Raw genomic sequence first — 127,804 nt, 5'->3', positions numbered from 1 at the left:
TGTTTCTGGATCTAGCACGGCTTTCCTGCACTATTCTATACTGAAGTTGCTCTAGTGACTCAGGTCGCGTTTTAAAAACATCAAATTTTAGGTAACCAACAAAAAGAAGTCAAGAGGTGTTAGGTTGTTGTATTATGTTTTGTTGAACTATAATAATTTGTTATATAATATGCTATAATAATTTTGTTGAACTATAATTATAGGTGGCTATTTAATAGGATTTTCCTCTTCTTTTAATCCAGTGTGTAGGATAATTTATTTGTTCATTTATTAGAAAAACTTTACAAACACCACAAACATGTCATAGTAATTACATGTAAACAAGAATTAAAAGCAAGATGAAAAAAAAAACCATCAAAACAGGATGTAAAATAAAACTAAACTAAGCCCAATATTCACTATATAAAATAAAACCGTATTTTTTTATATTGGACCCTAAACCATGTTTTGATGCTCAAGCAATTTCCTAATTTCTTTGGCCTTAATATTAAATATGACAACATCTTCCAAGACACCCAAGACATTATTACAAATCCCTAACATATAATTTATTGGAGATGTATGTGGTCTCGCAAGGGCATTATAGAGTTTTATTATAGCAGTAATTTTAAAATTCCTACTGTTTCGTGTTACAACACCTAAGGCACAGTAAGCTTTATTAACTATTTTACTGCAGTAACAGTCAAATCTTCTATTGCTCTGAAATGTTACTCTCAAATCTTTAATAGCATTTTTTCTTTCAATGTTGGAATTAACAATAAAGTAATTTTTATATATTTTTTTTACATTAGGGGCATCTTATTACTTTTAAACCAATCAACAATAGAGAATAAATCACTTTTCAATGTTGATAGTATCCTCCCTGGCAGATATGGTTTTATATAGTTTAAAATTATAAGCATATAAAAAACTTACAGATCGTATTTACTACAAGTGCTTAAAAAAAATATTGTGGAATTTCATTGTTCTTGGTCAATATATGGTATCTGGATGCCGTTGGATATAGCCGAGAAGAAATCAAGGTATTTATAAAGGCTGGACAAAAGGTGTTTTTCTTTTTTAAATTAAAATATAGATTTTCTTTAATTCGTTTTTTTTACTTGCATACAATCTACCTAATAATTGCTTTAATTGGCTTAAGAATAAAACTTAATTTTTTGTTCACATTTCTCATTGATTCTTTTATTGAAAAATGGGAGAGCTTGGCTACAGCCTAGGCTGCATGTTTGCTACGGCCGTGCAGAAATTTAGTGAGTTTTTTTTATCAGCGTAATATTTTTGTTAATAGTATTAAGGAGGCTTTCGGTATTTTGCAAGAAGCTAAGGCAAATAAAGCACTTTATGGTGTTTTAACATCGATGTTTTGGAGGATTTTTCGAAATTTCGCGATTTGAACAACCAAATAATTGGTGTCTGTGCTAAGGGACGAAGAATTTAAAACCCAAGTGCTATTATAGCAGAAACGTTTTGTTTATTTTATGGATTTAAATGAAATTATTTTGAGTTAATTCCTAATAGTGCTTGTAATTCTAGTATAAAGCCATCATCATTTAAAACTTCAGTACGTTTGCCTAAATTAGAACTTAAACCCTTTTGTGAAGATTTTAAAGAATGGAGTACATTTTTTGATATGTATAATATGTTCTATTCATAACAATTCAGACTTGATAGATATAGAAAAATTTCAATATCTGTTGAGTTATTTAGACAAAGAGCCTTTGTCGTTAATTCGTACTATAAAATTGACCTTTGATAATTATCTGTGATGATGTGGCTTATAATACTTAAAATACGTTAAAAAATATGAAAGTCTTAGATTAATAGCCATCCATTTTTGGAATGAAATATTCTTTTCATTTAGCATAAGGGGCGATAATAACCTTTTCGAGCTTTTTAGGCTATTGAATATTTTTTTAGAAAAAGGGTTTGAGAAATCTTTAGTATCTGGTTGAGTGAATTTTATCATTTTTAATTTGCTTCTATACAAAATTGACAGTGACTCTCGGAATAGGTTTGAATTAGTTTTTGCAAACAAATCGGGTACTAGTGTAAATCCAACTTTTGAGGACTCTATAATTTGCAATGCAAATGTCAAATGCGAAAATTTAAAATGTGTCTTATAATAAAAATAATAACTTTCAAAAAATGTACTATACCATCAGCATCAGGGATGCAGTTGGTATCTCCAGAGAATCGATCTTCTGTTGGGAGCGGAAATATTTCCATTAATTTTGAAACCAAGTAAGGCCATTTTAAACCCTGGTAAACCCATGTTTTTTTATAACCGTTTTTGGTTGGGTAGCCATAGAAAAGAGCAATCGTTGTTGCTGAAAATAATTCGTGTTTTCCAACCCTTTATTGTTCGACTTTTGAATCTTATGAGAATATCTAAATAATAATATAAAGAAATTTTGGGAAATAGAGAGTGTACCTAATAAAACAATATTATCTTAAGTGGAGTTTTGTGAGACTTTTTTTAAGGAAACAGCATTTCGCAACTCGTCCTCGAAATATGCTGAAGCCTTACCTTTCAAAATCAAGAATCCACATTTCGGTGAAACTAGGGATTTAGCTTTACGTAGGGTTTATTCGCTGGAAAATAGATTGTATAAGAATCCCATTTTGTTGAAGTCCTATAAGGAATTTGTAAAAAATTATCTTGATTCTGGATATATGTCACCTATGGTTGGAATAGGAAAATATTACATTCCTCACCATTGTGTGATCAACGAGGATTCTATTTCAACTAGATTGGAGGTAGTTTCGATGCAAGCATGAAATCGCCTAATAATTTATCGCTTAACGCTGGGATGAAACTGCATTTGGACATTTGGAGTGTTTTATTAAACTTTAGGCTGCATAAAGTTTGCTTTACGACTAATATTCGATAAATATACTTAAAAATACTTTTACGAGAAAAGGACAAATGTTTTCAAACGATTCTTTGGAGGTTCAATCAGGAATCTTCAAGATTTTTGTTTGAATACGGTTACATTTAGTGTTAGTATTTGAAGTCTTTTCCGTTGGCATCTAAGGAGCTCTTAAATGATATGTTCGTGGAAGATGCTCTTTCTGGTGGCGATACCATCATGGCAGCTCGTCACATAAAATACGAGCTTACTGAATTGGTGAAGTTAGGTGGTTTCCACTTGCTTAAATGGGCAAGTAATTATCAAGAACTTTTAGAGGACATGCCATTGGAGCTCAACAGCCTATTTCATTTCACAGTGAAGAGCCATCTTTAATCAAAGTTCTTGGTTTGCATTGGTTACCAGGAGATGACTATTTGAAGTATAAAATTTCAGTTTAGTTCACTTATCAATGCACTAAGAGGGCTATTATATATGGGAGCACCTTTAGCGTTTTTTGGAAAACGTTTAATTTAGTTCGTGTGGATCCTGGATTTGGACTGAAATGATGAGGCACCAAATGAAGTGATGTTCCAATGAAAAAGGTTTCATTTAGAATTGAGGACGCTGTCTTCCTTAAAATAACCTAAACATATAAAAACATATTAAACACAGTCTTTTCAGTTGCATGCATTTTGTGATGCAAGTGAGATAGGGTTTGGAGCAGTAGTTTATCTGCGCGTGGATACAGGAAAAAATGTAAGAGTTTTCTTTATAGCCGGAAAGTCTAAAGTCACGCCTTTGAAAACGATAACTTTACCTCGACTTGAGTTATGTGCCGCTTTTTTATTGAGTAACCTTGTCAAATTATTCTGAAATCTTTCTCGGATAAAATTTACATTTCAGATATTTTTGCTTGGTCAGATAGTCAAGTAGTTTTGTCTTGGGTAAAGTCGTCACCACATAGATGGCAGACATTTGTTAGCAACAGGGTCAGCCATATTCCAGAAAAGGTTTCACCTGAACATTGGCGATTTATCCCTACCGAACATAATCTAGCAGATTGTACCAGTCGTGGACTTTTTCCTTCATAAATAGTAGAGCATGTGACATGGTTTAATAGGCCTCCTTTTGTTGCACAGTCCTCTGCATATTGGCCAGAGAATATATCTGGAGCCCTGATATTGGAGCATTTGGAAGAAAAAAGACCAGTTTTATTCGCGTTTGCTACTTTCAATGGGTATGATATTCTTTGTAAATATTCTTCATTAAAGAAGATTCTTCGAATTGTTGGATATGCTAGTAGACGATTATTTATAAAAAAAAATATTTCTAAGAGGGTAGGTCCTTTAACTGAAGATAACTTACACTAGGCACTTATGCTTTTTGTAACAGCAGTCCAGTAGGAAGTATTCGTTGACACCATAACTCAGCTTAAAGAAAAGAGGCGTAAGAGTCTTCGTAAACTTAACTTATTTCTTGACAACTTTGGATTACTTAGAGTAGGCGGACGAGTATCCAACTCTGCGCTTTCGTATCTTAAAAAAATTCCGTTGTTACTTCCACAAAAGCACAGGTTAACTGAATTAATAATAGAGAATACCCTTACAGAAAACCTAGATCTAGGGTTAAACGAATTGCATTTTTGGATTCGCCAAACTTTTTGGATTCTTTCTTCGGCCTGCAGTGTATGACTTATGAGGAATTGTATACCATATTAGTACACATTGAAGCTATTCTAAATTTGAAGCCTTTGTACCCTTTAAGTAGTGATCCAAAGGATATATCATCATTAACCCCCGGTCATTTATTGACATTGCATCAAATAACTTACCTACCTCGTGAAGATTATACTATATAAAAATATTGGTCTATTGAAGCGTTGGGAGTTGGTTCAAAGGTTACACAGAGATTTTTGGAGGCGCTGGCACCACGATTACCTTAACACGCTCCACCTGCGTTATAAATAGACTACAAGGCACCCAGATTTAAAAGTGGGGGATTTAGTGGTATTTTAGGATGAACTTCGTTCAGCACTTGGCAAACTGCGTTTGCGTTGTTTTGGTGAGAATTTTGCAAACTCATCCAGGAGCTGATAGTGTTTCGAGGGTTTACACAATTAAGACTTCTAATGGTATTTTACAAAAACCTGCGTCTAAATTATGCTTTTGCCTAGTTTTCACAGTACGAAAGAATAATTAAATTATTAAAGTGTAATTTGTTTTATTGTATTCAATTTTTTATTTTATTTTATTTAGCTATGAGTATTAATATTATCCCTTTGTTTGGTTATAATAGGTGGGTTATTTTAAGGTCGGCGGTATGTTTAACACTTGCTTTAAAACAACTTTATTATCTTTACATATATAGTACGGTATATTGTGTGTATTTATATTTGGAAATAGAGTTAATGCAATTTGATTCTAATTTTTGTCATTTTTGTCCGGTCTAATACGCCTCGTTTGACCAGGTTATTTTTTGGTACCAAAAAACCACTGGACTGCTAATAGAATGTGGATCCGACAGTTAATACAACTAATACATGAATTGTCGATCTTGCAACTGCAGAGAGAACGTTTTTGACTGTTAAAAGGTAAATGTGTGCTTTGTAAAAGTTAAGGCCTAAGTTTTCCTAGTTTTTTATCGTAATCATATCGTAATGTTTTGTGCTACTTCAAAACGACCCAAATATTAAAAATCGTCGAAAACGGTTTTTGTTTTACTTTTTATTTCGGTCCTAAGAAGGCGATATTCTGGACCTTGTTTTTTACTCATTTGAGAATTAATTTAATTTTTTCTTTTAATTTTACTTTTCAAATCGCGAAAAAACAATGAGGAAATTTAGCACAGATACCTGATTTTATTTTTGTTTTTTCATAAGAATTGTGTAACCATTTTGTATATTCCTTCATAAAAAATATTAAAATCCTTACCAACATCTTGACACTTAAACATTGTAGACCAATCATATTCTGAGACAATTTTCTAAAGAGATAAATAATTACCTTTGGCATAGTTGTCAGTATGTCTTCTTATTAACAGATTCCTTGTATCTGTTTCTTAAATTACAAAGCAATTCCAAGGCGAAATGAGCATCTTTAGCAACTGAAGGGAAGGAAAGCGGGTCTTGATTTTAATACCTTGCAACTTCATTAGTATGAATTTATAGAAAAATGTAAACAAAAATCGGTTCATAAAATTGGGCACATTATTTATTTGGCTTAAGTTATACATATTCAGGACATTCTTATCATATTCTACATACTTCCAACTTTATATTTGATTTTTTTAATAATAAAAAATCCTCAAAAAGATTAAAATACTTTCCATATAATGAGACTTCTAAATTTGGTTTAAAATACACAACAGACACACAAACAGGATTATTTTAAAAATGTATTTTAAGTATCTGATAGTCACTATCACCGGCGGCATTTACAATTTCATAACGAAGGTCCTTCTTGAGCGCTATGAGTACTCCTAGGGTTGCCAACCCTCCCGATTTAGGTGGGAGGCTCCCGCTTTTCGGCACGTAAAAAATATATCTTTTTTTTTAACTAGGTCACCTATTTTAATGTTTACCATAATTTTATATTATTATTACATACTTTATAATCAATCCGGCAATGCTGCCTCAGGAAATAGGTGACACGCCAACACTCTTTGATCGGTTAATTTCGCATTTCACAACTGTCAGTTGTCACAAGTAGGTGCAGTTACTACTTAACTATATCCAAGTGGCCGATGAAATTTGGATACGCAGTGGCTAAAACGTTTTGATGAAGACCCTACTCTTTTAAAGAGCTCCGGTCGTAGAGGCCTGTTAGATTACATGGCAGCCTAGATTACATATAGCCGAGTGGTATAATCGAGATCAATTAAATAATAGTGCCAGGTGTTTTTTGTGCATTTTCGAAACTTATTAATTTTAAAATGTCTTTTAAAAGTAAAATAAAACATGAATTATTAATCCGTCAAAATCGTAAAATAATTAACTATATGTAACTAGTATATAAAGTGGGTCATGGAGAATCTGATTTTAAATTTAAAACCAAGAACTGTCGTTGTAATCGATTACGCCCCATACCACAATAAACCACTATAAAAAGCATCAACTTTGTCAAGGAAAGCGAAAATGCAAGAATGGTTACTGCTTAGAAGATATGCATATGATGAATCTATGTTAAAGCCACAATTATATAATATAATAAAGCTTCACAAACCAAAGTATAAACATTATGAAATAGATGAACTCTTTAATGCACGTAATTAAGGTCACGTCTTTAAGGTCACGGCGTATTACGATTACCACTATATCATCCAGACCTAAACCCAATTGAGCTAGTTTGGGCTGAATTAAAGGGATATTTGGTAAATAAAAACGTAAACTTTAAGACATTTACAGATTTTGCTCAAAATCTGTAACACTACAATTACATGAGGAGGATTATGGTCTACAAAACTTTGACTACAAACTGTCAAAGAAGACAAATCCTATCTTAAATTATAAATTTACCTTTAAAATATATATAATATTTGTAAATAATATTATTTTGGGTTTTATTGGCCATTATTTGACTTAAAAATATTATATGGATTTGTAAATATTATTTTATCTTTTATTTATTAGATAAATATATTACATTTGAATTTAGCATTAGATAAAATTCAGTACCAACAGTGTAAGACATTTTTACCTGAGAAGATATTATGTTAGAGAGTAAACTGTAAAAATAGAACAAATTTTTTGTAAAAAAAATCGTTAAAATATATATATATATAACATCGGCAATTTTTTATATTTTTGAGACTTTTTAAAATAAGTATTTCATATAAAAACTTTTTATTTTTATCATATCTTATTCTTATTCGGTTATTATAACCAGTTTAAATTTCTTAAAAAAAAAGTCAAAATCGTATTTTTCCTGACACCTAGAAAATATATAAAACCTTTGAATTTTATTTAGTATAATAGATACTATATTTATTTTAAAATATTGTTAAAAGTTAGACAAATTCGTAAATTTCACGGCTAATAAATGCCGATTGACAATGGTTTAACAACCAACGCATCGGGATTTTTGAACTAAAGATTGTGAAGTAAACAGGACCCTTCGCCTATTATTTTACTTTGTTTAATAAATGCCGAAAGTAAAGTCAATAAAAACATGGGAATTTACAATATTGTATTAAGTTTATCGTTTTTTGTTCCTGTTGCACACTGACCCTTTCGTCTGCGCATCTCATTGGCCAAATATTACAAACTAAAACAAAACAGCGCACGCGTCGTTTGATTCGGGATTTTTATTTTTTGGCGGCCAACCTACGTATGTGATTTTCGAGGGTCATTAAAATTAAAAAAGGAACAACAATTTTATGGATCTGTAGTGCTTTCTCTATGAATTAAGAAAGTGCCATGATAACTCGAAAGTTGCCATTTTTAAACGAGAAGTAGATGTATTTTTGAAGAAAATTATTAATTACTTGGAGAAATGATAAATATTTTTTATAAACTAATGTAGATATATGTTGAAAATATATTTAACTTAATTTATAGGTATACCTTTGATGATGATGATAATAAGTTTAAATTACTTGGTGCAATCGCTTTGCAAACCAAGCCAACTATAAATCATTTTTTTAAAATTGAAAATTTGAGAAGATTTTCAAATCGAAATTAGCGAAGAATTACTTTTTGAATTTCATAGAAACTTTCTCGAGGAATTTTGATGAGCTAGTTGCAGATCAGCAATGGGTAATTCAAATGCTTGTAGCGGAGAATATCGGGCGTCTTAAATATTTTCTTTATTTGTGGACATTCTTTAAACCCTACATTTCTGCTCGGAGTATTCTTATGATTATTACTTAGTTTATCACCATTTAATAAAGAAGTGTGGCGCGTTTGACTCCGTGATTCCGTTAAAAGGTTTTAATCCGGGTCAGTGCTTTTATTATTGAAAGGTAAGGTTACAACTGCCCTGTTTCTTGGCTAGCAATTAATATGATCTATTTTATTATTGAAAGGTGTTAAAACTAAACCCATAATTTGACCTACGAACCCCCGGGACTGAAAATCCCAGTACATGCTATGAGCGAAATATTAATTTAATGGATTTGACATGGAGGAAAGAGAGAAACAGATTGGACATAAAAACATTAGAAGCCGAGTAAATTATAATCAACATAATCTTACCCAATCTTGCCAAAAATTTGCTAAATTTTTAAAAAAAGATGATGCAAATATCATAAAAAAAGGGTTAAATCTAGCCAAAAATAATAATAAAGTTTTGTGATATTTTATTTTTGCTATTACATTAAAGACATAAATGTTATTAGTTTTTATGTGTTCCACTTTTTAGAAAGACGGTTTTGTTTAATGTGTTTTTTTTTGTATGTAATATTTTTTTTTATTTAGGTTAAGGATTTAAAAATATTTTTCTACATTTTGATTTGTTTCTACTTAGTCATTTTGTTTGTCTTCGAAAAATTGGTGAAGATTTGTTACATAGTTTCAAGATAAATTACCTTTATTTCAAGTTTTATAAAGTTATGTTTTATTACTACATTTTCATGCTTTTTATGTTAACATATGGCATAAGTAAGATTTTGGTCCTCTTTTATAAAAGGCCGTTTGACTGACGTCTGTCTTATTTTACTTTTTCCATGATCTCTCCTTCATCCTCCATCTGTTCTTGTCCATGAACAAGAGATTACACGGCCAAGTGTCATGTGCGGTGCGCGCCATGCGCGCTCATTACCTAACCTCACTCTTTTTTCATAACATAACATAACAAGAATTCTTAAGTTTTTCTAAAAATTGTTAAAGATGTTGTCTAGAATGTTTATCGTTAACACCCGAATCTTTAGTCAAATTAACACTAAAATTTCTTTAAATAGGCGATCTTCAATACATAATACGGCAATGGCATCTGAACACGAAAAGCGGGTGAAATCCTATCAAGAGAGACTTCGAGCTTTGAAAGAATTTTGTGATAGACAAGAAAGTAAAAAAGGCGCCGAGGAAAGACCTGCACCCAACTTAAACAAGCAAAAGACTGTGCCACTCGAACACTTTACCAAACTAGTTAAGATTCCAACACCCATGAGGAGGCTATTTAATATAAAACAACATGCAAATCAGTGTCTTCAGGCTAGACTATTATCCACACAAAACAATAGTACATTAAAAAATGAGGATTCTAGTCAAAGAGATAATAAAGAATTAAAACAAGATGATTTATTTTCATCTGACATACATATTAAAGTTGAAGATCTATCATACACATCGAGAAGAGGAGGTTTGAAGAAAAAAAAGCAGAATTTGGAAGATAACAGTATTGACAAGGCTGAGTTAAATAAGGTATCATGTCAAGAAGAAAATAATTCTTCCAAACTTCAGAAGTTTCCATTTCCAAAGAGTGTATTAAATCAATATTATCAGGTAATATTTTTTTGTTTTATTAATACATGTACAAAAATTAGATTAAAATTACATTACATTAAAATTTATTTCAATTAATGCATGCAGTAACAGTGCTAAAGTAAATGTGGAATAAAAGTATCTTAGAGAATAATTGTTATTCTCTCAAATTCCTTTTCCAATGCATACATGTTTCTTAAATGTGACCTTAAAAAATTGCTCTAATTTTAGTGACAATACAATTGTTTCAAAAAATTTTTCTAAAAAATGTTTTGTTTAAGAATCAGAATCAAGAATAGTATTATATTTTAGGAGCTTCAACAGCATTTCTTGGGGTATTTAGATTGCAAAAGAGAGCAGTTAGTATATTGAAGGCAAACCATTTTTTTCTCAATCTCAAGCCTAATCCCTGTTTTGTACAGTATTTAAATATTGGAATTGCCTTTTTTTCTGTAAAATTTGGACTGATATACAACAAACCTCTGTTTATATGGGAACAAGATTGTTAAAATAAATAATATAAGATTGCCTTAGGATAAAGCTAATTAGCAGTGTAAAATCTTTCCAGCTACAAATCTAGAAATTCTAGAATTCATATTGCTTGTGACTGTGTAATAGCAGAAATATTTTGTTTGTAGGTGTAAAGTTTTGAGGTTTCATTTATGTTTTTATTTTGTTGCATGCATTTTTGTCTACTTCTAATAAGTAAGTCAGGTGTTGCAACTGTAAACGCTTTTCATATTTTCTATTTTTTAATTATATTTAAGTTTTTGAAATAAATAATAATCTTTATTTTTTATTTGTTGATCCAACCTGTTTGAATGTACTGTGTCAGGCAAGCCAATTAATTCTCTAGTTACTTCTTTTGTCTGCATATTTTATTTATCGTCATAATCTTGTATTTGAAACTTCTATTTGATTTCCTTTTTTAATTTGTGTTGGCATGCTTTTTTTCTTTACATTCATTTAATGATGCACAATCTGAATATTTTAAAGATTTTTTATGTGTTTTTCAATACCCAGTCAGAATAATCACAAAATTAATTTGTCAAAAGAACAATCTAGTCATTTAAGTCAGAAGAGTTAAGAAGAAATAATTTAATTTTAAGATTATGATTCACATCTTCATTTTGTCAAGCTAATTTTAAATTTTTAACATTTTGACACTTATTTGTAGGGAACTATTAGTAGCAGTAACCTATAGTTGGGTGAGATTCTAAATTTACACCATAAAGTCATCAGGTGGATCTGGAAATTAATATAAAAAATATACTCCAACTTATGTTATATAACACTAAGAAAAAGCTAGTAGTGAATAACCTTTATAAACATGATTTTTGTGTGGGCTACTCAACTATTAAAAACATTCCAGTTTAAATCAAACCCTCTTGTTTATATCCCATTTATATGTCTTCCTGGAACCTTATATGATGTTATAACTCAACAACTTTTAACCATAGGTTTGGAGTAAATTTTATTTGCAATAATCTTTAACTGCTTAAATTAATTTAATCCATTTTAGATATACAAGAACTCAGAGATGTTCATCAGAAAATTTTCTTTATTATAATATCATAATCATAGTGATGAAAATCTTGAGGGGATAGTATTAGGACTCTAAGAGTTTTATTAGATTCTCAGTTACATCATATTAATTAGCTTGTTACAATGTCGCCCTTCCTGAAATGTCAATGATTTGTTTATATTTCATTTATATGTCTTCCTGGAAGCTTCTATGATGTTATAACTCAACAACTTTTAACCATAGGTTTGGAATAAATTTTATTTGCAATAATCTTTAACTGCTTAAATTAATATAATCCATTTTGGATACACAACAACTCAGAGATGTTCATTAGAAAATGTTCTGTATTATAATATCATAATCAAAGTGATGAAATTCTTGAGGGGATAGTACTAGGATTCTAACAGTTTTATTAGATTCTCAGTTACATCATATTAATTAGTTTGTTACAATGTTGCCCTTCCTGAAATGTCAATGACATTGCAGGATGAACTTTTTTTAACTGACATTTTGTTCTAGATTGCTGAAAGACTTGTACCTATAACATGGAGAAATCTACTTTTGTTTTAATTAAATGGGTAACATTAATTAAAAACCATTACAAAATTTTTTTAACAAAACAACATAATCTCTAAATAGGCTGTATCAAACTTAAAAATATAATTAATTCAATGCATAACATTAACTGTAACCCATGAGAATGGGCCAATGAATCAGTTGAAATATTGTCTAAATATATATTCTTCCCAATCCATTTATTATGGACTGTACTATAAATTCGTAAATGACTAAGCAAATTTACCCAAATATATTAAGCTACCAGCCTATCTAAAGTACTCTTTATTTAAAAACTCTTAAGACTCTCAGACTAAAGACACAGAATGTTTACACCAAACTGAGTTCTGTAAAAGGAAATTGAAAATAATTGTATTTTAGCATAGATTTCTTTATGTAACAAAAGAAAATGCCATTTAATAGGTAACTGAAGCATATTCAAACTGTTATCTAACTTACTCCATATTAACTGATTTAAGAGCACTCAATGATAACCTAGAATGTTATATAAATATTATAAAAACTGTTTTGTCTTATATTCTCTGATGATTTTTATTGCTACAGATACTGTTACTACCATTGCATTTGGTGTGAGACCTAAGAGCACAATTTTATGCAAAATATGTATATTTGATTCTAGAATATCCACTAAAAGCTCCAAAAAGAGACAGAAACTAATTTCATTTAAGCCCTTTAAAGAAAATGGATGATTTAGACACAGACAATCGGAGTGCACATGTTCTATTTTTATTCTGAGTATATAATTTAATTCAATATAGTTATATAATTTCAATATGATTAATCTGAAAATTACTTTATTACAAACTTATGCGAAATTATTAATTTGCAAATTTAAATCTCAGGATTCAAAAGGTGTCATTAAACTATACAGGCTGTCCCAACTTTACACTTTTTTTCGCCTCTGTATATGAAATGAAAAAAAAATTGAGATAAAAAGTATTGATTTAGAAATACTAATTTTGTTGATGTAGTATTGGTAATTGTGTTGAAGTATTGGTAAATGTACAGAGTATCTCAAAAAGAAAGTTTTTATTGTCAAGTAAGTTTTTTTAAATGGAACGCCTTGTATATTTTACCAAATTTTTACTCTTTATTTAATACTACATAAAAAATGTATAATACACTAAATATGTTATGTATTTACAAAAATGTAAATACATCAAATATTGATGGTTTTTGCGATAAATTAGTAAATAAAAAAATTACTAAAATAGCTTATTTAAGTAGATTAATTACTTAAATTATTACACTTCTTACCTTAAAAGGTAATTAATTCAATTTTATTGTATTAAATTTTATTATATGGTAGATTTTATCATATTTCCTTGACAATTGATTTGGAAGGCACTGGATCGGAAATGAGGTCCTGTCAGGTGGCCAGCCCGGTTACCTGATTTAATACCGCTAGATTTTTTCTTTTGGGAATATTTAAAGGACGAAGTTTACACTGAAGAGCTAGGAAATTTGGAGGGTTTAAATGACATGTACTTGTAGAGAAATTGTGGAAGAAGTAATAAGAGCCGCCTGTACTACTGAGCTAATAAAAAAGTACGAACTAAGAAAAAAGTACGAACTGTCAAACTAAGAATGGTCAGCAGTTACATTTACTATAAGTTTTCCTAGTTTTATAATTGTTTTTAACTGTCTTAGTAGAAGATTAAATAAGAATTAAATAATATCATCCTAATAAACAATTATCTCAAAAACCATCAATATTTGATGTATAATGTATTATTAATTCTTTATATAGGGTTAAGTAAAGAGTAAAAATTTGGTAAAATACAGGGCGTCCATTTAAAAAAAACTGTATTTTTGAGACACTGTACCGGGTGTACAACTAAGAGAGGTCGCCGGCCATATCTCAGTAACTAGTCATCCCACAGCAGAGGGAAAAAAATATTGCTTATAAAAGCGGTAAAGAGAAATCGTTGGAAATTATTTACAAGTTCGTACGATTACCGCTAGAGGGCGTAATACAACATTGAAATTGGTTTTATTAAAAATATTCAAAGTGAATCCTAGAGAAGAATGATGCCATTTTAAAGTATGATAAATTCTAAACATTTTTTATTTCAAACTTTTTTTTTTAATCTTTCAAGTAATAGATGGGGGAAGGGTTGAATATTTATATCTAAAATTTTTGATAACTTTTGATTGGCCCAACCAATTTCTGCATTCTTTTCTAGGATTTACTTTGAATATTTTCAATAAAACCAATTTTTTCTATTTCATTCTTGTATTACGCCCCCTAGCGGTTATCGTACGAACTTGTAAATAATTTCCAGCAATTTCTCTTTGCCGCTTTTATCAGAAATATTTTTTTCCCTACGCTGTGCGATGAGTTACTCAGATATGGCCGGCGACCTTTCCTAGTTGTACACCCGGTACATTTACCAATATTATATAGTCAACAAAATTAGTATTTCCAGACAAACATTTTTTATCTTATCATAACTTTTTTTTCATATCATATAAAGGGGCGAAAGAAAATCGTGTGTAGGTAGAGCTAGGACACCCTGTATACCAGAAATGTTCTTATCACTAAAAATACTTTTTTAGTGTCTTTGTCCACTTGTTCTTTGCCATTAATACCAAATGGACTATGTGGGCGTTTAAAGAATACGTATTGTTTTTAGTTTGTCTCTATTAACTGTTAATAGATTCTTAGCTGCTTTCTTATTTATATTAATTTTCATAAAGATGTATTTATAATACCTTCACAAAATTAAAGAGCATCTGCAATCAGCTTGTATTCAATGTTGATAAGACTTTTATTATGGGTTTTAAGTATAATGTAGAAGGTTTTTTGTTTGATGAGCAGAGTCCACTACATGGTAGGGATTATTGTCGATATCTCGGCCTCTTCATTAATGAGAGTTTAAGGTTTGACAACCACGTTTTGGGCCTCGCTGCTAAACTTTCTTCTGGTTGTTTTGCAGTCAGGGTTGCCAGGCATGAGTTGGGAGGGTTGTTTGCTCGTTCAGTTTATTTTGCCTTAATAGACTCTCATATCCGTTATGGGTTGCCATTTTGGGGTTTGTGCTCCAAGGGACTCCTTAACATCATTTTTACTATTCAGAAAAAGCATTAAGGTGTCTGTGTGGTGTTGGTCTGAGAGTCTCTTGTAAACCTCTTTTTGTAGCTGAGAGAAGAACAGTTTTCTCACTCTTTATATTGGAAACTGCAACACTTATAATACATAAGTTCATTAGTCCACCATCCTGAACCAGTCATAATACTCGTCAGGTAAACAACTTTTCTCTTCCAATCTCCACGATTATACGACTAATAAATCTTATATTTATTAGTCGTAAAATATTTAATCATGTTCCTTTTTCGATTAGGACTGTTACAGACCTTAAAAAGTTTAGGAGAGAACTAAAGAAATTAATCTTACCAAAAGCTTACTACAGTATTGAAGAGTATTTTAACGACTCATTTTATTATTTAAAATTAATTATATATCTGTTGATCAGATTTTTTTTATTATTCTTGGTTTATGTAGGTTCTTGCCTTTTCTTTTCTTCTTTTTTAGTTTTTTCTTTGATTATATAAAATATGCTTCCATCTACAATCAAAATCGATTCTGTATCCTGTTTTTATCTTGTATCCTATATAACCAAATAACTACTAGTATTGTAAATATAAATTGGGATTAGTTTATTTAATAAAAATATTTTAGTAATAAGTAATAATTGTTTTTTCTATTTTCAGATAGTTTCAGAAGATCTAAAGAATAATTCTGTTAAACCAATAACAACATATGCTTCCAACCACAAGGGACAAAAAGTCACATGGACCTGCACCTATCATTTAAAGTGGCCTACTGTTGCCAAGATTAGTGCAGATCATTCAACAAAAAAAGATGCTAGTCACACTGCTGCCCAGAAAGTACTGCAGTTACTATTAGAATGTGGTAAAATGGCTCCAGATGGTTCACCAATAATACATACCCAAGATGAGATCAGAAAATTACAGAAGCAGAAGCGAACAAAGGTTGAACTAAAGGCTGCAGAAGTAGACAATATGAGAAATATTATAAATATATTTAATGATAATATGAAGCATAAAGTAGATTCAGTTGACTTTGTAGGTTCTTTGGATGAATTTTCTAAAGATTTTATCACTGAAGAGCAGGATTGTGAAAGAAAATATAAAGCTTCGCCTATATTTTTGGGGACAGCCAAGTATTTCGCAAGAGAAAAAGTCTCCTTACCAATTTCAGCTTACAAGTAAGTTTTAAAACAAAATTTGATCGAAAGTCAAACTTACATTTTCCTAAAAAGACCTTTTAAAAGATAAAATTATATCTATACTTTTGTTATTTTGACTTGTTTAGTTGAAAATAATTAGTTGCTTAAAAAATTGTAAAAAAATTCAGCAGTTGATCAGATCGCCTGAGCAGAAAAAAGACATTCCTCCCTCATTCTAAATCTCTCTTTTTTTCGACGAATAAATTTTTGCTCCAATAACGCATGCATAGGAATAAAACGGGAATTATTCCAAATAAGTGCAATGATTCTTTATGAAAATATGATTGAAAAGTGTATAAATATTGAATGGATTTTAAGCGACGAAAACGTATAATTATAAAATTTGGTTAAGGTAAAATGAAAATCCTTCAGTCTGCCTCCACTTATTTATTCAACATTAAGTTAGCTTAAAATTCCCTACATGTTTCGGACACAGTGGTGTCCATCATCAGGGGGTAAAAGGTTTAAAATTGGTAACAGGCACACCCCCCAGGGTTTGATTACATATCAAAAACCCTCTATTACTATTGTTTTCAATTTTAACCTTTAATTAATTAATCTTTAACCAATTTGTTTCATTTCTTGGACAAAATCAAACAAAAAAGCATCCATAGAGCTTATCTTGTACACAATTCAAATTTTTAAATTCGCCGTTGGCGAAGTGAATATTTTTTTAAAGGAACGTGGTGCGCCACTGGTTTTTCTTCTAATAAAAAATGTTTTTGAATTCTTTATTTCTTTTAAAGCATATCTGGTCTCTTCAGTCAAGTATTACTTTTATAACTTCTTTTAAAACGCTAGCCACTGCTAAGTTGCAGACATTCTTTAGTAAAAACCTTCTTATTACATGTATAAATAGGTCAGTCTATATGATGTGTATAATATTTAAGTTTTAAGCAAATAAATAGTTACAGAATTCGAAATTGGTTTCAAGGACTTGCCTAAGTGCCAAGTTTCCTGCAAGTCCTTGAAACCATACTTGCTGGTGCGATATGCAGGAAACCACTTTTTTATTCATAACTTCAATAAGGTTATGTGCATTTTTTTATTTCAAATTTTTGACTTTTTTCTATTTGTACTACGGCTATGTAGTATAATTATATTTTGTATTTTATTGTACAAATATTTAAGGTATGTATTTATATTTTATTTTACATAGTCGTCGAATTGTTGACAACTCAGTTTTGTTGAAATTTTATCGGATCAAATCGAAATTTTTGAGATTTTCGAAGAGAGAATTGTTTTAGCGAATAGATAGCAAAGAATTTTTGATATTTCTGGACACTGTGACATATGACATCAGTTGAAAAATCACATATTCTTGCGCTGCTTATTAGCGTGAGCGTAAAAATAATATGTACATTCAGGCGTAAAAGTAGTAGTGGTAGTGAGTATTGTTTTGAATTTGGATCAAGGGCCAGTCCTTAGTCGACCACTATTTGCTGTCAACAGAAAAACAGTCTGTAAGGTAATTGAAACTGTCTTAAAAGAAATTGCAACTGCTCTTCGAGGAAACGAAGATTTTTCCACCCAATATTTTGAGGAATCAACATATAGGTATCTGGCGGGCTGATTGACAAGAAATCTACTTAATATGCAACTTAAAATTATGTAATTTTTAACAAGTAATATTCAAAGAAATGTTCAGAGTAGGCATGGAATTCTTTATCATAATTTATTCTTGGAAATTTTTTGTATTTTAAAAATCAAATATTAAGACCCTTGAAAGCTTTCGTAGCAACATATATCACGGGGAATAAGGTAGACTCAATAATAAGCTTAAAAGATAGGTCTTAAAATCAACAAGATTTTACTAATTATTTAAAATCTACATTTTTGAGCTATAAATTATGGTTTTTGATGAAAATCGCTTGAATAATAACTTAAGGTAACTGAAATTGCAAATGGAATTTTATAACTTTTTATGCATTATTTCCTTATTATCTCTATGTTGTACGATTAAAAGTACCTATCAACTATAATTTTATGCGAAGAAAAAAGCTTTCATTGGTCAAATATATAAATATAATAATAAATAAACTGCAGCCAGTCTAGAAAATATTATTTCATTTCAGGTGGTATCTTTGGAAAAATCTAATTATACATCTTAATAAATTTCTGCATTATAATTTTTCATTAAAGATGTTGGGTTGCTTTATTAATTTTTTCCTAGGATGACTGTGTCATAAAACAGTCTTATTACTAGTAATCTGATTGCAACTGTGTGTAATTTTATTGTGACTTGTGACATATGTAACAATTGCACTTAAGGATTTGAATATTTAAGGGAATCATTTATACAACTTCTTCAAAACAACAACTGTGTGATAGTTAAAGGCCAACCTGGCTGTGGAAAATCCAGTCGAGTTCCACAATATGTTCTGGAATCTTGGATTAGGCAAGCACAGTCAGGTGAAGAATTTTGCCGTATCGCCGTGACACAGCCTCGACGAATCGCTGCTATATCATTATCTGAACGAGTGGCATCAGAAAGAACTGAGGAGGTAGCTTATTTTTAAGTAATAGAATTTAATGTAGCTGAAATTTAACTAACAAAATTATTAGGTGGGTCACATTGTTGGTTATCAAGTACGTCTCAAATCTAAGTTTCAAGACAAAACAGGCAGGGTCCTGTATTGTACTACTGGAATTTTATTACGCCACTTACAAGCTGATCCGAGATTGTTAAGGTTCAGCCATGTGATTTTAGATGAGGCCCACGAAAGGGATGTAAATACAGATTTGCTTATGAACCTAATAAGACGGGCTTTGCAGCAAAACTCTAATCTTAAGTTGGTTGTCATGAGTGCCACAATCGACACGGAAGCTTTTTCAGGTGACTAGACAGAAATTTTTTACTTATGAAATATAATTTTGTATTTAATTTTAGAATATTTTAACGGTGCTCCTATATTTAGTATACCAGGTTTTACTCATCCAGTCGGTGTTTATTATCTGGATGATCTATATTGTCCAAAAACATTAAATATGTGCAACCAAGAACATCCGCAAGTGATTCATGAGGAAGTTGTTGAGGTAGGTTTATTGAGTAGCCTGGATTGCAATTTAAATATTCCATAAATTCTAAATCAACAATCTAATCACAATTTATTATTTCAAGAACTTTTGATCAGAAGAGCTAGGTTGATAATTTTTACATATAAAATATTTTTAATTTGCAACTGCGAATTAAAGTAATTATTTTAATCCGGTATAATCAATTCCAATATAATAATAATAATAATAATAATAATAATAATAATAATAATAAATGCCTTTATATTACGAAAATAGTTACAAAAGTTATTATCCAAAAATGCGGCGAGATCTAGCCTGGGGCTACTCTATCTAACCGCACTGCTAACTTAACATAAGTATTTGCAACATAAATTGAATAAGTTTTAACCATTATGAAAAATATACAGAAAAAAAAAGAAAAAAAAAAAAGAGAAGCCTAAAATTATAAGAAACCTAAAATAGAATTTTGCTTATATCACATGACGTAATTAATTATTAAAATAATTATAATTATATCTAATTTATAAAAGAAAAAAGTAATTAGTGATATAACTTAAAATTAAATGAAATATATATTTTTTATATTTTAGTTATTAGTTCGCAGTGTTAGAAAAGTAAGATTTGACAGCTTTTCGAAATAAGACAGCCGAGGTTTTAGCTTTAAGGTTATTTGGCAATGAATTATATACCTTAACCGCACTATAACTGAAAGACCCTTGGAATTTGGAAGTTCTATGATTTGGTATCAAAAGGTTTGCAGAGTGGCGCATTTCACGGCCATGTATGCTGTTATGACTGGATAATTTGTCATATAGATATTGGGGAAGTTTATTATGGAGTACCTTATAAACAAGAACAGCCATATTGATTTTATAACGTTCATCCAAATTCAACCAGCCAGAGGCATGAAATAACGGGGTGACGTGATCAAATTTTCTTCTATCGTAGCAAAACTTTAGGCAAGCATTTTGTAGCTTTTGTAGGCTTAACTTGTCCTTTTGAGCAAGAGCTGGCCAGAAGAGTACACTACCATAGCTAATTAAAGAGAGAACCAACGAATCACTTAATTTGAGTTTAACATCAGAAGATAAAATATCCTTATGCATGTATAGAATTCTCAATTTATAATAGGCTTTTTGTAAAATACTGGAAATATGTTTTACAAAATTAAGCTGATTATCAAGAAGAATGCCTAGGTTTCTTTCGCAGTCAGATGGTTGTATAATATTTCCATCGATAATAACATTTAAATTCAAATGATAAGATTTAGGCATTCCAAAAAGTAATAGTTTATAATAATATATCATATTCCTCGGCCTCCACAAACTCGTAAAAGCTGTCAAACTGTGAACAAAGTGAACGTACATTAAAGTGAGAGAAATAATAATTATTTTTGTTGCATGCTTCAGACATATATACATTTTAGAAGCATTAAAGTTTTCTCCGCCAACTACGATACAGTAAAATAACCAATATGCTATATATGTAATAATATAGTATTCTTTAAAAAAAACCGAACAATCCATATAATATGCATATCTTGTAAATAAATACAAAAATCACCTAATAAAAAAAAAAACAACTTTGCGAAAAAAACTAAATTATATGCATTCTTTAAGTTTGAAAAGCCAAGTAGTTTTATATATAGAGATATACCGTAACTATTCTAACGATAACCTTATTTTACATCGTCAATTTTATTAATACATATTTTTTGTGAAGTTGCCGGGTTCCAGCGAAATATCTTACCAGATGTGGACCAGACGTTATTGTGACCATATTTTCGTTTAGCTTCCAGAAGCAAATGGTATCTACGAGACGTTAAATCTTCAAACAAGGATACGGGATGATTTTTCAGCATTTTCTTCTGCATAAAAATCTGGTTCCTTTTAATATTGCTAATAAAACCGGCTATAATTGGGGAAGGGTGATCATCGTTGCCTTTAGGAAGACGAAAGACATAATTGAAATCATCAATGCTACATGAGACGCCTAAATTTTCTTGAAAGAATTTCGATAGATCAACACCCAGGTCTTCATTCGCCAACTCTCTAAAGCCGCAAATTCTTAGGGAATTTCGTTTTGAAGCTTGCTCCATATCATCCAAACGAGTTTTGACGTTATCGATTTCTTTACTGTTGTTTGTTACCGAATCTTCCATCTTCTTAATCGCATCACAGAGCCTGTTTAACTTAGTCTCCAAGGCTCCAATTTTAGTATCAAATTTTTCTTTAATTTTTTTCAAAAAACTAGCACAAACCTTGGAAATCAGTTTTTCGATTTGATCTTCTTCCAGGCGATTAGCGCTTCCGTTACGGGTTGTAGTACCACCTCCCATAATACAAGTACTCTCTAATATTAACCATCAGTCAAATCTCAAATGATTGGTACTTTAATTAGTCAGATTATAAAGACCAAACCAATTATGTTCAAAACGACTTACTCAGATCATAGTCAACACACTACTTCACCAACTTATAATAAAATTACTAATTATTAGTGAGTATTTTCTACATATATAGCAAAAGTATGCGGAGCTGAAAATGTGCTTCTACTCGGACGTAAACATCGCAACGTATTCCCATTATTATATGACACCCATAAGAAGAAAACTACCATCAATTTTAATGTAATTTTAATCAAATTAAATCAATTAATTAACTATTTTTTAATTAAGTATATAACGCAGTATTATCGATCACCTGTAGGGCATATGAAAATAGTAATATTTATTTTGTTATCTTTACACCAAGATCCCAATGGTCACCCTCGAATTTTTGACACTCTGTACATATGTGACAAAAAAGAATAATTCATGTCCTCTTTATTATAATTTTTTGTGATATATCCTTTTTAATAAAAATATTTCCTATAAAGTAGATTTTTCGTTAAAGTCCGCAACAGATATTCTTGCCCTTTTAGTTCTCAAAAATGTTGTGAATTATTTATCGTGATCTCAGTTTATAAGTTTGCTTAATTTTTATTTTTGTTGGATATAGGTCAAAAAAAAACTACTTCAGACGATCAATTGTATATAGGCTATGTACGACATGATTATATTTTTTATTAATCTTAGATCTAAGGTGTTCTTAGTTCTTATTAATATTTTTTTTATTAACTACTTGGGGTTTTTTTAATTTCAATCATTTCACTTAGAGCCTCTCTTTATAATTTTGCTGTCTGAATAGAATTTCTATTTTTTCAAAATCAAATGGATGTTGAAACTTTTCAAAGTGTTCAGCAAGAGCGGTTTTTGAATTACTGTTAATATGAGGTTTTGTGCTTCTTCTATTTTCATAAATTCCAGTTTTTAAATATCTAAAAGTTTGACCAATATAAACACCATGGCATTCACAACATGGAATTTTATAGATTACATTACTTTCTAAGTCCTTTGGTGTTTTTGATTTGAAATTTGAAAAGAAGCGCTTGGTAGTGTTTTCATTCTTGAAAACAATGTTAATATTATCGTTATTAAGATCTCTTGCAATCTTCTCAGAGAGATTACTGTCATAGGGTATTTTAAAGATTTTTTTCGGCGGTTTTGATGTGTTTTTTAGCTGTTTGGTTAGTTTTAAACAATATTTTATCAATTAATTTATGTGGATAATCATTTAGAAGAAAGTTTTCTATTTTAAGTAGATTCCTTCTGTGATAGTCGACATGAGAGAGTTGTAGTGCAATAAGTTATAGTTTAAAAATCTTTCTGAGAACGATTTTTAAACTGTGACTCTAATCACACTTTTAAACAAAAAAATAATATTATAAAAAATTTAAAGAGTAGGGCACTACAACACTCTCATATCGACTATCACAGAAAGAATATTCTTAAAATAAAAAACTTTCTTCTAAATACTGATTATTCACATAAATTAATTGATAAAATATTGTTTAAAACTAATCAAACAGCTAAAAACAGATCAAAACCGCCGACAAAAAATTCTTTAAAATACCCTATGCCAGTAATCTCTCTGAGAAGATTGCAAGAGATTTTAATGACGAAAGTATTAACATTGCTTTCAAGGATGAAAACATTACCAAGCGGTTCTTTTCAAATTTAAAATCAAAGACACCAAAGGACTTAGAAAGTAATGCAATCTATAAAATTCCATGTTGTGTTGTTGGTGTTTATATCGTTCAAACTTCTATATATTTAAAGACTAGAATTTCTGAACATAAAAGAGGTACAAAACCTTATATACTCATTAACAGTAATTCAAAAACCGCTCTTGCTGAGCACTTTGAAAAGTTTCAACATACATTTGATTTTGAAAAAACAGAAATTCTATCTAGACAGCAAAATTATAAAAAGAGACTCGCAAGTGAAATGAATGAAATTAAAATTCACCCAAGTAGCATTAATAAAAAATAAGACGTTGACAATCTAATTAATGCTTGTTTTAACCTAGTTAGCAACATAAAAGTGGAAAATTTAATAAATAAAAAAAAATGAGAACTAAGAACACCTAATATCTAGATTAATAAAAATCTAAGAACACCTCGTACATAAAAATAAAAATAATAAAAATTAGAAACTCTGGAGCACGGAAGGATCTATGAATTTCTTATATTAATTATGATTATTACAGTTTCATTCATCACTATTGACGAGGATGATCTATAATATATGTAAGTGTATATACAAGTTTTTTTTTATTTTGAGAGAATCTTCCTAATATTATCTATTGTGACCTTTTGGTTTTAAAATTTAAAAGGTTTAGAAATTGTATGGAGTATTTAAGAAATAAGCTTTATAAAAATTTGAATAATTATTTGATAAAAAATAGAATTTTGTTAAAGCCGAGGTTTTTGTTTATTTTCGCCTACCCCATCATTTAAAAAAAAATTTTTTACAGCGCTATTTTTGAAATAAGTAATTTTTTTCATAAATTCAAACATATTTTATGCTTATTTGACATTTGAGCCAACTCGATATGGATTCAAATACAATCAGAGAACTTTATTAGATTCACTTTTAGGTAATCAAATCCATCCACAGAGAGAAGCCAGAAGGCGCAATTTTAGTGTTTCTGCCTGGCTGGGAAGACTTGTCCAGAGTACAAAGACTGCTAAACGCTAAGTCAGATATGGTAGTCCATCTGGTTCACTCAAAACTCAAAGACTCCGAGCAACACAACATTTTCAGCAGGCCTCCTCCTGGTATCAGGAAGGTTATTTTGGCTACCAACATTGCCGAGACCTCGATAACTATTGATGATGTTGTTTATGTAGTAGACTCAGGGATACATAAAAATAAGATTTTTGACGTCGATAAAGGTATTGACGTAATTGACTTAAAATGGATTTCTAAAGCTAGTGCCGATCAAAGAGCCGGTAGAGCTGGAAGGTGCTCTCCTGGCGAAGCTGTTCGCCTTTATTCACGCAAGAAATATGAAGAGCTTGAGGACTACACTGTTCCCGAGATTTTAAGTAAGTTAAAAATAAATATTTGTAACACGGGATAGATTAAACCACTGTGGGCCAGCCAAGTATCACCGTGTATATTTTTTAAATAACGTTTTCTATTTGCAAAGTGCTTTAGCCATCAGGATATATTAGGAGAGTACATAAAAAATTTAAAAATCCTTTTTTTAATAGATAAGAACGCATAAAAAAACAAAAATATAAAAATAAACCTCGTTCATTTCTATTTAATTAATAATTTAAGTGTATGTGTTATAAATCATTCAATTATTTCTGCCTATAAGAATCTTATGCTTAGGTATATATTTACTTTCCATATCACCAAAACGAAAACCTACATTTTAATATGGTTGTGACGCCCAAAAATTAGTTCAAATAAAACAAACGGCGGTAGCATTGAATCAAAATATCTATAGTTACTGTCAACTATAATATTTTTTTCATCTGAGCAGAATAGTCCGGACGTTGAGAATTTTTTTGTGTTGTATACATAACATCTACTAAAAACTTTTCATAACATAATCAAATTTATAAATGATGCTATATGCAATAGTATTTTTTTCCTCTATATGAAAACTATTACACTAAAATAAGTATATTCTAAATTTAAAGAATTTTTTAAACGTTCATTTGTGTTAGACAATGAATTTGCATAAACATTATAATTTTAATATGAAGAATTTAGTTTAGTGAAAGACAAGCATATATCTCTCATATCTATATGTTATTTAATAGGATATAGATATTAAATATATATACAGGGTGAGTCGAGAAGAACGCACCAACTCTAGGTGAGTATTCTTCACGTGAAAATAATTAAAAAAAACTAATACGTTCTTATCCGATCCTTATTTGTTAACAAAATAAAGCGTAATTAAAATGTTTTAAATACTTTACCGCTTCTTATCACAAATGTTATAGGTACCGATTGCTTGATCCATTTTGTTGTTAGTGTCAGCGTTTATTTTGGGGACATTGAAGTCGTATATAATGCCACGCAGTAACTGCACTCGTAGAGCACCGAGAACCGGAAGATTATGTTAGGCGTATGCAATTTTGTGGTAGGATAAATAATAACGTGTGGTGTGATATGGTCGATAGTTATTTAATAGGCCCATACATTTTAGAATTGTCTCACAGGAGAGAACTACTTTTTTTTGCAAAATGTCAAATGTATTATCAGCACAATTCGCTTTTGCATCGAACGGAGTTTCCAGGACTATAGATTGGTCGCAGTGGTCCTATTCGTTGGCGTCCAAGATCTCTTGATCTCGCATCACTGAACTGTTATTTATGAGTCTGAAGTAGAATGTGTTTAGAACTTTATGGCGGTTTTTTTGAACATTTCTTAAGACAGCGCTATAATTAAAACCTGCTAATGTAGGAAATGTTGATTGTATTATTGTACAATACTCACCTGGAGTTTGGTGCGTTCCTCCCGATTCAGCCTGTATATATGTATATGATATATAGATTCATCAAAAGTAAACTTTATAAGTATTTTATTGTCAACCACTTTTTGCATACAATATTAATTACTAAAGATAACTCCCTTGTGTGGGTAAATTATGATAACACCTTATAGCTCAAAAAATTAAGAAGTTTAAGCGATACAGGTCAACCAAACTGTCTTGCCTGTGTAATTAAATTCCTCAATGGCGTAACCGAGGAAAGCTTATTTAGAATGGTGCATAGTAGTGTTTAGAGTATTTACATAATAGTATTTGAACTCATAGTATATAATTTTTAAAATAGGAAAAAATTACGGAACAATCCATTTAATAGGAAAAATGTATGTAACTAGAAATAATTTTATTCGTTAATCAAGGAATCCGTTAGAAAAACCGGATGTAAATACACTACGTATACCATGCTTTAATGTAGTGAATATTGAATTCCCTGTCTTCTTTGAACACTGACTCTTTTATCTAGGCACTGTAAATAATTAAATAGTTTTAACACAATTTATTATTGTTTTTTTTGTTGAAAATATTACTGTTACAAACATAGTTTGTTTATTTTTGTTGTCCATATCTTATAAAAGCTTAATTTAACACCAGGTTTTCTGTTTGCTGTGCTACTTAATAAATGGGCACCAAGGGCTCAATTTTTATACTTAATTTAATAATCTATATTATTTAAAACATTATTTTCCTAAAATAATTTATTATAGCGAGATGGCATTTTGAAATGTACAACCTGCAGGGGTTGTTGGTCCTCCGGGAACTACATCTATGAAAATATTAATATACTGAAAAATATGAATATTAAGTCATTGTCATGAAAATGTAAAAAAACGTTAATTCCATTCATAGTTTTTGTATTGTTTGGCTTTTTACGTTTATGTTTAGTTTCAATTTTTTTTCTTGAGAATTTTAAAATTTGTTAATAAATATGTGTTTGGATTCCTCATGCATGTAAACTGGCGTAATGTTATTTTTATATAGCCCCTATTTTAATCATACTATATCATCCAAATACAGGATAAATGTAATCATACTAGCCATGATTTCTTGTCGAGAAGCTTAACAGTTAAGGTATTGGAGTAGAATTCAGATTAACATATTTATTAACAAATTCTTATTATCGTCAAACGGAATCATCACAGATCTAAAAGCATGCTTACAATTTAAATATAAATTGTCGAATATTTCAAAAACTACAAAATATCGAAATACAAATGTGGCTTTATTTTTAATCCTAAAATATGTTTAGGTTTTCACATAAAATCTAAAAATGTATAACGGGTAATTCCAAAACAATCAAAATATTTTAGTTGTGTCCACCCCAATGACACTGCCATATCGATTGATAATTTTCCGGATCATAGTTTTGTATCTTTTGAGTATGTTTTTTTATTAAAAATGTATCACTCATAATTTATTTAATTTCTATCCATACTATATTCAGTTATCCATGCGATTTTAGACAGCTCTCTGACCAAAATCGTGCTAGACTCGAAAGTGTATTCAAGCAACATGAATGCCTGTGAGTTTATGGAGACTTTAATTACTCCTCCTGAAAGAACAGCGGTTGAAAAGGCAGTGGAAGAACTAAAGGAACTCGAGTTGTTAGATGAGCAAGAACGATTAACCCCTTTAGGAAGAACTTTAGTGGACTTTCAGCTTGAACCACGTCTTGCAAAAGTAAATACATTTTTTCACCGTCCTCCTCATTTTAAACTATACAATTCTTTTTAAGGCGATGGTTAACGGTGTAATATTTAGATGTGCCACCCCGATAGTTGATATAATCACCCTATTCTCATCTGACTCTAATATTTTCGGGTCTCTTGGCCTACTTGGTAAGGAGATGGTAAAAAAACATAAGTCACAATTTTGTAATAGTTCCGACCATTTGGCAATGATGAGGATGTATGAGAAATGGTTAGAATTGGTTGAGGAAAACGGTTATCACGAAGCTGAGAGATTTTGTGACAAATACAATTTGGTATCTCACAAACTGAACTTTATTAAAAGTAAGTAATTTACAAGTTTTTAAAAAAATTAAAAAAGTAAGATTTTAACTTTTAGAACTGAAGGATATTCATTTCGAATATTTATACAAAGGATTACATCAATCCATGCCAGTTTCCGACGATTATTCTGATAATGACGAATTGGTTAAGGCTGTTCTATATTCGGGCACTGGAACAGTTCTTGAGCATAGGAACTGGGATATAGTTAAGAATCGATTAAAGACCGGCGTTAATGTTCTGGTTACCAGGTATGTTTTTACCATTTATCAAATGTGTTCCATGTATCCTGAAATAAAACACAGGGTTAAAAAGTTCTCAAAGAACCATTCTTCTTGTGGAAAAAATAATATAATAGACACGATTACGAAAAGAATGTATAATCAATTGGGATGCAGTTTCGTGAACGTTGCTACTTGTTCATAAAACAAAATATATTGTTAACAGTTTTTTTCCTACCACGTTTATTTCATACCTTGAAAACGATTAGCGATAAAAAAGATAAATAGTTTATAAGTACTATAAATAAACAAATCATTAATCTCTTTATTACTAACAGAATCTTAGTTAAATCAGACGTAATGTCAACAAATGTTGTAAATTCCTGATAAAATATTTACCATGTAAGTGGAAGTCTAATAAATACATTAAATATAATGAATTAAAAATCAATTGACATTTTTGCAAAAATTTTGTTGCAAAATTTAGAGTTAAGTTAAGCAAAAATTATGTAAACTCTTTTAATGTATTTATATTTTAGGATATAAACAAGAAAGAATCTAAATTATTTTTGAAAATAGTACTTATTTTAATTTTCAATTTAGTTTGGTAATTTTCCATTAGACCAACAAATAACCTTTAGTATCAGACTAACATACTAATCCATCAGTTTTATGCTTCATAAGGAATTTTAATTCAAGTAATTATATTTTATACTTATTTAAAGCTGCTATTATTTATTATAAATACTTTTTCATTATTTTTTGTAAGCGTGGCTAAGTATCGAAGAATGGTTCTCTTTTAGCATTGAAAGTATTATTTTAGTTCCTGGCCTCTAACCATTTTACTTATTATTTATTCATGTTATAGAAACAACCATAAAGCAACAATAACGGGAGAAAGTGTGAATTTTAAAAGAAACAAATTTCCTACTAACTTTTTGGTTTATATAACTGAGACCCGTTCAAATATTAGAAGAACGACTACTGTCAGGGAGTGCAGTTTAATACCATCAATATCAGTTTTATTGTTTAACAATGGCGGATTGGAAATTATTCAGGTAAAAACTTTGTTTTCTTTGAACTTTTTTATACACACCTTGTTCGTCCCCTATAACATTTTTTGTTGTCATAAGAACCGAAATTTTACAACAAAATTCAAGACACAATCGTTTGTTTGGATTCACTTACGGTTTGGCCAGAAATTATCTTAATTTTTTTATTTAATATGGGATAACCCGTGTATTTTTATTATTTTCCATATCAGTGGCGGTTCGTGGTTAGGTGAGAGATGCGTTATGCACATTCATCGATAAAATATAAAAGATTGCAAAAAAAGGGGAGAAACGCGGAAAAATCAAAGATGTTTTTTTAAACTATACTAGGAGACGGAAATAATAGTCAGTGACGTATTTTCAGCTTTAGGGCGCGCCGAGTGAAGCAAGGGAAGAGGGAAATAAATTCAGTGGCGGCAACAATTTCTCTTTATAATTATTATTTATAGTTATTATTTATAATGCCTATTATAATGGGATAGTAATAAAGAGGTAAATATGTACTTCCTATCTCCAGCTTATTTCATACAAAGTGTTTCTAGTTTTAAAAGATAAAATGATTTGAATTTCACATATAGGCTTAGTACCTTTACTATATTTATAAATTCCTATTATATATATAATTCCTATTATTCTGATTTTGAAGGTGGTAGACATTGGTAGAGTAGTAATAAATAGATACAGTTTACACTTGATAACGGTTGGGGATAATACCAACCGAAACGTCGTGTTAAATGTTAAAATGAAGGCATTGCAAGTTCGAGAACCTATTTATTACTATCCTATTATTCTAATTACGGGTAGAATTTTTAGTAAATAATCAGCGTCGCAAACCCTAAAACTCTTTCAGGTAGGTCAGGTACCTATAGTCTGCAGTACTAGCTATAAGGGTTGTATCCCTAAAATATCCGTTACGCAGGTATACACACTTTAGTTCTCAGGTAGGTTATAAGTTGCAGCATAGAGAACTGTAATAAAAGGTTTGTTTATTATATTTCTCTAAAATCAAGGCCTTTTATTATATTTCTCTATGAGTTGCAGTGCTAGGTTACCTATAGTTGGCAGTACTAGGTACAAGGGTTGTATCCGTAAAATATCCCTTATGAAGGTATACCCACTTTAATTTTCAGGTAGGTTATAGGTTATTATTTTAAAACACTTACTTAAACAATAATTTGGATTATTATTATAACCTATTATTAAATTACGTATTTAAAAGAAACACAAAGCCAAAGTCAAACTAAAGATAATAGACATAGTTTTCTAGGCGATTTCTGTCTCTGTACCCAACCCAACTCTCTCTCTCTCCCTTATCTCTCTTCAAAGCCGACGGTGCCTCTTCGGGATTCCTCTCGCGATTTGGATATACGGGTTTTCGGACGTATGGGGTACTCCCAAAAAAACAATGTTCATGTAAAATTTTTATTAAAAAAGAACAGACAAACTTTGTAATAAGATTTTGTATTTGGGACTTAAACTAACTAACGTAAACAATTATAAATAACTATTAAATAAAACTTATATAGTAGCGAGTATACTATGATAGATTAGTCATTCGCTATCTGATGCGGTCCAAGAATCGTCACTATCACTACTTTCGAAACCAGGAGTGATAATAAGAGGTTCAACCATAACTTCAGCTTGCGTATCCAAGTCCCACATTTTTTGTTCTTCTTTAATGACGTGCCCAATACACTTCTTCCAATCATCTGCTGTCACGCCATTAATAGCTTCACTTAACAACAGCTTAACGTCATTTAATTTAAAGGTTGTATTTTTTCTCGCAACTTCACCTTTTATCTGCGCCCATATAAGTTCTATCGGATTTAGCTCACAGTGGTATGGAGGTAATCGCAATAGAGTAACTCCACATTTATGCGCCATTTCATCGATAACATATTTAATATACCGGTCTTTATGTACCCGGACAATATCAAGCAATTGTACTTTCAGCAAATTTTCATCGAACTGGATGTCTTTTGATTTTATCCAGTCTATTATGTCGGCTTTTTGCCAAGCAGACGTAGGTAATTTTTCTACTCAGCGACTGTGATACGGCGCCTTGTCTATAACGATCACCGAACCGGGTTCCACAAGCCGTAATACTGATGAAAACCACTTTTCAAATACGTCACTGTTCATGTCTTCATGGTAGTCGCCACTTTTTTTAGATTCGAAAACGTTAAGCCCGCCATCCAAAAATCCAGAGTTACTACCTATGTGGGTAATAATCAGACGACGGCCCTTACCGGAAGGATATTTCAAGCCTGTCGATAACCCGTCAAGGAATGCTTGCCGTGAGCTTGTGACATTTAAGTCCTGCCATACTTTTGAGCGAGTGTGTCCCTCATTTAACCAAGTCTCGTCAGTATAATATATCTTATTCCCTTTAAGCCTATGGTCACGTATTTGTTTTAAAAATTTTCTTCGCCACAACATAATGTCATCTTTCTCAATTAAAAAGCTTTTGCGATTTCGCTTCAAATACCGGAAGTTTAAACCGCGTAATGTTCGCTTTAAAACTCCAAGGGATATTTTGGTTAAAGAATCATCATCATCTACTTCAGCCTTAATTTTCTTTAGTGTTGGCATTTCATTTCTAAAAAAAAAAACTGTGCACTTTGCGGCGAAGTATATATTTTATATCATCCTCTAGAACAATTTTCTTTCTACCTCTTGTTTCCTTTTTTTGCTTCTTGTTATTAACTTTAAGCGATCGGAAAACTGTCCTAGGACATAATTTTCTTAAACTTCCGCACAAATTTGCTGCGTCTTCGGCACATAAATCGGGATTTTGAGCGCGAATACTTTCATATACAATTTTTACCATTGCATGTTCGCCCATAGTTAAATGTTTTTTCACTTTTTTTGGAGGAGGTTTACGACTAGTCGAAGCTTCTCCCTGTTCCATTATACTAAAAATTAATATTTGAAATACACTTTTTTCACAAATTTCACAAACAAAACAACAAAAACACCGTATTAAACACCGAAGAAAAATAGGTACCGTAAATTAATAATATTATAAGTAATAAAATAAATTTATAATATATATTAATATATATTATTTATTATAATAACGTATAATAACGCAAGCAACTGCAACAACACTAAAATAAACAATAAACCCGCAAACACGCCCATGGGATGTATCAAATCAACGTATAACAAGGAAAGCATGTTTCTGCGTTTATAGGCGTTGCCATTCTGTTAAAAGTAATGACTGTTTATCTCGCTGCCCATTTACCGCGAAACAAGAGAGAAAAGGACGAGCAATATACTTGGCACCACTGCGCGCTTTATGCGAGCAAGGCGGGCCTATGACAACAGCCACTGAGTTCACACAATTTGAGTAGGCGCGTGTCACCGGCTTTTAATGGATTTTGTATTTAGGGAATTAAATATTATTTTAAGCCACTCTAGTTGTGTTGCTTGTTGGTTTTTTCTGACTATTATAAACGACTTCGACTATAGACAAAATTAAACTTTTTCTTATAGCTTTCATTAAATGGTGTTTATATAGGTATTCTTATTAAAAAAAACTAGTATTAAGTCCAGATATGTGTCTGAAAACAGCCCCTTTTTGACATTTTACCTTCCAAAAATATATCAAATAAACATAAAAAGAACATGCAACTTGCGAACCTACCAAAATTTTGCTTTGTATTTTCCCGACTGTTTAGAATTCAAACAAAACTGGAGCGTACTCTTATGACCTTGTTCACCTAAATTTCGGTACTTAAAAGTAAAATGAACTGCATACACGTATTCTATTTTAAACTTATACATTATAATAAATATATACATATATATATATATTTTTATTTAATTTATATTTATAATTACATTGTAACTAATAATAGTTATTTTTTGAAGATTAAGTTTATTCTTCGATTTTTTTTGGCTGCAAATTTGTCTATAACCATCTCGTTGAAGTTTACAGTTTGTGTGACGATTTGCTTTTTCATTGAAAGCATCGATAGTGCTACCAGACGTTCTTCCACCATAGAATTACGTAAAAATGTTTTGATGCGCTTTAAAGTGGAGAAAGAACGGTCGGCTTCAGCTGTCGACATCGGAATAGTTATGAGTATTTCCAAGAGCTTTTTAGTTTCTGGAAATGAATCTGTCAAATTATTTTCTATGAGTAATTTTAAAAAAGGTATTGCTCCTTGTATCTCCCTGCAGTCTGATCTGGAGTAAATCACTGAAAGCTCTGTTTTTAAACGCTCCTTATCAAAGTTGGGGTATGAATCGCAAGTTACTTTAATGTTTCATCAGGAAAATAATTAATATAGTTAGCGAACTGGTCAGAATACAGCAATGAAGCAGCTAATAAATGATTTTTAAAATGAAATCTATCCTTAGCGCAATTAATAATTATGTCACAAACTTCTAACGCAGCAATACGGTGATCGAATTGACTGTCATATTTTCTTTTTCTTTTAGGAGGTCCTGCTTCACATTCAAGCAAGGATGCAATATCTTTGGCTTCATTAATAATTTCGTCAATTGAATTTCTTACTGTCGTAATGCTCTGCTCAAAAAAGGATCAATTTTTCGTTTTTGTAATTCGTTGTACAAGATACCGGTGTGTGGCATAATACGGTGAAAAAATGTTAGCCAGAAAATAAACTTTGAATCTTGTAACAATCTTCTTATTGGGGAAGCTGCGGTACATGCCATTGAGTTAATAAATGAATTTTATATTTCTTCCATGCATAGATTCCCGATGTTCAAATACGATGTTAACTGTTCTAATATTACAATTTCAACGTGTTGCTGCTCCGTGGGGAATTCTTTTCCCCACAATTCTATTAAGCACAGCTACGTGCTGCGAAGAATTTTTTTTAAAATAAAGGAATTTCCTGAAGATTGCCAAAAAAAACTGGAACTTGGGAGCTCTCAGATGCTGCCTTAGACATTATTAAATTCAACTGGTGCGCATAGCAGTGTACAAAATGACCAAATTTGTACTGATCTTTAATTCGCGCCTGAACACCAGTATGTCTGCCACTCATTACTGCTGCTCCATCGTAGCATTGAGCTATCAACTTATCCTTAGAATTTTCTAAAATCGGGTCTAAGACACTGCGAATATCAGCAGTCAAACTCTCTGCATTTAAATTTTGTGGCTCCAAATAAGTCCAGAACCGTTCAACCGGAAATATATGGAGCTGTGCGAATCTCGTCTAAAATTTTTTCGTGGCAAACTTCCAATATACAATCCAAAATGTCATTTTGAATATCTTTTGATACACCTTTAAATACACTAAAGTCTTTTAAATGTTCCGCCACTGTTTTATCAAGTTCAGCTGTAAAATTTATCAGACTACGAAAAATACCTGGGTTTTCCGATGTCAAAGTTTCATCGTGACCCCTAAGCGCAAGCTCAAATAATCCACAAAATTTTAGATAACACATAAAGTCCAGTGCAACGATATATTAGAATGGTCACCCGTCAAAACACCAGTACCTGTTTTTTGTTACGTTCTCGTTATATAATCGAATATTTGTCCAATAGGCACTGTCCAACTTTTCACGAATATTAACACTACCCAACAAACCCAGATTCATTACATTGTTTAAATGATTTCTCGATGTTTCGTGGCGTTTAATTTTTTCACTTAGATGCACCAGGTCAGTTACACCAACTACAGTCCAAGATTTGTCCCCACCAAATAAAAGGCACGGAAAACAAAAAAGAGCATTTTTTTTATTACATCCGCATATCCAGTTATTTCTAGCATAAATATCTGGAGTAAAAATTCTTTTATATGATTTTCCACGGCTTGAACCACACTTTTCTATTAAAATATCGGGAAACGGCCGCTCTTCCTCTTTTAGTTTTATTTTTTCTTCGTACGTAAATTGGGAGAATTGTTTTATATTAATCAAATTATACATTACACCACATTCATCTTTAGAGTATAGAGATCAGCTGACATAGCACAACACACAACGCAAAAAAACAACCAACAACTAAATGCAAAACCGTCAACAGTCAGCAGAATTACTGCAAATGTTTGCAGCTCCGTTCCGATTTAAAATTCGCTATCTAAAATTAGGGCGAAGTGCGGTGCGGGGCCAGAAAAAGGGCTCAACGCGGAACACAGAACTCGAATGTGGTCCAGCTAGGTTGCGTTAAAGGCATTGTAGCTGTAGTGATGGTCACGCCAACAGTTCTTACTTGACCGACTGTAATAATCAGGTGTTCGTTCGAGGCGCGTTGGAGCGCGGATTAAAGGCATTGAGACCTACTATATGGCGTTCTCGGCCGAAAATATACTGTTTTATTATTTTGTTAGGTTTTAATTTTATTTTACTTAGAAAAATATTAAATAATTTCAAAGATAATTAATCTGTATGAAAATGTTGGGGGTTCTGCAGCTCTTATGCACTAGCCGCCCCTGTTCCATATATTATGTTGGAATCTGATCCATATAATAAAAACAGAAGCCTTCTTGTTCTAGTCATCAACTTTCATTGAATCCTATTTCCTATTTCTGTCTATATGCTGTAAATTTTTTTGCTAGATTAACTAAAATTAGGATGGATTTACAAAAAACAGTAGTGGAAGCTCATTAGATTAGGTAAAAGAGTAGTTTTTACGAAAAGCCAAATTTTCAAGTGATGGTAAATATTGTCATGGAAAAGGGAGAGAGAGCTCCGCTCCTCAGTTAAAGAAAAAGTGAAAAAATTATTGTTTTAAATTATCTAGTGTAAAACACGAAACAATAAAACAATTTTTTACACATCAATTATTGATTTTTCGTTCTTTCACATTCTATGGTGTTTATTCTTTTTTCACTAGAGGGTGTTTTCCTTCTTACCTTAAGTTTGCTAATAATATACCGGTGCATAAAGGAGCCTATTCAACTGATCCGTCGAACTATCGACCTATTATTACTTTCGACTCTGTCTAAGTCTGGCCAATATAGGCATCTTAGAGCTCTTTACTAACTACAACCTGATAAACATTATTCAATTTAGCTTTCTACATAAAAAATTACTGCAGCTAATCTGTTTTATCAAAAACATTCAACTAGTATCACGAAAAAATGCTGTTCAATCTTAATAAGTATGGCTTCATTGGTGGTTTTTCTTTCATGGCTTTTCTGAGAGGACTTACTAAGTATCTATAAAACACGGATACACAAATAATTTTTAATGCCGGGTCCAGACCAAACAGACAAAAGACAGATCTTATTAACTTATCATACCAGGAACATATTTACTGTTCGATTTTTCATTTTAGTCTTAAGTAAAGGAGAAAGATTATTTAAATAATGTGATAAATAATCTGTCGCCTTAAAACGAGTTATCAGTTACCTCGTATTAGCCCCTTGCGTATTAGTTGTTGTATTAGTGACTTAAAAATATTGCAACGTTATTGCAAAATTCTTTTAATTGGTCACAGTATAATATATGCTGTTGATAAATATATTATGGTAACCGGGGTTTTAGGTGCACTTGACCCGTACAAAGATATTTTGAATTATTATACTTATAGTATTTTTGTGTTCAATTTTTGGGTCGTTTATTTATATTAATTTAGCTTACATGGTTTTATTATTTTCAGCCTGATCCAAACAACCCAATTGATGAGAATGACGTGATCATTGGTATCAAGAATACTAAATTGCGATTTTTATGTAAGAAAAAGTAAGTATTTATCTTACTATGAAAATATCTTACCTAATTTTAAAACTTCAATTAAAGTATTAACAGATTTAACGTTTTACAGCGATGCAGAGGTTCTTATGGATTGTAAAGAAGCAATACAGTTCTCATATAAATATCTAATTCATCAGCTCACATATGCTGGTGAGGATATTTCTGAATTTTTACAATATTGGGATGAAATCCTAAGTAATCTACATGCAGTTTTAAGCAAAAACAAGATTGTTTAGTTACATACTTATCTGTTTAATATGTTAGTACATACAATGTGCCCATGGATTGACTTCAAATGCTTTTGAAGAAAAACTATTTAGTAAAGCTGCTGCTTTTGATCAAAGAACATACAATTATTTTGTTTAATTTTATATGATAGATGTCATAGATTAATATGAAAAAGATGAAGCGTTAAAGTCTTCTCTTATTAAAGACCTATTAAATCAATCTTGTACAGATTAGTGAATTAGATTGGACTTAGTGAAAAGAAAGCTGCAAATTAAAAAAGCGACTTTAAAAGTCAATATATGGACTGCATGGGAAGAAATTTGTCTATCTTGTTAACCTTTATGTTATGTTAAAGATGGGTTCATAGGAACATGTTATTCGATTATATAACTTAGACTTTATACAGGGTGATTTTTATAAGAAGGTCATGCTTTTGGGGGATGATAGGGGACGTTCAAATATCAACTATTGATATATCAACTCTTGATATAAGACACTATGGGTCGGAAATGCCTCGAAAGCAAAATACAGGGGGTTAAAGTTTTAAAAAAAATAACAAATTAATTTTTAGTTAATTATCTGTGAATGTTTGGGCAGGCATTGTAGGGGAGAACTTGATTGGTCCGTACATTTTGCCAAGACGTCTGTCTCATTGCAATTATTTGATTTTTATTCGAGATGTACTGCCTGAACTTTTAGAAGATGTGCCATTGGATGTTCGGCAAATAATGTGGTTCACCATTCAACATGATGGTTGTCCGGCACACTATGGTCGCGTTGTCAGGGAATATTTAAACCAAAGATATCCTAGACGTTGGATTGGGACGGAAGGCCAAGTGGCTTGGCCAGCGCGCTCCCCCGATTTAAATCCCTGTGATTTTTATTTGTTGGGTCATTTGGACCAACTTATTTATTCTACACCTGTGCCAGATGAACATGATCTTTTGGCTCGCATTGCAGTAGCTGCAGGCGAAATTAAAGATAGGGGTGAAGTTATTCAGAAAATTCACGACAATTTAACATTACGCTGCAGGCTCTGTATCCAACAAAATGGCGGCCACTTTGAGCACCTTTTAAATTAATTATTATTATTTATTATTTAGTATTTTTTAACGTTATCCAATAAATTTTTTTTCCTTAGGTTTTATTAAAGTTATTTATTTTTAAATACTGATAAAATGGTGCCTTTTGGGAAAAAGATGCAGGATACCTTTTTTTCTGTTAAATAAACCAAGGATTCTTAAAATTTTTAATTATCAGTGGCGTACTATTTTTTTTTTTTATTAAAAAAATACTCTAATGCCTATCTGATCTACGCCACTGGTTGAAACTAAAAATTTACTTTTTACATTTAAAGCATCTTTATTAGGTAGCTTTATTGAAAAAATTTGACACCAATATCTTAAACAGTCAAAAAACTAAAAATTAATTTCTTAATTTTTTTAAAAACTTTAACCCCCTGTATTTTGCTTCTGAGGCATTTCCGACCCATAGTGTCTTATATCAAAAGTTATATTTGAACGTCCCCTATCATCCCCCAAAAGCATGACCTTCTTATAAAAATCACCCTGTATAAACATTGTAAAATAATCAGAGATATGACTGACATAATTTGAAAATTATGGCAGGTCATTGGGTCATCGATGTGTGCGCTTTAAGCGCACTCTCACTAAGAAGAAATTTTATAAATGTGATACATTTTTTTTCATTTATACAGATTGTCTGGTAAGTAAGGGATATAATTCCGCGGAGGTGAATATAATAAAGCTATAATATAATAAAGCTATTAAATATTGGTCATTTTTATAAACTACAAAAACCATGCGAAAATAGATCTACAGTTATACCGAGATGTGTTTGGATTCAGATCAGATTAGAACAGGTAATCACTAAAAATTGTATTTTGAAAAAAAAAAACATATTTTGTAATTAATTTATTTGTAATCAGCAGTAACAGTAGTAAAATAGCATGTTTTTAAAAATAGTGAGAACTAGACCTTTTTTAAAGACCTCTGTTATTAAACAAGAACATTTAACAGTCAAATAGAAATATGTTTTCTTTTTGTTCTCTAAAAATTTGACAGATATTTTCTTGTTGCAGTTATGAAAAATAGTATCTGCCTACTATTTTTATAAAATATGACTTTGATAGAGCTTTTTGAAGATCATTGAAAGAAATTTGTTACAAAATATACTAAACATATAAAAAAAAAGCTAATATCTCTAAACAAAATGTACTAATATTTTATCTTCCATAAGATGGTAAAAAGCCAATACGTAAAAATAATTTAATAAAAATTAACGCCCAAAAAAAAAGTTTATAAATTTTACTACCAATAAAACTTCCTTTGTATTATCAGCACTGGAATTCCGTTTTAGTTGCTTGTAGCTTGAAACAATTTATTTTTTCTATTTGTAATAACGTCACTTATTTTAATTTATTTTTATTTTAAAATTATGCTGGTATGTACTTTTTATTAAACTAAAAGCCATTTCTCAAATTATATATTTTTATCTCCAGTGATTACTTTTTCTCTGCAGAGCGAATTGGAGAGATATACAGATCAGAAACATAGTCACACACAAGTCGGGCCAGATTTTAAAAATGTTTGTCACTGACTATTAGCATTTCTAGGTAATTTTTTTCCGAATTTTGTTTGTTAGTTCTTCGTGCTAACTGCACTTGCAACGTTTTGGAAATTTATTATACTGACTCAGCTAAAATCGGTTTCATTGGTAACTAAATATTTAATGAATTTTGCCTGTTTAGAAATATAAGTTTTCATAGATTTCATGGATGTTCAGCAATTTCTTCCGTGATCTAAGGATTCGCAGCTCTTCATAAAAAGGATTACCAAAAAATAGGCTTAGCATTTCTTGCTACTTTTAATACTGCTTGATTTTACTTAATTGCTAACCTCTCTCTGTTTTAGAAATATTACTAGTGCTTGTCCATAAATAGGGTTTTTGCCAGATCAATCTATTCCCTATGTAATAAGATTCCATTATTTAATTATATGCTTTTTTGAACAAATTTCACAAATGGCAAGTGTTGTCAGCAATAACTTTTACCAAAGTTTTAAATGCGTTTTTTATGATAATGTAAAGCATGGACAGGATAATAAGATGCTGTTTAAACCTATTAATTATTCAGTGGTATGGTAGGGCGTTAGAACCGATATCTATATCGATTTATAAATTTAAATAATAAAAACAAATAGGTACCTAGTAAGTTACTTATTTTATTGGGTATTACGTCACTTATAGCAAAAATCAATTTATAAGATGTGCTCATATGCTCTTCTCTCATATAATCTCATATGCTCAAATATTGAAAAGAAGGAAATAGACTTATTTACGTATTTAAATGAAATATGAACTTAAAGCTTTAACGATACCTTTCGTTATACTTAATTTAATATAACTGCAACAAGTCTTAAATACAATAATTTACTTGAGGTATAATAGAATTTTTATATACCCAGAAGCTTAATCTATTGATCATTTCTTCTTTTCAATATCGTACCTAACGATTGTTTGATACTATATCTTTCAAACAGGTTATTAAAGTATCAATCAATAGTCAAAATATAAAAAAAAGATTATAACAATTTTCGAATTAAGAACAAGATTTAAACGAAAGGCAGACGAGAGATTAGAAAAGATAAGTATATTTTTTCATATTTTTAATTTAATTTTATTTAGCTTGATAACAGTAGTAGATATAATTACCGAAATGTTGGTTCAAATTAGGTATTTTTACTAAATAAGTAGGTTTTCTCATGATTTTCAATTTCGATAATCATAATAAAGTTAGGTAGGATATTGAAAAGAAGAAACGAGCTCAGAGATCAATAGATTAAAACTCAACCCATATGTATATAAAAAATCTATTATACTTCAAGTAAATTATTGGATTTAAGACTTATTGCACTTACCTTAAATTAAATATAACGAAAGGTATCGTTAAAGATTTAAGTCCGTATTTCTTTTAAATACGTGAATAAGTCTTTTCTTCTTCTTTTTAATATTTGAGCGTATGAGTATTTTCTAAATTGATTTTTATTATAAGTGACGTAATACCCAACAAAATAACTAATTATAAAGCTTTTACTTAGGTACCTAGTACCATGTAAAAATCGTTTTTTTGAATAACTTATCCAAAATTTCTTTTTTCTCCAAAACAACAACATTTATCTATACAATTGTAGTGCATTAGAAATTCTACTCCGTTCATAACTCCTTGATGACGCAAAAAATCTCCTTTAACATCTCTTATGCGTCTTTATAATTTTTAGAAATTATTAAAATGTCATAAAATAATACGAGTCGAAAAATACATAAATTGCAGCCAAAAAATTAAACCAAATTTTCGCGACCCTGTTAAATTAAAACTTGTAGATCAAATTAATTGGCTTTCGTTAAAAAGACAATTTTGGATTTTTAATAGTCTTATATTGATCTCCCCTGTACACTAACAAATCTGCTCTGTACTTACAAGACACCCTGTATATGTAAAGTTTTTGCATGTTGTTTCGGTTCTATTATAAAATTTTTACAGCCACGACTTCAATATAGTAAATATTATAACTAATTTATGTATGTTATGTTATTATTAATAGTAGCAGATTTTAAATAGTCCAGTTTTATTTTAGTACTTTAACATGTTTTAGTTTCGTTATATGTATGTAACGATAGATATGCAATAAGTATCAAATGAGTCATTTTTATTTAGAGCAAAATTTAAATTATTTTTGTGAACAGTTTAGAATTTCTGCCTTTTGAATTGGGTTTTTATTGTGATATTACAAGGTATTAGTTTGAAGACAAACATTAGCTTTTGAGTGGCGAACTAGAAAAGTCACTTAAAAATATATGTTATGTCCCTTTACGTAGTTTGCGAAACAGTAATATTTTTACCAAATGCATCAGCCACTACTCTCTTTTTAATATCAAAGCAACGACTTATATAAAAGTATATGTTATTAAATTGTACATAACACTCAAGATAATTTTTTGCATATCTGCCACGATTTACTAAAAACGTCTTTAAATATGAAACTAAGTGATCGTGTAAATTTTAAATATTGTAACTATTTTTACACTAGTCTTAACCAAAGTTGCAGAGAGAAAGTTGATTCTTAAAATTAAGATCATAGTTGTATTATTTGGTTAAATATATATTATTTTTTATTATTTTTTTTATTTCGAAGCCGAACACTTAAAAACTTCATACACCATCTAAAAGATAGTAGTAACTAACTTCTTTAGTTGCGATTAATTCATATGAGCTCTGAAGAAGCCGACAAGGATGATTGTAAATTAGATTAGATCATTATCTATAGATCAGATCATTAGTAGCAACTACACATAATATATCCAACATGTTTAAGTAAAATGTTGCCCAAGACTGGGTATCATGAAGGCAGGTATGTGTGACTAGGCCAGTTATTATGCCGCATCTTGCTGAATAACTTGACTTACTTGGCAATAAATTCTGTGTTTATTTTTCAATCAACTGTATACACTGTCTTTTCGGAAAGCACAGTGTTTTAGTGGTTTTACAAATAGAAAGTATTTTTTATGAAATAAGGTAATTGATACGACGTGGTGGTTATCTTTTATTTAAAAACATAAAAAAACGCCAGCAGAAGTAAATCAGTTGGGAGTATTAACGTTATTTAAATTAACACATATTACTTTTGCAGCTACGTAAGTACCCGAGATGTTTCTTTTTTAACTTATGTAAATTCCCTTCAGGGACGATTTCTGCCAAAAACTCTAACTGTATGCGTTTATATGCATCTTCTATGTATATGTAACTTTTTGTGTTTATTTTTGTGTTAGAAACATTGACTGTTTTATACACACCGTATATAATAATGGTTGGTTCTTAATACACACTTTGCAAATGAAAATAAACACAACGTATCGATCCTTAATTCCCTACTCTGCACGTTTAACTTGCGGCTTGTTGGAAAAAATACAAGTAATGGACTCTTCTTAACATATGCCTTTTTTGGGACATGTTTTTTGTCCAGTATTTTTATTCCTATACTCGTAAGAATCCTACATAAAATGGTTATGATTGATATGTTAAAATGGTTTTTAATATATAAGTATTGAAAGTTTCCTTTCTAGTGGCTGATGACACACTCTGTTTTCATCCCTGAGGATTTTAAAGGAAGATCTTTAGAAGGCTCAAACAATAATTTTTTAATTGCTGGAATCTACTTCTATTTTATCTAAGAAGATCTATTTAAATTTATAGAGGCTATATCGCAATATTTATAAAGATACGCCAGAATTGTATACGAACTTGAATTCGTAAAATTATTATGGACTTAACTAATTATAAGCTATATATATTACAGATTTTAATTATATTATTCCCATCTGTGTTGGTGCGTCTACGGAGATGTTTCTAGCGTAAAAGTTTATTTTTGTTTTCAGTCTTAATAAACTTATATCATGTCAATAGTATCGAAACCACGAATTCTTTTGCTTCAAGTATTTTTCTCGATTGATGGACGAGAATGTGGATATATTCGTCCAATCTATAAGAAGCAAAGCTCTTAAATGACGAACTTTTTCTGTGTACATATCTGCACAGATGTTTAACGAAGGATATTCAGAAAACGCAGTCGGAAAACCGGTGTGTCTTTTTTCAGCAAGGAAGCTTACACGGCCCGTAGAGTCCGTAGTTTTTTAGCTCTTTGTTAGTTACTTTTTGGCTTTAGTTTTTTTTTCCAAAAAGTTTTTTTTAATTTATGCTAAGGTAAATTTAACATTTTATCAATTTTGGTTCAAGATGAAAGTTACGAGTTTATCCTTCTGCAGGTTATTAATGCAATACGCATAAAAGATGGCCGCGTTGACATAAGCTAAAAAAAATGTTTTTTTTTTAATGTTCTAATATACAATAAAAGAATCTAAAACGTTCTCTTCTGTTTTTTAGACCTCCTAAAGAACTTTAAACCAGTATAATATCTGATATAACAAAAGCGAAAAAATTATTAAAGGGAAATAAACCGAGTTAAATACAGACCAGCATTCAGTAAGGAATAAAATGGATTCATAGCCAGTACACTTTTCAGTTTTATCTTAAAAAGTTTGATATTTTGGATATCCTTGAAGTTGGGCGGAAAATGGTTAAAATTTATACCAGGTCCTTTTTGAACTTGTGTTAACCTGGCTGCTGGTATGTATAGATTGTATAATGTTCTTGTTGAATATTTATTTATATCACCACACTTTTCAAGTTGATCCAATTTTTTAAAAACATAGCAGGCACAGTGTCATATAAAGATTTACAACTGTTAGAATTCCTTCAGAGCTAAAAATATTACGGCATGTTTCCCTAGAAGGCAAAGAAATTATTGTCCTGAGAATTATTTTTTTGGCATAGAAGAACTGCACCGATATTACTGGCGTTTTCCCAAGACAATAATCTATATGTTAATATTCATTGGACTGAGCAAAAATAAAATATGTTTAATGCTTCCTTATAAACATACTGCGTAAGATACACATATTACATACACATTTTACATACACTTTGAATGTGGTTGTTCCAAGATAAGTGCTGATCAATTGTAATTCCGAATAAGTTGGTGGAATCTTTTTGTACAAAGCTTGTTTGTTTATCCTTAAGATGTAGGCTAAAATCCTGCACTATTCTAAATGGTGTTAAAACTTAAAAGTTAGTTTTTGTGCTATTGAGAGAAAGATCATTTCTATTACACCATTCATCTATATCCCTCACACACTGATTGGCCTGGGTGCTTAGTGATCCATAATCTTACTCATTTACAAAAGCAGAGGTTCATCAGAAAAAGTATTATATAATTTCTGTTTGTTGTCAGGAATAGATAATTTATAAACACTTAAAAAAGAAAATACACTACCTTATGGTATTCCTTCCCTTATAGATGTCCAGCCTAAGAAAGTAATACCAAATGCTGGGACCTTTCAGCTAAATAACTCTTTATCCATTCGTAGGCCAAACCACTAATTCCACAGAGGGCAACTTTTTTAAAACAATTATGATTTATTGTATCGAAAGCGTTTGAAAAGGCAAAAATATACCCAGTGGATTCAATTTTGTGTTAAAGTTTTCAAAAATATGTAGATAAAAAGATATTATGGCATCTTCAATTGATCGATTCATTTTAAATCCAAATAGTCTATCAGTTAAAATTTTATTACGTTCTAGAAAACTAATCAGTTTTAACTAATTTTTTCGTAATGACCTCTCAAATATCTTTGAGAAAACTGACAATAAAGTAATTGGCCTATAGTTTTCAATAAGGATTTATTTCCCTTTTTTGTGTATTGGAACTAATATACAGAAACAGCTGGAAAATATCCATGTTCAAATGACAGGTTTATCAAATAGGTAAGTGGAGGACAGATATCTTCTGTACAGTCTTTTATAATAGAACATGGCGTCTCATCAACTCCACAAGACCTCTTGCTAGTTACTGATTTCAAAATATTATAAACCTTACATTCTGTCATTGGTTCCAGAAAAATAGAGTTTATATTACCATTACATGGAATATTTATATTAGTGTTTGATTTATTTTTTTTTAAAAGCTCATCAACAGAATTTATAAAAAAGTTATTGAAAGCATTTCGTAATTCAGTTTGGTTAGTTATTTTAGTATTCTCATACTTGATTATAACAGGAAGATTTTTACTGTTTTGTTTAATTTTAGTGTGAGAGTTTATAATATTCCAGGCACATTTAGTAATATTTTCAGAGTTTTTGAGTTATAACCTTTTTTTGCCTCATAGATATTCTTTTTGTGACGATTTTTTATATTTTGGTTATTAGAGTGTCTTACTGTATTGAAGATCTCTCGTAGCCTGATACCTTCATCTATAAGCTCTTGTGTGACCCAGGAATTTCTTTTGTGAGTCTGGCACTTCATATATTTTGGTGTGGAAAAGCAATATTAAAAGGGCCATAATAACTTGAGAAAAAATCAGTGAAAGTCTCCATACTACCTATAGTATTAAAATCCTGTATTCATTTTTTTTTAAGTAAGAATTTGAAATAATCTATATTTTCCCGCGTGAAAAACCTTTTTTGAATAAATTTGCTAGAATTTAAATTTGAAGTTTTACCGAAGTTGCAATATAAAATTTCTGCCCTACGGTCAGAAAAAATTAAATCCAAACTATCAGAATTTGAGACTGTAACATGTGTAAAGATGTTGTCAATTAAAGTATTTGATTGAGATCTAGATATATAAAAAAAGAATGTACCAGTCCATATGAACTAATAACATTTACTACATTAGATATTTTTTCGTCATTAACATTGCTAAAATTTAAGTTAAAATCGCCAGATACAAATATAAAAGCTTTACGCTTAAAGATATATAGGGCATCCATAAAGTAAGTAAAGGATAAATTCAATAAAAATGAGATCGACCGTTTCTGAAAAAAAACCCGAACCCATCGACTTTAATATTGGGTTTAGGGTTTTTCTACGTGGAAATGAAATATACAGGGTGACTCATAAAAAAGATATGATTTCATGTTTTTTAAATGGAAACCATCATTTTTGAATGCAGAAACAGAAAGAACGCATTTTTTAACAAAGGATATGGTACAAATGAATAGTGGTTACATAAATTTTGAACGAAAATGATAAAATGTAAAATTAAAGAAATACCTATCTAAATTAAATGTTGGTATTTTGGTTTTTTTGTTGTTGTTGAAAGTGTCAAAAAGTGAATGTATTTTATGAATGAAGTTTTCTTACATTTTCAAGTGGTGTTTATTCTTTTTGAGAGGCGAAAGCAGTGTCATTCTACGTTTTATTAGTAACTACACTTGATTACCTACTGTTATTGTATAAAATATGAGAAAATACACTTAACGTGAAAGAATCGAAATCTTGTGCATGATTGGTTTCGGAGATATGTCGCGTACCCAAAAGGAGGTGGTTCAGCTGTTTAATGCAACTCATCCTGATCGGTGGCCTATTAGCCAAAGCATGGTAAGCAGAGTTGAAGCAAAGTTTTGGGCATGTTCGGGATACTCAAAAAGCTAGTCGGGGTTCTATAACTGAAGAAGATGAACTTAATGGTCCAAGATAATCCTACAGGCATGGCTTCTAATGTTAATTTATCGCGATCTACTGTGCATAAAGTATTGAAAAAAAGCAAAGTTCCACCCTTATAAAATATTCTTATTTCAAGAGCTATCGGAAGTTGATTTTGATCGTCGAAATGAATTTTGTGACCAAATGCAGCAATTATGTAATGATAATAATAATTTTGTAAAACGGATCATATTTTCTGACAAAGCAACGTTTACCCTAAACGGCCATGTAAATAGACAGAATTGTCGATACTGGGCGTCCGAAAACCCTCATTGGTTTCACAGAATGTTATACCCAAAACCCTCAAAAAGTTAATGTGTAGTGCGGTATAGTGGAAGGAAGAGTTTTAGGACCTGACTTTTAATGACACTCTCACTCGTGAGAGGTATTTAGACTTTCTTCAAAATGATCTTATCCCCGCTTTGAAAACTTTGTGTCCGGATTTGGCAGAACCCGACATGCAGCAACGTGATCTTTTGGATAGATAGACGAGGGCTCATTGAATGGTCACCCAGATCGCCAGATTTAACTCCCCTCGATTAATTTTTAAGGGGATGCTTAAAAAGTAAAGTGTATGTCGCGAAATTAAAAATATTACTCCAGATGTCATTTACATCGTTAAAAAAAAAAATTAAAATTGCCTTGGTTATTGTCAGGTTGTTAACAGTGCCCAATTCGAATATTTAATTTAGATAGGTATTTCTTTAATTTTACATTTTATCATCATTTTTCGTTCAAAATTGTTTATCTAACCACTATTCGTTGGCACCATATCCTTTGTAAACAAATGCGTTTTTTCTGATTCTGCATTAAAAAATGGTGGTTTCCATTTAAAAAACATATTGATGACATCGTATCCTTTTTTTGAGTCACACTGTATATTTAATTTCTACGTAGAAAAGCCCTAAACCAAATATTAAAATCGACGGGTTCGGGCATTTTTTTCAGAAACGGTCCATTTCATTTTTATGTATGCACTGTATAGTAACATCTCTAGTGAGTCAAAAAATATTAGTCTGATCTAGGTGAATGATAGAACAAATTACAATACGAGTAATATTTCTCACTTCGATAATTGTAGCACATGCTTCTAAGCTGCCATCGATAATTGGTGAATCTTGAGGTCAAAAGCGTCAAATTTCCCAAAGTTTTGTAAAACATATATTGCCACTCCACCCGCTCGTGCGGTATGTCTGGAATAGAAGGCTGCCCTATCATAGTGGTCTATGGTACTGTAGGCTGCTTCCTCATCTGTCAGCCAAGTATCTACTTCTAGCCGACTTGAGGGATCCAGATATTTAGCATAATTTTAGTTATTAAATTATTTCACTTTCCTAGTGTATGAATAAATGGATGTATCATATAAATATACAGGATGGCCAATCAAAACGAAACAAAGCCGATCATTCATATAAGTTCTATAAATTATTCTATTTTCTCAAAAATGAATGCATACAATTAAAAAAAATAATGCATTGAATTTAGTGTGAGAGTTTATTTACCTTAAATTTAATTACCTTTAAAATAAGGTATAACTTGACCTCTTATCCCATTTAGGATTTTAAGGTTCGGGCTCACCCCCGCGAGAGGGTTGAAACTGCAAAGCTGAGGATATGCACAAAATATTTCCCCCTTAAAATAAAAATCGACGGTGCGAAGATTACCCTTGATTTCTTTTGATTGGCCCACCCTGTATAATATAAATAGGGAATTAACTAGTTTATAGTTAAATTAAAACAGTATAATAAATATGTTAGCAGATTATTTATTTAAGAAAAAAGTATGTTATAAACTTAAACCCAGCAATGAATTATTTTAAATAATACAAAAACAATCAAATTTAAAGACTTAATCTTTCTCTGCAATAACAGTAAGATGTCTATCAATTTCCTGTTCACTTAAAACAGCAAATTTTGGATTATCCTTAGACACAACTCCTACTTCAATATCGCTTGGCTTAAAGTCTACTGCCAGGACACTAGAAAGGCAGCTAATGGCTAATTGAATAACATCATCCCCATTAAGGTCTTGCTTTTTCTTTAATTTCTTCTCTAAATAGCTATTAGCTTCAGTTTGTTTAGCACCTACAGCAATAGCTCTGTATCCACAGTAGTATCCTGCAGGATCAGCTTTATAGACACAGGGTCCCATGTCATCGTCAAAGCCTATCAGAACCATTGAACATCCCAGAGGACGCATTTCTGCATTTTGAGTGTAAACCTGGAAATTTATTTTTATTTAGTTACTATTGCAAGAAATAAAGGTCAGCTATTTTTTACATAAAATATGAATAAAATAACTTAATAGCTTAATAACTTACTTGGGAAATATCTGCTACTCTTCTACATAGAGCATCAATTGGCATAGTATATCCGTTTTTATATTTGAATTGGGCAGCTTCATAGCGAGCGCGTTGCACTTGAGATTTACTATCAGCCATCATACCAGTCATGACACAGCCAACATTGTCTGTAAGCTATATAAGCATTTTTGTTAAGAAATTCAGGTCAAATATATCAAGAATTTGTATTATGGTAACATTGAGCTTTGGGAATTAATTATAACTGGTGTGGTTTGTTGATCAATATTTGTCAAAGTGTAACATTAATAAAAAATATTTCAAAAGAATAACAGCAGATATAGTAAATCGAGACTAACCAAAGTTTAAACGTTTTTTGACACCTGAGACCAAATATGGCTGTATTAAGTACCTAAATTTAAGTTTTTTTTTTTTTTAATTGAACATTACCGACAATATTTATGTGATTTATTTTACCACTGACTCAAAGACACAATTTAGATACCGAAGACAAAATCAACACAGCTGAAGATATAATAAAATTGTTTAGTGAGGCAATAGGGACCGTCTTACTGTTTTCCGAAGACGAACTCCCAAATAAAAGCGACGTAACAAATTTGAAACGGGCAGCCCTAAGAATAAATTTACCAGTTTAGCCTATAAAGTAGGATGGTTGGAGAAAGAAAATCAAATGATGCTGCAACAAATAGGCGATATAAACGATAATCAGAAAAAGTTTGAAGAATTATGAGAGGAACATATACCAACTCCTAAGCCCACAAATATTAAGCCACAGTCGACAAAAACATACAGTACGATATTGAAAACAAAACAGTCAATCGAGCAAGAGGGAGAAAACTCGGAGAAAAAATGGGTAACTCCTCCTAAAATAAATAAATATAAGACCCAAAGAATCAGATAATTCCAGGAAAGTAATGCAGGAAGTAAAAAAGAACCTTTGAAACCCTTGACAGGAAAGAAACATTTCAGGAATGGAGGAATAATTATTGAGTGCAAAGATATAACTCAACAAAATGCTCTACAAAATGCACTCAAAAACTCCAAGATTCTGCAAACCAAAAAGTTATAAAACACAGATCCTATGTTTTTGATAACTGGCATTGAAAAAAGTTATGACCCAAAATACTTTGTTGCAGAACTAATAGAAGAAAATCCCGACATAAAAGTTATATTTGGAGACGATGTGAACAACAAAATAAAAGTCATCACTAAGAAAGAATGCAGAAATAAGAATACAAAAAATTGGGTGCTACACACTAAAGCTGATATCTTTAAATGGTTTATAAAAAATGAACCTAAGTTTTAATTTAACTAAAGCTTATGTACAAGAATACACCAATCTAGCTATGTACTTTAAGTGTTGTTACTTTGGTCATGTTGCTAAGTATTGCAGAAGTGAGCCATGCTGCTCAAAATGTGGAGAAAAACATGAAAGTCACCAATGCCCAGAAAATACTACATTAAGCTGCCCTAACTGTAAAAGGTTGAACTTACATGACAAAATCCACTCGGCAGGTGACCGAAATTGTCCAGCTTTTTTGCAAAAATTAAACAAAATGCGACAACAAATAAACTATTCAAGTGACAATCAACATTTTTTGGACCAAAAACAGGCTCAACTACAACTAGGATCAGTACACCAAAATGTTCAATCAATTGGAAACTCTCTGGATAGATTAAACCACCTAATTGAGGAAAACTCCGATTGCAAATTCATCTGTATCATCAACAGAACATTGTAAGAGAAGGGATTAGCTTCAGATTTTCCAGATTAGAAACTTTCATTTAGCTTCTTCCTTTTGCCGTGAGAAAGGATATGGTGGAGTAGCAGTGTACATGGAAAAAAATATACTTTTAGGTGACTTTAATATTGAACTTTTAAAACCTAATAGAAATAAACAAGAACAATTCTCAATCATGAACTCATTTAATTTCTATCCAACAATTACAGAAAAAACTAGGTTGAAAAAAATAGTTGCATGGATAATATATTTATCAATATTGATATTGCTTGTATTCTAGGCATGGCTTTGCAAACATCGTCTTTCAGATCATATTTAATCATATTTCAGATCATAAAGGGCAAAAAATTTTCTTAACTAAAAACCAGTATACATACCCAAAAAAATACAAACGATTTTTTTCTGAAGCAAACAAAACTTTTTTTATTATGGAAAACTGGGCTGACGTTTTTGGTAGGGAACATTGTGATGTAAATAATCCAATGGGGAGCTTTTGTGAATATATTTGAAACAATTTTTAATCAAAGTTTTTCAAAGAAACTAATATGTAAGAAAAGTAAAAAAGAAGATCTCTATAAATATAATGATAAAGTGAGGGAAGTGAAGGCTAGATTATATATTCTTTTCATATTAAAACAATGTTTTCCTATGTATGTGGATGGGTACAAAATTGTAAAAAAAAAGTATGATGACCTGCTGATAAAACGTAAATATAAAAAATATGAAAATAAGATAAGACACCAGATAATAAAAATAAATGTATGTGGACTATATACCAAGAAGTTTCTGGGAAAGTCATAAATCAAGAACCATCTATCACTGGGCAAGCTGCCAATGATTACAACAATTTTTTGCTTAAAATAATACCTAATCTCTTAAAAGATTTAAAACAAACAACATGGAAAACGAATATAGCAGCTAACCCTTGAAGATTCTTGTTAAAGCCCATAAACCCAAGTGAACTTTTAAGTATTCTTAAAAAAGTAAATAAATTAAGCTGCGAAAATGATGATATACCAGTAAGTATTGTCAAGGTTTGCATTCCAACCATATCTGAAGTTTTCGCAGATCAATTAAAATGTGCACTCATTAAGCCAATCTACAAAAAAAGGGTGATCCTAATGAATTTGACAACTATAGATTTATCAGCCTACTTCCAAGTTTTTCAAAGCTGTTTGAGTTGACAGTTTGCAATCAGCTTTTTAAAAGATGCAATATTTTATCTGATAATCAACATGGATATCTTGCAGGTAGATCTACACAAACTGCCATATTTCAGTTCACTTGTGCAGTTTTGAGAAATTTGGAGAAGAGAAAGCTTTCATTGGGAATATTTTTAGACCTAGGATTGTTTAGATAGAAATTTATTAATAAAGAAATTACAGTTATATGGGGTGAGAAATAATTTCTTAAAATGGATCACTTCTTATCTCAATAATAGACACCAACAAGTAGTGGTAGAAAGCAGCAGATCACAAATTCAGGCTACAGATATAGGTTTACCACAAGGGAATATTTTGGGGCCTTTCTTATTCATTGTGTTTATAAATGACTTGTCTTTTGAAATTATTGATAATATTCAAACAGTATGCAATACCCTAACAATATTGGCTGATGACACAAACTTATTAGTGGCATCTTCAAACATCTCTGAGCTATGTCTACTGTTTAAAAAAAGCAAAGATTGATTTAATAAAAATAAGCTTATATTGAATGAACAAAATACAAACGTTCTAATTTTTAAAACAAAACAAAGAAATAACCCCAAAAGAAGTAAACTTCAACAAAATTGAGGTTGAAGTGCAGGCATCAACTAAATTTCTGGGTGTACATATTGATGAACTCTTAGACTTTTCAGATCACATGGAATATTTACGAATTAAGCTGAATAGTTTGTTTTTGTTTCTGTACAGTTCTAAAATACCTAAATGAATGGGCTAGAAGAGCCTTGTATTTTGCAAAATTTGATCCTATCAACCCAAGACACCATCAGAAATCAAATGCTTTATTGTCAGAAAATGTACATTTTATCGACAAAGCTAAAGGAAAAAAAAATACAAATATAAACAAATAAACATAAAAAAAATACTCAGACAAAATACACACAAAGTAAATAGGTACATAACAAAACAAAAATACTGTACAAATTATCAAATTGTACAATTTGGTCGAAATACATAAATAAAATAATTTTTATATACAAATATACAGACAATTAAATGTATAAAATTGTCAAAAACCTTAGTCTCAAAAAAAAAACAAACAATAAAAAGCAGGCAAACATTTTGCAAATAAATAAGTAGCTAATAATGCCAGTGTGTGTGCTTTAAAAGGAAATTGAAAAAGTCTTCTACTGTATATAGGGCTTTTTGCAGTAGTAAAGATTTTAGGGCATTGCGAAAACAACTAAAAGTAGTCATCAATTTTATTACGGAAGGCAGATGGTTGTGCATTTTTATTGCTGCATAAAGTATAGAGTTCTTTACTAATTCCGATCGTGGAATTGGCAGATGAAAATTATGATACACCATTAATAAATATCTCTATCAAATTATCAATACAAGCTGTACACAATTGGGACTGCACACTGAGACACATAATACTCTATGGAGTAAGATTATATAGACTTGCCCCAGATTTAGGATTCCCTAATCTTAAAACTTGCTGGGTTCAATTATTTAGATATATTTTAAGATCATATTTTCCCAATGTACTAATTTTAATATGACTATATTTCACTGGTTCTTCAAAGGAAAGAACCTATCTAGCAGCTACTGTTTTCTCTACTTAGTTTAGATATTCAGGAAATTTGGATATTATATTTATCTATACATCTTCCAAACACTTAAAAGTAATTCAGGTAAGTGAACTAAACATAGAACTAAAACTAAAAAAAAAATTACAATAATTATTTCTTTAATAGACCAGCATTTAGTAGCATTTCTGCATTACTTAAAAGAAACTGTTGGTTTGAGAAATACTTGTGCAGCTACCAACAGATCAGGTTTTAGTACACAAGTGCAATATTCAGACTGGAGACCTGAATTACTGAAAATTAATCTTGATGTTTAAATTTTAATTAATAACAACTGCATTACTATTATATGCATTATGGTGTTTCAATATAGTGATGTTAGCAGTCTTCACCAAATTAGAGTGAATATATTTAAAATTTCAATGCATCAGAAAGCGACTATTATAGTACAGATTTATAGGGGTTATGTCTCTTTTAAAACAGCCGACCATAACTTCTACATTTTTTCACCGATTCACATAATTTTAACACCAAAACTTAAACAATTCTTTAAAGCCTATTGTAAGATTTTCTGAAATATTTAATTGATTGTTTTAGTAGAATTTAAATTAACCAAAACAAAGATAAATCTAGCATTTTTTCTAAAAAAGTCTATAATTCCAAGCATAATCCGAATTCGAAGTGTAGTCCCACTATGCACTTCTTCTGTTGCTTCCATCTTGAAATATTAAAATGTTTCGAAAAGATCAAAACTGTGCCCTCTCTAAAGCACCTCTCTCTCACAGATGATAAAACTTCAAATCAATTACCACTGCATAGGAAAATCAGAAAGCAATTGCATGAGCGACTTGAAGTTGGCAAGGAGGACCTGAGAATTGTTTATAGCTACTGTGTTCCAAAAATTGTATCTGGCCATGGGCAGCATTTAAACTGAGTGATTTGTCTAACAGGAAGCTTTCTGTACTGTATCAGAATGTTCATGGTCTTAACAGTAAGACTCATGCTTTTTATAAATCTGTGGGTGAGACCAAGTATGGTTTGGTTGTGGTATCTCAAACTTGGCTGCAGGATGGTGGCTACAACAGGCTTGGCAATGTTATGATATATAATGTATTCATGGAGTTGTTCTCCAATAAAGGATATTGTATGAATTTTAGTTTGTACTGCTTCTAGAAATAATATAATCATTTCTTAAACCAACAATTTCTTCTAAGTAAGGCAGAAATGCGACTAAATGCATGGTAAAATTGGTACATTGAGAAAAACTTATGATCTTAAAATATATCTAAATAATTGAACCCAGCAAGTTTTAAGGTTAGGGGATCCTACATTACAGAACAATTGAATTTACACTTTAATGCATCAACAATAAAATACCAGAATACAATTTTTTTCAGTGGTTTGTGTTTTCTTAGAAAAAAAATTATGAACATAGATATCATTTTACAGTCTCCAAGGTGGCCTCTTAATAGCATGCACAGACAAAATATAACTATTCAGATTTTTTTTTAAATATGAATAATTTTCTTTCTTTTAACATTTTCTGTAAAACATGCCTATGAGAACAGATTATTTTCATCACCTTTTTGTTTTCTAGAAACATACTTAACATTAGCCCTATTTCATTATTTCTTATAGTGTCCATTTCACATTTTTTTATTTCTAGTCTAGGTTTTCTGGCTTCCTCTTATAGATGTTGTATATATTTAAATACTAGCTATATAAGTACATATCAGATCTTAATTACAAAATAAAGCATAGTGACTGAAAAATATTAACTTTAAAATATATCCTTTAATCAACTACAAAAATATAGTATTTTCCTAAATATTTTTAAAAAAAGTAATAGTATATTAAATAACCAATATACATATATATTTTACATATTTTTATTTAAATAATTCCAGGACAGTGATTTGTCATTTTAATAATAATTTTCATATTTAATCTTATTGTGAATACTTATGTCTACTCGAGTATGACACATCTGCTGATAATTGTAACAGTAGGCAGTACTTCTGAGACCTCCATATACCTTACATTTATTGCCTTACATTTCCTTGTGCCTACATCTATCAATGTTTCATTTACATTGTTAATAACAACTCACAGTTTAGAACTTTTTTAGATATACACCAGATATAGTAGAAATATTATAACAGGCTCTCTAGAACCAGATGAGGCTCTGGCTCCTATTGTGTCCAGTTCTTTAATGTTATTCCAGTCCATATAAGAAATCTTCAAGCCAGGAAACTTTTTAGAAAAATTAAATTATATTTGGTAAATGGTGCCTTTTATTCTTTTAAGGAATAAAGTTTGGTAGTTGAAAAGCATTTTTAATTTCCTTTGACTGATGATTCTGAATAATGTTCTTGTTGCATTAAATTACTCTTTTATGTCTTGAATATGGATTACTGTTGATGGAGCTATATCTGGCTGTGCATTTTTATGTCTTGATTCTGTATGAAACTTTGTTCTCTTTATGTATTCTGTTTTATATTTATTTGTAGCCATTAGACTTGCATCTTGACTTGTACAAAACACATACTGTGTAATATATGAATAAATATTTGATTTGAGTATAAACTTAGATGTCTACTTACTATTTACTTTTTAGGGCCCTGAAATTAATGGTGGTGGAGTGATTGATAGCATAACATAATTAACCAGAGTGGTGTAATACAGTAACAATAATAAGAGCTTCTGAACTGATAAATAAGCCAATTTTGAGGTGGTTTTTGGCAACACCTAGCACTTGAAGACACTAATTATTAAAAAGAAAGTTTTAAATTTACCTGGAAAAGTCTAGTAATAGTACTAGCATCGATAAGCTTATCAGGCACCTTCCTTTGGGTAACACAGACAGCAGTATCAACTCCTTTAACAGCTACAGAAGTGAGGCCGGCCTGGTTAATAGCTTTAAAAGCATATTCCACCTGATATAGCCGTCCTTCGGGAGAAAAAATTGTAATGTGTCGGTCAAAACCGGCGCTACTTCCTCGCGACATTTTTGTTTAGTGGTTTTCTTAGGTTTAAAGATAAACTACTTTTTTCGAAAATCGAAAATCATTCAAAAGCAAATTTCCAGGATGATTGTTGATTTTCTATGACAATTGACAATTGATATATCTGACAAATGTCAACCATCAAGCTAGTACTGGAAAATAATCTCGATATAATTTAAAAAAAACGCGCATCGAGTTTGGCAAGCTTAATGCCCGATTCTCACATAAGCAGCATTGCCGAACGGCACAACGCGCCAGTCGTAGCTTCATATCGTATAGGCTATTTACACTTAAGCGGATTTTGGCAACAGCATAAGCCTGTTCTAGAATTTAGTTTTCGTTTGAATATATTTGTCGGATGTGAAAATGAAGTCGGACATGTTTATTGACATCATCATCATACATCATACATCTTTATCATCAGATGATTTTTTGCTTGTCGCTGCACATGTCACGAACATGAACAGAAAAGAAGGAAAAAGAAGTAACAATATTGGGTTCATAATATATTTCGAGCAGGGCTAAAGGAAGGCGAATTACACACATAATTTAGGCGACTTCAGCTAGATGAAAGTACATTTTATATACAGAGTGTTCATTTAAAAACTTCTCACCACGGATTTATCGAAAACCACTGTTAAAAAAAAAACGCCGAAATACGTCAAAAGGTTTGTCAAGGGGGACAACTTTCTAACCTAAAATTACTTCACCCCCTTTCACCCTCTGCCCCCCAGGGTCATCCCCTTACAAATTTTAAACGGCAAGGGGTATCGAGTAATAGCTTTTTTAAAAAGTCTTTCAAAGTCTTTTATTTTGACGTTTGATTTTTTTAAATCGCTCGATTCGTTTTCGAGAAAATTTAAAAAATCTTTGTTTATCTTAATTTGTTCAGATAGAAAACAAAAACATGAAAATATTAGTTTTTATTTCAATAAGTGTTCAAAATGTTGCCCGTTTTTGGCCAAACAATGATATAGGCGATGTTTAAATTCCTGACGGACATTTTCAAAAACCTGTTGTGGGATATCATGGTAGCTGCCGATGATGCGTTGACGAAGTTCATCCAAACTTTCAGATTGGAGAGTAAACACAATAGATTTCAAATGACCCTATAGAAAAAACTCTAACGGCGTTATATCAGGAGATCTAGCAGGCCATTCTATAGGCCCCCTTCGCCCTATCCATTTATCTGGAAACTCGTCGTCTAGCCATTGCCGAACAGGAAGAACATAGTGAGGAGGAGCGCCGTCTTGCTGGAAATATATTTCAGACGACAAGTCTATATATTTAAACTGATTTAAAGTTTACTTAGACATAATTGAAGTATCTACTATTTTTTCTTAAAAGAAACACAAAGATTATCATTTAATTTCAACCTTCCAGGTTATTGGCTACAGGAACCGACTATCAAACGCTGTCATTTACCTTTAGAATAGGACACTCCACCTTACAAAATATTATAACTCATGCCAATTATGTACTTACCATAGGTAATAGCTGTAGATGAAGCTTCTTATTGCAAAACCTACCTTATCCGTCCTTATTCAGGGAGCAGACTACCACAAGATAAAAGAGACTTAAATAACCAAAAAATCCGAAAATGCTTTCGGAATTCTCTGTCAAAAGTACAGGCCTTTTTTAAATAAACTACAAATTCATCCAAAAAATGCAGACAGACTTGTTTTGTGTCTTCATAATTTTCTTAGAAACGACAATGGTTTATTAAGTATATTAGGTGAAGAAAAAAAAGAAAATAAACTGCCAATTTTTTTCATCTCTACATCATATTGGGGAAAAGTTTTTTGCCGATGCCAGTGCACTAAGGGACAGGTTTAAAAAATACTTTGTCTTCTGCAGGAGCACTTCCTTGGCAAGAAGAGACAGTTAGTACCGGAATATTATAAATAAATTGCCTTTTTTTGTTAAAATAAACTGTTTATTTATAACACTGTTATATAAGTTTTGTTTTTTATTTTCGTGCCCATTTTAAGAATAATCAATACAAAAATAAAAACAAATGAATAATTTAACAAATTCTAAAAAGGGCATATTGACGATTGTATTAATAATATCGTCAAGAAAAATCTTATTTTGCCACAGAAACTCAAAAATAATTTTACTTCGACATATGCAAACCTTTATTTTTCAGTAAGATTTTAGCTTCTGTATACTTGTATAGTGGTCTTGAGACTTAAATGCAGTAGAAATTTACCACTTTCATTAATTTTCTTCCCAATTTCTGACCATTTAATCTCCCACCTATTTTAATTGCTATAATTTTTATTCGCCATGTCGTATAGTTCTTTATATTCCCAGTTTTAATTAAAAATCATACGTATCTTGGGTGAGAATAAGCCTTAAGACTTCTCACTTTTCACCCAGTCACCACGTGAAAGTAGTCAGGGCTGGGATTCTAAAATCACGACTCGACACGATTACTCGATATGACTGATTCTAAATAAAATTTTCAATCGTGAGTGTCTTGCGGATTGCCTATTTTTTAACGATTTGTCGACGACACGCTTGGGTATATCGTATACACCAGACGATATAGCTTCTTCCTTTTTGCTTACGTGCATAATGTAACAGCATCCTTTTTTAAACGTATTTGTTTCATTTATTGTTTACCAATAGTCATACCAGGCATATTATCTATGATACCAGGTTTTCATTAGTATATCAAGAAGCTTTCTTAAACACAACAACTAATAAATTTAATTCGAACCTATTTTCCACAACCTTCTGTTAATAATAGAGGCAGTTTGTGTACATTCAGTTTTTGTACATTCATTAATTTTTCAAATATAAGAGATTAGTGAAATTATTAAATTAACATTTATAGAGAGATCCAATTTCCCTGGCGTTCTAGGTCCTATTGATTGCACACATGTTGCCATATTAAAACCAAAAGTGGATGAACACAACAAGTTTTTGTGATTTTCCATGAATTCAATTATGATTTTCCAATGGATAGTAGTGGTTATAAACGACAATTTTTTTATTTTAAAGAAATAATATGGCGTATATTTAAATAAAAACAAACGGAGGCGAAAAAAATTAACAAAATAAATATAAATTCTTAGTGTTTACCAATAGAAAAGACAATTGACGTTTCCATCTGTCAAATATTAGGGAAAATAACAAATATATACCAAGAAACCTAAATCAAATCGAATAAAACGAGTTTAGCCGACGATTTAAATTTAGAATCACCCTTGTCGTCACGACCGAGTCGCGATCGAATTCGAAGTCGTGATCGTATCGAGATCGAGTCGTGATTTTAGAATCCCAGCCCTGAATAGCCAAAGTCGTTTAGACCAGAGGCGGCGCGTGCTTTAAAAAAGTGGGGAGGCGGCGAAAATGTTTGAAAAATATTCTATGTAGATTAATGAAATAAAAGAATAAGTAAAATATAGGAATAATAAAATTCTATAGAATTTTTTAAAAACGCCTAAATGTCTTTTTAAAGATTTCTAATAATATAAAGTAATTAATTAATTCTCAATTAAAAAATCGTATAATTAATACAAACAAAAATCTGAACCAAAATGAATAATAAATCTAGTATATAATATAGATAATAAATATAGTCTATTAAATTATTTAGATCTTCTGCCTCTGATTTGAGATATTTTCTTCTATGAATTAGCAGGCAAGTTTCATGTTTTAAAATAAGGCTATAATCATTTTTAGAAAAGCTCAATTTAATTTTTTCAATTAGAAGATCAAGGGAAACAAGAAAAAAGTTCACGCGTAGGAAATCTTTTACGTTAGAGAAGTTAAACGCAGTATTAGATTGTTGGTCTAGCATTTTAGGAATTTTTATTTGGCATGGTAAACTGACTCCTTTAATTTTAACCCCTAATTCTTTAATTACATTTGACAAAGATTTAATTTTATCAAAAAATTTCAAAAAAAATTCAGCCGTCCTGTAGCAATTGTTGCAATGCAAAGTAGCAATTGTTGTACTTATTTTTGGAACAACCAAAGAACTTGTAATTTCGGTAGCTTGTAGATGCTTTGAAAGTATCGTTGCTGTACATAATATTAGTTCTATTAAATATAATATAATAATTATTATACTATAATAATTATAGAAATTAAAATCCTGAAGCAGCAGCTGAAACTTTTGGATTAGCAGCATCATTTGAAATTATAATTAATGTTTTAATTATAACAGGTAAAAGATGAAGTACCGTTCTTACCGCGATATGATCCATAGTCCATCTAGTTGGTGATAAACTGAGTCAAAAACATTCTAAGATCCCCAAAAATTTCTCATTTATAAGAACTTTTTTTTCTTGAATTTTGCAGAAATTAAATCCTATTGCTACCATGTGAAAGATCAGTAGTTTCATCCACAATAAATGAAAACCAACTAGCTTTATTAATTTTCTGTACTTTATCTTAAATAATCGATTTGCCAATTACACTAATTAATTCATTTTGCGAATCTTTGCTTTTATAACTACACATTTTTGATTGCAATAATAATTTAAATCAAAACTTTTGTCCTCAGATCTTAATTTTAACTATTCTAAAGAATTATCCTTATTTTCAAATTCTGCACTTTCTTTCTTACCCCTAAAAGAAATACCTTGCTTTTCCCAAAAATAATATCGTTTCCAAAATAAACTTTAAATATTCCCTATTTTTTTAAATTGCTTATCTATGCAAGCTATCTATTTGACATAGTACGCTATTTCCTGTTGACTTCTTTTTCAAAAAAAAATAAGATTTGCGTCTCTTGTGAACTGCCTTTTCATGTTTCTCAACATTTTCCAAAGCTTTCTTCCAGTTTTTCACTACCGTTTTAATAAAAGCTTCATCTGCGCATCCTGGTTGATTGAAACAATAGAAACGATAATAAAAACAAAACGACGCATCTAGTTTTGTGCTATATTCCAATCAAGTAAAACATTCATATCACTGACATTGAACGCTTTTCTTACGAACGCCAAAGTTTGATGTTTAAACAGTTGTCGAGGTTGGAAAGGTCCTTCATCAGCATCATTGCCGAGATCTTTTTTTTTGTGAATTGGAAATCGTGTCGTCAGTGCAAAAGCATGCTTTTTAGCTCATGTTAAAATGTCAGCGTTTAAAGTCTCTGGCTGTAATATACTATCATCTTTCTGCCTTGTCTCTGAAAGAGGTAGTTTTTTAACGAAAAAAATTGACAAGCAATGTTTATTTTTTGGCCATATTTCCAGAGGAAAACTATAAATAAATTACGACTTTAAATATAAAAAAATAATATTAAATAAACGATAACAATCAAATAAAAGACGAATACTTTATATAACTCCGTACCCTTACACCACAAGAATAGACAAGTCAATGCAGATTTGCCAAGCATTCAGAGCCGAGCCGCGTGAACCGATGCAATCGTTTGCTTCGTATCGTAAAGCAGATTTTTAACTTCTCCATTTTGTAAGACAGTGTAAGACTCCAATTAGTAAATAAATGAATCTGTAGAAATTATTTACATCCTTGTATGTAAGGATACGTATGTATTTTTTAATTATAACAAGCTTCCCAATAAATATTTTATTAAGATATACAAAAAAATGGCTTAGACTAAAACAGCCTTACTGAGAAGTACCCCAGTAGGAAGGAAAAAGGATTTAGCTTGCCAAAGCCAAATGTTAAGTGGCGCAGAATACAAAATTTCATAAAGTTGATTTGTTCGAGTTTTACGCTTTATATTGGGTTATGGGTGTAAAAAGTCAAAAGTATACAAAATGGATATTCATAACTTTGGTATGGGTCTCAGAATAATTATATTTATAAAACCAATCAAGTTAAAAGTGAAACTTTATTATAACAAAAAAGGATAGATCGTTTAATTTTGAATCTGTTGGTTTGGAAAAAATAAAAAAAAGTATAGCTCCTTTGACAAGAGAAATAACGTTTCACATAAAAAGATAAATAGACCTCTGTAAAAACGCTATCTAGTTCATCTACCCAAAATCTCAAAAAAATAAGCGTCTGGTATATAATGAGTTTTTTTAAAGACATTTTAGACATATGATATCACTTGAGTTTTTCAATTTCGGTAAAATGGGATAAGCAGTTTTTTAATTAATCAAGAAAAATTATTTTAAAATTGTCAACCCTATATCAAAAATGATCTCACCTATTAAGACATCCTCTTCAGAGAAATTCAAGCTACAACTTTCGAATCCAACAGTTCCAAAATTATACTATGTACCAAAAATCCATGAAGCTGGCAATAGAATGAGAGACACCAAGTGTTTCCACTAAAGGATCTCCAACTTACAACATGTAAAAGTTTTTGGTGAAGCAATTTAAGACATTAAGATTATCTTATGAATGTTTTTTAGTCTAAAATAATTAGCACTTTATTTTACAAGCTAATGATTTAATTTTAAGTGAACATGAAATTCTTGTTTCTTTCGATCCTCTAGTAGAAATACTCTTCATGAACAGTTTTGAGTTAAGTGTAAATAATATTTTTTAATATTTTCTTCTACAAACAACTGCTTAAGTAAATGTATATTGATAATGGATTTAGAATTATTGATAAGCTAATTAGATAATTAAGTTTACCTTAAAAGTTAATCTTAAAAACTCTAATAGTCAATTTTATATCTTCTTATAGTCAATTTTATAGCTTCATTAGTGTTTAAATTTTGTTCAGCTATGCTTTTGGATTTTTCATTCTATTAGGTACATCGAAGCCACCGGAATATAGATAGTAATACGTATCTATATTACGGTGGCTTCGGTTACATAAGTAGTTTTAGTTGAGTTTTAATCTTCTCCCGAAAATGCTAAATTCATTGGCGAAACACATGTCGAGATAAAATAAGAGTTTTGGTTAGTGGTAAAATTGTTTTATGATTTGATTGCCACACCAAATGTTCCAACAAGAGGATTATCAATTTGTATTATTTGCAATGCGTTTCATAAGTGATTAGGATGGTGTCTCTTGGGCAAGTTCCTTGTGATGACTTTGGGCATAAAACTGCAGCATAGAGCATATTTGGCTTATCTGACATTTACTGGAAATCTGTCAGGCAATATTTATTTTCTTGACGGTGATGTTTTTGAAAAGACCCATAATGTCGTTTGTTATTTGCGCAGAAAAGGGCAGTAAGGAGAACTGCAGGATTGAGATTTGAAAAGGATTCCACATAGGTTTTCGTTACATCAACGAAGTTTAATTAGTAACTTGCATATCAAACACGATGAGATCGAAGCTCTGAATATGCAACATTTAGTAATTTTAATAGCCCAAATCATCAAGGAATCCTAAATTGATATAAGTCGAACAAAAGCGATATAGGTAGCAGAAAAAACAATATTTAGACATGACTAAGCTGTAAGTGCGTTTTTGTGCTGCGTTTGATCATATTAGACCAAAAATTTTTTCGAATGAACATTTTGAGTTGGCGCAATAAATCAGAGCTTTGGCACCAATTAAATACCTTAGACGAAACTTGGATACATCAATCTAAGCTCTAAAGAAAATTACAGTGAAAAAAATTGCAAAGAGACAAAAGAGTTCCAAAAAAATCAAAAACTGTTTTTTCGGCTAGAAAAGTTATTGTTTTTTGAGTTTTGGAGTTAAATTATTCGATTATTTTCAAAGAAGAAAACTTTTCATAGGAGCATTGTCCCTATTAAGTCGAAGGGGCATATCTCAAAAAATACGAATTTTGAGATAAGCCTGCCAAACATACTATTTTTTTTATATATTTTATTATACAAAATAGATATTACATAAACAAAATAGGTCTGGGCGTAACTCCTAATAATAAATTTGAAGATTTGACGAGCTGCCGAAAGTCGACTTACGCCCCTTCGTCGTATACTGCAAACGAAAATATTGGGGTTTGAAATACGGCGAACAGGCGTATTTCGACTTACGTCTCTTAGTTTTATAGTAAATTCAATAATATTAAGTTACGTTCGATGACAATTACTTTACTGAACCAATCGTGATTTATATATTGATAATATTGAGCAAGTTAGTTATGCACTCTATCTTGATGTTTTTCGTGGACTCCGTTTATCTTTCGATCATCCAAAAAAGGATCAGTTCGAATTGTGTTTCACATATCAAAAATGCGATCCTGCCAAAAAGCTGGAACTAGAAGAAACCTACCAGCAGCATGTACTTGAAAAAAAAAAAGTTCGCGAAAAAACAATACAAAAAAAGTGATCCTAATCGTTTAGAAGTTTGCGCTGTGTTCGACCTTCACCAAGAGATTTTTTTATGAATCACTAATGAGAGTAAGTTATTTTATCGACGAAGATTAGCAAATTATAACTTGAGTACATATAACATTAAGACTAAAGAGTGCCATTGTTTTTTGTGGCATGAAGGTTTTAGTAAGCGAGGTTCCAATGAAATTGCTACTTGCTTATTTAAATACCTAAATTTTCTTGATGACAACGGCATTACAAATATTAACTTATTTTCAGATGGCTGTAGTGGTCAAAATAAAAATTCAACAGTAATATCAATATTATTGCTTGTGGTAAGTTTGTCTAAAAATATAGACACTATTTCTATTTATTTTTTTGAACCCCCAGTTGGCTTTAATTATAAAACTTGCTAGAAGGAATAATCCATACATTGTCCATATGCTAGCGTCCGACGATTTTATGAATTTTACACAAGTTTTAAATGATCTTAAGATCCTTTCGGTAAGAAAGAATCATGCAGGGAACAATATTGACTGGAAAAATATACAGATTTGATGGTATGGTAACAGGCCTTATGTAGTGGCTCCACACAAATAATAAAACTCAAAGAACATACTGATTTCTTTAAAAAATTACCCCATTAGCAACTTCTTACTATACCTAACGTTTTCTTTGGTTTAGGTCTGTTTTAAAGTTTTAGTAACTTCTAAAAACCACCGTTTTCTTGAGTATGAATTCATTTACTTTTTTTTAAGAATAGAGTTTAAGTTGTGTAGTGCAAAATAAGTTTAGTTACAGTTATTTATGTAATATGTTTATTATTTTTCATGAAATATAAGTTCACTCAATTTTAAATGTCAACCTAAAACGATTTTCATAAACAAACTTGAAATTAGTTTTTGTTCTTGAGTGTTTATGTTATTGGTTATATCTAAAAATGAGTATTCTATCTATATGTTTCAATTTATTTATTTTTCCCTTTTGTTATAATAGTTTAAGTTGTTTAAAGCAAATTATTTGTATTATTTATAGGGCGTAAGTATGTATTTTTTTTTATTATTTTATTATTTTCAATATAAAAAATGATAGCATACGACCAATAGGCGTATCTCTTTTACGGATGATTTCTCCCTATTGTGCGAATAGTTTTGTTTTAAAAAGGTGTACTTCAAAAATTCCGCTACGATTAACCCTTTTGAAGATATTTACATTTAAAGTTTTTAATGCTCTTCATATAAACGACATTCATAAACTATTGAAATTGCTTTATTACACTGCCCATGAATTGGAAAATACAGAAGGTAAATAAAAAAAATGAATATTTGCCAGTAAATGATCGTAATGATCTCCATTTGTCTCAATACATTTTAAAATTTTTACTAACAGATCGCAAACATGACTCAGCAGCAGTTAATATTTTTACCATTTATTGCTCTCTTGTGATTCTATTGTATTTTCGTAAACAATTAATTTTATATATCCCCATATGCAAAAATCCAATGGGTTAAAGTCTAAACTTTGTGCGGGCCAAGATCTTTGACTTCTACGTCATACGCAATAAGTAACAATAAATAACAATACAGAACTATCAATAAGAATGCAATAAAAGGTAATAGATAATATTGTCACTAATTTTCAGTGGTGCCAGATGTATAATTGGAAAAGCGGTAGTCGAGTGGCGAAAAAGCGGTAGATTTGAATTAGGAAACGGTAGAAAATATATTTTGACGTATTATAAGTTCGCGAGAAAAGGAAATGAATGAAAAGACTATTTTACTAATTTTGTTTTTATTAAATCTTAAAAAAAAAACAAAGTGGACTGAAAAACGCCTGCCTATATTTATTACTATTCTAAATCCGAATCAAATAATGTGTCTGATTTTTTGTACATTTGGCTATTGTGAAGCCTCATTAAGTCTGGTGTTATGTTTAAATTAAAACATTCATTCTCAATATACTGCTTTGAGTGCAATAGTCCAATAATGGAACTGGTAGATAATGTATTTCTTTGGTTTGTTTTTAACAAATTTATATGCGAGAAAATTCTTTCCACATTCGCTGATGAATGCGACAAGCTAAGAATTTTAAACGCAAAAGAACAAAGTAATGGATATACACATGTACCATCTGCATATTTTTCACTATGAACTTTGACCCAAAAACTTGTTATTGAATCTTCATCTTTATGCTCTCTGGCCAACTGAGAGTTTCTAAGAAGTCTCCACTCCATATCAAGTTATTGAAGTTCCGAATTTGAAATTAAATTCGGAAAATATTTAGCTAAGGGAACAATTGACTCTTTTTCACCCTTAGATATTATTTTTTGATTTATAAGATCCATAGCTTTTAATATATCATTACCAAAGTCATACCTTTTTAAAATCTGCTGGGCTGCTTCTATATAAAAATCTAAACATCGGGTTTGCAATATATGTTTTTGCTTTACAGATAATTTGTTTGACAAGAGATATTGTATAAGTTTAGCCCCTAAATATAAGTTTTCTAAAGGTTTGAAATTGTTTGGATTTTTAACATTAATTTTTTCAATAGAATATTGATTTAAAACCTCCTTTTTAATAAAAAAAATCTAAAAGGGTTCTATAAGTATCACACATACGTGTGTGCAAATTGTATAATTTAGGCTCAGCAGACTGCATTTTCTTATTAAGGCTATTAAATAATGGCAAAACATGTTCCAAAAACAACAGAAATGCTAATGTTAAGGGATCTTCTAATTTGTGATAAATATTTGCGGCCGCTTGAAGTTTATCACTTGCATTGGCATCGACAAAATATAATTTCAAAGCATTATATTGCTCAATTATTCTACGCACTACAGATTCTAAGGACAACCAGCGCGTTTGGGACGGATGTAAAATCTTGTGAATTTTAGTATGAGTGAACTTCTGAAATTCCTATAGAGTTTCAACTCGTTTAGGACTATTACATACATAATTGTAAATATCACGTACACAATCCTCCGTAGCTCTTGGAAGTTCTAGACAGGCATAGGAGGAACACAAATTGAAGCTGTGACATATACATTTCATTAAAAAAATTTTGGGAATATCATTCTTTAGTCTTGTTACAACCGAATTTTGTTGGCCTACCATAACACTTGCACCGTCCGAAGCAAATCCTATGAGATTTTCTAAATAGGGAATATTATTTTTTTAAAAGAAATTCGCAATTGACATTGTACAATGAACATGTTGACATTCTAAAAAAAGAAGCAGAATCCAAATTAAAGAACTATGAAGTACAAGTAACAAAATTAAGGCTACCGAGGTTCAAAATAATAGGATGTACCACCAATCTTAGCGAAAAGGAGATAGAGAACTCTATAAGAAAGCAAAACAATTTTATCACCGAGCAAAATAAACTTAAAATAACATATAATAAAAAAGCTAGAAATGACAAAGGTAAATCCATAGTTTTTGGTGAATGTGACCCCATTTTATTTAGTAAACTGATATATGAAAAGAAAATTTTCTTTGGTTGGCAAAGGTATCCAGTATACGAGGATTTGAGTATACAGCGATGTTTTAAGTGTCAACAATTTTACCACAAAATTGAAAATTGTCCTAATGAAGCTGTATGTGAATTTTGCTCCAACAAACATGATGTATCTGAATGTCCGAAATTACAAAAAAAATGCGTCAACTGCATTTCAGCAAACATGAAATACAAAAGTAATTACAACACAGTTCATGAAGCAAACAACCCAGAATGTCCATCTTATCAGTACCAGTTGAATCTTCTGCGAACGAAAATAGATTATCATGGGTAATCTTAATGGTATGTGAACAACCTGAAATAGTACTATTACAAAACCTAGAAGTTCTGGATAATGTATCGCATCAGGAGACTGTCGACAGTGAATCAATTACAAGTAAAATTAATCTCAATAATATTTTTTTTAATATTTTACATTTTAATATTAGATCTATACATAAGAATTTTAATGAACTAGTAGCATACTTGCAAGCTTATGAGTTAAATTTTAGCGATATAATTGTTTTGGGAGAATCTTTTGAAAGTTATGACAATCAATATAATATTGACGGCTATGAGATGTTTTATAATGGAGCAAAATATAATAGAAATGATGGTGTTGTCATTTTTGTAAAATCCGATATAACTTTTGATATTAATCACGTTTTACTTAAAAATTCAAATGTTACACTGAGTCAGATCAATCTAAAAAAAGATGCCACTACTATCAGCGTGATTTGCACTTACAGAACCCCTAATACAGATAAACGCCTTTTTTTGAATGACCTTGGAATTTATTTACAAGAATGTAAAAAAAGTGAATTTAATATTTTTTTGGGTGATATTAACATAAATATTTTAAACAAGGATGATGACTGCGTAAACTCATATCTTTCCCTTTTAAATCACTTCGGCTTTTTATCATGTGTAAACTCTCCGACAAGAATTACCCCAGAAACAAGTACATGTCTTGATCACATTTTCTTTAACAAAAAAAATAATAATACGATGCAGGTCAACTCATATTTACTACATGCTGATGTGACAGATCACTATCCCGTTATGTTAAACATATCTAAAAAAAATTTTAATTGCAATAAAAATAAACATATAATTAAAAAAATAAATAGACTAAATGAACAAATTTTCTATAATCTTTTACAAGAAGAAAGCTGGAACACTGTCCTATCTGAAACGGATTCAGCCAGAGCAACAGATAGTTTTTATAAAATTTTAGTAACCTATCGCGACCAGGCCAGTTACACAAAGACGATTCACATAAAAGAATATGAAAAACGTAAACCTTGGATAACCAATGGTATAATAACCAGTATAAAGAAAAGAGACAAAATGAAAAAACTACTTTTGCAAACTTTTAATGAAAATGATAATCTGATTTACAAAAATTATAGAAATAACCTAAATAAACTAATAAATAAAACTAAACACACATATTATAAAACGGAAATTGAAAATGCTGGCAGTAATCTTAAAAGAGTTTACAAATTAATAACAGAAGCGACTAATGGTCAGTCAAAAATTAAAAAAAACATACTTCCCATTGTAAATAATAAAACTAACATCCCCTTTACGAATATCAAGAGTTTGGCCGATTATTGTAACAATTACTTTACTAACATTGGACTGGAAATGTATAACAAAATTAAAACTAGCCAGAATGAAATAGATGTAAATACAGCCTTGTTGAATTCATTTTATTTAAGTCCAGTTGATAATAATGATATAATTAAACAGATTAACAATCTTAAGAACAATAGCTCTCCAGGGATAGATAACTTTACCTCTTCTTTAATAAAAAAGACACATTTATTTTTAGTTCGCCCCCTCGCCCATATTATTAATTTAATATTCACTACGGGAAAAGTCCCTGAACAATTTAAAATATCAATTGTGTCACCTATTTTTAAATCCGGAGAAAAAAGTAATATAAATAATTATCGACCAATCAGTGTAATAAATAATTTTGCTAAAGTTTTTGAGAAGTGCCTGAAAGATAGGTTAATGACATTTTTGCAAAGTAAAAACTTAATATCGAAACGACAATACGGTTTTCTTAGTGGGTCAAGTACAACAGATGCCCTATATCAACTTACTAAACAAATAACAGATAAACTGGAAAAGAACAAGAAATGTATTACAGTATTCCTGGATTTGGCAAAGGCCTTTGATACTATGCCCTATGATCTTCTCTTGGATGTTTTATCTTCAAATGGAGTTAGGGGCCCAGTATTGGAGGTTTTTCAAAGTTATTTAACTGGAAGGCAGCAATATTTAAAAATTGAGGATACATTAAGTGAACCATTAGAAATAAAAATAGGAATACCTCAGGGAACCGTGTTAGGACCTTTACTGTTCATTACATATATTAACTCACTAACAGAATTAAAAATTAAAGATGGTGCTGTTATATCATACGCAGATGATACGGCAATAATTTTCTCTGGAACAACATGGGAAAATGTGAAAGACAGTGCAATAATCGGAATACGTAAGATAAAAAACTGGCTAGACACTTTTAAATTATCACTTAACATATCAAAAACTCACTATATTGCATTTTCATTAACTGAAGCAAACCGCCCATCATTTCATCATTTCATCTTTGAAACCCTTAAATGTGGTACAAAATTATATTTTAAAAATCATGTTTGGGAAAAATAAACTATATTCAACCAATTTATTGTACTCATGTGATATATTTGATGTCCGATCACTTTATGTTTTGGAAGTTTGTTGCTTTGTTCATAAAAATCCTGAACTGAATATTGCTGTAACACATACCTTTAATACTCGCAATAAGATGAATGAACACTTAAAAACTCCCAAAAGTAATACAAATTTAAATAAGCGTTTTATAAATTATTTTGCACCAAAAATATTTAATTTAGTTCCAAAAGATATAAGAAAAATAGCGAATAAAAAAAAATTTAAGAAATCTTGCAGACATTATATTTATACAAATAATAAAAAAGTTAAAGAACTATTTAACAGCAGTTAAAATTATAAATTGGAATTTATATAGGTTAGGTTTAAGTAACCGAATATGTAGTTTAGGTCTTAAGTGAATATAAATTAGCATCAGATGGATTTATTGATATTTTGTAATATAAAAAATCTTGTTAACAGGCTCATTCAGGTTTTAAGTTACCTAGGTGCCTATGAGTATGTTCCTACATTCCTACATTCATGTAATTTATATTATTATGTATTGATGTATGAATAAATTAAATTAAAAATAAAAAAAAAATAAATAAAAAATAAATAAAAAATTAAAATTAATTTCTCCATATATATCCGAAGCTGCTGCATTTTTCATTGGAACGAGTGTTAGAAATCTATCATGAACCCTAAAAAATATATTATTGTTATACATGTAAGTATGTATGTATTTTCATAAAAATATCTACCAACCATTGCCAAATGTTAAGTCAGTTGATTCGTCAATAATCAGCGAAAACTTTACAGTTCTTAAAATCCTGCATGTTTCTTCAAAACTGGATACGCCTATGACATTTTTTATCAAAGCTGTTGTCTTAGTTCGGCTGCATTTTATATTTTTTGCTATTTCCGAGTCCGTGCAAATGTTTTTTAAAAGAGAAGGAGAACATATTCCTTCTCTTTTAAAAAACATTCAGTTGGTCAGCTTAAACGGTAAGTTATGCTTAGATATAAATGCCGAAATATATAAATCTGCTTTCTTGGTTGCCGTGTCCATTGTGGTTTTATTTTTGCCTTGAGCAATAAATGATGTTAATGTTGCCTGACTAGTAGAATCAACCGCCCTACACTTTTTTCTATGCGCCTCACTATCTTGGTGCCTTACTAACTGTAATTTTCATTAATAAACTTACATTAATACTTTTATTACATATTGTACAATACCCCTCATTTTTATTTGCACTAGGCACTAACCAGTTTTTAAACTCAATTTGCCATTCCTTCTTATACTGCTGGTTATATTTTCGCTTTTTAATATTTTTTGATGAGGTGCCTTTATTTTCTTCATCCGAACACATCGAATATCTCTAATTAAAATACAGTGAGTAAATAAACGGCATAAATCTAACTTAATTCGACAATATTAACAAGTGTCGACAAACACAGCAAGCTAATGCTCTTGTGAATCCCCGCTACAGTCACGGCCGACCAATCAGGCAGAGCGATCAGTATTGGCACTTATTGCATTTTCGGCTGGTTACACGGGTTGTTAAAAATAAAGTTTGAATTTACATTCTTCGTTTTCCTATTAAAAAATTAAGTGTATACTTTTATAATTTTGTATAGTTACTCATTTTTTAAGACCGTACGAAAAACGATAGATATTTTATGTTTTGCGGTAGAGCGGTAGACAAAACGCTAAAACGGTAGATCTGGCACCACTGCTAATTATGTGATTTTGATTTTTTATAGCCACTCATCAACGTAACTGACAAGGACATAAGACCTGACAGTGACAATGACATTTATAATAATTCTTCTTGTCAGGCGCAGCCTACTTAACAAATATTGTAACCTGAAGTAGGAAAATTAAATTTTATTTTGAGCGCATTAAAAACTTTAAAAGTAAATTTCTCATAAGGGTTTAATTGTAGCGAAATTTTTGAAAAATACCTTTATTAAGCAAAACTGCACAATGCATATTTCAAATAAAATAATAAATTATGCCAAGCCTAAAAAAGTTATTAAATTTAACTTAACCTCTTTTTTTCTCAAAAGGCCGTTAAAATATTTACATATCTGCTGTTAAAATATTTACCATTATTACCTATTTATGGGACACGCTGTATAACATAGGTACATGATAAATCATTGCATACATGTACTGGGTGGATCATAAATTTTTATATACCAAACTTTTACTTAATTTACATAAATTTTTGCATCACATCTATAAATTGGATACACTCGTTTTATAAGGCTATAATATACAGATATATTTATTAAGTTCGTGCTATACAGTATACACAGAACATAAATATATAGGCTATATACAAGATTATTATTGAATTAAATAGACATTTGCATTATACGTCAGTTTGGCTGTCAGTTAGGCACCGCCTACTTTTCTAAATTTTGTTTACCAACTGGTTGATGTCTATGAATTTAATTTCTGATATCTGAAAATTAAAAAAGAAATGCAATATTGCAGATAAAAAATTTTATGAAATTATGTTTTTTTACAAGGCAGTATTTATTAAATCTAATTTCGGAAATCTGAGTTCTTAACCTCTTAACCTCTACTAAGGTTTTTCCAGTCTATTAAGCTAGTAAAAAATTAAGTCGAAAATGACTGTAGACATGGCTCTACCACTATTAAAAGATCCTCAGATGCAATTTGGAGCAATAACATTTTTTGCCAAACAACACAAAGGGGATACATGTGGTAGTAATGGACTTCCTCTAACTCCAAACTCTATTATTATTGTTGGAAGAGCACAGATTCTAAAGACAATTCGCAACCCCTACTTGTGTGAATATTTGGATGTTTTTAGAGGCAAACATGGTAAGGTTTCTTGGTTAGCAAAGAAATTTGTATATCTGTGGTTTAAATCATTTAGAGAGGACCATAGTTTTATCCCAGTACTGTGGCACACCTATGACAGATGTTATAGAAAGGAACAAATTTGAAGCCTTACAAATTAAGCAAATAGCATATCAGGCCTTGGAAGGTTTGAAAATTCTTCATGGAATGAAAATAGTTCATCGAACTTTAAGCAATGATAACATTCTTTTGCAGCAAAATGGAGATATTAAGCTGTTTAATTATGGGCTTTTTCATATGACAGAATCCGGATCACTAGTTTCTTTTCCTGTACTGTAAGTAATAACCATTTTTTAATGTCTATTTTTTTATTTAAGAAACAAAAAATTTAACTTAATTGTGGGGTTAAGTTGTCTGTTTTGTTAACTCGTTTTCGACGGGTTATGACGCCGCTTCGGGAAATCATTCACATCGACTCCGTGGCGCAACGGTAGCGCGTCTGACTCCAGATCAGAAGGTTGCGTGTTCAAATCACGTCGGGGTCAGTAATTTTTTTTTTAATTATAAACCTTTTTAAAGTTTAAATTTCTTATGTATTTTGGGAATAATCTTATTCTAAAAAATCAGATAAGTTATTTAAGTTGTTCAAAACCAGAAAATTTTGAGTGCTCTGGACCTTTGTGCATTCTTCTTTGACTTTTTTTTTCTCAATGGGAAATGATTTGAGAAGAAAGCTTCAGTGAGATCTTATCAAATCAATATACAGGGTGTTTCACTAAGCGTGGACCGCGGGTATATCTAGGAAACTGTCAATCTGACATCATTGGAATTTTTTTTAACCCTCTAATAAAAATGGCCATGAGAAAATGCTAGAAATTATTTTTATGTTCGAAATTCGGCCACTGGGGTCTTAATTAAAAAATCAATAATTGAATTCTACTTTTCTCCGGAAAATGTCACAAGGTACCTCTTTTTAACATAACCTTGGAATATTGTAGAATATACAGGGTATCCCGGAGAATATGAGAAATATCTCGGATTCAAGTAAAAAAATAATTAATTAAAAATTTTACGTGATCAACACTACTAAAGACCTCTTAAAATGGAGTCCTTAAGACACATTTACCTTGTTTATTTTACGAGGGGTGTACTAAGTTGTACATTATAATGCTTACATTTTTAGGATTCACTCTGAAATAACAAATATGGATAGCTTGAACCTTAAACTAAAGAAAAGACACTCTTTTTCCTTATCAATAAAATGAACTGTTATGAAGAAAAAAAATACGTTAAAAAGAACCATGATATGAAATTTAAATAGCACGGCTTACATTTGATAGCAGACTCAAAAAGTAGCTTAAATTTACCAGAAAAAACCTGCAAACCGCAGTAGACTATCTTTTTTACTATTTGAGTTATTACCAAAATAGGAATTTTTGACGCTTAATATGGGTATATTACTTGGCATTAATGATTGAGTTTCTTTTGTTTATCTGACACCTCCCTTCACAGTTATCTAGGCATCGGATTAATGCAAATTATGTGTAAAATAAAAGAATTTCTAAAAATTTCAAAGCTATTGTAGTAAAGAGATAATTTAATTTAATCGTAATCCTAATCTAATCTAATATATTGATGTACTTATATCTAGATATTAAATCTAGAAATTGCAAATAATCTATTTTTGACAGTTGACATTTTTATTAGTTTGGATTGTTCTATTTCAAACTCATTATTTTCATTTGTTTTGTTGTATTTTGTGGAGTGTTTTTATTGTTAAAAATCACTTACACCATATATTTTGTTTTGAAAAGGCTCATATTATGCTGTAAAATATCTGAACGAAGGCATTATAGGAGAAAAGTATTTCGACAACTAAGATTACGTTTAGGACAACGAGAACTACTTCCTTTTCATGTTCCAATTAGAAGGCGTCCAGTACGAAACCACGAACCAAGATAATATTATAAACATTTTTGCATATGTTGAAGCTTGCACCAAATTTTTTCAGAAAATGATTTTGACCAACGACTCGGCCATTGTTTGTTGGCTTAGAAAAATGTGCAAGGAAAATCTGGTTCTTTGGCTATAACCCGTTAGCTTTTAAACATACTTTAAATTTTTTAGGATTATTATGTTTAAATTAAATTATCTTTTTAATATAATAACTTCAGAATTATTATAGAAATTTTGTTAATTTGGATTAGTCTGATGCCTTGAAAAACTGCAAAGCAGGGTGCAAAATAAACAAAAGTAACCCAACAATTATTAATAAGTGACATACCCGTATTAAGCGTTAAAAAATATTATTTTGGTAATAACTCAAAAGAGACTGCGGCGTGCAGGTTTTTTTGAGTACATTTAATCTAGTTTTCGGTTTTCCTATCGAATCTATACCGTTTTATTGTTGCCTTTTAATTTTTTATAGAAAAATGAATGTAAAAGTTTTTAATTCACATTCAATTTTACTAAAAACTTATTCTAAAAAAACGTATGCGTTTACGTTGCCTACTACTGGATACAATATTTAAAAGTAATTACATTTAACTTTTAAACAAGCCCAAGTTGAATAAAATCGGACTCTTTTGAAAGTTATAGCAATTTAAACAATTACATCTTCACTATTCTTCCCTCTACTTTATGAAGGTCAGTACGTCACCGAGTCCGACCAAAATATATTCCAGGGTTTCTAATTACGTTAAAAAAAAATGGTACCCTAAACTGACATTTACTGCACAGAATAACAACTATTGACACTTTAATTACGCCACCTAGTGGCAAAATTTCGAACTTAATTTAATAATAGTAAAGCGAGATATAGCCGCGATCAACGCTTAGTGAAACACCCTGTATAGAGTAGAGGAAAACTGTTATTCAATGTTTAATTAATAAACTAATACAAAATTAACTTACTTAAAACTTTTTCGATTGGAGTCAATGTCTCTAAATGTGTGTGTTGAATGACGTTCCCATTCTGGTTTAATCAGTCAATTATATTAGTTGTAATACATTTTTGAAAATATAATCATAAAAAATAATTAGAATTTTTTTTTTTAATTCTTCAAAGCACATTTTAAATTGAATTTTATATTGAAGTGAAATTTAGAAAAAAGTATTTTAATTTTGTAATAACTGTTAGAGGTAATAATAGACCGTCATTCCATCGATCTTTAGTTTTGAATGTACTCTCTGTGCCTATGTTTTTGACGTGTCGATGGCATCTTGGTGCTGAGCAGTGTGAGAAGGTGAAAGGATTTTCTTTTCTTGGAGATGGATTGGGATAGGTTAAAAGGAAGGAAGAAAATGACTATGTAAGGTCTTAGCAATCCCCAGAAATGAATTTTAAACAGTTATTTGTTAACACCGACTATTTAAAGGCTTAATCATTGTGTAAGAAAAATTCTAATACCATATATCATTACTGCATATCATAATCACTAAACACGCTACAAAAAAATGCTAACACCGCAAAAAAATCCACAACACTAAAAAAACCTTCCCACATCCCAAAAAAAAATAATAACGCATCATCGCATTTGCCTATTGTCTAAATTTAATGCAATCATCCCATTTCGGCTAATACCTATAAATTTAGGTTGTTGGCACCAAATTAAAATAAAAAAACAGCACAAAATAAGGATCAAATAAATTAAGCAAAAAAATTAAAAAGCTAGTCTAAAAATAATTCAAGAAGTATTACTAGATGTTATAAAAGACGTGTTTATAACATTTCCTTGTATTACGTAACGGCTGCGACAGATAATTAAATATTTTTTTGCTTTTCTAAATAATTAAAATTTGAATTACTGTAGAAGTAGGGATAGGCAAATATTTGTTAAAGGATTACTGCCTATTATTCAATTTTACAGATTCGTTAACAGAGGAATACTTTTTATGAATCAGCCAAGCAGTCTCGGGAACAAAAATCTAGAAAATTCAATTTCTTTTCTTAAAATGCGAGGTTTAATAGCTTTAAGGTATAATTTGTACACAAACTTGCGAAGTTTTTTTTTTAATTTAAGGTTAAATTTTAACGTCATTAGGAAAACAAACTGCTTTCGATTTATCCAGGTTTATTGTAAGGTATCAGGTTTTATTCATTTACCTACACTATGTTTTTCATCCCAATAATAACAGTTATTTCTTTTGACTTTGAGACATACTCAGTACTAAAATAAATTACTTACAAAAATAGCTGGAAAAACATAAATCTGCATTAATCATAAAATAAAATTAGGATTCTACTTTTTTATTAAAATTTTCTTCCTGCTTTAACTCAGCTTCTGCCATTTCAGCTTTAAACTCCGCTAATAACTTTTCAAACTCATTACATTTGTTCAATTTATTACTAGCTTCCAATTCAGAAATTCCTTGTTTTAAAAACCCTAACTTAAATAGAGCTTCTCCTCTCCTACCTAAGCAAAGAGCTCTATCTTCTTTATTTACTGGTAAAGCAGGCTTCAGTAAATTTAGGGCTTCCGTGCAGTCTTCAATGGCTCTGTTGTAATTCCCTAAAATTAACAACATACTAGTACCATTGCCAGATATACTTTTAAATTTGAATGCTTGATATTAAAAAAATACCTAATATAAGATGTAAATAAATGTATTTCTTAGTATACTTTTTTATATAATCAAGTTTAGTTAGGGAGGAATTATTTACGCTAGGGGTGTCTTTCTCTGACGTGTTGAGAGCTTTTACGCATTTTACGCTAGGATATTTATCCTTAAATTAATATAACTAAAAATTGGAAGAATTTTGAGTTATATTATAATTTTTCAAAAGTAATTTTTACGTTACTTACCAACGATAATTTGAACTTCAGACCGGGCAATATACAAATCAATAAACTTTGGGGCTAATTTTATCCCAAAACTAAGAGCACTGATAGCCCCTAAATAATTCTGAGCCTTCAAGAACTGTTTGCCTTTTGCAAGTAAATATTGCGGGTTCTTTTCTTCTGGTCTTAAATCTGCATCTACAAAACCTAAAAATTGAAAAGTTAGTATTTTTTTATTACATTTGCAACATAATTTCTTACCAGCCGATCTTCTAGCTTCAGCCTGTTTGGCCAAAAAATCATTTTCTTCATCTAATCTAGATTCCCTTGATGGAGTTGGAAATTCTCTAGGTGTGAAGAGTATTTGTAATGCCCTGGTATTTCTAGGCTTTGGTAATGCAACTTTTGTAACTTCTTTTAAATTATTTCGTTTGTTTTTTCCAGATTTCTCCTTTTCTTGCAGCATTACTTTAGGTGGCTTATCAGGTTGCTTACTTTGTTCCTCTAACTCAACTATTTTTGGTTTAATTTTTCGAGTTTGTTCCATGGATGATTTCCAATTTTCTAAGTCTCCCAAAGCACGGGTTTCCTCGGCCTTTTTTATTTCTTCTATTTCCGTTCTGACTCTTGTATCTAACTCGATCTGTTCATTTATTGCTACCCTAAAAAAATTAAATTATAAATAATGGAACAAATTTAATATAATTTTAATAGATACCTTTTTAATTCAGCCTTTTTGCTTTTTCTTTCCTCATCTCGTTTTTTTATCCGCTCATGCTCTTCTTCTATGAGTTTTTGCTTTAAAGCGTTTTTTTCCTTTTTTGTAAGATCCGTCACTTCCAGGGTCTCCCAAGTATTTTGAGAACATTTTTTCAAATCGAACAAGATACAGGTTGGGGATTTAGTACATGTACTTTGAGAGACGTCGACTTCTTCACGCAAAACCGCGTCAAAAAAGAACGATTCGAATGATGCCTTGATGTATCGTGGTGAAGTAAAGAGATCGACTCTTGTCTGAGGTACTCCGTGCAATGGTACTTGAATAACAACCCTATCTTCAGTTTGTTTCCATGTTAAATCTTGAATTATAATTGGCATTTTGTAATATTTTGTTTGTTTACATACGTTCCATCGATCAAACTACTGATGACAGAATACATTTCCTAGGCTACAGAGCGCGATCAATGATAACATGCAGTAATTAGTTGACGTATTTGAAAATGTTGCTTCAAAATCGAAAAATAAACATTATATCGGAAATGTTCTGTATAATATGGCGATGGCATATGAATTATATGTCATCGTGCCATTCTTCTGGACATGACATCTTGTCAAATAGTTATGGAAAAAGTGTTTGTTTTTGGTTACGAATTTATTAGTCACAAGAAGCAACTGCCTTAAAGAGGCGATTTCCCCAGAAACCTAAAACCAGTTTTTAAAATTATCTTAGTTTAGATAAAATATGTTTTCTTTTGTTGAAAATTATATAGAATTTCATGTGTTGGCATCAGCTAACGTATATACCGGGTGTCTTGGGAAAGTGGTTCGCCCCTATAACTTTTTTAATTTTTAAGTTAAAAAAAATACATTTGATACGTGGATGTAGACCCCAAATTGGGATTGGCTGACGTATTCAGTTCAGTTTGTCAGTATTCTGTCACTTCCGGTTTAACCGGAAATGACCCTAACTTTCTTATTTTAAATAGGATCCCCCAATTTTTTTTAAAATATTTTGATAGAAAATGACCTTCTATTAAAATGATACCCCATATGTCAACTTTTGACACCTAACCTTTAAATTATTAATTTTTTTATATTTTAATCTAGAGTGCTATGAATAATTTAAAATCGTTAATTTTACATCAAATAGCCCTAGAAAAATATAATTGACTATCTTTTGTTTTTCACAGCTTTCCTAGATGCGTCTAAAGTTTGCAAACTCGTATTTAAGGGTATAACTAATTTTTTTCAAATAGAACCAGGGTTGCTCACTACCATAGTTAAAAAGTGTATTTTTTTAAATAATTTGGTATAAGACAATCGATAGTCGTTAATCTTGGATTTTGAATAGATGTTACGCAAATGCTACTAAATGCTAAAAAGTCGCTACTTGAAAATTATAGAGATAGAGATATATAGATATATAGAGATAGAGATATATAGATATATATATATATGAATTTATAATTTTCAAGTAGCGACTTTTTAGCATTTAGTAGCATTTGCGTAACATCTATTCAAAATCCAAGATTAACGACTATCGATTGTCTTATACCAAATTATTTTTAAAAAATACACTTTTTAACTATGGTAGTGAGCATATATATATATATATCTATATGTTAGGATTTATCTAAAAATATACAAAATTTCATTCTTCGCTACTGACCTTGGGAAAATATCTTCTGAGTTTTGGAATATTTGAAACATGTGTACTTATGTTTTTTCCAAATACTTTTAAAAATTTTATGGTCCATACCCAGTTCCTCTTCAACACTTTGCCGAATTGCCTCCTTGAAACCATTTAATAATTTAAACTCCTTGAGAAGGAGTATAAACAGCCATAATAACAAAGTATATAGATTTCAACTTTTTTTGTTGTTTTGTTAACAATTTCAATTTGTTAGACTGTGATAATAAGTTGAGAACAAAATAATAGAAAATCAGCGCTTTAAAATTCAACAATACAGTCATACACCAAATTGAAGTCGGCCAATATCATTATTGTTATTTTGTAAACAATTAAAAACCGCAAATACATATCAGGCGACCAGAGGCGGCCGCTTATTGACAAGAAGAAGCGAAGTTGCCATTATTTTGGACAATGCGTAATCTTCATTTCCCCAACCTGTATATTTTTTACTACTAGGTCAAAATTTTAATAACTTTGAAGTATAAGATTACCTGATACTATATACCTGCATTACTTGTATTTTATATTAATTTAATAAAATAAGCTGGAAATGAGGCTTTAAACATCGATAATTTAAAAACAACTTAAGATTTAAAAAAAAATTAGAATTGGCATTAGGATGCAAAACTTTAAATGATGTATTCTATTTAAAAATCGTAACAATTATGGTGTAACTCTTTTGTTTTTCATTCAATTATTTTTTATACGATTTTCAAATTCTCCGAGCTAAAATACATCGATTGGTTATCTTGAATTTTTCCAAAATATGTATTTATGTACCAGTAACCATGTATATAAAATTTTTTTTTAAATGTTTTGTGATGTAATATTCTAATAACTTACATACACAGAAAACCATATGTTTTAACTAATTTCTAATAACCATTTATTTGAAAAAAAAACTCTTGTTATAACAATACGAAAACACATAAATTGTTTTCTAGAAGGACCATAAATTATTGAAACGTGTAATGTATGTCTCTTGAGGAATCTTCTAAAAGTGCGTATTATAATTTCGTTACAAAACGCAAATGTTTTTGTGGTCTATGTCTAGCAAGGGTGGTTTCACCAAGTCTTCGTCTTACGATCCGTTCACTTGCATCGGTATTCTGGACATGATGAAGTCTAGTTCCTATAACTACACCTATGTATCATGATATACCAGTGTATCATGATGATCTCCGAGACTTTACGAGATGATAAAGCAATCGTTATGGGCGTTAGTCCTTCGTTGTGAGCCAGTTCTAGGTCGTTTAATATAATCTCCAGTTTCCAAAAAATGTGTAGATATAAATGCGGTGCCCAGTGCTTTTTGATATGGACCACATAACGCTCAATTCAACTTCCGTCTCGAATCAACGCAAACATAGCAACTGCTGTTTCAGGACTACCAGGTACTTTTAAACGACTTTCTGAACACAGAAAAACTTTAAGCAACATCTGAAAAATTTATTAAAAACAATAAAATCCGTGACCAACTATGCAGTTTTGAGTGATAAAATTATGCAATTTTTATTTTAATACACTTTGTTAAACCCAGTTTTTTTTTTGTTCAAGTAAACGGATGATTGTTACTTAATACATGTTGTTTTATTTATTAATTAATAGAACAATACATCACAAAATATAAAGGAAAATTTTTAAAAAATTATGTTTTATATATAAAGGGCTAGGTTTTTCTTGACGGCGAGCGTATGAATAAATGAACTTAGGTATAATATAATAGATATTAATAATAAATTAATTAACTTCATATCATCATGAACTAGGACCTTCTCTAAAAGAAATTTTTCAAAAAAAGAAAAAATAAGTGAATTCATTATTAATGTTTTAGACAAGTTCTTTACTCTGCCCCCGAACTATTCCTGGTAGGCGTAGAGACGTCATACTCAGATCCAAAAGTAGATATTTGGTCCCTTGGCATGTGCTTAGCTGAACTTGCCTTAAACAAATTATTCTGGAGCACTTTAAAGTTGAGCCAACGGATTAGAAAAGTTTTAAGTCTGTTGCAAACCGATACTCCAATATTCGAGAAGATTGCGAGGGAACACAACTGTTATGATCAATATTTGGTAGGTAATTTTAAATATATATTAGTAATAATAATTTTAATAAGAATGATATTAGATGAAGACTTAAGACAAGCATTGTTATACCAACTTTCAAACATTGTTCACTTTATTTACGATTCTATAAAATAAAGGAAGTCTTTCTGTTTCTGATCTACACTAAAATGATTTCAAAACGTACAGAAGCTATATCTGTGCGCAATAAACAAAAAGTGGCAGTCCTTAAATTCTCAAGAGACTAGGTTGTATTGCTGTCGTATGAAGATAATTCCCATTCGATCCCAATGTGAATTAACTATTATTAATTTATGAAGTGAGTCAATTTCAAGATCTTGGCTGTAAATCAGTGCAAAATATTCTCCTTGCTTACAAATTAAGTCCAATTGATAAACTAAAAAAGGTTGTTGGTGAAGAGTGTTCAATTATATGAAAACATTCAAAACGTCTGCAATAATTAGAAACATTTCGCAAGAAATATTTACTCTTATTGGATGTCTTAATGGAGAAGTCAGTCGATAAACGCATAGATATTGGAGAACAAAAAATCCTCGCCGATTCCAAGAGGTGCATACACAACATCCACAGGAAAGAAAATGTACCGGAGTAATAATACGTAAAACATTATTAAGAGCTTTATCTTTCCGAAAAATAAATGAAGAGGGATATTTTTATTTGTTTTCACAAAAAATTCTGCTTTAGCTTACGTTTATCCGGATCCCGAAGATCAAGAATCATTTGTTTTGACATCTAGACAAAAGGAAGAAATAGACTTATGATAATGACTCAACCATTGGATTTCTTTTTAAACGGGTATGTTTACAAGAAAGAGTATAATAAAGAGAAGTCATCGGATTTATAGGCCCTTAGAGCGATTATATAATTGATAACGTTCAACATCTGATATTTTATCAATTTGAACATGTAACTATTCTATTTGTTAGAGAGAGCTAGAATAATATTTTGTTCTAAAACAGCTGTCCCTGTCTAATACAAAATAATATCAGAATTTGCAGAAATGCTGTTTTATTCTCTTTGCCACATATAACAGCTTATGTTTACACGAATTCTGAAATAATTGGTTTAAATAATGATTTTGTTTGTTAAAAGCTAACCAGTGTGGTTATAATTGTCGATTCATATTTAAATTAACGTAAGTTAATTTATTAAACGTATTTGGGTTATCTATTTTTAATACCTAATTAAGACTAAACAGAAATTGTATTTTTAGTGAATATTGAAATGTCATATTTTATTCTTAAGCCTAAAAATTATTTATCATTTAAATACAATTTCAAAAAAAAATATCTGGCATATTTGATTTGAAAATCCTACCATTAGCCACTACCTTTACTAGTTTATTTTTCTAGGTGCTTCCAGAAGATCTCAAAGAAATCATTGACTTATGTTTAAGCATTTCTCCAAATAAGCGTCCAACATGTAAACAGCTTTTACAAAAAGAATGCTTTCAGCAGTTCCATCCAAAACCTGAACAGAATCCTATTAGTAAACTATGTAAACCTTTTCAAATATTTACAATTCATGAATTTTACCACTGGTGGCAGCTGGCCGGAGGAGATGTTTTTCAAGAACTAAAAAAGCAAGGACTTATTAGGTCTAGTCCACCGATTTTATCTGTTCCTAGGTAATATGTATTTTTGTATATTTACATTAAAATTTCAGGATATTTATAAGTGTTTGCTGTGTAATTATGTATTAAAATCAACCGTAACTAGAAGTATAACTGTCTTGAGTTTTATTGGGAATGAATCTATTTTTATATTTCGTTAGCAATCTTGTAGCTGCTGCGTGAGAACAAAGTGAAACAAAAACTGCAATCAATAATTCAGGCTGAAGCCAATGTTTCAACAGGTCAATACCAGTTTATGTTATGTTAAGAGCCTAAATAGAATTAAAAAAAAAGACACTAAAAGGTATAAAATATATTTAAAACTGTTTAATAATTGGCTAATTTAAACCCTTTAATTTTATGATCAACTTGTAATCTTAAGTTTCCTAGTGTTCTCTAGTTCCTCTGAGACACAAACTGTCACACTTAATGTCAGTAATAATGTTCTCAAAAGCTTAACTGAATCTAGTTTTTGTGGTTATTTTGTTTTGATCAATTTATTTGGACTGTTCTTATAATAGTCGTATTTTTAGTATGTCTGGTTTCTTTATGCTGGGCAGGATATATTTTTTAGGTTCTTTGTCTATTTTTTATATTGTGTCTTGTATGTTTTTTGTCACATTTTTGAATGGTATTCTCTCTTAACTTAAAGTATTATTAACAAATTATTTAAACTCCTAAGGTTTTTGTTGTACAACTGTGATATTTCTTTTCCTTCAGTTCTCCTTAAGAAGCCACAAGTTGGTGGCGAAATATGAAGGCTTTATTCTAAGTGATTTAGAGTTAAATAAATAGCTAAATTATTTTCAGTTAATTCATTTCGTAATCACTTCTACTAATATATATATACCTACACGGTATAAACAATTCATTAATTTTTGCTATAATTTGTATATGTACGCACTAAGACTTGATGTTATTTTATTTTAGTCTTGTTCTAATAGAAGGCACTATATTAGGGCAAGAACGTAACCCATCAACACTATATGATCCAAGAATAGTCCAAATGCCATTAGATTCCCTATACCGTCGATTTTCTCACATACCTTTTGCAGCCTTTTATCCATTGATTCACAGCAAATCAGACATTATAGCGAAAGCTGATCCACCGCCATATGATGCCACTGGTTTGCCTTTAGTTATAAAAGAAAGAGATCCAGAGTATCAATTACATAGAGTGATTTTACTTAGACGTTTATTACATGTAAGTATATTATTTTATGTTTTCTTCGGGTTCTTGGACTTATGTTTATAATTTTTTTTTGTGTTACATATTAAATCCAGAATAAAAGACAAAATTAATTAATTTTATTTTCATTTACAACATTCATTGTGACCTTAATTAGATAGGCAATTTGTTTTTCACTCCTCGTCTGTCTAAAACTAGAATTTTTTATACCTGTTATAAAGAAATATTGTAGCTTAATTTCATAAATTTTGAAAACAACATAGTTTTGTTGTGTGTGGTCTAAACAAGGTGTCTGATTACTTCAATATGTATAATATATCTTATTAAATTGTAATGTATATAATTTGCTCAGATTTTCAAATTCGATCAAGAAATTACCGTTTTTTTATTTGTATATTTTTAGTCTGAATGTTTGTATTTTGAGAGTTTTATTTCTTCACAATGTTTAGTCAGTACTTTTTAAGGCTATTTTCCAGATATTGGATTATTTGGTCGATGTTCATCTTTACAGTCATTACAAGGCATAATTTTTTTTTCACACAATTAAAACATAATCAGGATAGTTATTTAATTTTGGTGTTTCCTATCGTTTCCTTTTCTCTATCATTTTCCTATTTTTTGTTTTCCCTATCGAAATAGAGAATTGAAATTTAAAAGATAATAATGAAAGATATTTTACGTTACTGTTGGGGCAGCAGTTATACAATCACCCACGTGTAGGGGGCAATAACATAAACTTCTATTTGTTTGTAGAAATTATTTTCACAGCCTTAAGAAATTTTAAAGGTGGAAGGATTTAATTTTTGTATATTTTTTTACTTTTTTGTGATATTTGGAAAAATAAGGATTTTATTTTCAGCAATATTTTCAAGTTTATTGTTCTTTTTCGATAGATATTGGTAGAGTAATTTTTTAATTGCTTAAATGTTGTAATACACAAGATATAAGATTTTTATATTTAGGTCTTTAATTTAGACTTAATTTTTAGAATCATTTACATTATGTTTTTAGTCTCGTGTGGTTTTATAATTTTTAAGCGTTTCTTTTAATTTAAAATACTTATATATTATATCTTATTATTAACTTCATTGGGTACTACTATATTTCTAAAATTTTCAACAGTACAAAACCATTTACAGAACAAAGCTAGCACACCAAGTAACAGATATAAAATATGAAAAAAAAACTGAAAAATACAATATGTGCTTAAGCTATAAGACCTACACATCTAACTTAAATAAGAGGGGAGAAAATTTCCCTAGTGAAAATACCTACTTGTCTAAGAGAACAGTTATGTATATCGCACAAAGCAGAGATGCTGTTAAAATTTGTGGTTATAACAAAAATTGGTGATTTCTTACCAATGTTAGTTCTCGAATGAGGACAATAAAATGTTTCGGTAAGCCGTGAGTTACATCTTGGTACTCTGAAGTTTAACATTGATAAAAGATGGGGCGAATCAATAAGATTGTGAGTAAGCTTATATAGAAAGTTATTAGAAACAAGCATCCTTCTAAAATTAAGAGAATCGATATTAAACTGAGACAGTAAAAGAGCATTATCAAATCCTCTTTGAGGATAGACACCAGTTTCCTTCAAATGCAAAAATTTGAGGAATTTTCCTTGAACATTCTCTAGAGCCATAACATGAATCTTATATATTGGATACCACACTAAGCTGCAATATTCAAGTCTTGATCGAACTAGTGAGTAGAACAGTGTTTTAAGAGATGTAATATTAGTGAATTGTTTACAGTTTCTCATTATGAAACCTAAAACTCTATTTGCGGATGAAAGGACTGACTGAGTGTGGGGAATAAATGTCAGTTGGGTATTAAATGTAACCCCCAAATCATGTATATTTTCACAATGCTCTAATTCTTCAGAACTGATACTGTATACGTAATTTAATGGTTTACGTTTCCGAGTGAATGTCACTACTTTACATTTAGATATATTTACTTTAAGTTTATACACCAGGTGTGTAAAATATTAAGTTGATGTTGGAGAAATACACAGTCGTCAATACTATTGATTCTGCTATATATTTTCAAACCGTCGGCAAACAGTAAGTTTTCACAAGTTAAGGCGCGGGAAAGGTCATTGATGAAAACTAAGAACAGTAAAGCCCCCAAATTCGATCCTTGAGGCACCCCAGATGAAGCCAAATACAACTCAGACTTGAAGCCGTTATAAGAAACAAATTGTTGCCTTGAAGTAAGATATGATCTAAAAAAGAGACAAGTGATGGACTAAATCCAAAAGAGCATAGTTTTTTAAGTACAGTAAAATGATCAATGCAGTCAAAGGCCTTTGAGAAGTCTGTGTAAACTACATCAGTCTGGCCGACGTCATCAATAGCATCACTTAAAAATTGAGTAAATTGAAGCAGAGACATTGTAGAACGTTGGGGCATAAATCCATGTTGCTGAGTGGCGATGAGTCTATAGCTGCAAACATACGGTTGTATATGACTTTCTCAAAGATCTTTCCAAAACTACTGAGAATCGCAATTGGTCTGTAAGTGGCAATATCAGAAGCATCCCCCTTTTTCAATATCGGATAAACCCTAGCCAGTTTCCAGCATGACGGAAATGTGCATGTCTTTAAGGCTAAATTAAAAAGATATTTAAGAGGCTCAGCGAAAACAGCACTACAGTCTTTTAGTAGAAAACAGGGAATAAGATTATGGCCCGAACTAGACTTACTCTTCATATTTTTCAAAGTTTGCTCAATTTCCAACTAAGAAATATCATCTATATGCACACAGAAATTTGAAACTACATGGTTATCATTTGGATTGAATAACAGATGGCCAGTTTCATCATTGTTTATAGAGGTATAAACACTTTGGAAATAGGACGCAAATGCATTTACTATGTGATTCGGTTCCTCATACACTCCGTTATGGTCATGCATTCTACCTGGTATTCTTGAACAACCCTTCTTTGTCTGTATATATGACCAGAATAAAGCAGGATTAGTAGATATACTATTTTGAATTTCATTTATATAAGATGCATAACAAGTATTTATCTGTGATTTAACAAAAGTTCTAAATCTTTTAAATTCAGTAAAGTGGTAGTTACTACCCGAATTTTTAAATGCCTTGTGATATTTTGCTTTAAGTTTTATATTGTGTTTTAGTTCAGTAGAATACCAGGATGGAAACCACCTCTTCTTTTTATTAATTTTAAATAAAGGAACATGCAAATCAAGCAATTGGTAAAGCCTATCATAAAATAGTTGACAGGCCAAATTAATGTTATTTAAATTATTTAGAAACGACCAGTCTACATTATACAAAGATGTATAAAGACCTGGAAAATCAGCTCTCTTAAAGTTATATGACTTACATAAATTATTTGTTGTAAAATTGGATAGTTTAGCTACTTGTCAATCAAAAGATATTGAAAGTGCGGGATGATAATTATCCTCAACCAACAAAGGTGCAGTGTCATGAGATACAATCCCGGATATGTTTGTGAATATGAGATCCAACTTACGGTTATTTATGTTTAATATTGAATTGAGCTGCGTAAGACCTGTGAGGTCTGCAAAATATTTTAGGTTATGAGCTTTACTGTCAGGTCGTTCAGATTCATAGAATAGTACATTAAAATCTCCCATTACCAGGACATTTTTGCAGTCATTTACCATGTGCGAAAACAGATCCAGAAATTGTTCAAAGGCTAAACTGGAAAGTTGAGGTGGAATATAAGTCACAAAAATGTGGACTATAAGATGATCGTTGATATAACATTTACAACCTACTAAATCAATTAAAGCAGACACTATCAACAGGTTACTAACATCAATAATTACGGTTCTTAGGTGTGAACGTATGGCCAATAATGCGCCGCCACCTCTAGTTAGGCCTAACTCATCAAATCGTCTGAACACATTATAACAGACAGGTATAATTTCATAATTATTGATGTCGTCAGACAACCAAGTTTCAACTAAGCCAATGACATCAAATTCAGCCACAGTTAATTGGGAATATAAATAATTCATTTTTCCCCGGAGACCTCGAACATTCTGGAAATAGCATAAACCATCTTTGACACCATCAATGCTGGGCCTTGATTGGATGTCATTGCAATTTGATCCATTTAACCCATATTGGCGTTGAATACCCCTATCTATATTTATAAAAAATTGCCCCCCTCTTGTTGACCTAGTTTTATATTTATACTATCTAAGAAGTCCTTATGTTTTTTAAAGTCAAACCTATTCACGCCTACAAATTTTGGCCAGAAGGAACTTTCGTACATAAGGTCTTTTTTTTTCTAAGGATGCAATTACAAATATGTTAACATTATCAAACCCGTTTTTTTTACGAATATAATTTATAATTATTTTAAAATATATTTTTATAATGAGAAAATTGAGAGTTGAATTTTAAATTTTTATTTTTATCATTCAGGAAAGTTTGGTTTACAATGTTGTAATATGAAGTTTTATCAGAATAATACATTATCCGCCGTTATTCTGATAAAACTTCATATTACAACAAAGAGTTAAGTTTTTTTTAAAATCGGCACATTTTTACGCATGCCTGAGAATAAAACATGCGCTTCATTCTAGGCATGCGCGAAACCAAAATAAATGTATAAAAATATACGATTTTCTTTAGCTTGAACTGGCTTTATTTATTCATATATTTTAGGGTTATCCGTTTACCAAGGAGTTTATAATAAATGAAGCTGAGGAGGATATTCCACCACTTTTACGTGGAGAAATCTGGGCGGCTTTATTAAATATAAGAGCTAGTTATAAAACTGATTATTTAAGAGTTGACAAATTTACACACACCACGACTGATAGACAAGTATGCTATTTTCTTTTGCAATAAATCTTGTTTAATTAATACTCTTTTCAGATAGAAGTCGATATTCCTCGTTGCCATCAGTATAACGAATTGCTCTCTTCCGCAGAGGGTCACAAGAAGTTAAAGCGAATTTTAAAAGCTTGGGTGTCAAAAAATTCTAAATACGTATATTGGCAAGGATTAGATTCACTGACAGCACCGTTTTTGTATTTACATTTTAATGATGAAGCCAAAGCTTTTGCATGCTTGTCGGCCTTTATACCTAAATATTTGTACAATTTCTTCCTTAAAGACAATTCGGCTATTATTGAGGAGTATTTGTGCAAGTTTTCACAGTTGATTGCCTTCCATGATCCGGATTTAGCAAATCATTTGCACGAAATAGTTTTTTACCCGCAGCTGTTTGCTATTCCTTGGTTTCTAACGTTGTTTTCACGTAAGTATTGAAATTCAAATTAATATATTATATAACAATTAAAATTTGCCAAAATAAAAAAATATACTTTGTCACCATAACACTAATTCTCTTTGAAAAAAACTTACAGCCTGTAGATGTAGATAAGAAATAAAATACTTGCTTAAAATTCTTTTAAACATTTTTTAAACGCCGCAGATTACCGTGACATTACAGACAAACGGGACAATAATTACATCATCTGTTTGATAATGCCGATGAGTTCATATATATGTATTTTAAGTTATACCTCAACAATTAAAGATATAATACTGTTTGTTGACCCAATTAGAGCATGTTATGCAGTGATTCAAACATTCCTAGGTCCCAGACAAACATATTTCGTGGAATTTTCGAGAAAAGATAGTAAACGTGCCTTAGCCAGTTTAGTTTTGGACCTTGGTATATTTACAATAACTTTTTCCATTCTTTATTATCGATTTGTATAATAGGTCACTGTATTTTATATTTCTCGCTTGTAAACAAGTTTCAAAAACATTCAAACCGACTGATTATTTGCTTTTTTAAAACACTTTTCGGTCAATTTTGAAATGCATGGTAAAATCCCCAGGTCTATAATTAGTGTGGTTAATCACCACCCTTATAAATAGGTACATCTTTGGTTCTCCTTAGGATATCGGGAGGTATTCCAGTTTTGATTAGTTAATTTATTTAAAATGATCCAGACTGGTTTTACTCTTCGTACAGTTTATAATCTCAAATCATTAAAACTAATTCTATTAGTATTTAAGTTCAAAGATGGAGGATTACAACACTTTATTAAAATCACAAAACAGTTTTAAAACTAACCAAAACTCTATATTTTATTCTCGACGCTTATTTCAATTTTACACATTGTTAAATTTTAACATTGTTAGCGAAACATGAATAAAATAAAGAGTTTTGGTTAGTAGTAAAACAACTTTGTGACACTCTAGTCACTCCAAAGGTTTGAACCATAGGACTAACAATTTCATTGTGAATTATCAGCCACATATGAAAATATGATTGATTCATTATAAGGCTCTACAGACTGATTTTTACATAAAGTTTTAAAGATCGTACTTCTATTATGATTTAAATTTGTTAACTTTTTCAAGCTTTTTTTGTAATAGCTTGATTTTGCTTTCAAAAATTCTCGTTTATAAAACATCTATCCTGCCTTAAGTATTTTTTTAAATGGTGACTTTTTACTATATTGAGTAGTAAAAACAGATCTAGTGTTAATATCTAACTCTCAGAAACTGACTCTCTGTAAAGGACATTTTTAATCTAAGTGTAAAAACATACCATTATTATTATCATTTATTACTATTTTTTGACATAATAAGTACTCCTTTATAAAGCAGTGTTTTTCTGTTTGTCTTCATTTGTTGTTATTTATGTACAGCAGTTGGGATTATACTGTAACGATCTTAACATCCGCGAATATACCTGCTGTTCTCCGCCATTCAGGAATCATCTCGTCTGCCGCCTAGACTCAAAGGTTCGACGAAGATGAAGAGAGTGGCGGAAACACCTTGCGACATTTCGGAACCCACGTAAAATGTTATATAATGTTCCAGGACTATGGTTTACCAAATATATACGGTTTTAAATCACACCTAAACGAATAATAAAAATGCTATATTGGTGTCAGGTGTAGGATACACCAGAGATTTGTGATATAATGGAGGTATGCAACTTTATATACTCAACTCCAAAAATAAAAAGTAATATTGTAAGACATAACTAACAGACCAGAATGTTAACGAGCTGAACATACCTCCATCAAAGAAAAGTATAAACCAAAAATTTGTCACTTATTTAGGTCCCAAACTCTTTAATTTGATACCAAATGACATAAGAAATATCCCAACTAGGAAAAAATTTATTTTCTTACTTAAAGACCACTTATTTATTAACAATACTATGTGTTTGGAAGTTTTTTAAATTATTAGTAGATATATGTATAAGAATAGGGTCTTTTAACGTATGGTGTGGGTATGATAAAAAATATTATAACTTGTATTATGTAAGGGATTTATGAATTATATATTTTGGCTATAGTATGGCTCAATTGTCAAAAAGAATTATATTTATTTTTTTTAGAGTAAAAAGAATTAAAATATAGGTACTTACATTTATTTGAGTAGATAAGAATTTATTTGCACAATACAGGTGCGTTGTACAGTTAAAATTGTAGGGATAGTGTTAAAATATTTATATTATATTTTGTTATTATGTACATATATTTATATTTATTGAATTAATTAATTAATTAATTAATTAGGATGTGAATTGGACTTTAGTCAACTGGGCATTGGTGAAATATAGTGAACTGGAAGCTAAGTTACCCAAAAATTTTACAAAGATGGAAGAAGATTTGAAAAACGAACTGCTGGATAATTCTGTAAAGATAGAAGAAAATTCCACCAACTTGGAAGATAAATTGCTGGAAAATTCTGATTAACCCTAAGAAAAAAAACTTTGGCCACTCATCAATTTTAAAAGTGAGCTTGGGGAAAGGGTAAAGGAAGATACTGCCAGGCTGGAAGAAAAGATTTTGGAAAACAATTCCAATTTGAAAGGGGAATTAAAAGAAATTGTGAAGAAATGAGAAGAAATTCTGGAAAAATATGAAAAAGTGAATTCAGTCACTGATAGAGGGTAGGAACTAGGAAGGTCAAAACAAAATTGCAACAGTTTTGATGAGCTGCAGTGGACAGCAAGAACAATTTTATGCCAATACCTGTTGGCCTTAAACCACCTCGCCTTAACAATAACAAATATAGTTAAAGGCGCGTCCCCTGCGTTGGCGTCAAGAGGAAATGCTGCTGCCATCCTGCAAAGAATGTCCTCCGAGGGGTAAAAAGTCCTTGAAGCTCTCAAGAACTCTAATGCAGTATTACACCTGCAGTCAGATAGAATGGTAGAATGCATGAATAGAACCGGTACTCGGTTTAATAGGTATTTGGCCAAAGCAGTCTCTAGCCATCAAAGAGATTGGAATAGCTTTCTTCATTTAGCCGACTTATCGATTGGTCATCAACGATGTCCTTTACAGTATACAAAAGTCGCCGCAGTGTAAAGCTCGACTTATTCACTTTAACCAATTGGTTCCTTATTATGAAAATCATGATACTGAGCTGCGGTAATAAGTCCGATTTGACATTTGATGAATTCATGGCTATTATTTTAATGGCCGCAGGAGTCGATGTAGCCGCTGAACCACAGCAAGACCTGTTTACTGCTTCAGCTGAGTATGATTTGGCACATTGTGTGGCTAAGGATTTTCAAATGTCTGGTGAGATAGCCGAGGCCTAACGACTCTGTGGTAAGACTCAGGCAAGCACTAAAGATAACTGATGAAATTGGTAGAAAAATTTACCTAGCTACTAAAGAGGCATCAGATCAGAAGCCAGAAATCAGTGGCTATATGTTTGAAACACTTTGTATTCTCTAAGTCTGGTAATGTCAAAGCTGGCATGTGGACTCAATAAATTGGACTGGAGTATGATTCGGAGCATGTGGTCTTCAGGTTTAGGAGTGCAAGGCCTGGGGTGCTGTTATACTCTTTAATGTCGAGCATGAATTGTTACTTCTATAAGAGCTCCAGTTGCAAGATAGAAGCAGTGTATGCAGAAAATATAGTAATATAAATAGAAATATATGCAGTGTAAATAAATGTATTTCGTATGTACGTGAGTAATAAATCAGATGGATATGGTTGTGCATCGATTTTTTCAATTCACACCTAAACGAACAGTAAAAATGCTAATTATTATAAAAAACGTAAATTATTATAGTTGGCCAGAGTTGCTTGAGATACAAACACTTTCGTCCCCATATGCCCCAAATGACTACAGCTCTTTTCTAACAACTTTCAAGCATGCTGCTTCCAAATAAAAAGGTACAGGATGTCTCAAATTCGAGGGTGCCCAATGGGTTTTGTAAACCCCTAAAAGGTCGGTTAAATAAGTAATTTTTTTTTAATACGTATTTTCGAAATTTCAAAAAAAATGTTTAGCCTTAATTAAAGCCGCAGAGCAAAATAAATAACACTTTCATGGCTACATTTTTCGCCCTACATGATGGTTTTAAATGGATAATATAACGTCTATTAGTGACCATCCTAATTTTTTTTGTTATGTACATCATATTTTATTATATCAGATTTAAACACACCCTTCAGTAACGTTTCCAGGTAGGTAATAAGGTATCACTTGTTCATAAATTATTTCGAATACTTTTCAAGCGATAATTAGAAAATTTCTACAGGTCTCTCAAAATTATTTTAATATAAGTGCGATACATTAAATAATGGTATAAGTTAATATATCGCCCATAAGAAAAAGAAAAGTTGATGATGATTTAGACTTAATCAATCTAAAACATGGCATATTTTAGATGTATTTCCTCTTTACAAAATCCTACATCTCTGGGACAAACTTCTGCTCTGCGATTCTTCTTTTCCAATCCATATAGGCTTATCTATTTTGACACAACTAAGAGATAGACTGCTTACCTCTGGATTTAACGAATGTATATTATTGTTTTCTGATCTGCCGGAAGTGGATATTGAAAAATGTGCGTTGTTATCGCTCTCGACTTACCAGAACACTCCAAGAAGCATCACCAGCAGAGAGCACGAAAATGATTTGTTTAGAAAAAGAACAGAGTTGGTAGGTTGTGCTGTTTTATGTTAGTACTTTTCCGTAAATATTTTTAATCGCGTATTTAGGATATCTCTGGGGTGACACTAGACGAACTCAAGAAGGAAAGATGTGCAAGAATCAGCGCTAATGATGTTGTAAGCTTAGTTAGAAACCAACCTAGGAACGCACTCTTAATAGATATCAGAAATAACATAGCGTAAGACTAGTTACTGCTTTCATCTTTGCCCATATATTACTAAAATATTTATAGATTTTCAAGATGTTCAGTAAAAGGCAGCATAAACATTCCATTTTCAAGTGTACCGTTTAGCGATAAAAATATTGAAAATCTCGGAATAAATTATTCTCAAATAAAATCAAAGGGTGATAAAATTGTGGTGATAATTGGAGATGAAGAAACCGACCTTGAGAGGGTAAGATTCTAACGATAATGAATTGAATAACTTAAATTATAAAACTGATATCAATTTTTATATTTTAGTTTCCAGAATTTTTACTACAGTGCAATATAAGTAAAGTATGTGTGTTACATGGCGGATTTAGCACTCTTTTACCAGTGACGCCGACAATTTTAACTTCTAACATTCCGTTATGATTTTTTTAATGCGACCTATGATAAGGATAAAATATAAATTATTTTATTTCATTATGTTTAAGATATCTTTATAAATTAATTTGTATAATTTATTTATTTATTATCTCATTGTATTTATGTAATAAAAGTGAATTGAAAACTTATTTCCTTTAGATCTGTTAATCATTAATTTCAATGGAACACCCTATACATTAGATTTTTAGATTCCGCGTAAAAAGCTAAGCACATTCTTTGTACAATGTCGAAAATTTAAAATTTGGGTTAACAAATTTTTAATAATAAATATGCAGAGTCGATAAAATTATATAAACGAAGTATATATATTCATTACTACCATCATTTATTACTATTTATGACAAAACAGTCATATACATGGGTTCATAATAATATTATTATTAACATTTAAAAAAGAATCAATAAACCTAATTCAAAAAAACCTAAAATATTTCAGATACCCATCGTGTGAATGCATTTGCTATTAAAATTCTTTTTAAAACCTTCTTCGAAAGGTTTACTGTTAAAGCAATAAAATATTTAATCGCCCAATATCCTGAACCATTTTGACTTTTCAGTATACAATATGCCGGTATTAAATATTCAGTGTTTCTGGTTTGACAACTATGCACCTCCCTTTGAGCGGTAAACAAGTTGATGTTGTTTGTAACATAGAGAGATTCTTCCAGCAAATATATTGAAGGCAAGGTAAGTGTATCTAAGCATATGCAACACACCCTATAATCACTGTAATCGGATTGAATGTTGGGTACTAAGGGTAGTGTTTTTCTTTTACGGAAGCTGATTTTTTTGCCAGAGGAAGAAATTCGTTATGAACACCGCTTGTTCCTGAACCCCCCCGGTAGTGTGGGACTCCGTGACCTCGTTTAACGTCCTAAAACCTACCTTCTGGTTGGTACCATTTGGTTCCCTGCAGTGCGGTCTGGTCTGTCGCAGTCCTATTGTGCCCCATAGATTTACTCCTACATGTTCAGTTCTATTGCTTCTAGGAAGTCCAGTATTTTGCCCAGTGATGTAGTTATCATCCTCTTTGCTGAGGGTTGAGCTTCACCCAGGGCGACCGCCCTGCTTCGGTTGAATGCTTCGCAGAGGCATAGAACGCTAATGGTGGATAATGATGAAATGTAGGTGGTTCCTTCCTTTTCCCCACAGCCTCTACACAGCGGCTTATCTACTTTTTCGAGTCTGTCTAGGTGTTTGGTGCAAGGTACATGGCCTGTTAGAAGCCCTGTTACGTTTCGCAGTTGTTGCGTATTGTGGCACAGTATGTTCTCCTCGTTCTTGAATGCCATCTGCCCAAAAGTGGTTTGGAGAGTTCCAACTTTGGCAGCTCCTAGTAGTCTTTATGCTCCAGTTCTAACCAGTGTCTGATGTCTTTTCCAGATTTAAGCGATGACACATGTTGGTTCTGAGCCATAAGTCTGTAAGTTCTGTGCTAGGATATCTCTGGCCTTCGGAAGCTGCTTACTAAATAGTACAAATTAAAAAAACAAATACAAAATAGTATTACATAGAAGTATTTGTTCAGCCATGACCTTTTCAAAACTTTAGGATATTATAGGAAGAAGCGATATTGGCCTAAAGTTCTTTCTTAGCTTCCTTCTTATTACCCTTCTTAAACATGAGATATGACAAGAACTTCCTTCGTTCATTTAGGAAAAATTTTCATTTATTAAAAAAATTTTTAAAACTGAGAAAAAACTTTTAAAATTAAGATACTCAAAAAGTTTTTGACTTGGGTATCAGATATTCTATTTAAAAAGTGCTTTGATTCTTACTCAGTAGCAAAGGAATTAACTTGTTTTAAGATTTTCTTACAATTTTAGTCTACTTTTCAAAAATTTCACTCCAATGATTCTACCGTGTGTAAAATTATAGTTAATTCAATAACAAGCTGTAATCTATTCTGTCTACTTCTATCTGTGATCTTGACTAGATCCTGCTGTATGTAAGACATGTAAAAAGGTTATGTATCAAATAATGTTCTCAGCTTGTCTGTTAATACATCAAATTCCTTGAACAATATTTTGATGAATGAATTAAAACTATTTTATTCATAGCCGTTTTTTCAATTATAATTTCAACCTGTTGTTCTCTATCTGCAATATCTGAGTTATTTGAGATACTGTCCTAATCTTGAATTAATTCTATGTCCTCGTCTATTATTTCTAGATTAGCTCGATGTAGGTATTTTATAATAATAATAATAAACGACTTTTTATAAAACTCGGCGAAGGGCAGCCAAAGCTGTTTGCTTAACCGAGCATACAGAAATCAGCAATACATAAATGTATTATACAATACAATAATGTATTATAAATTACATGGTATAAACAGTCCTAATTAGTTACAATAATTATGATAATGAGAAATTTACAAAATTCAATACAAATATATTTAAAAGTTCACAACCCTGGTATAGAGCTATATTTACTCAGCATAAACCCTTTTACGTTTTTCTTAAAACTTGACAAACTACAATTTTGAAGTTTATTATGCAACAAATTGTTATATAATTTTGAAGCAAGCAACGAAAAGCTACGTCGAAACATAGCTGTGCGATGCTTTGGTATATTTAAAAGGGTATTTTGACGTGTGATACGATCATGAGTGAAGAAACTAAAAGTTAAACGATCTCTAAGATACTCAGGCGCTCCACTAGAGATGATTCTATGAAGAAAGCATGCGAAGTGTACCGTCTCTCGATCCTGCATATTTAACCACTTCAGTGCAGGTAACTTGTATCTGACGTGATCACGGGCCCTTAAATTGTAAGTAAAACATATACATGAATTCTGCAAGCGTTGTAATCTTTTTTTTTATGTTACATCCAGGGCTGGGCCATACACAAAATCACAATAAGCAGTATGAGAGAGAACCAATGTTTCGCATAAAACCTTTCTCAATGGCAGTTCGAGTATATCTTTACTTTTGTACAGATTCCGTAATGACATTTGAATATACGACCTTTGAAGGGCCCTTGCCAATTGGCTGCGAAATCGTAACTTAGAATCAATTATGATGTCGAGATTCTTACATTCTCTCACGATCGGGATTGGAGTTTGGGATACATGAATAGCCAAATTATTCGTTGCCCACTCATGATCAGGACCAATGTATATTACGACTGACTTCGACGGATTCAGTCACAACCCAATATTTTTAGAATATTCAGCTACTGACTCTAAACACTCATTCAATCGAAGAACAGCTTCGTCCGCATTTGCCTTAGAAAAACTGGTATATATTTGGGTGTCATCCGCGTATCGTTGAATCATACAATTATTGACAATAGAATCCACGTCACGCGTATAAATAACAAACAGCAAGGGTCCCAAAATCGATCCCTGTGGCACGCCTTTAGTCAAAGGCCTCAAAGATGATTTCCCATCCTCAAAACGCACGGACTGAGTTCTACCTAATAGGTAGCTCTCAAAAAAATGAATGGACGAAAGAGAAAATCCCAAGGAACTCAACTTAGCGCACAGAAGCTTGTGATTTATCGTGTCAAAAGCCTTGCTGTAATCAAGCAGAACCAGTGCTGTAGTATTACCCTTATCAGCTGCTTCATATATGTCGTCTAGGAGGTTGTACTATAGCCTTTACGAAAGCCTGATTGATTAGGGCTAAGGAGAGAGTAGTGCTTTAGATAAGTAGTCACTTAGGCGTAAATTAGTTTTTCCAGGATCTTAGAGCACACACATAACAAACTTATAGGTCGTAAGTCAGAAAAGGTTACTATTTTATTATTTTTGGGCAAAGGAAGAACCACAGATGATTTCCAAAGATCAGGGAATTGGCCACACAGAAGGCATTCATTAAAAAGATGTGTAAGAAAAGGGACTATAACCGGGCAGCAAAGTTTAATCATTTGGATCGTTATACTATCCGACCCACAGGCATTTGATTTAATAGTAAAAATTGCATTTAATTCATCAATTTCTAAACACGGTGTAAACTGAAAACTGCTTGTTGGATGTATCTGTTTATATTTATTTATACAAACGTCAGTGATATCTATCGCTAAAGCATCAACTGATTCTATAAAAAAATTGTTTATATCTTCGGGATTCCTTAAATGATTTGGTATTTTTATATTGTGTTTTTGTTTCCCATAAATATTAAGATCATCTAGAGCTTTCCATGTATCTTTACAACTATTATTTCGCGCTACAAATTGTAAATAGGCCTTTTTCTCTTTTCGAACAGCATTTGTAAAATAGTTCTCTTTATAAGCTTGCCAATCCTCTAGTTTTTTTGTTCGCTTATATTTAGATAGTGTTTTATTTCGCTTCCTTTTCATAATTTTTAATACATCCGTAAACCATGGTGCCTTTGGTTTTGTCACACGTACCTTTTGAATAGGTACGTGGCAATTAAATAACGCCAATATTTTATCTGTCATAAACTGTGCTTTTTCATTTATACAAGCAAGATCAAAAATCTTTCCCCAGCCAGTGTTTATCAAGTCAGAGTTAAACGCCTCAAAATCAAAATATTTAAAACTCCTAAATACAACAAATTTAGGCTTCCTGCTAGGTATTCTACATAAGAGTTCACACGATATAAGCTGGTGGTCTGTTAACTCATGCATATCATGATGTTTGATGTCGCCGTGAATCATATTAACATTAAAGCAAGAATAAAAAGCAAAGAATAAAATAATCCAGCAAAGTACAATTAGTTTTAGAGAGTCGCGTTGTCTCTTTTACGACTTGCGAGAGAGAAAAGGAATTAAAAAAGATATCAAGAGTACTAGTTGAACTATTACAAGCCAAAAAAATCGACGTTCATATCACCCATACACACTAACTCATCACACAGAGGAATGACTGCAGCAATAGTCTGTTCAAATGCCGTGATACCATCTAATAAATTAGTTTTAGGCGGACGGTAAAAATTACCAATAGCAACATTTATCCCTCCCACTCTGACCATCACCCAAAATTGCTCAAAGCATTCTACAGATACAGTATCAATTGGTACCGCTGAAAGGACGTCTCTTATGTATATGCCTACTCCCCCTCCCCGAGATCTGCGATACTTCCTATAAAATTTAAAACCGTAAATAGCTAAAACCTCATCACTTATCGCGTCGCTCAACCAAGTCTCCGAGAATATCAAGTTTCAAATGATTTAATTTATCTTTTAAGGCATTTATGCTGGGCAAAAGTGAACGTATGTTAATATGACCTACATTTAAATTTTTTGAGTTAGCCATAACCGAAAAGAATTTCCAATGTATATACAGAATAAAATATGTATCAGTATGAAATTACATCTATACCATTTTCAAATTGTTGCGGGAAAGAAAAGTAGCAGGTCAAGTGGAATCTCCCAAGCAAAAGCCAGGACGACCTACAAAAGTCCTTGATGAAAATGCTAAATGTATAATTCGAAGAAAAGTTCACTCTTTTTATTTTAAAAAGGAAATACCCACCCTAGACAAAATTTTAATGGAGCTTGGCCGAGATGACAGTATTCCGTTGATAAGTAGAAAACTTTTATGGAAAACTTTAAAACATATGGATTTTGCCTGGGAAAAGCATAACCGCAAAGCACTTTTACTGGAGAGCGACGAAATTGTTTGTTGGAGACGACAATACTTGAGAAGTATCAAGCAGTACCGCAGGGAGCAAAAGAAAGTTTTTTATCTTGATGAGACGTGGATTAACGAAGGTTATATAGTCCAAAAAATGTGGCAAGACAAAAATATAACCAGTGCTCGCCAAGCTTTCATAGAAGGCCTGTCTACGGGTATTAAAGTACCTTCGGGAAAAGGAAAAAGACTTATAATCACACATATTGGAAGCGAAGAGGGATTTTTAAAAGAAGGTCTGCTAACCTTTGAGTCGACTCGCACAGGAGATTACCATGAAGACATGAACTCAGACGTTTTCGAGGACTATTTTGGTGAAATGATAAAATTTCTTCCGGCTAATTCGGTGGTGGTTATGGATAACGCAAGCTATCATTCACGGCGAATAGAGAAGACGCCAACTTCAAGTTGGAGAAAGCAAGAAATTATCGATTGGCTGACTGCAAAAGGTATTGCGTTTGAAGCAAATTTAATAAAAAAAGAACTGCTGGCAATAGCAAACTTACACAAAACTCGTTTCATGAAATACGCCGTGGAAGATATAGCCGAAAAATATAATATAACTGTACTGCGCTTACCGCCATATCATTGCGAACTAAATCCTATAGAACTGATATGGGCGCAGGTAAAAGGATTTGTAGCAAGACAAAACACGACTTTTAAAATGAAAGATGTTAAGCTACTGTTTGATCAAGCCATTACGGAAGCGACACCAGAGAATTGGCGAAAAGCAGTCCAGCATGTAATTAAGCAAGAGGACAAAATGTGGGATCTTGACAACCTCATCGATCAGACAGTCGATCCTTTAATTATAATGTCAAGAGGTGATGACAGTTCGTCAGATGACGAAGAAGACTAATCTATTATAATTTAAAATTGTTATACACTGTTCAAAAAGTGCCAGATCCAAAAGTGACATTTTCAACTGTTTTACTCTACATATTATGTTCAATAAATTTGTGAAAAAAATATATTATTCCATTTAAACAAAAGTAACTTTCTAAAATAAAATAGCATTTAAGTACATTAATTATAAGGTAAAAAACAAGTCCCAGTTGCACGCCTTTGGCGAACCGTTTTCAATGTTTATCAGTGGGTAACAATGGGCAAAACTCATAAATTGACCCAAAACCGGGTGGCACTACCTGCAATCAACGAAAAGAAAGAATTTTACATTGAAACTAATACCCAACTAAGGTAGTGGCATAAAATATTGGTGGATCACCAGGTACCACTTTTGCATACCTAATGAGGTTTTATTGCTCTACACACTTCTGAAATAGAGTATAAAGAAAAAGGACAATTAGTTATATAGAGATAAATAGAACAAAATATTCATGAGGTTAGTTCATTCAGAAAGGCCTCGCTTTTTATAAATATAGCATTTTCTCCGTCATTCTTCCTTGCCAAGACCTTGCCATTCCGATGCCAGACGTATTTGTATCCCAGTTCCTTTAAAGCCTTGGCCTTTTTGAATAGGCGATAGGTATCCTTAGTTAACTCTTCATCTATGTAGATTGCAGCATCAGATATTTCCAGACCACAAACTCTAGGCGTAATTTTCCTCTTTTGAGACCGAGCAGACAGGATGCGGTTTTTAAGTTCTGTGTCTTTTAAAGTTAAAGATATTTTGGGTCCAGCCTTTGTATTAAAAGAATGCACTCTAGCAAAGTCTTCAGGTACCACCTTGACATTCAAAGCAGAACAAAGCCTTAACAAGATCCCCAGTGATTACCCTTGTATCACTTTGACCGTTTTATAAGGAACATTAAGCACTTGATATGACCTGATTACTTTATCTCGCAGGGCAGAAAAATGTTTCTTTCATATTTATTTTCAAACTCAGAAAGGCTTATCCTCGAGTAATGAAGACAAACTTAGCGAGAAGTATTATGCTAAAACCTCCAATCGACGTTGTTTAATAAGTTGAGGTTTAGGATAGTTTGGAAGTGTCTTCTTTTAAACGTTTGACTTCCTGCTACTCACATCTTTTTTCACACTCCGTACCGTATTCTAAAAATCCGTCATTGAAAACATTTGAAAATTAAATTTAACGAAATTTGCCTCGTTGCCTTCTAAATTTAAAACTCCAGTCGAGTCTTTCTTCATGTTGTCACGATCTTTCAGGCTGGCTGATGGTTTCCTTGTCGAAGTAAGGCCTTTATTTATTCTGTTTTTGGTAACCAAGCGTTTCTTGGAGCCCTGGAGATTCACCTTGACCACTTTTGGGAATCCGTGACTAAAAAAAGGCTGCCTAATTAGGCTTTAATAAAAAATACAAAACTACGAAAAATCGTAATATGATGATGAAAAATTGCCTGTGGCTTGACAGAATCTTCTGGTCTGGTCTTCCTAAGTTTCACAGTAAAAATTAAACGTGACTGAAATAAAAAATTTATTATAAAAGTAAAACATGTTTTGTATTTTTCACGGTTTGCTTTATCGCATACCTGAAAAAATTTGGTTCAAACAATGCCCTTCAGCAAGATCCAGAAATTATAAATATACCTACTTTATCCCTTCCCTCCCACCCTAATTTGATATTTATAAGCAGACTGTTAAACCAAGATGTAGAATTATAGTAAAATGATATACTATATAGTAAAATTGTTGTATAACTTTTATGGCTATGTTTTTTTAACAAAAAAATGCATTTTCTTGTAACCATAGCAATTACGCGTCCTAGTTAAAAACACAAAAATATTTCCAGAAATATCCACATTTATTTTCAAACAATTTCAATAAAAATTATATATAATAAAATTCAACATCAAAGTTACAATTTTGTTAAAAAAAAGTATACCAAAAACTCAAATTATGCTTTGGCTAAAAGAGTCCTAATAGTATTCTCAAGCTTGATGGAATCAGCGGCAAATTTCCTGATGCCATCTGAAAGTTTATCAGTAGCCATTTGATCTTCATTTAGCATCCACCTAAATTTAGACTCTGTGAGTTCCAACTGTTCGAGTTGAACTTTTTTGGCCGTTTCTGGGCTCAATTTACGTGGCAATTGCTCGTGGCTACTTTCCAGTTCTCCCAACAGTTTTGGACTTATTGTTAACAGATCACAGCCAGCTAAGGCTTTGATTTCACCTAGAAAAACGAGTTTTAAATCTCATACTTAATTTTAGGTGAGTTTTTACTTGTGTTTCTGAATGATGCTCCCATGACGACAGTCTTGTAACCGAATTTTTTATAATAATTGTAAATTTTTGTAACTGAGATGACACCAGGATCTTCTTCACCAGAATATGATTTTTTATCTGTGTTTGCCACATACCTGATAAGAAAAACTGTAGACATAAAAATCAGTAAAAACCAATCCGACTTACCAATCCAAAATCCTTCCTACAAAAGGTGAGATAAGAGTTACCCCGGCTTCAGCACAAGCGACTGCCTGAGCGAAATTGAATAGGAGAGTCAAATTGCAGTGGATTCCATATTCACTCTCTAAAATTCTAAAAAGGATCATTAAAGACTGACAAAATTTTAAATATAAAAATCTTACTTTGCTGCTTGGATACCTTCCCATGTTGAGGCCAATTTGATTAATATTCTCTCCTTGTCAATTCCATTTTCTTTATATAAATGAATGATTTTTTTTGCTTTGTTTACGCTTCCTTGTGTATCAAAAGACAATCTGAAGTAACACGAATTTATATGGGTATAATTGGATAATTGAAAAGTATTAATTAGAGAAAACCAAATAATTTGAATTCAAGAGTAATGTTAAATATTGTTTAGTCTTTTGATTCTTTATTAAAATATATACACATCTTCCCTACAAAATTTCTAAAAAAGTTATGAATAATACTTTAATACCCTTGAGCAAAGTAAAAAAACACTATCAATTAATAAGATAAGCTTATTATTTTTAACCAAAGCTATTGATATAATTCGATTCACTAAAATTAAAGCAGTTTATTTAGAAGAGGTTTGAGAGATACTTAAATAAAGATTGGTATCAAATTATGTAAATCTCCTGACCTCTATCTGAAAACTATTTTTTATTATTGAAACTATTATCATTTATAAACAAAGCAATATTTAAGAGATCAAAAGTATTATAATTTTTTTTAGATGTCTCAGTATTATTATGCTCTCTTTATATATCTCTCTGTACATCTGGGAAAAAATAACTGATTTTAATTAAACATTTGCTATGGTTTTCTAAAGGTTTATGAGTTTATGTATTGTATAGTAGTTTATGTATGGTTTATGTATCTCATTATTATTTTGATTTTCTAATATGTCTTCCACTTATATTGAAAAATTAATTTTAATCCACTATTCAATTTTTAATGCAAATTGAATAAGTTGATAAAAACCCTTACCTAGCATCGACTTCAGTAGAGACCCTACCAGGCACAATTTTTAAGATTTCTATCCCAAAAAGTACGCACAACATGTCCATCGCGTTCTCAACTTTTTCTTCCAAAGTGTTTCCTAGTTTTTGGCCATATTTCACTGCTTTCTCAATTAGGGGTTTGTATTGTGGCAAACTGGCTGCTTGAAGCATTAAGGATGGGTTTGTTGTGGCGTCTGTGGGTTTGTAAGCCTTCATGGCTGAAAAAGAAACCATTGTAAAAAGACAAAATTATAAGTGTGGAAATATACCATCAAAAGATTTTTTTTTTATTTAGCATTAATTACACCTATTAATGTTTACTTATAATTTTTTTCTTTTAATTTATAAAATATTTGTATTTATTTATAAATTTTAACGTCCGTCGATACAAAGCTTTTACTATTACTTACAAAATGTAATGTTTTTACTTACTATATACTACTAAATATATTGTAGTATGTATTATTTAATTATCATGATAATTTATAATTTTTTATCAATTTTCACTCAGCTTTCATATTACTCTACATAAAATCCCATCACCTTTTTATGAATTAAGCTTACCAGACCATTTTGACTTCTTGATCAAGATAAGTTAATTGTCAAGTCAAAATGTAAACTTAGTAACTGAGTTCCATGAATTATTTTCACTGCCTCAGCTCAAGGTATATTTTTAAAAAATAATAAATGTGATGTAATAATTTAGAACATTGTTTCTCTTTCTTACCATAATACAAAATATAATTACATTTATGATCTACAATTCATGTTGATTAGATATATCCATATTTAATACTATATTTATTAATCCTTCAGTAATAGAACAATATCTTATTGCATACTGAAGTAAGCTTGTAAATTAATCATTTATTAAATTTCTTTCCTTATTAAATATTTACCATTTAATTAGGTATATTATTATAATCAATACAAAAGAGGGATTAAAAAAATATCAGTCAAATATTGTTATATCAGTCAAATATTTTTATAACTTTTAATTATTAATTTGTATTATTTCATTTAATGTGAGTCCAATGAGGTAATTTGTTTTTAATATATTTAATGAGTGAAATAAATGAATTTGACCTGAATTTAAAACATTGTTTTTCATTTGTACATTACCCTTGTTAAGTTTTCAAACTTTTTTTTAATAAATCCTATGCCATGTTTTCTTTTTTTTTTAACAGAATAGCATTATTATTTAAGTATACCTTTGTACTAAAACAACTCTAAAGTACATACTGGCACTAATAATAAAAGTTACAAAGCTGAAAGAAAAAAGGGATATTAGAATAAATACAAGTAGCAATTAGGAAATTTCTAATTATTTTAATATTGTCATTTATATTATAAAATCCTTTTGAAATAAGATACGCATTGACAACTGCTTTAAATATTTTTTATTTCAACAATCACATCTAAACAGACCATTTATAATTATAAGATATTGGTCCATAGAAAGATATTTTTGTTTTTGAACAATCTATTAAATAAAAATCAGTTTAAATATTAGTATTACTGGTTAAAAAAGAATTAATACTTTCAAAAGTATCATATCATATTCAAGATTTTCCTTTATATAAATTGAATAATTGGTTTATTTCATTGTTATTAAGAGTGATATTTATTTTTAAAAAAAGGTAGATACCTATTCATTATTTAGGGTGCCTCCAATTAAGTCATCATTATTAGTATCTTTGTTAATAGACTCCTCTAATACACATATAATATTCTCCAAAAATACAGAACCATGGATGAACTTCAACACATACTCAAGCAAAAATATGATCACTTCCATTAGACTTCTTGAGGCTGAAAATCACTCTTACTCTTATGAAATAGTTTCCATTAGAAATGATTTAGAGTCTTTTAAAGCGTCTAAGACTCCAATGGTAATCCAAGACTCTGATGACGTTGAACCACATACCAACTCTAGGTATAGGTGGAGCCAACAAATAATTCTGTCAATTCAAAAGAACCATCTTCATATCAACATAGCTACTCCTGTACAAATAAAACACTCTTCTCTTTAGCTAAGAAATACACGTTTTTATTTATGGAGACTCTAGTACCAGACATCTATCATCGATTCTCAGGGAATTGTCAGGTGCCTGCTATGATATATCAGGAAAAGTAATAAGTGGCGCTCCTTTTCACAGACTAAGTAAAGATATTTTTAGTAATGTTATTAATTATAATAGTTAAAATAATATAGTTGTATGTATTAATTTAAGTTTTACGCAGGTGACATTGTCTAGTCTAAGTAATCTGGTGTCTTATCTGTGAGAGTTATCACAAATGCTTTTGAAGGGTCATCACATCGACTATCTATCTGGCCCCCATCTATATTCACTGTGTGTGTATATTCATGGCGGAACATTGATATTAATAGAGAATAAGTTTTTAGAAAGATATAACTTTGTTGATGTAACTAAGTTTAAGTATCACCTGGAAGAAAAGCTTTTGAATCTTGCATTGTTTATTTTAAATAATTCAATTTATACATTTTCAGCCTTTACAGGTCATCTTCATGTATTTTCAATACTTCTATTGATAAATTATATAACATTTTAGGCGAAATATCGGTAAATACATCGCTAATATTGACAGGCAAATGTAAATGTAAATTTTTTAGACTGCAATAACTCTAACAATTATTTGTCTATATGTAGAGTGCTGAAATCTTTTAATTTAAGTATTCATGTATCTACCCTATGGACAATTCAGTATAACAATTCATCTCTGTAGACCAGCATGGATTTTTTAGCGGGCGATCTTGTGTTACTAACTTATCCTGTCTGTCTAGCCACATCTGTGAATCACTTGATGTTAATACTCAAGTCGATGTTATTTATACCGACTTCCAAAAAGCCTTTGATCGCATAGATCACTATATTTTGCTGCATAAATTAACTCAGTATGGTTTTTCAGGGAGATTATTTAATTTATTTCATTCCTACTTGATTGCTAGATCTCAATATGTTGAATATGAGAGCTTTAAATCAAATAATAAAAAAAAAACTTTTTAACGTAACGTCGGGTGTGCCACAGGGCTCGAACCTGGGTCCGCTCCTGTTTAGTTTTTTTATAAATGACTTGATTGAGTCACTCACTTGTCATAGGCTGGCTTTTGCCGATGATTTGAAGCTATATTTAAATGTATATGGTGTGGAGGATTGTATTTTTCTTCATAACTGTCTAAATACATTGGAGGTATGGTGTGCTGTTAACAGATCAGTGATCTTGGTATCACCTTTGACTCTGAATTTACATTCGTTCCACACTTCAACAACATAGTCAAGTCAGCCCTGAGAAGGCTTGGGTTCATAATTAGAAGTTCTCAGAGTTTTACTTTGGAATCTACATTAAGACTGCTTTTCTGTTGCTTTGTGAGATCAAAACTGGAGTTTGGCTGCATTATATGGAACCCGCTCTATCAGAATCATGTTGGTCTCCTGGAATCTGTTCAGCATAGATTTGCTAAGTTTTTGGCCTTCAGGCAGGATGGCATATATCCGGTAAGAGGGTTTGATCATCGGCAACTATTGGAACGCTTCAATCTACACCCATTACATCTCAGAAGAATAATCTTCTCTGTAAAATTCCTGCATGGGTTACTGAATGGATTCATTGATAATCCTGTACTTCTTTCTGGTGTACGTTTCATGGTGCCTAGGCTTAATGCTAGACATCCCCTAACATTCTTTCTGCCAAGGCCTCATACTAACATCCTGTTGAAATCACCACTATATACAATATGCGCTATATTTAATCGGATCTGTCACATGTGCGATATAAATTTCTCTCCGGTTCATGTGATTGTCGATATCTTGGTGGATCATTACTCTTGGGATTAAGATCCATGTGTTTAAGTTATAGTTATATTGCAGTTAATTTAATTTAATTTTGTTGAATATGTGATTATCTTGTTAAACTTTTATAATAGGGTTTTTATATCATATTAATAGTTATTTGTTCTAATTTTTTGGATAACTTTTGAGATTGTGACTTTACTTTACTTTTTTTCTTTTCTTTTCATTCTTTTAGGTTTGTTTGTGTGTATAACTATATTTTTCATTGTTTTGCAACTGTTTCCTGTTATTGGGCAAGTTGCCTGTTGGAAATAAAGGCTTATTATTATTATTATTATTATTATTATTATTATTATTATTATTATTATTATTATTATTATTATTATTATTATAACTTTTAGATTATGTTTACTCTACGCTCTGTGAAACGCAGGTCGCATGTAGAATTGTAAATGCTAAGTTGTATAATCATGAGGCCATATTATGTTCCTTTCTTCTCAATGACAAAAGTGTACCTCAAGAAAAAAAAAGAGGGGAACGTTGTTCACTAGGAGAAGGTATAGCAGGAGTCTTTTAACTTCTGGTAAAAATCTCCGGTGTTTGCACTCCATAAGAGAATTTGCCCTAGAAAATTCCAGATTCATATCCTATTTTAATAGATATCGCAAAACTTCCCGCGAGACAGTGAAAGAAACTGGCAGAAAACTTATACTACTCGAGTAAAATAAACCAATCAAGAAATAAGAGAGTGTTTGAAAATTGTTAATGACTTACGTGGTAAACGTGGGAATCCTTCTTTTTCTAATCTCACGATGACGGCCGAAACACTCAATCTTTTTTTCCAGGGTATTGCTTTGGGTCTTTCAATAAAATTGCCTCAGATCCGCGCTTATACTTACACAACATTAAGGTGCCTGAAACATTTTTCTTTAGATCAACAGATTGTAGTGAAATAATGGGAGCTCTGTCCTTAATCAAAAATAAGAACTCTTCTGGATGGGATGGGCTATCACTAAAAGTCCTAATAGCGGTACCGCAACCAACCCTTGATTTTTTGGCTGAGGTGATAAATGTTTTATTTTTAAGTGGGTGCTTTCCACATTTACTTAAAGATTCTTTGATTATACCATTATTCAAGAGTGGAAGCTATGATGATCCATCAAATTTCAGACCCATAGCCCTGCTTCCCATGCTTGGCAAGCTTGTAGAGAGATTGGTAAAAACTAATAAATAAACTAACGAATTTTTGAAAACGCCATAATGTTGTGGGTACATCTGATGCTACTTTCAATTTTTTTGAGACTCTGTACCAGGGGTTAAATTCTGGGGAGAGTGTGGCGGCGGTGATCTGTGACTTATCTAAGGCGTTGGATTGTGTATACACAAAATACTGCTGCGGAAGCTAGAAACCTATGGATTCAGAGAAGTTGCTCTCGAATGGTTTCATTTTTACCTATCTAGACAAACACAAAGAGTATTCTTTAACAATGATGTCATCCCGTCGGCATAAGGATGCGGGTGTACCCCAGGGTTCTGTTCTTGGACCAATGTTGTTCTGCTTTATGTCAATGATATCTCTCAATTAGGGGCAAATTTACTATCTTTGTGGATGATACAAAGAATATTATTGATGGAGATTTAATTCTAGTAAAGTCATGGTCTGAATCCAATAGATTAACTTTTAATATTTCTAAAACTAATATTTTAACTTAAAAGTAACATAACTTCTGAACTGTCACTAGGCAAAATGAATCAATAAGTCCTTCTGAAACATGCAAATTTTTGGGTCTGACAATTGATGAGCAATTAAAATTTGATAATCATTATCTTCTCTTTAATAGGAAAGCTATCATCCAACTGTTATGCTATTAAAGTAATAACACATTCTCTGGGACTTGATGTGGCTAAAATGTTTTGACTATCATGCTCTTATCGAGTCTCACCTGAGATATGGTATTGTGTTTTGGGGTGTGTGCTCTCAGTATTTGTTCAGCTTTCTATTTATTTTGCAAAAAAGAGCCATGCACTCAACAATATAGGTCTCTTTCTTACCCCCTGTAGACCATTATTTTTAAAACACTCTGACCTGACACTGCCATGCCTTTTTTATTTTAGAGACTGTTTGTCTTATCCACAAAAAATATCGCCATCAGCTTGCCCCTCCCCTACTCGGGTTACAATCTCTGAACAACCTTCTCTTTACCTATGCCGATTCCAAAAAGTGAACAGATTAAGTCCTCTATTGTGTATGGAGACAGAAGGCTTTTTAACCACCCACCCCTTTGTATAAGGCTAATAAATCTTGAAAAACATTTTAGGAAAAATATAAAGAAACTTTTACTTGCAAAAGGATTTTATTCTCTAGACAAGTATTTAAATACAACTTTTTGACAGTGAGGAGATTTGTGTTACATGATGTTATTTCTTACTACTTTTTTTTTCTTCTTTTATGTATGGAAGAATTGTTAAAATTTTTATATTTTTATATATTTAAAAGATTATATTGTCAACTATCTTTAAGGTTTTATATAATGCTTTGTTAACAAAATATTATATTATGTAACAATAAAGCTATTTTTGACTCAAACACATATTGGACGAATACACTCCTATACACACAAGAAGGTCAGTTCAATTTTATCTTGAGAATACCTGTACCAACTTGACCAGAAATGCTCCTTTATACCAAGCCTGACAGGTACTTAAGTGTGCTCAAAAATGTTTTAAACAAGATGGTGATGTTTCTGCTCATTTCTCGTAAATTAAGTACATTTACTTGATGTTATTTTTATATTTTAAAGCCAACTTGTCTAAATTTGCCAAAATTATTAATATGACTATAACTTTGTTATTTTGAGGTTTAAGCTATTAGTGTAAATAAACTTTTTTATGAAGAAAATTATTTTCCTTTGATTTATATAAAAATATACAGGGGATTCCATTTAATAAAAGTATATTTTTCACATTTTCTCAAAAACAGGATGTTCATTTTTTTTTCTGTTTTCACCTTTTAAGAAAAAAATCATACTAGTTTGTTAATTTACCCAGCCCTGTATCTTAAATATTAATAAAGATGCCAAAAGTCCTGACAATCTGAGACACTCTGTATATTGACACACATACACAGGTGCTTAAACACTTGTGCATGTATGCACAATTTATGTAACTTATAAATAATTTATTAGAAATTCAAAAAAAAAAGATAATCAAAAGATATTGATTATCTTTTTTTTTTGTTGTTTGTATTGAAGTTTTGTTGTTTGTAGTAATTGTATCTACATTGCTGCAAATACTTGAATGTAATGAAAAAAGAGGTCTAACAATCTCAGATCATCATGATTCAAAAACTGATTTTCCTTTAATAATTTTTGAAACTTAATTGAAATAAATTTTTATTGTGATTGGCTTATATATGAAACAAAACATTTAAAATTGTTAGTTTGTCTCAGACTACTTTATCACAATCACTAATTTCATGCTATATTTATTTGTGTGTCTCTATCATCAATTTGTTATTATAACCACAATCTCTATTATCAATTTGTTATTATAACCATAATCACGACATGACTTGCATAAATTACCATTACTTAAGCATTCACCATTACATAAGCACTATTACTGTTATTAATTATATATTAAAGCTAAAGGGTGCAAAAGGATAAATAGCTATTATTTATGTAAACAACTTAGTATGATTGGCCATAATATCAGACCATAGTATATTCACTAACCTTCAAAATCCCCAGTGTCGGCCACAACAATAGTGAGGGCCTTAAGCTGTTCCAAGGTGTTTGACATCTTGCTTCTTTTACACTGAGGTTCACAAGACATGGTTGTGTGTAAAAAGTGTTAAATATTGAAAAAAAAAGAGAGATTAAATGAAAGCGCGCGTCTCGTGCTGCAGCCAATTGGTGATAACGCGATAATGATAGTACTAATGGTATGGTATGACCGAAACTTCTAGAGAATAATCAGCAGCGCTACTCGATATTCGGTTATCGCTTTCACCTTCAAGTGACTTCGGCAAGTTCCATTCAGGTCGGCGCGGGGGGTTCCAGTTCCACGTTACATATTTTTTTAGTGCAAGTTTGAAGTTCTCTATGCTTGGCGGGTTATTTTGAATTAATAATGAATTTTGTAGCGGATAAGGTTATTGGGATGGAACCCTTCCAGTAGTTTCCTTGGTTTAGTGGAGTTCTTTAGTAAAAAATAAGTGAATTTTAATAAAGTGACTAGAAATTTACTTTTTTAAATATTTTTGGTGATTTTTTAAATTTTAAATGAATTCTGAACAGCTGATTTGCGTCAGATAATGAATTCCACAAAATACCAAAATATAAACCGATTTTAGACGAATAACCAAAGCCTTTTGGTTTTTACCAATTTCCGATTGGTATTTACCAAAACGTTTAGGTGCTGTTGGTTTTTTAAAAAAGTGGCGTCATCAACCTACTGTTAAAGTTGTCACCAACATTAGCGGTAAATGCCCAACTGCCTAGTAGTTTTTCATTTTTGGTTACATGGTTTCTTAAAAAAAATATTAAAATAAAGTCTGAATTTATATATCCATTAGCCGAAGTTCTGTTGAAGGCAATTTAATATTAGAAGGGATATATTTCTCTTTGAAAGCAAGAATTATTTCTTGTGTGTCGGAATAAAATGACTGCCGTAAATATTTTAAAACCAACACGAAATTTTCATAAGAAAAAAAATCGATAGCCAGTAAGCACATAAGTCTTATTCTTGGATTAGCAATATCAGCATTACAAATAGAGTTGGTCATCATGGATAATCAAATTAATGTAACAAAAAATACTTCCAAAACAACAAAACATAGATCCTAAACAATGTCCAAATAAACGAAATTATAGGAACTACAAATACAAGAGTTTAGGAAATATGATTATTTATAAAGGAATATTATGTAAGAAATAAGAAAGTAGCAGATATAAGAAAGTACAGAAATAAGATAGAAATAAGCAGTATACAAAATAAAGTTGTTTTTGTTTATTATTTACTATTTATAATCAATAAACACTAGTTAAACTAAAACGTTCACACGAAAATAAGTTGTGACGTCAATGTAGTTGTTTGGCGGGTAAAAACCAAGGATAACCGCGGTAATAACCAATAAATTGAGGTTATCCGCCTAAATGTTATAGAGAAATTTTGGTTGCATACAAACTGGGAAATTCTTCGCACAGATCTGATAACAGACCTCTCCGCTCGTATTGCAAGGGAAACTGGTTTATTAATAATAATAATAATAATAATAATAATAATAATAATAATAATAATAATAATAATAATAATAATAATAATAATAAATGTCTTTATTCTTGTGTAGTCTGAGCGTTTAAGCGATGTAGGAATAAAGCCACAATCTCCCAATAACCATTATATTTACAAATATCCCAAACAATAACTTTGAATAAATAATAATTCTTAATTTATGCAAGTCTTATCACTTCGAGTCGAACCAATATATCTATTCCCTTTTGTTATCTCGCCCTGCGAAAAATATTAAAGAATGTGACGATCGCCTGAGTTATTCCAAAAACATCCGATCAGGCGAGTCATGTCGTTGAATATTTTAAGGTTCAGAGGTGGGTTAGGAAGGGTAGTACGTCACGGCCATCCTGATCTTCTTTCGTCCTCGAAAGATAAAGAGTACCTGGAATTAAAACATTTTTTTTTTTTAATCTAATCTGATTAAGAGAGTTACTATTTTGCCTGGGAGGGCTACTATTTTCCCGAAGAGAGCGGCTGTTTCGCCTAAGAGCGCTAGTATTTTGCTTGAGAGATCTGCTGTTTCGCCTAAGACGATTTCTATTTTGCCAGAGAGGGCGACTATTTTGTCAAAGAGAGCAACTGCATTGCCTAAGAGGGCTACTATTTTACCAAAGAGGGCGACTGTTTTGCCTAAGAGGGCTACTATTTTGCCAAAGAGGGCGACTATTTTGCCAAAGAGGGCGACTGTTTTCTTCGAGATTTTTGGCCGCTTGCTTCCGGATCTTTGTAACGTCTATAATCTCTTCGTCCAATACATTGTAAATGTCAGTGTCAGTTCTAGGTGGATAACCGAGTAGTAGCTCTGCGGGTGAGTGTTGAGTTATGCGGTGTTTCGTGCTATTTATTCCTTGTTGAATTTGTAGTATTTTGCTGTCCCAGTCGTCTCTCGTTGTATTAGCAGTTGATGTAGCCAGAGCCTCCAGTATTGTCTTATTCATGCGTTCTACTTGACCATTACCTCGAGGAAGTCCAACAGCTGTTGTGAACAGCTTAATGCCTTTTCTATCGCAATATTCTTTAAATTCTCTTGAAGTGAAAGCAGTACCCGCATCAGTAATAATCCGTATGGGATTTCCAATAATTGAAAAAATTTCTTCCAATTTTCCAACTACATGTTTCGAAGACGTATCAGGGACTGGTTGGCAATATGTGTATTTTGAAAATCCATCAACTGCCACTAATAAGTATTTATTTCCATTTTTACTCTCAACAAATGGGCCTAGGTGGTCTAGATGAATTGTGTGGTGAGGTCTCGCATACTTGGGAATTGAGTGAAGATACCCAGGTTTTTTTCCACTTGAGTCTTTATGATATAAACATTGTAAACATGCACTTATATATTTTTTACAAACCTATTCATCTTTGGGAACAGTTAATCTGCTTCTTGACTTTTTTTGTTTTTGTTTACCAATTTTCCTATGGCTCTTGCACTCGTCACTTGATGTTGATGTCGATGAGGGCGACCGATGTCGCCTATCCTTTTTACTATTACGTCCCATTTTTTAATTTTGCACGAAACACCCTAAATTAGCCTTTTCTCAACACCTCCGGTTCTTTTCAACCACTTCTGATGTAGTCTGAGCGTTTAAGCGATGTAGGAATAAAGCCACAATCTCCCAATAACCATTATATTTACAAATATCCCAAACAATAACTTTGAATAAATAATAATTCTTAATTTATGCAAGTCTTATCACTTCGAGTCGAACCAATATATCTATTCCCTTTTGTTATCTCGCCCTGCGAAATATATTAAAGAATGTGACGATCGCCTGAGTTATTCCAAAAACATCCGATCAGGCGAGTCATGTCGTTGAATATTTTAAGGTTCAGAGGTGGGTTAGGAAGGGTAGTACGTCACTTGTAAACATATATGTTATTAAATAATATTTTTAGCTAAACGTGACCGATATTCGTGAGTCACATATCTAAAACAACCAATTATAAGAAATACAACACACATAGCAGGTAGTAACTATTCACTAGATAGAAGAAAGGATTTAATCGATTCCTTGAACTTCAATAGGTTCATATTCTTAAAGTTGTCATTTAGCGAGTTATAGATAGACGGAGCGATGTATGAGAAACTATTCTTAAAAAATGCGTGACGAAAACGAGGTATACTAAATCTATGACTGTATCTTAAGGCAACGTTGTGCGTATTATAGCGATATTCAAGTTTATCATTGAGATATTGGGGTGATGTGGAAAGAATTAGTCGGTATATAAAAATTGAATAGGCATATATATGCAATTTATCAACTTTAAGCCATTCTAGCTTAACCAGTTTTTCAGAAACATGATCGGACTTTCTTATTCCATAAACAAATCTACAACAAGTATTTTTAATTTTCTGCAATCTATTTTTAGTAAGTCAATCTAAAGACGCATAATAAACTAAATAGCAGTAATCGATGATGGACAAGACTTTGGCAGAGCTTTTTTCTTAACTTATGGTTAATTATGTGAATATTACTATATAGTAGTCTTAAAATCGCATAGCATCTTTTAGTAATAAAAGAGACATGTTGGCGGAAATTTAGGTTATTATCAACCATAAGCCCTAGATTTCTAGCATTGCTCACATATGGAAGCTTTTCAGAATTTATGTTTAGATTAGTAATGCTCTCTATCATTTCTTGGTGCTTTGGATAACAAAAAGTTAAAGCTAAGCATTTTGCATTAAGCACAAGGTTATTTCTCTTTGAATATTGATATATTTGTTCAAGATCTTTATTTATTCTATAAAAAGCCTCGGCAATGTATGAAAGGTCGATTGAATATCGCATTTGGGTATCATCAGCAAAACAATACATACTGCAATATATAATCCAACCAGAAATGTCTGAAGTGTATACCAAAAATAATAGCGGTCCAAGTATGGTTCCTTGTAGCACTCCAGAAGTAATGCGCACCAAATCTGACACCATATCCCCAATCACGACTCTCTGATACCGGTCACTCAAATAATTGATAAAAAACTTAATGCAAGTCGGATCAAAGCCATAGTTTGAGTAGCCTTAGGCTAGACTTCGCCTTTTTTTTTCCATTTGTAATATTTGTCAATCTAATGTTTTTTTTTTTGAATAAAAGACGATTATTATTATTATTATTATTATTATTATTATTATTATTCGAGCTTGGCACAAAGCAAATCATGATCCAGAGTGTCGAAAGCCTTCGAAAAATCCAAAAGAATTAAGACTCTAGCTTTGTTTACATCGCGAGACTTATAAATATCGTCTATTACATTTAATAATACGGACGTTGTACTATCCTTTTCGAAAGCCTGACTGCAGAGGACTTAGAATATTTTTGGAGGCATATTCATAAAGCTGAATGTATACTACCCTTTCAAGTATTTTAGAAATTGTAGCAAATATACTAATGGGTCTTAAATTCGAATATGCTTTGGGATTATTGATCTTAGGTAAAAGAGGTTTATGCGAGATTTTCCACAATTCTGGAAAGTAACCACTTTCTAAACAACAGTTAATAATATGGGTTATATACTTATATTTAGCAGGAAGACAGTATTTAAGCATTTTTGCGTTTATGTTATCACAACCAACAGCGTTACTTTTAAGATTGCTGACTATTTCAACAATTTCGTCAAACGACGTAAGTTGAAAGTGAAAAGTACAATTTTCATTTAATTTATTAGTCATAAAAAATGAGGCATGCATACAGTTTTTAGAGTTACTAAAGACTGAGGAGAAATATTAATTTATATCATTAGGTTTTTTTAAATTGATAGGATTTCATTTTTATCTTTAATTTAAATATCCATACTTTTAAGAGTTTTCCAAAACTGTTTTATATCTTTGTTAGTCTCACAATATTCTAAAAATGCATGTTTTCACGCCTTAATAGCGATACAACTGCATTACGTAGTTGTTTGTATGTGTTAAAGTCAATTAGATTTTTATCCTTTTTATATTTTTTTAGAAATTTGTCTCTATCTTTCATAACTGCCTTTATTGTATCCATTAACCAAGGACAACTCTTTTTTGTAATTCTTGAGGTCCTAAGGGTAGGTGCCGATCAAATAATTTGAATATTTTATAGTTTAAATAATTGATTTTTTGTTCGATATCAGGCATATAGAATATCCGATCCCAACACACTCTTCCTAGATCCTCAGAAAAAAGATCACCATTAAATGCAAAATCGCGATAAGCTACCACCTTGGGCGGATGCTTTTGCAGCCCGTAGGCAAACGTGGTGTAGATAGCCCTATGATCCGACATTAGGTCAGCTAAAAGTATTCCAGAAGAAGTTACATAATCAAAGTTATTTGTGTAGATCACGTCTATAATTTTTTCTGTGTTAGTAGTGATTCTTGTGGGTTTGTCGCTAGTTTGTCTAAAATCGTAAGATATAAAATAGTCATAAAAAATATTTGTTACATTGTGGTCAATATTGCTATCGTCAAGAAAAACTACTGGACCACATAGAGTAGTAACATATGACAATAGACTATCCCAGTATTCCACACACACCTTCAGGTTTTCCGAAGGCACCCTATTTAATAAGAAATCCCATTATTATATTATTAAATTGCAATAATCAAATCGTATTCTGAGGGATATTTTCCAAGAATCCTTATAATCGCTTTGGTTAAGTCTCTTCATAAGAGTGGAACAGAAATAGACGTTATAAAATACCGACCTATATCCTTGTTAAATACAATAGGTTAAATATTTGAAAAGTCTATAAAAACACGATTACTAAAATTCCTGGCTAAGTATAATAATATGGCTTTAAAGAAGGAATGTCAACGGAGGATGCCTTGGCCGCTTTATTCCTCACTGGATAGGAGTGAAAAATTATTGTGCGTGATTTTGGACTTGGCTAAGACATTTGATACTGTTGACCACATTATCCTGGTGGAAATCTTGGAAATGAACGGGGACGGCCTTGGCACGGTCACAAAGTTATTAGTCTGATAGGTACCAACAGATGGATGGATATTGACGGCACTGTCAGCTCTAATAGGCAAGTAAATATTGGAGTATCTCGGAGTATTATTTTGAAGCCTATTTTATTAATCTCTATTTTATCTTATATTTTTAATTTACAATCATCTGAAGAAATTACGTGTTTCGCTGATGACTCCGACATAATATATAAAAGTCTCCTGAAATAGTCTTAAAAATAAAGCAGAATCTGATTTGATCAAATGTTCAAGTGGTTTATTAATTAAAAACTAACAATTAATTTTGAGAAAAGGTACTTCATGCCATTTAAATGTTATACCGCATTGCGTATTTTTAATGTATTAAATGTTTATCTTCCATATAAACAAATCAAAATTAAATCTACTAGAAAAATCAAAATATTTAGGTGTGGTTTTTGAGCTACATTTAGAATGGAACAACCATATTGCGCATGTAATTAATAAGTTAAGATCATTTACTGGTAAGCTTAAGGAATTAAAAAAATATTTTGTTTCTTCATATTTATAATTATTATACATGGCACTAGTGCTGCCACATCTATCATATCCAACCCAACCCAACCCATCACATATATTATAACATATATAATATATGTGATGGGTGGTGCTTTGAAGACCATTAGAAGCAGTTCAGTGGTGGTGAAGTATAATTTCTAGGAAAAACATATATTTTTTTCCAATGCTCTTCATCAAGAGAGTGGTATGTTGGACCCTAGGTAATTATTTTTGCTGTCTGTTATAATTCGACAATTTAGAAAGCGATATACACTAAGCAGGATATCTCATTAAATTCATATAATACGCGTTTTAAGAAAGTCAAAACTTCCTTGAAGGAACGCTGTAAACTATATTAGTCTCAATGCTCATTCCTAGCTTTCCTTTAACACTTATACATTTAATACATCAATTTAAAAATAAAGTTTAAATATAAATAGAAAATAGAATGGATATTAAGTAACTCCAGAAAATGTATAGGAGACATAATTGATTACAAAAATAAGTAAAAACACTTTAGGTTTATAAATCAAATTATATCTCTCAAAATTTTTAATCATCTCCCATGTAGAATAAAGAGAGCTAAGATTTTTCCAACTTTTAAGAAAGCTCCTAGGACCATGTTAGCTGACTGTCCTTTTTACTCGTTGACAGTTTAAGTGTAGATTTATTAACTAAATTGAGTTAAATTTGTTTCCTTTCATATCTTTGTAATTTTATACTATTTTTATAAGCATTGTAATTTTTTATTGACAATTCCTATATTTGATTTGATTTGATTGGAAATCATAATTATTTTTATTACAAGAAACCTATAACTTGATTATAGTTGGATATTGGTTAAGATTGAACATTTTCTTTCTCAATTATCTTATTTTGACTATATTCCTATTTTGGCTATACATCACAGACAGGCTGGACTTTTAACCCCGAATGTGATAGAACTGTTTCAGTAGAACTTTATCAATAATCAGTGATTTAAAGTGTTTAGTTAGATAAATTGGAGTGAGCCATGCAAGCATCCTTCACGCGGTAACCCTGTTAAAACTGAACTCCGCGGCGCTAGACTGATAATCTCCCCAGTGGTGGCACTTGCTGCTGTCGGACTAAGAACGCACCTTACTTCTATTATGCTTGAGTGTGATTCCGCTCTTTCTAATTTCTACTTTTTGCTATCAGTCAATCTGACCATATTTCTGGATGTTCCTTCTACAACACTGCCATATTATTCTTTCCTCTCTCAGGGTGGGGGGCTTCTGGGGTACTGCGCTTAAGACAAGGTGGAAGCTATCGTGCCGAGGTCTGCATGCACCTGAGTCTTTAAATCACGTGTCTCGAACGATCCCTACAAAAAACCGGACTGACAAGCGTCTGCGCTCTGAAGGAGGCAACCCAGGACAGAAGACAAAACATCCCAGGGAGTCTCGCATGGGTCGTATAGGGCAGTCGCCCCGGGACGCAAGTTGGGCTAATCCACTCAAAAAAAAGTGGGCAAGAAACCAATATACCTTAAGCTAGGCATACAGCTTCAGAATCGCCTACATCACCAGAAACAGATACAGATATATTTTCGGAAAGTGATATATCGGGCACTCCCATACAACGGAGAACTAAAAAAGGAAAAGTATCAACTGAATTTGAGGAATCCAAAAAACTTAATGAATAATTAAATAATCTTAATTAATCTTATAAATGAATAATCTTCGTACTTCCAAAAATGAAGTAGAGGTTTTAGCAAAAAGTTAGGCATTAGAATTCATGCAGCTCTCATCAGATCAGCAAATTTATGCTAAAAAAGCGATAAATGATGTTTTATACGAAGGACGCTTAGGAACATTACATCAGTTGTTATAATTGAAAATCATTCTCCTCTCCAAAACCAATACAGGTAATTGAATAAACTACACAACTAAAATATACAGTAATAGGAGAATTACTAAATTACCCACATATCAATAAGAATTTGGCACACTTGCTTCAACGTTTAAACATTTTATTTATGTTTATTTTAGTTCCTGTTTATGTTATTTTATGTATTATTATTTTAAGTAATAATTTAGTACCTTTATAAATTTCTTCAAAACCTTTAGGATTGTTTCATAAGTGATGATGATGATACATACTTGATGACACATTTCCAAGTGTTTGAGCAGCAATCGCTGTTTTAAATTAGAAAATTGAAACAAAAAAAAACAAATTTTAAACTCTCAAATGTTAGTCCAGATACAAGATGCTTTAAAGTAGCAAATAATCTCTACTTGGGAGATATCGCTTCTCTCAATATTGTGTCTTCTCTTTGTATATATGGTCTTACTAAATCCAATAATTCAAAAGTAGTGAAATCCATTTATGAGTAATTTTTATAGTCTAAAAACTCCCTTGAAGTTTTTTAAGGAGGTTTGCGCGACTAAAGAGATCTGTTTTTTAACCACTCTTTCTTCCAAACCCTCTGCTTAAGTTATCTTTTATTAACCCCAAGATCAGAGGTCACAGCCATTATTATAGCTAAACAGCCTGCGTCATTAAACGGCATGTTTCGGTACACGACTGCTTAACACTTGCGTCGTAATATGTATAGTGCGTGAAGCACCTTGTTTGTACAAGCAACGTTGTGCAACCTCCGTTTGCGCAACTTGTTCGCAGGTGTGTGAGGCCTCTAACATCGAAAGGACACAATCACGCAAAATGGCAGCCACCTACTAATAGTCATTTATTTTTCAAGTTCGTGGTGCGCTCAGGTATATTTATTAAATTTATTACATATTTCTTGACAGAAGTCAAGTTTGGTGGGATTATTTTTTTGGGTACACTCTATAACTTGGTTGCACGAACTTATTAAATATATCTGGATCAACTTTACTTTATATAATCTCTTTATATAATCTTAACTTTATATAATCCCTTATCTATGATCTGGACTGCCAATTCAATGAAAAGAAAATGACCACTAGTAGGGGGCCGCCATTTTCCGTGATTGTGTCCTTTCGATGTTGGTCACTCTGACAAATTTCAGTTGTGCCAATTGTTCGGAAACAAAACAATTAAAGTTTTTGAGAGGTTAAGTTTACAAATACAAAATAGAAAGTTACATTTAGTTAAGAATTTAATACAATTGCTTTAATTTTGCGATTTTTCTTGTACTTCTTTAAGAATTTCGTTAAAATTTATGAAAGTAATCCTCACCTAAAATGAGACAAATTTTCAATTAACTTGCGACAGACGCATGCACTTTAAAATATTTGTTTTAATATTCTAATAATCTTAAATCTTATAAATCTAAACTTAAACCTGATAAATCCTAATACTATACAAATGATGATATTCATTTAAATTTTTGCTTGTATTTACTAAAAAAATTTGAATAGAAACACTTATTTTATTTCTATTTTTAATATTACGACTTTTACTTTCCTTCTATGCAGTGTTTTCACATTAATAAGTAAAACCATCTATAAAAATCAAAATATATATGACTTTGTGAGGGTTTGTAATTAGCAAGGGTTTATATAGTAAAAATAAACAAGTTTATATATTATTCTATCATAAACATACAGATAATTCACAATAATTCAGTTTTGTGTGTGAGTGAACCAAATACGTTTAAATAAGGCTGGTGATACATTATCCACGTATTAAATAAGGACGAAGCTATATCGGTTGTTGCAGATGATATAAACAATCGCCAAAAACTAGGCAATCCGCAATACACACACGTCAAACGTCAACGTCATTACCATTATTTAATATATTTTTTGTTGGCAACACTGAAAATGATCAGAGTGACCAACATCAAAAGGACACAACCACTATAAAAATGGCGGTCACCAGACAGTAGTCATTTTTGGGTATCGTGGCCATATGCATTAGCAGTCCAGGTGTATTTATTATATAAGTTCGTGCTTGGTTGCTTTTAGGTATATTACGTAAAGTCAGTGAAAAGTCACGAAACAGTAGATGGAGGAAGTTGGTTTATTTGATTTTTTTTGTTGCTTCTTTGATTTTTGCAATTTTGTCATCTTCTTTTTATTGTAAGTAACATAAGTGTATATTTACAAATAATTTTTAACATACCACGGTAAATACGGTAGTTATGTGCGTTACTTTGGTTTTATAATGCGAAAATATGAATATTTGTTGCAGTTAGAAAGCAGTGATCCAGATATTGCCTTGCGATATAAGGATAAAATAAGGGTGCTAGCCTGTGTTGACCCTTTTGCCCTAGAGAAGCAACAACAAACATGAAAGATTTTCCAAAAGTAACGGCGTTTGATATTATTTCTTATCTTGTGCGCAGGTTCTATACAAATGACCAGATAAATCAACTCAAATTGTTCTGTAAGAAAAGTTTGAGATTTCACCATTGTTACTGGAAAGGTAAACATAAAAATACTTCTATATATTTTTATTTGTCGTTATCTTTAAATAAGCAATAGCTAAAACAGTGAAAAAAACTCTTTTATTTTGATTTTATTTATAGCAAAAAACCATTTTACTTTCAGTTTCAGAAAATTACTCTTTTTTGAGTTTCACTCACATAAAATAAATGAACGTGCTCTTGATGCGTTGGTCATAACTCAAGAAATTGGAGGAATTCACTTAGGACATTGCACCTGTATGGCGGGTCATTCTGAAGTCTGCAGCCATGTTGCTGCCATCTTATATAAGCTAGAGAGTCTAACATAAATGGTGGAAAACATGGCATGCACAGAAAAAGTATCTGCCGCGGGAATGTTCCTGGCCCATCAAAAGTACCTGTGGTCAAAATAAGTGAGATGAAGCTACAAAAGAAGAAAAAACTGAAGACAGTTTAAATGGTTCGACCAATATCCCACCAGTTGAAAGGAATGAACTAGTTAATTTCCTAGAAGGTGTGATAAGTGATGATGATATTTTGCTAAGCAGAATTTTGTGGCCATTTTGTACAGAACTGACATTTCCATAACCTATAGATAAAGTTGATATACAATCAACATTCATATAATCTTCTAATTGAGCTGGCTTACTTACAATATAAAATTGGTTCAATTATTTAGTGTAAAAATTAAAGCAAACGATTACCTGTTTTCAACCAATTATTAAAAATTAACATTTTAAAATTATAAGTTAAAAGTAAAAGTGTCAAAATCAGTAAATGTATTAACGAAGGGACCATATTAACATTAAGTTAGGTCTGGGTTGGATTGGGAACCAAATTTTGATAATATCCAACAACATTCTATGACCCCAAAAGCCCCATTACAGGTTAAAAAAAAGAACTGACCACTTAGGTACCTACCAGACAAGAAATGTTTGCTGCACACTCGACCTTAGGCTAACAAACTTTTTGATAAGTCATTTCATTTAATTGCATTTATCCATTGTTGGCGTTTCTTTTTGGAGAGTTCATTAAGGTCTAGCCTATGCTTGAAACTTAGTTCTTTGAAGAAATCTTATAAAACTTAGTTAGGTCTTCGTCACCTCTGTTACCACAATTTACAACACAATAAGTCCTTGGCATTTTCCTCGCCAAAATAAAACAATCGCATGAAATACTGTTTAAATCAAAACCAAAATAAACTCCTTACGCTGTCAGCTGTTGAAAATGACCAGATATTTTTAATAAAAAAGCAAATGGGCACACAAAATAAATAGAAATTTTCGTTTTAAACTGCAATGTAAACAAAGCAAAACAAGGCAATGGTTACTTTCAGCGGATGAGTAGTTGACCTAGCGATTGCGTTCGGCCGGCAACACTAAGAAAGCGCTCCACTCAGCAGATGAGTAGAATCTAATTCTAATTCTAATTAATTAGAATCTAATTCTAATTCTATTTCTAATTCGCTCAGCGGAG

The 127,804-nt window shown here is 31.2% G+C and overlaps 5 protein-coding genes and 1 non-coding gene across 8 annotated transcripts; 3 read left to right on the top strand and 3 right to left on the bottom strand.

Moving 5' to 3' along the window:
* The first annotated feature begins 9,558 nt into the window (after positions 1-9,558).
* Positions 9,559-56,929, top strand: LOC126736580 (ATP-dependent RNA helicase DHX30-like). 2 transcript variants are annotated; one of them, XM_050440987.1, is made up of 13 exons: positions 9,559-10,290; positions 16,085-16,602; positions 18,911-19,127; positions 19,189-19,459; positions 19,514-19,659; positions 24,621-25,071; positions 27,994-28,211; positions 28,267-28,543; positions 28,599-28,791; positions 29,630-29,819; positions 37,396-37,478; positions 44,677-44,919; positions 56,781-56,929. In XM_050440987.1, exons 1-12 carry the CDS (start codon positions 9,676-9,678, stop codon positions 44,693-44,695), a joined length of 3,198 nt encoding a protein of 1,065 aa, XP_050296944.1. In that variant the 5' UTR covers positions 9,559-9,675; the 3' UTR covers positions 44,696-44,919; positions 56,781-56,929. The 2 variants fall into 2 exon arrangements, with proteins under 2 accessions (XP_050296944.1, XP_050296943.1); XM_050440986.1 differs by lacking the exons at positions 44,677-44,919; positions 56,781-56,929 and adding an exon at positions 37,561-42,914.
* Positions 49,585-57,769, bottom strand: LOC126736603 (proteasome subunit alpha type-6-like). Its single transcript, XM_050441043.1, has 3 exons — positions 57,448-57,769; positions 50,156-50,311; positions 49,585-50,055 (listed from the first exon to the last, which is right to left on the bottom strand). The coding sequence occupies exons 1-3, from the start codon at positions 57,658-57,660 to the stop codon at positions 49,684-49,686; spliced, it is 741 nt and encodes a 246-aa protein (XP_050297000.1). The 5' UTR covers positions 57,661-57,769; the 3' UTR covers positions 49,585-49,683.
* Positions 57,770-74,407: 16,638 nt separating this feature from the next.
* On the top strand, positions 74,408-97,593 carry LOC126736583 (TBC domain-containing protein kinase-like protein). Of its 2 annotated transcripts, none has more exons than XM_050441005.1 (11): positions 74,408-74,851; positions 74,907-75,165; positions 83,859-84,096; positions 85,461-85,735; positions 86,651-86,924; positions 91,582-91,743; positions 91,795-92,179; positions 96,587-96,861; positions 96,921-97,051; positions 97,106-97,268; positions 97,337-97,593. In XM_050441005.1, exons 1-11 carry the CDS (start codon positions 74,635-74,637, stop codon positions 97,448-97,450), a joined length of 2,493 nt encoding a protein of 830 aa, XP_050296962.1. In that variant the 5' UTR covers positions 74,408-74,634; the 3' UTR covers positions 97,451-97,593. The 2 variants fall into 2 exon arrangements, with proteins under 2 accessions (XP_050296962.1, XP_050296963.1); XM_050441006.1 differs by lacking the exon at positions 74,408-74,851 and having other exon boundaries at positions 74,907-75,017; positions 75,086-75,165.
* Trnaw-cca (transfer RNA tryptophan (anticodon CCA)) lies at positions 75,304-75,375 on the top strand. Its single transcript has one exon. It is a non-coding gene; the product is annotated as a tRNA-Trp (tRNA).
* On the bottom strand, positions 78,887-80,803 carry LOC126736594 (dynein axonemal assembly factor 4-like). The gene is made up of 4 exons (XM_050441024.1): positions 80,330-80,803; positions 79,873-80,273; positions 79,636-79,818; positions 78,887-79,341 (listed from the first exon to the last, which is right to left on the bottom strand). The coding sequence occupies exons 1-4, from the start codon at positions 80,707-80,709 to the stop codon at positions 79,064-79,066; spliced, it is 1,242 nt and encodes a 413-aa protein (XP_050296981.1). The 5' UTR covers positions 80,710-80,803; the 3' UTR covers positions 78,887-79,063.
* Positions 97,594-105,765: 8,172 nt separating the features above from the next.
* On the bottom strand, positions 105,766-115,491 carry LOC126736599 (probable transaldolase). The gene is made up of 6 exons (XM_050441032.1): positions 114,959-115,491; positions 107,399-107,630; positions 106,573-106,704; positions 106,397-106,522; positions 106,208-106,344; positions 105,766-106,157 (listed from the first exon to the last, which is right to left on the bottom strand). The coding sequence occupies exons 1-6, from the start codon at positions 115,056-115,058 to the stop codon at positions 105,880-105,882; spliced, it is 1,005 nt and encodes a 334-aa protein (XP_050296989.1). The 5' UTR covers positions 115,059-115,491; the 3' UTR covers positions 105,766-105,879.
* Between the last annotated feature and the right edge of the window lie 12,313 nt (positions 115,492-127,804).

Source organism: Anthonomus grandis, chromosome 5, assembly GCF_022605725.1.
Source record: "Anthonomus grandis grandis chromosome 5, icAntGran1.3, whole genome shotgun sequence".
Classification (NCBI taxonomy): domain Eukaryota; kingdom Metazoa; phylum Arthropoda; class Insecta; order Coleoptera; family Curculionidae; genus Anthonomus; species Anthonomus grandis.
The sequence above is the reverse complement of the archived record's forward strand: the minus strand, read 5'-3'. Positions and strand labels throughout refer to the sequence as shown.

Excerpts from the sequence above, each read along its gene's own strand:
- LOC126736580 (XM_050440986.1), top strand. The coding sequence starts at position 9,676 with ATGTTGTCTAGAATGTTTATCGTTAACACCCGAATCTTTAGTCAAATT. Across the intron at positions 19,128-19,188 it reads CATCAGAAAGAACTGAGGAG|GTGGGTCACATTGTTGGTTA; the intron begins GTAGCTTATTTT and ends CAAAATTATTAG. Across the intron at positions 28,544-28,598 it reads CAAACTGAACTTTATTAAAA|AACTGAAGGATATTCATTTC; the intron begins GTAAGTAATTTA and ends TTTAACTTTTAG.
- LOC126736599 (XM_050441032.1), bottom strand. The coding sequence starts at position 115,058 with ATGTCTTGTGAACCTCAGTGTAAAAGAAGCAAGATGTCAAACACCTTG. Across the intron at positions 107,631-114,958 it reads CGACACTGGGGATTTTGAAG|CCATGAAGGCTTACAAACCC; the intron begins GTTAGTGAATAT and ends TTTCTTTTTCAG. Across the intron at positions 106,523-106,572 it reads GAAGGTATCCAAGCAGCAAA|AATTTTAGAGAGTGAATATG; the intron begins GTAAGATTTTTA and ends GATCCTTTTTAG.
- LOC126736583 (XM_050441005.1), top strand. The coding sequence starts at position 74,635 with ATGACTGTAGACATGGCTCTACCACTATTAAAAGATCCTCAGATGCAA. Across the intron at positions 85,736-86,650 it reads CCGATTTTATCTGTTCCTAG|TCTTGTTCTAATAGAAGGCA; the intron begins GTAATATGTATT and ends ATTTTATTTTAG. Across the intron at positions 91,744-91,794 it reads ACACCACGACTGATAGACAA|ATAGAAGTCGATATTCCTCG; the intron begins GTATGCTATTTT and ends TACTCTTTTCAG.
- LOC126736603 (XM_050441043.1), bottom strand. The coding sequence starts at position 57,660 with ATGTCGCGAGGAAGTAGCGCCGGTTTTGACCGACACATTACAATTTTT. Across the intron at positions 50,312-57,447 it reads CTATTACTAGACTTTTCCAG|CTTACAGACAATGTTGGCTG; the intron begins GTAAATTTAAAA and ends ATGCTTATATAG. Across the intron at positions 50,056-50,155 it reads GAGTAGCAGATATTTCCCAA|GTTTACACTCAAAATGCAGA; the intron begins GTAAGTTATTAA and ends ATAAATTTCCAG.
- LOC126736594 (XM_050441024.1), bottom strand. The coding sequence starts at position 80,709 with ATGCCAATTATAATTCAAGATTTAACATGGAAACAAACTGAAGATAGG. Across the intron at positions 80,274-80,329 it reads AAAAAGGCTGAATTAAAAAG|GGTAGCAATAAATGAACAGA; the intron begins GTATCTATTAAA and ends TAATTTTTTTAG. Across the intron at positions 79,819-79,872 it reads TGAAGCTAGAAGATCGGCTG|GTTTTGTAGATGCAGATTTA; the intron begins GTAAGAAATTAT and ends TTCAATTTTTAG.